Below are 123,734 nucleotides of genomic sequence, written 5' to 3'. Positions count from 1 at the left end.
GAGATGAGCCTGGATGCAAGGTGAACCGCAATCTCATTTGCAGAAGGGTTCTGCAATTTTTAGCACCCCAATTAAAAAATCACACGGGTTATTCAGTGCAGGATATTCTGCATAAGAGACATAGCAGTTCATATGAAGACCAGTCCAGCCCTGGATACCAGTGACAAATTAAAATTATTCCTTCGGCTTTTTAGTCCCTCATTGACTTTCCAGCATACTTACCCTCAGTTTAAGAGTGCCATACTATCTGGCAATGATACGCATGCCACTGATATAACTAATGCATTATATCTTGGAAGGAAAACATTAAGTCTTGATGAATGACAAGCATTTTAGAAGGTACTGTTACAGCTGGAGTTGATCTAATCATCAGATTCATTCAAGTCATTATTTTCCACTCCCTTCCTAATCTCTGGATGAAGCCTTGGTTTAAAGCAAACGCTTTGTGTATAACTTACAAACTGCAAACAATTAGCAATTTGTAAGTGACAGCCTGATGGGCTGTAATAGCTGATAATAATCACCAGAACTGGGATAGCTCCTGTGAACGAGATCCCCCCCATTCCTACTTCTCTTTCAGCACTGGTGTTGGTTTGTGTATCCAGTAGATGCCAGCAGAGAACTGAGCAGCCAGCAGACTTTTCCGCTAATGATTCTCAGAAAAGCCTCCTGTTAATGAGATCAACCAGTCTGCCTTCAGGACTGCTGCATCCCAAATAAAAGCATTCAGAGTAAAAGGCTGTGACCAATGCAGTGCAAGCCTGAAGTGTACCTCTCTGAAACCTAGTTTCTAAGGTGCTTTCAGGGGTGGGTTTTTGGCTAATCCTTAAATCCAGGCTCTTCTAGCCACAACCAAAGAATAGCCTGTGTGTTTTCTACAGGGATCACCGTGCTCATCTTGCCACCCCAACTGAAGGGGCCGTGATGGTGCTTGCTGGTCAGGCAGCGGTCAAGCCCTGAAGCCTTGCTCGGGCTGTTTGTACTGGGAGAAACAGCACACCAATGTATCCACAGCCTTCTGGGGTGATCGTGAAAGATGAGATGGATCCAGCTGTGGCTCAGCAGAGGAAGTAAATTTCTCTGAGAGGAGCCATTTATTATATTTGTGCTATTTCTTGACGTGCTGGCACTGAGCTCATCCAGGTTCAGCTGGTTTCAAATAGGCAAGCGCTGGCAGAAGCCCACAAAACTGATTGGGGAGCAATTTCCAAATACTTGGGATCCTTAGTTTTATGCATTCATTATTCTTGACTTTATAAACTATTTCCAACCTTATCTCTTCCATAAGTAGTCAGCTCAGGAACTAATGAAAAAGGGAGCACCTGAAGGAATTCATAAACTGAAAAAAGTTTTTTCTAAAGCTTTGCTCTGACTAGAGGATTGCACCTTTTCTCAGAGGGTTTTTCACTGTTGTGAGTGCTGAAAAGTTAGAGTTGTTTGCAAACCTCAGTGCTTCACACATTGTCTTCTTTCCCTTCGGACATGGGGACACACTCTTCTCCTTGCCATCATAAGGAGAAGCAGAAAGTTGCAGCAGGGGTGACTTTGGGGAGGTTACTTTGGACAATGACACTCCTCAGCTCCCGGGGCAGAGATTAGGAGTGGAAGTATTCAGCGCTGCCCTTCCACATCTGGAGGAACATCCCTGATTCTCCCAGGGACCAGAGAAGTCCGGCTGAAGGCAGCAGGAATCTCTCTACCTGTCTCTGCCAGGATTGCTGATGCACAGGCTTAAACACTTAGGTTTATGCTCGGGGGCTTGACCAGAAGGTTTCACTGAAGTGTTCACACTCAGAGCAAGTAGAAATGGTCCCCAGGTTGGGGCTGCACGTGGGCGCTGGGCTGACTCCTAGGTGGGACTGACAACTAGCCCACCCCAGACCACCACGGCGGAGGGCAGCTGGGGAGATGCTGGTGCTGCAGCTGGTGAGGAAGGAACCCCCCTGGATGAGTCCTACAAATTAAAACCTCCTCAGGGTCACAGATGTGGACAAAAGCAGCAAGATAAATTTCTCTGAAATCGCTCACGCAGCAATTCCCTCACAACCACGTAAATGTAATTTGCTTACCTGTCCTAGCAACATACTCTGAACTAATGTCAGCATCAGGGAAAAAAAAATACTCTGAGTAACCAGGTCACTTATTTCTCCAGTGAAATCTAATGTGCTGCAGCAACTGTGCTTCTCCCTGACCTGTGCCTCTGGCTTCTGTGCTCAGTCTGGTACATTTTACAGAACATTTGGTAATATGCTGTCCCGGAGGTCATGTCAAGTTTTGAATGCAGCATATGAATTGTGGCTTCTTTCCAGAAAATATAACTTAAATGGTGATTGCCCTCTGCTTTTAAATTGGAAGATTTGCTGTAGAAACTACGTCTTGCCTGAGTGCTTCACACTCTGATTTCACAGTAAAAAGGGTCTCGGGTAGAAATTGGGAGCTGGGTGAAGCACAAGGCTGGAGCTTCCTCATCTTTCCTTGGACTCAGAGGATGCTCTGCACAGAGCTTGGCAAAGTAAAGCTATGTTAGCATACACAAGCACAAATTCAAGCAGATGGAAAAGCTCCCAGTTCCTTGCAGCGCCCAAAGCCCAGGTAAAGCTGCAGGCACTGTCCCAGCCCGGCTTTGCTTACAGCAGTGTCTTGGAAAACCAAAGGGAGGGGTTAGGCAGCAGGAACATAGTTCTGTTGGGCTGTCCTGTGTCTTCCAGACTTGCTGTCGTGGTGCCCAGGGTAATCCTGGTTTAGGGCAGCTCTGCTTACTGTTTCCCAAATACACAGCGCATGTGTCCTACCCCTCCGGCAGAGCCACGGCTAAGCTGAGAGCACGGGTACGGGAGCAAATGCTGGAATATGGGCTGGTAAAGAAAGTAATGGAAAAATGACAATTCAATGACTTATCTTCACAGATCTGCCCTGGGAACGGGGAAACACCACCTTCATGTTGAGTTCATGTAACATCACAGCAGAGTGCAAGGAAAGCTGGGCTTTAGCCAGGGCAGCCTGCATGAAACAGGCTCCCAACACCAATCCTTGTGTTGGGACAAGTCCTGGGGGGCAAAGTAGTGGAGTGGGGCACTCTGTGCTTTCAAAAGCCATGAAAATAAGCTCAGATGACCCATGAAAGTATTTTGAGTTAGTTTATCTTATATGTACGTGCATTTGTGGTGCCTGCATGCACACACAGAGCGTGCGCCAACCTGAAGCTCAGGCAGTGCCAGAAGTTGTAGCAAAGTCACACGTTGTGACCTTTGGCATTTTGACTCAAATTATGATAGCTAAAATTAAAATTAACATTCCTCAACTATGTTGGGGGAAACTTAAAATTTAGCATTTTAAGTAGTCCACAGCCAGAGAACACTGAACTTTTCTAATCACAGTAGAGATCTTGCAGAGGAAAGCAAGAGGCAGGATTTATTTTATACTCAAGACAGCTGTAAAGCCATGAAGTCTGGAAAGTACCAGCAGATGGTGGTGCTGCCTTTCCTGAGGCTCTGCTGGGGCCTGGCAGCGCAGGCTCCTGGCTTTCTCTCTGACTCACCTGCACACACTCATCAAGCCTGGTTTAAGGTTAAAAATAATACAAAATGCTCAGAGGTTTCAGGTCAGAGCATGGCAGATTAAAATGGAGGCCTCAGCTTTTCACATGCATATATTGCAGGACCCTGAGCAATGCCAGGGAGAGAGCTCGCAGGAGAGATATCTGCAGGATTTGCTGCAGGAGGGAGGATGGGAACAGGGATGGTGCTGGCTCACAGCCTCCCTCCTGCACCCATCAGCCTTCATGTCAGCCTGGCCTCTCCCATGCCCCCCCAGAAGCACAGCTCAAGGGGCACGGTCACTCCACGGCAGAAGTTGGTACAGAAATACCCTGGTGCTTTTATGGGGGTTTCATTGCTCTGCATTGAGGGATGAGCCTGTTCTGGAGGGCTGCGGATCTGGTGACGGGGCTGTGCGAGCCTGTGACTTTGGCAAAGTGCAATTTTACCCCAGAAGATCTGCTTGAGCGGTGACATGAGCACTGGTGTCGGGGACAGAGCCAGGACGGGCAGTGTCCCCGCTTTGCCTACCCTTGCCCGAGGGTCTCCGGGAGGGACGTCAAAGCCTGACAGATCCGTTGGTCCCACTGCACGCTCCCTTGGGAGTAAATAAATATTTTTGGACGTGGAGTCCGGCAAGCTCCTGCCAACCTGGCACCCTGTGCCCCCTTTGCCAGTGGCACCAGTGCTGCCAGCAGGACTGGGAGCCTGGTGTCTCCCCATCGAGCCGTGTCTGCCCTACTTGCTGAGTTTTGCATGCAATGCTGTGTCTGCGTCAGGTCACCGCCCCAATCTCTTGACTCATCTTTTCCAAGCCGGGGCGTGATGCCAAGGATGACAGGTTGAGTGCGGGAGATGACACCTGACACTCCTCGCCCCGGCAGGACTCCCAGTCACCCCAGCCTTCGGCAGTGGGGGAAAGCTGCTGGGCTGGAGTGGAGCACAGCCAAGGCTGGCTCAGCAGGTTTGGTGCCATCGACCCGGGTGGCCCCGTGGGGCAATTTCCCCGGGAGCGCCGTGCCCGGCAGCTCCCCTGGCACCGGCAAGTCTGGGCAGGTTTGGTCCACCCAGCACACCCTCCTCCTGGCTTTAACTGGAGGGAGCAGCCAGGATTTGGGGTACAGAAGCCCTTTTTCGGGTGAAAACCCAGCCAGCCAGGTGGAAACGAGATCCTGGTGACGTGGAAATAAATTTCTAGTGACAAGAAAACATCTCTGGTGGGTCTTGCTAGGCTTGCTCGAGGCACGGTGTCCAGCCCAGCCAGCACCGCCTCGGCTCTGTCAGCTGGAGGAAGGGAGATGATCGGATCCTGTGACACAAAACCAGTGGCTGCCTCGGTGCAGGCTCCGAGAAAAGCCGGTCACCAAGGTGGGAAGAGGCCCTAGAAACAACACAGTGGGGAGAAATGAATGGGGTCCCTAGCCGGGAGGTGTTTCGGAGCCCACACCTGGGTGACGGTGAGGATGCTGAGAGCCAGGAGTGGAAAACCCCCGCAACTGCCTAAAAACCAGCGCGCAGGGAAGCGGTGACGTGGGGGTCATCAGCCGAGCCCAGCAATGCCTGCAAATACCCCTGAGAAAGAGCCTTTTCTTCAACACCTGCCTCAATCCCCAAATACCCCATTTTTTCCCCCAACAAAAATTACTCGTGGCTCTGCCATATACACTCACCGAAATTGTTTTTCTTTATTGCATATTGCCGTCTTAGAAAATGTACAGTCTCGTAACATTACACAGCATTTCCCACTAGCTACGACTACTAACATCCTTGCACCTAACAGACTACCTCAGCCACTACGAAGCTAATAAGGTCCAAGACATATACTTCAGTTTACAAATTATTATGGAATTATTTTTTTTTTCCTTTTTGGCATTATTAAAAAAAAAAAAATTGTCTTTAAAATACACACCCAAGAGAAAAGAGTGGCTACTTACACCAGCACCAATCTAAAAGTAGTTTTCGACAATGGCACATGGAATTACCTGCACACAGCCTTTGTATTTATTTATAGAGATATATTTTTTTTTTCTTTTTTTCTTTTTTTTTTTTTTTGGAAAGAAAACAAAGAAATGGCAAACTCAGCCCGACAACGAGGCTGTTGTAAAACAACTTTAAAAAAAACCCAACAGGTTTGGAAGGGCAAGAGGAAATCCGTCAGGAAAGGTCCTGATGTGGCACTGGGGCCGCGGAGGCAGGAGCCAGGGGTGGGTGCTGGCGGCTGAGCCCGCACCCAGGGACCCCAGGAGGCAACTGCCCTTTCCGACTCCCACCGCCTTTCGAACCAAACACGTGTGACCAACCATTCCTTAAACCATCAGAGGCCAGACTTTTTTCTTTTAACCTTTTTTTTTTTTCTTCTTTTTTTTAATATTTTAAATTCCCCCCAAAGTCCATTCCCTCAATTGTATCAGCCCCATTTTTTCAGCCATAAATAAAAAATATAAATAGAGGCACTTTAGTTAAGGAATAGTATTATCATTACCTTTTGTCTTTATTTCCCCCTCCTTCTTAAAGCAAAGTGCTTAACTCTACCGTTGAACATAATCTGCAGGTTTTGCAGCTGCTTAGACACGAGGTGCTGGACTTTTTTTGCACTTACCTGCTTTATTTATTACTGCTTTAAATGCTACTCAGAAAGTCTTTTTTTTTTTTTTTTCTTTTCTTTTTCTTTTTTTTTTTTTTTTTTTAATTTACAGTGCGTCAAAAGTTGCAATGAAGAAAGGAACAAAATGGTAAAACCACAGCTCCTGACAACTCTGGTTAGAGAGAGATTTCACAGCTTTCACTCAGCACGCAGACCCCGTGGCCTTCAGGTGCTTAGAACCATATTTTTTTATACAAATTAGTTTAAACAGCACTTTTGCTATACAGTACATCTAGTTAACTGACATCCCATACCCCACCAGTAATACCGATTATCTGACCAAAAAAAAAAAAACCAACCTTATTTCAAATAGTGTTAATATCTAGTGCAACAGGGACAAACTCAGCTCTCCACAGGAAAAAGAACAAACAAACAAACAAAAAAAAAGGATCACAAAAGTATTGGTGGTATAAAAAGGGTTTGTTTTGTTTTCTTAAAAAACACACCACAAATAAATAAAAGTAAAAAGTAACAGTCCTCTATATACTCAGCATAATTTAAGAATAGAAATGTTAATATGTTAATGGTGGTTACTTTTTATTCTCCAATTCTTAATTTTCTAAACCTTTAAATTATTACTCCCTGAGAGCTCTGAATTATTTTTATTTTTTTTTTTTTGTCTTTTTTTGGACTGACATTTGACAGGTAGTTCTGCTTACAAATTTGCAATGACAATGAACAGCAAACCAGTTGAAAAAAGGACCTGGCTAAGAGACAAGCGTTTCTTGGCATCACTGCTTCTGTGTGGCTGAGAAAGAAAAGAGAAAAGAAGGTAGGTGAAAGCTGGTGGGTTTTGCACCAGCCCCTTTGTATATCAGAGACCTTCGGTCCTGACCTACCTTTACAGAGGATACAGTTTGTCCCATTGAACAGAAAGCAAGAATAAAAAATACAACGCAACAGTTTATGCTCTTCATCTCCTCTGAGAACCGACCTTTCCCACCGTCTTGGGCCAGAAAATGTTATAAAAGTATAAATACATCTGTGTGGCGTTAGAGCAATAAGCACTTTGGGGTAGACTCTTTCCTTTAGCAAGGTGGTGGTAAGAGGAAAAAGAGCGTTTCCCAAGGACGACGGGAAGAGCATCGCTGGGAGCGCCCGCGGCACCGAGCTCGGGAACCAGCGCGAAAGCACGGATCTGCGAGTTTTTCAGAATAATCACAACAACGAGGGGGGAGAAAAAAAAAATAAAAATACAACCAACGGATTAAAGTTCAGTCAACTTTTTTTTTTTTTTTTTTTTCTTCTTCTTTAAACCGCTCGGCTTGTGTGCAAGGCGTCCCCCGCAAACAGCCCGGGGGGATCCAACCAGGAGAGCGGTGGGGAGCGACTTCCCATTGCCTTTGGGGAACCGCCGGCGTCTCCGGGCTGGGTCCTCTTGCTCCGCGGATGCGGCGTTGTGCTTGTGCATGGGGAGAACTACTTTTCGGAGTGGGTCGGAGGGGAGGAGGCAGCGCTGGCACCCATCAAGGTGGGCTGCCCGCACACCTCCACCTGCGCCCCCGACCTGACTATATACACAGTATATACACACACGCACACTCACCCGCGGGGAGAAAGAGCGTGCCACTGTTCCGCTTTGAATCGCAAGGCAGGATGACGGGAATAACGCCCCCCCGCCCTCCCCAGCCACTTCAAAAAGGCTAACCCATGGTTTTTTTTTTTTTTGCTGGGTTTTGTTGTTTGTTTTTTTCAGAAGTTGAGCTTGGTGACGGGCCTCTCGCGGCCGCTGTCGGCCAGCTGGTTGGCGATGCGCTTGCGGTTGCGCTTCAGTTTGGAGAGGTCCTTATCGAAGACTTCGCCCGAGCGCAGGGCCGAGACGAGGTCATCAAACTCGCCGCCTTCCTCCCCGCTCTCCTTCGCCTTCCTCGCCCTGCGCTCCCGCTCCCGCTGCTCCTTCAGCTAGGTGCCACGGAGGCGGGGGGAAAGGAGACATCTCACTCTCATGCAGGTGGGTTGTGGGGGTGCCCAACGCATGCACGGTGACCCCCAAACTCATGAAACAAGAGCAGTTTCCCACCCCAGCGCCAGCGTGCGAGAGCTGGTCAGGGTTACTGATGCAACCCACGGGCTGAGGTCCACAGCCCCACGGCTGGTGGGTCACAGCAGCCCACAGGCAGCACCTGCTGCCCATTTTAGCTCCAAGATCTCATCAGCCCAAGCCCATTAGTTAATTAAGCAATCAACAGTGAAAAGCCAGCGGGTGTAAGAGAACAGAAGCTCCTTGCCCAGCTGTCAGTGCTCCCCATGTCACCACGGGGACACGGTGGCACGGCTGCCATCCCCAGGTGCCCCGCGGATGCTGTCGGACTCGCCGGTGACCGCTCACCTGTGCCTCCATGCGCGCCCGGCGCTCCTCCTCCTCCTTCCTCCTCCTCATGTTCTCATTCTCCTGCTTGGCCTCGGTCACAGCTTGAAGGAACTGGTCGAAGATGCCGAAGAACTCATCAGGCTGCATTTTGTCTGTGTCTTCTCCAAAGTGCTTCACAGCCTTGGAAAACTGGGAGAGAAGACAGGGGTCTGTCAGTCTTGGAGACAGCCACCGCAGTGGTGAAACTCCCCACGGGAAGCCTTCAACTTGATGGCCACAATGGAGAGCAGGGCTTTACTTTATCAAGCTGTGACTTAAACACGAAATAAATCATGTGGTATTTTACCTGCTGCCCTGTAAGAGCTGACCTGGATCGCTCCTGAGTCCCCTCTCCCCTTCACTCCTCTGGCTCTGCTGAGCCTCCCCCCACCCCAGCTCAACTTTATTAACTAAGCAGCAGTAAAAGCAAGGAAGCAAAACATTGTGGGACCCAAGACCGAAGACATAAAACTAATAGTAAACACGGCAGGGGAAGGGAAACTCGCACTTTTAAGTTTTTCTTTGAAGTATTTTTGGGCTATTATTTATCATTGCCACATGCTCTGCTATTGGAACCAAATGTGTTGGTGAAACTTCTAAAAGACATTTCTGCCCACGCTCAGGCACAGCCCTGGGCAGGGAAATAGGGAGTTTTCCGGTCTTTCGTGCTGTTTGCACACCATTAATGTAAGGGAGTCGAATGAGGCCGTAACAAAGGTCAGGACAGGACATCCACGATCTGCCAATGTGTCCCGGTCCCCAAGGAGCCCGTGAATCGTCCTTGGGACTGACATCTTTTGTTCTCACTTCCAGTTTGTTCTCACTTCCAGTTTGAAGGAGACTCTTTGTGCACACAAAGTTTGTTAAAATCGTGAGGGCGCATTCGGGAGATAAGCACGCTTAAAAGAAAAACAAAATCAAAGCACAAACAGATTTATTAGTTGCTTTGATTTTGCTGGGTAGATGGAGAGGAACATTTTTAAAGCCTGCCTGTATGATTTAGCTTTATTTGCTGGGGGCCCCAGGCTCCTCAAAAGACATTTAGGGAATTTTTATTTCTTTGTTTACTTAAGAGACTTAGCACTTCAAAATGCAGGGAGGAATCAGAGAGGTGCCACTATATAAGTCAAAATAATTGAGGTTATTCTTGTTGATTTTCGTCAAGATATTAAATTCTCTGCCACGTTACAGGAGATTCTGGGGGGAGGGGAAAGGCTGAAAATGTTATCCTTGCAGGATATAAAGTTTATAAAACAATGGTGTTTCTGCTTTCCTAAGAGAAAGCAGTAACACAGTTTGAAACTGGACATGTGTTTAAAAAGCAAAGAGCTGGTGCACTTTGCACAGCCCATCCTATCCAATAACCATGGGAACAGCTGCACATTGCCTCAGAGTGGACTTCGATGGGCACTGGGGACCACGACCAGACCTCCTCCTCCAGATCCAACCAAGTCACAAGAACAGTTTGCAGATCATTCATCATCACCTCCACGGTCCTAACTGACTGCACAGAAGATCTGCCAGGTTACCATCAACAGTTTAGAAGGGTGGCCTGGGCTTGCCATGGCCTCAGGAAGGCGATGGGCAATCATAATGCCCAAGCATGGGTGGATGGTCTGACGGACAGTGCCAGTTGGGCATTGGTACAACCAAGGAGAAGGAGGTGGTGACACTTGGTAACTTTTGTCTTTGGAGAGGTAGCTCATGCGCTGGGACAAGGATGGGACCTCTAAAATGGCCTGTGCTGGACTGTCTCCCTGACACTTCAATCAAGATGAAGGCCAGGCCACGGAGGAGATACTGATCTTGGAGGAAATGGAAACCAGCTGTGTGTCCCTTTGCTGAAAGAAGGGAAGCAAAAGGTGCTTGGGGATCACAGATGTCAGCCAACGACCACCACTCCGCTGTGATTTAAACCAGCCTGGTAGGGAGAAAAGGACAACATGGCGAGAGGTCACTGCATGTAGCTGCAAAGCACTCACCGAGGCATTACTCCAGGGAAGGCGAACGTTTTAAGTAGCTTCTCTAACCAGGTCTGAAGTTGGCCTCAATTCATGTCACTGAGCTCCTCTCCCTCTTCTCTGGAGAGAAGAGCTGGGCAGGTCTCAGACCAAAGTTACGCACTGGGTGTTATTTTGCCCTATAGAAGTGGGGTCACTCGGGCAGCCTGAGTTGTCTCTTATATCAACCTCTCGGTGACGTCATGTCCAACCTGAAGACCTGGTTGCATTTTTTCCTCTTTTTCCATCAATACCAGACAGAACATCCTGCTTTCTTGCCACTTTTATCCTTCAGTGGCAAAGATGCCCCAGCTTCCACGCTCCTCACTCTAAAGCCATTAAAGCCAGGATATTCCCATTTTAAGACATGGAAAGCAAAGTAAGCCCTCTAAGCTTGCGTGAAAGCTCACCGAAACTCAGATCCTCACAAATGACCTATCATCTCTTCCCCTCATGGACACAACTCTCCCATGGCTAGCCCCTGCCTTGCACTTCCAAAAGACAGACAGGTATCTCATGGCTTTCTACAGCACGTCCTGCATCCCAGAGCAGTCTGTTGGCCTGACTTGTGATGTCCTGGTGTGTTGGGTTGTGAAGCAGGAAAAAGGCCCTGCCTGGCAACAGACAGGGACGTCGTACCCATCACCCGCTTCAAACAAACCATGATGAGCAGACCAGCACCTTTCTCATGTCAGGGTCTCAGCAGGATACTTGCATGATCTTGTGGGGGAGGTATCTGAGATGTTAACACACAGCATGTCCTCTGGGAGGGCCAGGACTATCCCTCCCCTGTTGGCTGGACGGAAGGCTCAAACGCTACCCAGATCTCAAGGACGTTGGTGACCTTACCAGCTCTTTTGCTTCCATCAGAAGATCTTCAACATCCGAGAAACTGAAGCTGGCTAATGTGATGAACTGGCTGACGACAGACACAAACTTGTCGCCTGTTTGCTGAACCTGAGACTTCTGGAAGTCCAGCTCCTTTGGGGAATAAAAAATGTAAATCTGGTCAGGCCCTGGCTGATGAGGGACACAAATCAGGCTCCAGTTGTGCCATTGGGTGTGTGCCTGCATCAGTGCCACAGCTACTGGCTGCACTGCCACTGCTGCTCCCTCTTGCCAGGCATGACACCATGGATTGCCCCCCTTTCACAATATCACACCTGCAGTACGCTTTTGAAGGCCAAATCCTGCAGGAGAGATGGTGGAAGCAGCATAATTTAGCAAGATAATGAGTCCTTTGGGATACATCCACCATTTCATCACCACCCCGGCCAGGCTGCAGAAGCGCTTCCCAGCCCGAGCCCCAGCCCGCTGCGGTTTTACAGCCAAAGGGAGACCCCTCGGCACATCACAGGTCCTCCACAGGCATCATCACTAGACTTACTCAGCCTCCCTTGGCGTATTAGATATAAACCATGCACGTGCCTAACCACACACAGTAACTTTGGTGCCAAAACAGCCCTAAGAGGACAGGCGCACGTGCAGGGCAGGAAGGAAAGACAAACAGATCTCCAGGATGTGAGATGAAAGCAGCTTCGCTGGGAGCTCCCTCGCCTGCCTCCCTAAGGAGCGATGCCGTGGTGCTCGGAGCCAGGCTGCACTGCATTTGATTTAAATAATACTTACAGTCTCCACCGCTCTCAGGCCGCTCCTCAGAGTGTTTATTTCTTTCTCCAGCTCCGTCATGCTGTTGGAAATGGCAGGATGTTAATTTTCAGCCTTGCCCGGCAAATTCTACAGCTCTCTGACCAACTCGACTGTGTCCTTCCATTGAAAAGACCCCCAGCGCTGCACACATTGCCTCCTGTTTGCAGGGCAGTGTCAACCCACGACACTTGAGCAGCAAATTGGGCTGACAGCCTCTAAGCTAGGACAGCTGTGTATCTCAAAGTGGCTGTAGTTGCTTGTTTTAAAGCAAAGCACTTTTCTGTATTTTTAATCAAGGGGACTGTGCAGGCTTAGCAAGCTCGGCAGCCTCCAGACCTCTCCAAGGAAAAGGAGCGCTCAGGAGCGGGCTTTGCTGGGCACAGATTTCTCTTCCCCTCTCGAGGACCAGCTTGATAGGCTTAATGTCCCAGCACACAGCAGACAGTTTTTCAAGGTACTATGGTTAGGTAAATGCCATGTAAAGCATCTTTCCTAGCAGCGAGGGCTTTAATAAAGGGAGACAACCCAAATATAGAGAAATAAAAATAAATCATCATGTCTGGCGCTGCCTTTGTTTACACAAGGCTCAAGCCCCCGATGAGCTTCAAGTTCAAGTGCTTATGGATTTCTACCACTGCATCTGAGGGGAAGATTTCTCACAAAGACTCAATGACCACAGGCTTGACATCTTTCCAGGGGTGTCTGTCCTAGGGCTGGGGTCCCTGGAAATACTGACGTTGGGTCATGGGGCAAGCATTCCTGGCAGGTTTAGTCTGGGAAAAAGCAGTTTTGGGAGCCCTGTACTCCAGCAGTTCATTACTAGCGGGGGGATTGACAGAGGCGGCAATTTTGTTTCACAGCTGCAGGGCTGGGGGGAATTTAGGGTTTTCCAGAGCTTTAGAAACTTTTCGGTTTCACTCTAGATTGGACCAAACCCAAATATTACATACGGTGTCCAGTTTAGAGCAAAATGATAAAGTTTAGGGGAGAAAAAAAAAATTTCTATGCAGATGTTTTCTTTCCCATATATGTATCTGTACAACAGCTGCAGACGCATGAGCATGAGAAAGCTGGAGCCTCCACCAGCGAGGAGTGTGCCCTGCTCAACCATGTTCTCAGCCAATGCCTACGAGCGCAGCCACCCCACAACTCTCCTTGCACACCACGATTTGTCCTGTCACTGTGTTTAATCCCTATGGCTGATAATTACTTTAAATTTTAACCATGAGAATGCTTGCTTTGCACATTACAGATCTTCCGTGGGGAAGCCACTATTGCTACAAGAGCACTTTGAAACCTGAAAGACCCTTGAGCCGCCATAAACTCCATGCATATTTGCCATCCCCTCTCTAAAAAGGTGAAATTTAAGGCCCTTTTCATGGTCATGGCTAACACGAATGCGTGCTGACTGCAGAAACATGTGATCTTTGCTGCTCAGGTCCCTGAAGCAGCAAAGCCCGTAAGCTCCTGCTGAACTTTAAAACTGAAACAGAGCCTCATTGATTTCAGAAGGACTTCAGCACATACTTGAGGGCTTTGCAGAGCAACAGCAGATTCCTCCTGCACTTAAAAGTTCAGTGGGTGTTTAAGGGCTTTGTTGAAGCAGAACACAGCTCCAAACAGGTCACCGGGAGGCAGGCAAGGTTGAAAAGCTTGTTGCAGACACAAGAAGCTCCACGTTGGTGGCAAAACAGGGGCCAGGCAGGACCCGGAGGCAGGTGAGCCCCTCGCACCCCTGCCTGGTCCTGCCCATGCTGCAGGCAAAGCCTCCCCACCACACGCAGATAAACAGCTGCCCTTTATCTGCAGCCACACCACAACCGCTTCCTCCCGGATTACTTAACGTACCATTAGAAATTAATTAAATGCTTCTGTGGTGAGATAACAACAGGAAACCGCTGCTCCAAGCAGCTCTCCTCCCTGGCGGTCGGAGGCTCACAGCCCTTTGCTGCAAGGACTGAGATTTAAAGCCACCAGGTGATGATTCCTTCTGCGTCCAGGGCCGCTGTCGGGCCAGCGTGGCCGCAGCCCAGGGCCCAGCCCGGCGGCCAGGATGCGGCCGGGGGCACGAGCAGGGGAGGGCGACATGGAAAGGCAAGCTGAAGCGAGGGCAGAGGCACTCCCAGCGCTCCCTAAGCACCACCTAAATCCCTGCTTACTTGACTTTGGCTGCCTGTGGGATGTCTCGCAGCTCCTCGTGCAGGCGCAGGACTTTGGGATATTTCTTTTCAACGATAGTGATGAGATAGTGCAGAAGGGTGATGTTCCTAGGAGAGAGGAGCGGTGAGGTTAGCGTGGCAGCACCACGGGGAGCCGAGAGCTCTGTTGGAATCCCTGGTTAAATCCCAACCCTGGTAATGAAATATTTGGGGAATTCTGCAAGGATGCTGCCCGCTGCCTGTCTGGGGACATGGGATGGGGCTGACTCACGCACAGCCACAGTGCAGAGCAGCCTGGTCCCTGCAAGGGGAGGGACCCTGGGGAGGGGATTTGAGCATCACCGCTCCCTTCCTCCATTGTCTTTACTGATGGATGGGAACAGGCAGGTTTGAGACCTGACCCAGCTCCTCCTGCTCTGTGCCCAGAGCTCGGCGGGGGAGAGTGAGCCAGGCGATGGCTGCAGCAGCTTGAGGGGGCTGCAGAGGGGGTTCCCATGGAGAGGAGCCCCTGTGACCCCTCCTCCGACCACTGTGCCACAGCATGATGGCTCTTGGCTTGTCAAAGGGTGACAAAAACATTTGGAGGATGAGCCTCCTCATCAGCCTTGGCTGCTGTTTAGCCAGCCCAGGAAGGAAAGCCCCCATCAATCCTTGTGCTGATCTGCAGCTTGGCTTTCCTCGAAATCTGTCCTGCTTAAAAAATGGACACTTGCATCATCGGACGTGCCAGATGGGGCAGCAGGAGGGAGGGGACCGCTCCCACCTACCCATGTCCCAGAGGCAACATTAAAGGCCCCTCCATTCCTCCAACATCCCTGGGGCCTGCGGGCGCTACTGGGGATTAGGGCAGGAGCTGCTCACTTGTCAATGCTGGACTTGGTGTCTGCGATCTTGTTGAGGCTGGAGATCTTAAACCCAAAGGCGTTGCCCCTCTGGCCCTTGTTCATGTAGTTCCCGAAGGCCAGGACCACCTCCAGCAGCTGCTGGAGGCTGCTGCTCTGCAGCACGGCCTTGGAGCCGGCGCGGATGGCTGAAAGCAGAGAGGTGTGGGACATTATCCCCAGCCACAACAGCACACCGCTCCCCTTTTCTTGCAGCAACCCCTTCAGTGCCCCCATGGCCAAAGAGTGACCACCAAGTCCCTCCCTTCCCCTCTGTCACTGCAACCTCCACGCAGACCAGGCTCCCTGTGCTGGCACAAAGCCCCTTAGCAGGTCCAGTCACTTGCCTTCCACCTTGGGTTTGACTTCTGCAACTCTCTCTGCAAACTTCTTCTTGAAGTAGAGAGACTGCAGCCTTTGCTGATAATGGTTTATCCTGGAAAAAAAAAAAAAGAAGTGCAGTTTGAGCTTTGCTTGCTCCAGGCAGAGCTCAGCTGCTCTGCTGCTCCCAGCTGTGCTTGTAAAGCACGCTTCAGCCATGGTGATTAAAAAATAATGACTGCATTTCTCCCTGAAACTATGCTGGGATGGGAAAAAATGACAACTGAAGCTACAGCTGTCCTGGGGTGGATCCAGGTGGGCTCTCAAGCACATGCTTAAGCCTATCCTTAATTCAGTGGGTTCAACAAGTGCATTTTTACACCCTATTGCTATGAACAGACAGTTCTTTTACAACCACTCCTTAACAAAGATGCTCATGAGGTTTGGGCTGCCAATGGCTTTGTGATGAGCTGCAGCTGGACACAGCCATACCAACTACCAGCATGAATGAAACTGGACCTTCAGAGCCTCAAAATGACAGCCTGGGCTGGAAAGCCATCAGCACAGCCCAATCCAGACCTTTCCTGAACAAGTTAGGGACGGCTCTACTCATGTCAGCTGTATTTAGGCTGAACACGATCTCACTTGTATGCAAACAGCAGTTTGATTTGAGTCATATGGACCAAGGACCCATGGGAGATGTGCTCACGGACAAGGCCAGGGGCTACGCTGTCACTGCACTAATCAGAGGTGACAAAAACATCACACTTGCTTACAGACCACCGGGCAAATTAAAAAGCCATGCTGGAAATCAAGGAAAGTATTTGCATCAGCATATTGTGCTTTCCAAAAGATGGGAGGCACAGGAGCGACACTTGGGCAAGAGACTGTGAAGAAATGTGACTTGTGATAGGAAAGCTAATTCTGAGCTTCTTCCAGCCCCAAGGACTCATGTGTGAACTTCACAGCTCTGTCCTGCCTGTCTTTGACACTCAGCAACTACACGGTGCATTGCCCTGGTGTTCAGCGGCACATTTCTCACAGAGGACAGGAGCGTTTCTATTTTTGATCTCTCACTACAATCTCAGATTGTAAAACTCACTGACTTTGCAAACAAGTGATGTGCTTGAAGTTCAGCTAAGAAATTCAAAGAGCCCAATACTCAGTTGGATTTAAATAAGGAGCTTCAAGATTTTAAACCAGCACCTCTAGAGGATATGCATGCAAAAGATAAGGTTATTCATCCCTGAAGACTTCTAAGGCTTAAATGATTGCTACCAGGAGCATGAAGGAATAACATTTCCTTTCCATCTCATATATTCTCAGGAGTCCCAGGGACGAGTCATTCCTGAGGTGAGGAGTAGGACTCATCTACACAGCAGGGCAAAATTTACATGTATCAGTCTTGAGGATTCCCTAGGACATGTTTGTGTGAAGGGAAAAGGAGGACTCTGCAGCGTTGTTATCATTCAAACAGCATTTCCCACCCGGGCCACGATGCAGATGATGCAGTCTTTCACAGAGCTGTGCCAGGCTGAGCTATTCTCCCCTGAGTGAGAGGGGGAGTGTGTCTGGACATGTCCTGGGAGGCCAACACCCCACTCCAGAGGATCCATCTCCCCATCTCTCCACCCTGCTCTGTCTAGCTGATGCTTGCCTGGGATGCACAACCCTGATTTTAGGAGCACAGCATCACAAGCAATCCCTACGGGTGGAAGCACCTTGCTTGCCCTCCCGTCCGTTTGGCCCACTCATTTCTTGATGCGAAAAACAGTCAGCAGGGCTTATTTCCCAACCAGGCTCCATGACAGTCACCTCATGACCAGCCCGTGCAGCCACTGGCCAAAACACGTGTCGCCCGGGCCACCAACCTGCTCATTTCGAAGAGGAACCGGTCAGCCTTGGCCATGCGGTCCAGCTCGTGCTTATGCTCTTCCAGCAGGTCAATGTCACCCTTTTCAGGAACAAACTTCAGGAGCTAAACAAGGGAAATCACACCGGTGGACATGAGGTCTATGCACAGTTTTTCAGAAGCAAATCAGTGATTTCTTTGCTTGAATCTACTACCTTTTCAGCATGTACAATGACCCCAAGGCACATGTGAAATAAGTGTTAGCACTGACCCTGTGACCTTCCTCCCATTACTCAATCACGTTAAGTGTCTCTTGCTTCTGCCCTGCCATCACTCCAGTTTTACAACAGATGTACTACGTCTGCTCCACTGAGGTTTCAACATCAGCCCTGCCAGAAATGTCAGGGACTCTCCTTTGCTGCAACTCTACCTATTTGCAGATGGAAATTTTGTGCAATGAATCCTCCCATGTCTGCTGAAAGTACAGTTACCAGCTTTAAGAACAGGTGAATAATATGCTTCCAAAGGAATTCAGAGGGGTCAGAAAATGGGATTTCCCTTTTGAGGACTGCACAAATGCCGCACAAGCTTTCAAAAATAACCCCCCACCAAGCACGAACTTTAAGCCACAGCCACAAAATGATCAACTGGCTCAGCCTTGGGGTCCCAAGGCAGATCTGGCTACAGACATGGCACGTGGAGGCCAAGCCGCTCCCAGCACTGATGCTACAACCGAGCTGCTTTCCTGCTGCTCCAGCCCACTTGGGTAGTTTTTCAACATGCTGTCAGTAAATAATTTGGAGCCTCAACACGCTTAAAGCTGTGGTTTGGTCCCAAGTGCCTTGCACAGAGTGGTCGCAGCATGAGGCAATCACGGAGGAGCACGAAACACGTTGCCCACCTGCTCCAGCATGTCTTTTGGGAGGTCCTCCTGCTCATCCATCGTCAAAATCGCCCGTTTGATCTCCTCGTTTGAGAGTTTCAGCCTGGGAGGTGGAGGGGAAGGGGGGTTATTCCCAGCCCAGCAATCAGGCAAGGTTCAGGAGCATTCCCTTACACACCCATGCAACACGAACAGCTTCACTCCTGGCCAGCAGCAGCATCACAAATAACACTGTACAGCGTGTTATGAAGAAGAACATGTGAGAAACGTGGTAGGACCCGTGCTCTGCCACAGCACAGCACGGAGCAGCCCTGGCCCCACTCTGAACCAGGGTTCTAACCCCACCAGCTAAATCCCTCTCCCCGCACAGCAGCTGCTGTCCCCTATTTTAGAGTATTTCATATAAGCATTCTAAGTAGTTTATTATATGTGTATTAAAATATACATGTGTATATGTGTATGGCATCCCCGAGGGCCATGGGGGGTCATGCTCCCTGTCAGCAGCACACCCCAGCCCAGGCTAAGGAGCGGAACCATTGCCACAACCCCCAAGGAAAATGTGCCCAATTTCTGCTGCTTTTATTGGATTTGAACGTTGCCTCCCCCATCTCTCCCAGCTGCCTTTGGTTGAAGCCTCCCTTGAGGAAGGAAGAGAAAGGAATCTGAAATTTGGGAAATGGAGGCTCAGCAATAGATAGATAGGAAGATGCCCTCAGCTCTTCCTGGGCTAGAGCAGCTATTAATTATAGTTTAATACATTTGCAGCACTCCCAGTGACTGCTCCCTGCAATCACTCTGATTGTAAAAGCACACATACTTTTCTTCACGTTTTTGCACTGCGGTTGATAAAATAATCTAAATGCAAAAGAGGGAAAGCACAGGAACTCCTGCAACTCTGTCTGCCAGTACCCTATCCCTTGCCCAGATTGCAGTGATGGTTAAAGCCACTGCAAAGGATACAGGTTAAAAAAAAAACAAAACAAAACAAAACAATCCCCTGTTCTTGCATGCAGGAAAAAGTCGTACAGTTGAAAGACCCATTTGTGGGCTTTCAGGAAATCCATCACCCCAGTCTCGGTGATCAGCGCTGCCACAAGATGCTGAAACACTGGTTGTGGCTCAAAGGAACGAGCTGAAACCAGAAACACATCCTGTGGTGGGATGTGAGACCTTGTGTCAACCTGACCAGCAGATCAAAAAGAAGATTGGGAGCTGACTTGATCGCTCCAAGTAATTAAACGAGGAGGGTATTTTTCATCTTGGCATCTCTTCAGGGAGCAGACTGAGACCACAGACCTGGCTTTTGGAAGATGAAGCTGAAGCAGGAAGGGTCCCTGAGACCAGCGCAACAAGAGCTTGGTTTAGCTTGAAATCTTTTGCTCAAGACCTGAAGTGAAGGATTAGCTTTATCAAGGCCCATGGATCTTACAGACCTGGCAAGTAACTATTTGTTCCTTATGAGCTCCTACTTCTCATCCCACACCCTGTCCTCTCTTGCTTCCTGCTTGAGGGAGCCCTCCAGGAGAGGGTTTGTTAAACGAGGAGTGAGTTAAAATTTCACCTCAGCCAGGGGAATAAGCACAAAGGCTGCACTGAGCAGGGGCCAAGACAATTTCTAGGGTTGCCCCACAAGGAGCTAACCCAGGATCCATGGAAAATGTCTCCTGTGATGCTTGCAGCGATGATCAGCCATGCCCTGGGGACACCCTACCTGTCCCATGGCCGGGATGGACATGACCTGAGGTGGGACATGAAGGTGCAGGAGGACTCCTTACGCCCAAGCAGCGACACAAGAGCTCAGACTGCCAACAAATGTCACATCAGTCCCTGCCTTGGCGAAAAGCAGACGCTTGCTGGGTTTGGACATTTGGGGGATCCCCGTGTGGTAAAAATGCTCCTGGGAGAAGGGGGTGGGTAGGCAGCTACCGTTCACCCAAAGCCTTAGTGAACACCTAAAGCGCACAGTTTCCACTGTGATCGTCTCCAGGAGGGTGGTGAAAGACGAGTGTGACTTTTGTAAGCCCGGCTCATTAAAAGCAAAGTCAATAATAGAATATATTTTGAAAGAATAAAAGAAGCTGAAAAAACTTTTCTCAGGAACCATCAAAACCCAGCACCAAGAACAAGAGCCTGCCCCGGCATCGGCAGAGAGCAAGCGCGGGGCGCCAGAAGAAAACAGCTTCTCAGACAATTTGATGGGAAAGGGGCCAGTGAAAGCTAGAAGCTTATCTATAACCACAATAATTATCATTGTTGGCAGCAGCTGTCGAACGCGAGCCGTCTGAGAGGAACGGGGTCACAGGACTCGCTGTCACAGGGATTTAAAGCCAGCAGCCCGCCGATGCGAAGTGACAGCTCGCCAGCCTGACAAGCGCAGGGCTATTTTGCGTGGCTTTGGTAGAGTCCCGCGGAGGATGTAATAAGTGTGAAGGGAAAAAACGAATTCCGCCGGGAAAGGGACGCGCCCTCTTGAAAAGCCACATTCATTTGAGAAAAATGCTCCATGCCGCCTCGCCGGAGAGAGGAATCAAACAAGTCTTTCACTGCCAACACAGGCAGAAAGCGATGGAGCAAGGGCTCGATTTTCATCTTGCAGAACACAGCACTAAAAATACAAACATGTAGACAGGGAGCAAAAGCAAGGACACTGTGGGTTCCCTGAGGAAGACCTGATAAGGCACTGATATTGGCAAAGAATTCCCCCCCCCCAAAAAAAAAAGATGAAAAAAGCAAGTGTTAAAACTATTCTTGTACTGCATTACAAGCCAGAGGAAAATCCAGTGATCTCACTGTGCAGTAATTTCTCCCAAAGCAAGGGAAACAGGCAAAAAAATAAATCTACAGAGAGAGATAAATTATCTCGCTGGCCATAATCTTTCCACGCTGCAAGCCAGACAATGCCTGGTGAGCTTACAAATGTCTGGGCTAAATCAGGGGCCACGCTTGCAGGTCCTTTCGCATGTGAAAAGTCTGCTTGCCCCCGTGGTGGCTGAGCCAGCGAGGCGGGAGGACAGCAGCCTGGCTGTGGCGAGCCACCCTGCGAGACCAGGTTAAACTGAGCCTTTTGCAACATTGGGACTGGCGACCCGCTGCTCTGCCCGGTTAGGGATGGGCAACTGGGGCGGGCAGGGAGGAAAGGATTTGCCCAAGGTCACACAGAGTCTGCTGGAGATGCAGGGGATGGACCTCATCCCACCAGCCTGGGCTCCATCCCGACACTGCCCTTCCTTTTAGCTGCTTGGCGTCAAGACTAAATCACCCAAATGGAGTTTGAGGAGAGAAACTTGATTGTGATCCCTTGCAGAAATGGGAGAAGGAGCAGATTTGGCTGCTGCAGTGATAGAGAAATGCCCCTGCCTGGCTGGCCCCTCTGCCCATGCGCCCCATGGGATGAATCCCAAAGCACCTCCAAACCGGCGCTTGGCACACGCCACTGCTTCCCCAGAGCCGCTTGTCCCCGCAGAGCACCGATGCTGTGGGACGTGCCCAGGAAAAGCTGTAGGAGAGGCCTGGGGACCACCCCGCAGGGCAGGTCTGATCCCGCTTCTCCCCTAGGAAATGACCCCAAGGGGAGGGCAGGCAGCCAGCGGCCTCTGCGTTGGCCTTTTTGTGGGATTAATTACTGGCGACTCATTTCCAGCCATCGCTGTCTTGGAAGAGAAAGGTTTGCTGGTGAGGTGAAATTAAGACCTTTACTCAGTAAGACACGCAAGATACCTTTGAAGTTAAGTGCTTGGGTAGCTCCCCTTCCCACCGAAGGGGCTATTTGTGTGCTTAACTTTCGTTTATACACTTAAAGCTCTGTCTGAATTACACCTAAAGCCACTCTGACTATGCTCAGCTTAAGTACGCCAGGGAGCATCCCAGCCAGTGCCCTGAATCCCATTGCTTTATTTGCTAATAGCTGGCTGCCACAGACGTACTCATCTGCCTGATGCTTTAAACTCTGCTTTCATCATCGCTCTTTTTATTTGGACTTCTAGGAAGTACGAAAATCCCCAGAAGCAACCCAGAGCAGAAACAGCCATAAACATGGCAATTTTACCACTGAATGCTGCGGCTCATGGCTCGCTGCACTCATCGTTCCCGCTGCCTGCGGGGCTGTGGACCACCTCCGGGAGAGCTTGAATAAGCACCAGAGACTGTGAGCTACCCACCCAGAGGGGTTTTTCTGCAGACATCAGCCGCTGTATGCTCCCCAGGGAAGGAAACCAGCCAGGCTGCCCAGGCGAGGCACCAGCTCCGCTGACCCACAGTCTGGGAAAACACAGAATTTGAGCACCGCGGCTGCAAGCCCAACCTGCCAGCGATGCTGCTCCATCCTGGCTGGTCCTGAGTGGCACAAAAGCTTCTGTGCTTCCAGGCAGCAGAGTATTTCTGAATGGAGCTATATTTTACTGCTGTTGGGATTTTTTTTTTTTTTTCCTGGGTGAGTCAGAAACAAGTGGCATTTTCTACTGCTGTTTGGGTTGGTTTGTTTTTTTTTTTTTTTTTCAAGTAGCTATGCTGATGGTTCATCCTTTCAGACCACCGCAGCCTGGCTCCTCCTTTCTCAGGAGTCAGTCTTATTGGTATAGTTTATCTTGCCAAAAAAGGCCTTTTTTATCCTCCTGGCAGCAAGCCGGAGATGGGATTACATTGCTGGTAGCAGTGCTGAGCCTGCCCGGTGAGGGGCATGCAGGAGGCTGCCATCCCAGTGGGGCTGGGCAGCTGTAAGAGGGGGATGTCCCCTTCCCGAAATCCAGATGTGGCACAGGACACCCATGTGGGTGGCCAGGCCCTGGCTGAATTACGCTGCCGGCACCCTGCCGATACCCAGTGACTTTCCCAGCCTAAGACAGACCCTCTTCAACTGCTACCAAAGAGCAAACTAAACCCAGGCTGAGGAAGATAGGAGGTGAAATCAACTCCCCTCCCATCCCCTGCAACGGCTCACTGGGTACCCCCAGCCCCTCTGGGGCTCTCCAGGGACACCAAATTGCCATGTACCTGGTTAAGCACATCTCCCCCCCCACCCCACCATGAACGGTGTAAGGCTATAGCTGGGTTCAGGTGTCGCTGGCTCTCCTCCCGCACTGGCTCCTGTCATTAAACCCCATCCCCCAGGGATAAGGAGCACCCCCTCCAGCCCAGGGCAGGGTATCAAGCATCCCCCCCATTCCCTGGAGGGCAAGAAGGTGTTAACTGTACCTGGAGAGGAGGATATTGCAATTCTGAGCTCTCCGGCCATCTATGACTGAAAGCTCCTTGACTTTATGCCTGGAACTCAAAGTGTCATCGATAGCATCTTCCTTCTACAAAAAAATAAGGAAAAAAAAAAAAGAAAACCTGAAGAAAAGCCATGGAGAACCAAAGACATTGAGTACTTTCAGCACACAGCAGCGTGATACACAGTGGGTCCCCATTAATCAGGAGTGTCACCACGGGTTACGGGTAAAACCCATAGCCTGTAACTGAAACACAGTAAGTCATTTCATAAACCAGAGCTGGCTTTGAAGCCACTGGTTAGAAATGTAAATATTTTCTCAGACAGGGAAGATTTAAAAATCTGCAAACACACAGGCGCTGCTGAATAAATAAAGCTGGGCTTTCTTAGCATACATATTTGTGATACTTCATTAAATCCTCGCATGAAATATTTCATTATGGGCTGCTGCACACACTCAGCATCACTCTTGTTCTTCAGCCCTGCTCCAAACATCTGCAGTCGCCCTTCACGCATCAGTACTCCCAAGCAAGCTAACCAATACAAGCTACCAGACTTGCAAACACAACCTGCAGCATTCACTGTTCTTTCAGTGAAATTCTCCCAAAATATGGGATTTGAAAGCAGAAATTTGTGTGGCATAAGCACCTACATCTCCTAAGCAGCTTAAATACATTACCTTCAAATGAGTGGCAATATATCAAATGGTGGTTGCGGGCAAACAGGCAGATCTACATAACAGCAATTTTTCAGGGTTGACCAAGGGGTTCATGTTGCCCCTCTGGTTTTAATTTACCATATCACATGCTTTAGTAAGGTTAATCAATTAAAAGCCAGCTATTCAATCCTCCTGGAAGGAACACAACCTGGAGCTGCAAGGTCCCATGCGCTACAGATCTGCACTAAACGTCTCTGAGCGCAGGAGAGCTGGCACACTGCCACCGCACGGGTTGAGAGTGAGCAAAGAAATTCCCACTGTTTACTCTTTTTCTTGTTTGAATGAAAAAAAAACCCAACAGCTATGAAAAGCAGGAGGCTGCTGGGATGGGTTGGTAGAGAGTGAAGGCAGTGGCAGGTAAAGGAAGGTCACCTACCACCAGCTGCCCCTCTCGTGTGCCTTACCTGCTCTGACCACGATGAAACAGAGAGCTTCAACCTGCAGGTATGAGTTTATTTATTTCCATGTTCTGACAAGCAAAAATGCCCAGTGGTAGGAGCTTCTCTGTGTTAAGCCACACCTGAAAATTTAACCCCTGGACTCAGATGTTGGCTTCCACGTCTGATCAGAGAGCAGAGAGGGCAGTTCCTTACTCACCAGCCTCCCTGGCACCAACTTTCAAGCTGTTCCTCCTTTGTACCTCTCTGATTTAACCCCCACCCTGCCAGACATTAACCCCCCTTCCCAACCCCCATCTCCATCCCCACACTTGTCCTGCTCTCGCCACTCGCAGGTGCCGGGCTCCTGCGGATGCTCTCTTACCTGTCTGGAGTTACCGTTCACAAAGAAGTCCTACGGCCATAGCAGAAGCATGGAAAAAGGCAGTAAAAACACATGCAGTTCAGTGATCTTGGCAAAACCAAAAGGAAGAGAAGCACAGACAAGGGGAGGGTGCAACACGGGGGGCTTGGTGGCACGGGGAGGCACGCGGGGTCTGCCAGCACCGGAATAGGGGGGATGCACATGAAAATGTGGTGAGGATTAAAGGATGTGCAGAAGTTGATGGGAGAGGGGGCTCTGGGAATGGATCAGGTCAAGGTTCTGGTGTGCCAGGAGGTGAGGGGACATGCAACGAGGTGGGAGGACACTGGCCAAGCCCTGCCACTGCTCTGTGTGAGAGTCGGTGAGCGCTGGCCCACAGGCACAGCACGGCTCAGCTCGCTGTGCCGGGGAAGAAAATTGCTAGTTTTTGCAAATCTGAGGGACTGAAGTGCCAACATGACTGCCAGGAAAAACAGGGCTTTCAAGTGGAAATAACGAGAGGCTCATCCCGGAGCAAATCTGGCCGCAGCAAAACTTTACCGTTTGCCATGGCAACACGTTTCCCCTTGCCTTTTCCTCGGACAGGGACAACCCATCTTCTCCAGGGATCAGCAGCCTGGCCAAATGCCACCCTGATGCCCCACCAGCACCATGCTTCTCCAAAGACCTGGCTGTCCTGCTGCACTCCTCCCACCAGACTGGAAGCATGTGCAGCAAAGCCGGTACCATACTCATGTGCACACACAAGGGTTTTCCCTCCTTGTTCCCTGAGCTGCATCTTTTTTTTTTTTTTTTTTGTGCTTGGCTCAAGAGAAGAGCCAGCAGCTCCATGATGGGGAGGGAGGTTTCAAAGGTGCAAAATTTTTTTTTTTTCTTTTTTTAAATAAAAGATGACAGGCAGTGAGCAGAAGAGATAGGTGGGTCCAAATGCAGTTGGTTTACAAGGGTGATTTCCCTCCAGCCCCTCTGTGCCAAAGTGGCTAATGGCCCACATGCCTGGTTCGAGTTGGTCATCCCCAAACAGAGCCCATCACTGCTGCCTTTTTAAATGAAACCTTGTTTACACAGGTTTTCCCCTGACTGGCTGCTGAGGCTGGATCAGCCCAGGACCCACGCGTGGCTCTGGGCAGGAGGATGGGAGAGGGCTCTGTTAGATGCCACCAAACACCCAGGGCTGGGGGACCGGCACCCGCCTGGGGCTGAGCTGTGCCAATCACAAGCCCGATGGCTAAAAACCAACATGTCAGGCTTTCCTCGAGCCCACAGAAACGCCACGGCCAAGAAGCAGAACAAGAGGTGCCAGGAAGCAAAGAGACATCAGCCAAAAAAAAGGAGCGACTGACCCTTTCTTCAGCAGAGGGATGGGCACCCGTGGGGTGTGGTACGGGCACCCCAAAGCGGCACTGAGCGTTCCCCGAGGCAGCATTGCACCCATCTGCATAGAAACATGTGTCCAAAACCTGCTATGACCATCCCCAGGAGCAGAGCTCTGGCAATGCCACCACACCAGGGGCTTTGCAAGGGAAGGGGGAACTGCAGACCCTGAATAAGAACACGCAAGCTGCCACTGCTGTACTTCAGGGAGGTTAGATGAAAACCTGTATGATTTAAGCTGGATGTGAGGCTGTTGCAAAGGTGGAATTTAACTCCATGGATCAGTTAAGGTTGAGGATTGGTGTTTCATAAAACAACCTCTTCCCACCAGGCTCCTTCATGGGGCAGGCACAAAGCACACCCACAAGCTGCAATGGGTATCTTCTTGTTTGTTTAACTGGCCCTTAATTAGGAAGCCTTCCTTCCATCCTGATGCTCGGATCTACCCCACGATGCTCAGACCTGCTCCACACTGCTGGAGGGCAGAAGGAAACGGTGGTGTCCTGCTGCAGTCTCCTGCTGCAGGAGAGGGAGGGCTCCTCATCCATTAAGGTAGATAAAAGGCTCATTACAAAAACCCTCCCTCTACCTCAAACCAGCCTCGCTCCTACCCCTTCCCCTTGCACAAACCATGATCCAGCCTCTGCTGCAGAATGCTGGTGTAAGAAGGAGTAGCTTTAAGTCTGTTGTCGCTATCCCCACAAACGTCCCCCACCCCTGTTACCCCTGGCCCCTGTGCAGGTCACTCTCACTTGCATGAGGGAGCTGGAGGCTTTTCTTCTTTCATCCTTTTTTGGGAGATTAATTCTCACCCAGCTCACTGCTAAGCCCCTGGTTCAACAACACGTATTTTTCAACTTGGCCCCTGCTCTTTTACATCACTCACCGCTGCGGCACCTGCCAGGACTGCCCTGGTTGTGTCTCTGCCACTTATCACCATCACTCCCAGCCTCTTCCCCTTGCAGGCTCTCAAAAGATCTCCCACGGAGGCGCAGACCCCTGTGTAGCACATTTAAATCCTGATGGTCCTAGACTTGCTCTCCATCACTGCGTGCACGTCCTTAAGCATCTACACCCAGCCCTGCCGGGGTCCTCACGCCACAGCCTGAAATGCAGAGCTCCTGTTGGTTTTTCTGTTACATCCAGCAAGATTGGTAAATGCTGGTATTACGTATGGGACAGGGAGGGTACAGGCTCTCCTGATAGCTCAGGGCAAGCACCCACGCTTCGCCCAGCGTGGGACAGGGATGCTCCCAGGCTGAGCCCCAGCAAGCCCAGAGGGCTCCTGTCCTCCTGTGTGGAAAGGGCCTTTCCCGAGAGCTGCAGAACTCACTTTATAGCCTGCGTTTACATCCCAGCCTGTGACATTGGAAAAGCATTTAAAGAGATGCTTAAAATTAAGTACATCATTAAGTCTCGGGTACGTGCGCTACTTAGGGGTTCCCAGGCACTGTGGCAATAAAAATAACCAACTCCCACCACCAGCAGCCCCGCAACAGCTACTTGGGGGGTGGGTCTGAGAGCTCTCTGTGCCACGCACACCTCTGCATGCTGCTCCCAAACCCTGCTGAGGTGCCCGCCACAGTGAGGAACCAGCCAGCCACGCAATTTTGGAGCCCTGGTTCTGCTGGGGCACGGTCAGGCAGGCCGGCCCTGACGTTCCACATTGTGTCTGAGGACAAGTGAGAGGCGCGATCGCCAAGGAAGTGATTTTCAGCCAAGGGCTCGAGAGGGGGGAACAGGGAGGAGAAATCCCTGCTTCTCCACCGCCTGCTCAGAACAGCAACCAACTTTTGCTAGAGCTCAAAACCGCTGCAAATGCTTAAGGCATTAGTTTATCCTCCTTTCCCGCAGGGACAGGACGTTCGCACGGAGCTCCCCCAGCCCCACACCGTATGCAAAGTGCCCACGTGCTGGTGTGTGCACGGCAGCCGGCTGCGGGGCCGTGCTGCCAGCAATGCTGGGGCACACAGCTAGACACCCACTCCCCATGCTGGGACTGCAAGCGGGGGCACCCTGGGGACTCCCCAGGCCCCCACGTTCTGCTCTTTTAGTCCTCATCCCGCCTGGGGCGAAAGCCTGCGTCACAGTGCTCCTTGCAGCATCTCTCCCTTCTTGCTGACCCTGAATCAAACTAGCCGCTTCACCTAGCAGGACCTTGCCCAAGCCAAATTATTTTTAAATTCCTGCCTGGCAATAATCCGCAGCGCACCAGGTGATTCACAGACTCAGGCAGTCAAGCCAGAGGGCAAACCATCCCGCTGACACACCAGGTTTCTATTCTTGCTTCCCTTCCATTTCTATCTCCTCTTCAGTCTTGCCCTCCAGTAGGCATGAGTCAAGCTCCAAAAATGCTGGGGGAAAGAGTCAGCACTGTGGTCACCTATTGCCAAACCAGACTGGGGCAGCACGTACTTCTGGTGGATTACTCTTGATATTTGCCCTGCACTAATCCACCCTGATCTTTCCCCCAATTAGCCTCTGGAAGAGATTAAACTCTCACATTGCCTAAGGAGCTTATGTGTCGGGTCCGCTCCTTCCCGGCACCATCCCTCCACCTGAGGCTGGCAAGAGCAGGACAAGCTGTTCTCTCCTCCCAGCAATGCAGCCAGACGTTCAGCAGGTGAACATGACTTTTTCAGCCTCTTTCCTTGCTTTTTCTCCTGCTTTCTTCAAAACCTCATTGCTTTTGCCCATCGTGGTCATGTCTGGGGTAAAACAAGTGTCTAATTTTCTTCGTGTGCTTTGATGCCTTCCAAACTGGGGCCATACTGCTTGAGCAGGAGATTAAAAAGTAGAGACTCTTGCCTGCAGTGTCATTATTTTGGTTTGGGATTTGTTTCTTTGTTCAAAGCTCACATTTTGCTCTGGACTCACTACAAAAATAAAAAAAGAGATCCACCCATGGTAGATGTGGGCAAAACTTAGTCCTTCTTGGCCAGAGAGGGATAGAAATTTTCCACCCAATACAGAGACATGAAGCAGTTGCTGTTAAGAGTGATCCAAAAATATTACCCAACTGTGGACACATCTGGGGGCTATTTTCATACGTTCCCTCTTTTTATTTATTTATTTTTTTTTCCTGTGATCCATCTTCCTGACACACTTGGTCAGGTGCGTGGGCAGGGGTGAAATCAGCACACCGAGCCGTGAACGGCCGCTTCAATGCAAAGGCACTGGCATGCGGATGAGAGGATAAAGCAGATCGAGTCGATCTGGCAAACATGTTGGTATGAAATAATGATGGGAGACGTGCCTTGAGACCACAAAAGAAACCGCGCGGTCTCGTAACGGCGGTGCCTTGCCCAGATGCCCACATGTGCCCCGGGCCTGCCGTTACCTGCTGTCTTTGGTAGGCGGAGAATGTCCTTTCCAGGTCTTCAAGGTCCAGGATTTTGAACACTTTTGCGTCATCTATGTCGGTCCACACAGTGCCTGCCAGCTTGTTCTGCAAGACAGCGGGAGCACTGCAGGCTGGGGGTCCCCTGCCCACCTGCTGTTCAATCACTGGGGGACCGTCCGGGCCCCTCCCGTTTCACTGCCCAAATTATTGCCCGGCTTACCTCTGGCAGCTTGGACCAGTTGAAGGACTTGAGGGCGTTTGTTGGCTGTGGGATGCTCTTCTTCTTGAGGGCCAAGCCCAGGGGTGCTCCGGGGGGAGGCATTATCCCATCCAGGGGTGGGGGACCGGGTGGGGGTGGGGGACCGCCTGGAGGAGGTGGTGGTGGTGGAGGCGGTGGCGGACATGCCCCTGGGGGTGGCGGTGGTGGTGGTGGAGGGGGAAGAAGGGATCCGGGAGCTGGAGAAGGTAAAGGGCCACCAGGAGCTCCTGGTGGCAAGGGAGGTCCTCCGGGGCCGGCGGCGCAGATCGCCCTCTGGGAGAGAAAGAGGAGGGGGGGCTGGTCATACAGAGCTGGGGGACAAACCCAAGAAACACCTCCATGCCAATTTTTATTTTTTATTCACCCCGAATTTAACCAGCATCACCCCATGGTGTTTCATGGGTTTTGGGACTGGCCCGCAATGCGGAGGAGGTTCGGGGCCTCACCCTGCTCATCTCGTGGAGCTGCGCCGTGAGATCTGCCACCTGCTGCTTGACCTGCTTGTGCTCGCTGGACTCCTTCTCCAGCTTCTCCTTCATCTTGTTCAGCGTCTGCATCATTTCTTCCTTCTCCTGGGCCTTGGCGTCGCACTCCCGCTCCTTCTTCTCCAGCTTCTGCTGAAGCTCGGTGTGCTCTGCAACAGCCCCATGAGACCATTTTTGGGTGACAAACCCTCCCTTTTGCAAAATAGCAGCGCACAGGGGACTAACCCCCACGCTGCCCTGCAGAGAAGCTGTGCAGTTAAGAAAAGGGAGCGTGTGCTCTGCCTTAATACCCCGGCCAGGACCTCCCCATGAAAAAATTAGTCTCTGCTTTGCCCATTTCCCTTGTGAGCCCCATAACATGATATTATCTCAGCCACTCTATAAACCCTGCAGAGTTCATCCAGATAAATACATGTATATGTTATCTGTTTAACTTACCATGTGTGCCAAGGTTAAAGTTAACGCCATACATCTCTCCATCACTCACCTTTTCGCATTTTTTCTGCTTGCTCTTTCCATTGTTTCACTTCATTTTCATTGACTAACCTAAAAGGAAAAGCCATGTAGCACATGAGACAACCCCACCACAGTAAACAAGCAACCATCACCAGCAAGAAACACAACTGAGCAAGCCTGGGAAGTGGGATTTAAGGCTCCCAAAGTGCTATTTCTAACATCTCTGTTCTGCCTGCCCCAGCAGGGTTTTGCAGGCTGGGATGCAGTGCTGTCTCAACAGCCCCAGGGATGCTGGCTTGTCCAACCAAAGAGCAGAAACATCACAGGGTGACAGTAACTAAGTGATGAGTAAGGAACAGTGACAGCAGCAATTGGGGGAAATAGCTCACTGAGAACACAGGGCCTGAGCTTAATTCACCTGCACATTGTGCTTAAGAGGTCAAAGTGATGCCACCTGGCAGGGATAACCCCCAGCCCCGGCCCTCTCACCCTCTGGAGCAGCAGGCAGCAAAGCCACGGTGGCCTGTGTTGGTGCTGCTCAGCAGCCAGCCCTGGGAAAGGTGGGCGAGCACTTACATTCGGACGACATTTTTAATATTGAAGTTTTCCAGGGGAGTGGCGTCGGGGTCCTGCCCTTTGTCACTCTGGATGACGATCTGCTGCACAATCCTGTCGAGCAGCAGCCAGTACTGGACAGTGTTGCCACTTCTTTTATCTGGAGGTGAAGGAGGGGAGAGAGTGAGGGGAGCAGCAGGGAGGTCGCTGCCACCCCCGGGGAGCAGATGTGGGCTGCCAAGCCCCCCACCAGCCGCGGGTTTCCTCGCCTTCCCCGGGACTCACAAGGCATTTGGAGACAGTGGTGCAGGATAGACATAAAGTGCGGGTATGCCTCGGTGTGTGTCAGCCTCTTCCTCGTCAGCTCGAACATCTGAGTCGCACTTTTGGTGTCAATGTGGACCTGTGGACAGGAGCGAAGCGAGGTCAGGCCACTGGACCGCCAACGGCATCGCCTGTTTCCTGAGACTCAGCTCCAAGCCCCACAAGCCATCCCCACCCCACGCCTGACGGACGGACAAGCCCCACTGCCCCGCAAGGAGGAGGAGAAGAGGGATGAAGTAGGCTGTAGGATGGAGGTTGCAACAGGACACACATTTTCAACATCCAAATTTTATCCAAAAGACCGCATTTTGTCCCAAGCCATGCAGGCGCTTTTAAAAGGAGCTGTGACATCAAGTGCTGGTGTCTCATACTCACTAGCTCAAACCTTTTGGCAAATTCCAGTTCATCTTCATTTCTAAGCATTTCGAAAAAATCTAAGTGCCTGACGAAAGAAAGGGGAACAAAAAAAGACTGTTAAAAGCAGATACAAATGGGACAATTAATAAATTGCAGGCAGACAGTCTGGCAGCGGCCCAGAGACAAGCAGGACTTGAAACATCGACTGGATCTTCAGTCTTGAGCTCCCAGTCATTACAGCCTGTCCAAGGAGCCTTTGGGGATGAGGAGGGGAGGAGGAGGCTGGCAGCATCCCCCAGGTCCCTGATGGCACATCCTTCCCAGCTCAACCCTATGTTAGAGCACAGCAAAACCATGCGGGGGTTTTCCCCTCCCCCTCTGGCAACAGTAAAGAATTTCCTCAAGAGGGGCATGCCTTCCCCAAAGGCCAAGTCCAGGAACCAGAAAGCAAGGGTGCAAGGCAAGGGCAAAAAATAACCAGTGGGCTGGGGGTCACTACTCACCGGTCAAGGGTTGAATTTTCATGCTCTCTTAGTTTATCAATGACTGGCTGGATCCCGAGCATGAGAAATTCGTATCTCAGATGGAGTCTGAAATCCAGGCTTTCCTGCAAGGGACAGTTGTGGAGTCAACACAGCAAGATGCACATCCTCAGAAAGCTTACTGAAATAAAACCACCCCAAACCCACCAGAACACCTCCCTCTCCAAGAGCCCCGGCGCTCACCACGCCTGCCCCCTGGCTCAGGACTGCGTTGATGAAGGACATGATGGCTGTCTTGAGGCTCACTTCATCTCGATACCGCCCCGTGCTCTTGTCCAAGTCATTGATCAGCGTCTGCCAAACACACAGTGTCACTTAAATGCCCAGCGACAGCCCCAGTGCTGCACAAGCAGCCAGGGGATGTGTACAGGAACAACTCCTCGTGATGCTCCTACAGCCCCCGTAGCAACCCACTGGTGATGGATCATCAGCTGCTGCCTGCTGTGACACAGCCCACCCCAGCACTTGTTTCGGCTAACATCAGCCCATCCAGATGTGCTGCAGCCTTGCAGAGCTGTGATCCCAGTGACTTTGCACAAGCAAGCTTTTTTTTTTTTTTTTTTGGTGGGTGCTGCCTTGAGTGACTGGTTCCTCACTCTCTGCTCAGCTGCAGACCTCATCAGACATGGTTCTGAGGTAATCCCCGGAGTATCTGAGTTGCAAATGGCCATAATAAATCATTTGCAAACGGCGTTTAGATATTTGGCAGGAGGAAGAGAAAAGAATGTCGAATTCTGGGAGCTGAGGGGTGAGTTGAGACCCACCTACCTGAAAACGAGTCCGTTCACTGGCGTATTTCTGGTAGTGCAGCATCGCCTCCAGTACCTTTTTGTGGCCCCCGGGAACCAGGCACACGGCGCCCATGATTTCCAGCACTGCCACCTTCGTCTTAATATTCTCTGTGCTCAGACTCTGAGCGATTACATTAATACTCTCTGAATGGGCCAGGACGTGAGCCCGGCCCAGGGAGTTGTTCATTAGTGCTTTTATACATCCAATAAGCGAGGTATGTATTCGAGACTCTGCAGTCTCATAGTCCATGCTTTTGAGAAAGTTCAGAATACATGACAAGCCATCCAGGTCGATGAACCGGGTTACAAACCTGTTGGAAAGAAGGGGTTTGGCTTTAAACTCAAATGCTAAAGGACCCTTTTGCCCTCAAACAGGGCTGAGTTGTCTGTTGTTGTAAACCCAGGGACTCCTTATGTATTTTTTCCTGGACTTTGAATAGCAGAAAGCTTTCAGGACTCCTATGGCCCAGAGACAGGGATGGGGTTGCAAAAATCAATATAATCAGCGCCTGGTAGTATAGGCAACCAGGCATCATCTGCACAAGGTTGTCCAGAACTAGGGTATTTGGAAGAGGATCATCTAACCCATCCATCAGCAGAAGCCTCAGGGTTTGGAGTTGGCAGCCACACTGCTGCAAATCTTCTCAGTCCCCAACCTGGGTCTTAAATCTCACTCAGTTGGGACCAGTTTTGCACAGGATTGAAGAAGGTGCCAAGACCTGGAGTGGCCTCCTCATCAGCCACAGACACCCCGACATCAGCTGAGCCCATGTCCCTGACTTTCTGCCTCCTGCTACCTCTCCTGACTCAGCATCCACACCCTTCTCCTTCCTTAGGCACATCTCACCAATTTTAGGGGATTTCTGATTTCTGATTTTTATGATGACTTACAATGCCGCTAAACAGAAAGTGGACAGCAAACGCAGGGCAGTGCCCCAGGCAGATTCACTACAGCAGGCAGACATAACACTGCAGGCTGCTCAGGTATTTTAGGACCTCCGTGCCCGATGCGATCCAGGCCGGGTGTATTTTGGTTTGGCAAAAGGCATGGGCTTGGAAAACAAATGAGCCAAGAACATCCCAGCTCTGGGATGATTTTAATTCAAAACAAGCCATGCTGATGCGCAGCAACAAAAGGGGTAATTGCAGGCTCAGGGAAAACTGATTTCTCTGCTTCAAAGCCTGCACTTCTTCCAGTCAAAGTCAATAGGAAATTTGATGTTCATTGCCCTGGGAGTAAAAGCAGGTCCAACAGGTAAAATTGTCTATAAAGTCTGCTGGATCCTTCTGGCTTCCAGTGAGACAGACTCACAAACCACTTTTAGGGACTTTGGAAAATTTCATGGCTGGGTTCCAGCCCTGCTCCCAGGGGACTGTGGCGAGTCAGCACCCAGGATGTCAGGGTTCCATGGAAACTGGGTGCTCACCCTCGACCCTTGGAACTTCTTACCAAGTACCAGCACCAGAACCATTGCAAAAGCGAAATGGAAGAGGTGAATGCAATTACAAGCAATAGCTGCTTCTTCCATAACCAGACCAGGTCATGAAAGATTCTCCCATCAGAAAATGTTGACCTGAGGCATCTTAAAGGTTTTGCAGGTTTGTGCATGCAGACTCCAGAGAAACTGAGTTTAGGAAAAACTACAGACATTCAGAAAGAGTCCCACCCATTCTTTATCCTCCCCATCAAAACCTCCTGGCAACATTTTTTTTTTTTTTGTATTTCATAAAAGCCTGAAGATTCATGTAATTTTATTCCTTTAAAAAGTGCAAGAGAAGTTGAAATTGAAACAAAGGGCCTGGTTGACCAACAAAAATTGGATATTTTTTTTATTAAATTCAATTTGGAAGGAATTTTTATATTCTATTCCAATGAGAACAAAAGCAAGTTTGAAAAAAAAGAAGTCGCCTGATTTGCCTGAACAGATGTGAAGATCCTGGTGGCTCTCAGCCACTAAAAGGACCAAGGAAAAGGAACAAAATGACAAGAAGTGAACCAAAAAAAGCAAGTGGCATTTCATGGTCCTCGCCTCCCTCATCCTTAGCAGGCCCCATTTATATTTTTATTTAAACCCCATTTCACCAAAGGACATGAATCACGAGCCATGACCATGGCAATAAAGCCAGGAAATGGAAGGGACTTGCCTCATTGGTTTTGTCCGCAGTGCAGTCTTCAAACTTTCAATTGTTTTATTTCTCTCCTCCTCATCCTCTTTTTCCAAAGCGATCAGCGATTTTCTCTGCAAAAGCAGAAAGGCAGATGTGAGAGGGGAGGTTTCCCTGCGAAACATGCACGGCCTGCTGTGCCAAGCTGTGGTGATGGAGCTGGGGCCCTAAACTGGCTCTGGAAGTCTAAAAGTCTAGATCCTTATGGCAATTGCAGGATTTGGGAAAAGGGGCAGTTTGGAAAAACCCCAGCAGTCTGCAAGGAGAAGGCCTGACCTAGGGACAGCAGGGTGAACGTGTTGCTTCAGGCTGAAGACGCTGCCTGCAACCACTCAGACAACTTGCTAGCACATGTGAAATTAAGCTGCGGGTGTTTGGGGTGTCACAGGTCAGTGACATCCCAATGCATATGGGCTTTGGAGCAGCCTTGCTGATGGCCTTGCATCTCCCCGGCCACCTGGGTTTTGTTTCAAAGCAGCAGGAAATAAACATTGGCTGGTACTGAGCAAGGCCACAGGAACCCAGTGCCCTCTTCCCCAAACCAGTCCTCGCCTCTCAGCAAGCCCTGGCTTCAATGCCCTGAGACGACTGGCACAGCTGGATCACCAGCTTGAGAGGACACATTTAGCACTGTTCTGTGTGATCATTACGTTCCAGAGTTAACACCCTGCAGGTAAGAGTGGTGTCACCCCAAATTGCTGACCTGCAACTCATCCAGACAAGCCCATGTTGGAGGATGCTCGAGACTGTTCCCCTGCAACCCTCAGACTCAGAGCAGAGAGGGGGAAAGGCTGCAATTCAGGAAAGAAGCATCCCAACTTATGGGCTCTGGATGTAAATCCTGGCATATCCCCTACAGCCCACGACCCTCCAGGAAACACACTTTGTAAAAGAAAGAGGTAAATAAGTGCATCACAGTATCTCATAAGAAAGTATCTGGCTGAACTCTGCTCAGAGATGCTGCAGGTGACATCTGTGTGATGTGAAAATGTGTTTCCAGGGCTGGAGGGGGCTGTGAGGATGCAGGGGGCTAAGCCAGCGCTAATTGGGGTCCACAGAAGGAAGGTGCTAAATTGGGGCAGGGGAGAAGGAGGGATCCTTTAGCCTCCCCTGGTACCCCTGCATCCCAATGGGTACCCATGTGCCCCTGCAGAGAAGGTGGGGGGCTCAGGGGACGCCCCACATTCTGGAGGGGACAGGATGCTGCAGCCACGCTCAGGGTCAGCCGGGCGGGTCCTGCCCACCCTGTCGCTCCCAGGTCTCCCAGTGCAACCCACCGGTGTGCATTTGGGTCGGGGACCCTTTGCATCTCCCACACTGGATTTCGCTATCCGGGGGGAGCTGGGGGCCAGGACCCTGACTCTTGCAGCTCCAACTGGGTACCACGGTTGCCTGCAGCCCCAGGCATGCACAGGGTACAGATTGCTCACTCCAATTTATGCAGCCAAGGCCACAGCTAAAGTGACACCCCGGGTGCCTCCTGCATCATCCGACGGTGCTGGGCCTTCAGGGGTGTCCGGGTGAGCCCTGCCAGCACCAGCTGAGGCTAAGCCAAAGGACTGAGAAAGGGTCTCAGCAGATATAAAGACCTGCGCTGACCCCTGCATTTAACCCAGCTCCTCCTTGGCAGCGTGTCAGGGAGATCAAAGCCACCCTCCAGGCTTCTGGCAGGCTTTGATCACAAGCTCTGCTCTGGCTCAGGGCTTGGCCTGGCAGCCCGTGGCCAGCCCCGTGTGTCCCTGCTTTCCCAGAGGGGAGCAGCACGCTCCCTCCTGCCTCGCCCCCCCGTCCCTGCTCCCCCACCCAGCCCTACTTTCCCTGTCACCTTGACCCCATGACAGCAGGGCAAAGAGGGGGGAAAAAAAAAATATACTTTTTTTTCTCAGTTTCCATGCTGCTCCCATCCCTAGTGTGGTGGCCACGAACATCAGCACCTTCAGCCTCCAAAAGCAGAAGCGAGCATGGTGGGGCTCTGAACTGTGCAGACTTGCAGGAAATAAACTGTATTTCCTACAGAAAACAGTAGTATTCTATCTCTCTCCTGGCACGATCTTGACAAGAAAGTATTTCATAAACGTATATCTAAACATGTCCCTCATGGGACAGACAACCCGCAGCGTCCTGTTTCACCGTGGCTGCCCAGCACAGAAGGGTGTCTCGGGAGCAAGGCAGTAGCAGGCATCCCTGAAAAAGCACAGGAGCTATCGGCTTCAAAGCAACCGCAGCAGCTTGGTGCCCCAGCGGCATTGCACAATCAAACGGGGTCTTTAAAAACCAGCCTGGTGGCTTTATACAGAAAGCTGCTGTTTGCCATCCGCCTCCCAGCCTGGGGCAAGATAAAAAACGTCCTTTCTGCCATAGAAACTCTGTTTTCCAGCTGTATCTGGTGGTCTAATGGAGGATATTCTTAAAAACCTTACATCAGGGGTTTCTGAACTGCTGGGACAAACTGCAAGCTACCATCAACTCCAAATTATTGAGAGGTCCACAGACCCAGAAGACGGAGAACAAGGAGGTCACAACTTTGTGGCTACAACACTTGTCACCCTCTTGGGCACAACGCTGGCTGTGCCACAGATTCTCACCACTGTGCTGCTGCCCCATGTGGGGTTTGCAAACACCAAAGCGTTGGGGAAATACTTACTGCAGCCATTGAATTCAGCTGATCGATGTAAAATTCCGGCCAGCTGGTGGCTCCTTTATTTTCTTCTTGGTCCTGGAGGGGGAAAAATGTGAAACAAAGACAGCAGATTACTAGAAATAGTGTTAATGTCCCCTGCCCTTCATGACCAACCACCTCTGAAGCACCTTTGATCTCTTGCATTACTTTATATCAATATAAGCATGACTTTCTACATTCTGAGCTCACCACCGACAGCTCCAGCTATGGGAACGTTACCTGATTTACTGAACTATCGTATTTTATATATGATCTATGTTACACCATCTGCCTGTGACTAAACTCTACCCTAATGACACTGTATCAGTCTTGTAGTTATCAGCTTCAGAGAAACCACACTGAAATTCTACATCCAGATTTCTCTTGTACTGACTCCACAGTGCCCCTGAAGGTTAGGCTGCACAGCCTTGATGAATGTGCTTTGGGGAAAAAAAAAAAAAAAAAAGAGTCTCTTACAAGTAATGAAAAGTGAATAAATGTGACACGAACTAAGCTCTACTCTTGGAGCTGGACCATGACTTACTAACATCCTAAGAGAGACTCCCGCCGCTACAGACAACGCCTCTGGGGGCTTCCTTAGTTGTTAAGAGGGAACTTGCACCTGGCAATGTCCTCTGTTAAAGGATGTCACCCCTGGGCCCATGATCGAGACACTGATGCACAGCCTCATTTCATCATCCCGGCCTACAATGCCCTGCATCTGGTGGGACTCACCAGGGGTTTTCAGGTTCTACCATGTTCCTGTAGGACATGACTGAAGGACCTCTAAGCCCAGCTCAGATAAATCACACTGCATGTCCCCAGGGACTGCCTGGAGCAAGTGGGCAGTTTTTGAGTGAATACTTCAAGATCAACCCTTTCCCCCCCTTGTATTTTCCCAAAAACTTATACCAGAAGAAGAAAAAGCGTTCACAGCAGAAATGACACACAGATCTAGGCTGTATAGTCAACCAATACTACACAAATCCCAGGCATCTCCTCTCACTAACCATCTTCAGTTCACAGCCTGACATGCTGCACAGCTTTGCCCCCTCCCTAACTTTAAGAGGTGTTTGCAAAGGTCATCCTACACCACACTGCCTGCAACGAGGGGAGCTGGACGACCTACTCCTCTGCTCCCCCGTCTGTGCGTGCAGACAATTACTGATCCTCCGGCTGATATCAGCAAACCCAAGGAACAGAGTCCCAAATATTTACTGCAGATCAAGAGGCATACGTGGGAAACGTTTGTGCATCCAAACTTCCCAAGCTGCAGCTTGCCAAGATGAGAAAACACGGAGTCAGCGATAGGTAATTTGGATGGGACCCAGTTCCACCCTGGGCAGTGCAGCCCATCCCCGCAGACCTGACCCTTTGCTGTGCCTGGCTCCGGGATGGGGACAAAGGAAATTTGGGAGCAACAAGGGACCTGGCAAACCCTTGGGCATCTCCTGTGACATGCTGAGGGCCAAGAGAAATTGCCCGTCCACCCCTGTGGCCACCTCCAGCCCTCTCCAAGCGGTGTGATCCAGCCTGGCAGTAACCAGATTGCCCTGAGCAGCTCTCCACGCCGCCGGCTGCCCATGCCCTCGGGCAGGCTGCCCGCTGACAGATGCACACTCAGGAGCCTCGCTTTTTAAAAATCTTCTGTGGATCTGGTAAAGTTTAAAGGAAGTAAAATAACATTCCTGAGCAAGAAGATTGCATTCAGCCCTCCCTGCCCTCTGCTTTAATACTTTGGGTTGTTCTTCCCTCTTTCTCCTGCCAGGAATGGAGGTTTTGAATGAAACACTTGATTTACCTGCCTTCCACGTTTCATTTTTTTTTTTTCCACTCAAGCAGGAATCAGCAGAGAACAAGAATTTTTTTTGAGATGTTAGAAAAACAACAAAAAAATCTGTCCTAGCCATGCTAGTGCCAAGCCTAATAAACCTGAAGGAGGTCCCACTGCCTGCCTCTGCGTGGATGGAGGACCATTCATAGTCATGCTCTGACAATTAGTTTTTGACAGCAACAAACAAAATGGTCCCCATCCTGTCCAAACAGTGCTTAAAAAAAGAAAAATGCTCATCTGCTGGCTGAGCGTGCAACACCCAGACTGATGGGGAGAGACAGGGATGCCTTTGGTCTTCTTGCAGCCAGGAAAACAGGATGCACTGGCTTATCTGCTTTCTCCTCTGCTGAAAACTCTCCTCCAGCAAAGGCAAGAGGACAGAGGGGCAAAGACCTCTTGCTATCCGCTCGCAAACTAACCCAGTGAAGCAATCCTCTCCAAATAACCTGGGGTCTGTCTGGCTGCCCATCTTGTCCCATTTCTGGCCACGTCTGGGACCACGTGCAGGGACTGTCACCTGCTAGCACAGAGTCTGGCCACCTGAAGCCATGGCCAGGGGGACGTTCCCACCATGGTGGGGGAAACCCAACGCCTTCCCAAGGGGATGGGAAGAGGACACCCGCTTGCAGCTGCCTGGTTGTTCAGAGCTTCCCACCACTGGATTATGTGGAGAAACACTTGCCGTGCCCACAGGAATCCTGGCAGCTGGCGTGTCTGCTCACACACAGCCTGACAAAAGACATCCAGGTTGTCAGAAAGATGCTCAGGAGCACAAAGTGTCAAGGGGCTTGAGAAACAGGGGTGTAATTTATATTTATGAATAGAATGGAAAGGCACAAATTATACCACCACCCTCTGTGGAGCCGAAGGAAGGTCTCCTGCTTCTCTGGAGCAGGGTGGGAAAAGCAAACCATCACATTTTGCAAAGTATTTGTCACCCCAGGCACACACACATCCTTTCTGCAACCTGTGGGTTAGGGCCATCCGTTTAACCCAGGTGGGACCACCAGTCCCCAGGAGAGAGGTGGGAGCAGGATACAGTGGAACTGCCTGTGGTCAACAACCATGGGGACGCGGGGATGTGAGGTCAGGCTGCACCCGATGGCAGCTTCAATCTATAGAGCATTGTTTGCATTATTTTCCTGCAACCAAAGGGAAGTTTCCTGGTGTTAGACTTATTCAGTGCCGCCCACCCATCCTGCTGGATGACCCCATCATTCCTCAGTGGTGCCAAGCAGCTGGGGTGAGGCTCAGGCCACCTCCCTGCTGGGTGACAATCCCGTCTGACACAGGCAGCCAGGTCTTTCTGGTTTCTCAGCTCACATCTCACATCTTCCTAAAGGACAATCCCATCTGCTCCATGGGTGCAAAAGCACACCCCTCGCTGGGACACACTGCTGTACACAGCACACCGGCTACATGCACCAGAAACAGGAGAGAGCACATACACGTAGCGGAGGCACTGAAGAAGAAGGGAGGGATGCTGGGGAGCCACAAGCACCGTGCACGTCTGCCAACCCACCCCTTTGAGCTGTCCTATGTTCTCCTGCAGGAAGGCTCTGCACAAACCCTGCAAAGCCTGCAGGCAAAGACTGTGATTTTTCCCAGCTTTCCTGCCCTGCTTTAGAGGCTGGCATGCAAATAGTGTCCCAGGGGATGGCGGAGCCATGGCACCCACATGCGCCTTGAACAAGGTCCAAAAAGGGACCAGGTCCTGTCACCTCCTGGAGATGTCACTGGAGGTCCTCCCCATCACCCTGGGGTACCATCAGCACCTCTTAACAGAAGCATCCCTCTCCCACCAGTGCTTCCAGCAGCAACACCAACTGGGAAGGGTGGCAAGATCCCCACCACAGCACAGCACAGTACCTCGAGCTGTCCAGATGCACCCAGCCAGGAGATTTGGGCACGGAAAAAGATCTGTGCTGAGGAATGGGGTGGGAAGGCAGCAGGGCCAGCTCATCCCATAACCCAGGACCTTCCCACATGGTATGAACACCTGCGAGGCGGGCAGGGATCCGGACCTGCTGCTTGTTTAGGGTTGAAAAGGAGCGGTGGAGCAAAAAAATAAAGGTCTCCAGCGGGGGCGGAGGGGAGGCTGAACAACAAAATTGGCTAAACTGCTCATTTATAATTAACGTGCTGCATTATAAATATTTCCCTTTGCTCTGCTCCCTCGGGCTCTTGCATTTCCTCCCCGAAACCCCCGATTTAGAGAGCACTCTCAATTAAGTGCAGCAGAACCTCATTAATTCAGATGAGCAGCCGGGCAGGCTCCTTGGAAATCAGCTTCCCAGGCAAAGGGGGACAGCACAATAAACCAGGCAAAGATCAGGGCACAGGCTTCCCTCATTGCTGCTCAGTGGTAATTACTGCGGCTAATGGTCTACAGCACACTGATAAGTGTCCTTTAGTGCATTCGGTGGGGTAAAGAAATCTCTGACAAAGCAAGCCCGGAGGGAAGTGACTCACAAGACTTTGCTCAGAGGCAGGAGGAGGGAGGAACCTCTCTGGGGCACCACGGGTTGAAAGAGTGAATTTGTAAAATGGTTTCCCAGCACCCAGGGTGGGTTTTGGGGATGTGAGCTTTGCAGCCTGCCTTCGACAAGGGATGCCCAGATGTGGAGCTCAGCACTGCCAACATCAGCTCTCCAGGATGCTCCATCGCATCCCATGTGGCTGGTGCCAGGGACACGAACATTTCCCGATTTCTGCTTTTCTGGGCTGTGTTTAGGTCTTTGCTGTGTTCACGCTCTTCTCAAGAAGCACAGAAGTGAGGGCTGATCCAAACCCTGCTGACAGCCTGGCACCCTGATGGCTGTAATTGCACAGAGCAGGGGCGGGTATCCCTCCTCATCTGTAACATTTGCATCAACAACCCTCACTGTCTTCCAGGAAATGGCCCTGATGGACACACGTGCTTTGTTATAAAAATTAGGAAATGCCGAAGCCGTGCAGCCAAGGGCAATCTTTGCCCTGTCCCCTCCATTTCCCACCTGCTCCCCTTGATACCCACTTCTTCCTTCCAGGCAAAAATAGAAATCACATCAGCTGGGGCCCCGGCACTGCTGCACCCTCTCCTTGCCCCCACCGCCCTTCGCCCCCGGGGTCTGTGCACGGGGGCTGACGGATGCTCCTGCTCGGCTGTTTCGCACTGCGGTGGCAGTGGCGGGGGGGTTGTCACGGTGTGAACCTGGTGAGCAAACTCCATCCCCCTCCATGGGCTCCGGGTGCCACGGGGAAAGCAGCACCCAGGCAAGACGCTTGGAGGAAAGACCTCCAGGAGAAGGTCACCCATCTGCCAGCTCCCTTTGCTCTTTGTGGGGAGATTTCAGGCTTCCCAGTCCTGCCACGTCTTGGTGACAACCCTGACACTTCCACAGCCCACGTGCCTCCCCCTTGGGGTGTCAGCTCCCACAGTCAAAATGCTGTCGCTCTTCAAAGTGACCCTCCTCAGGACACTGGGCAGCAGCACAGAGGAGCTGGTGGCTCAGCCAGCTGTGGCACAAAAGCAATCTGCAGGCTGGTCCTGGCCTCATTTGGGCCCCATTATTTACTCATGGAAGATGCATCTCCATGAGTTCCTGCTACTTTAACCTGCAGGAATGCAGCCACCAGGAGCAATGCACCCTCCTGCTTGCAGCATGTCCTCATAGCAGTGGGGAGAAAGACACCCATGAAGCTCCTCAGTGCTTCGTTACAGCTGCTCTGCTTCTAAATCAAGCTTCTGGTGACTCCTTTTAGATGCCCAGCCTGCAGGCAACGTCTCTGATCCATCAGCCTCCTTCCCACACTTGTAGCCCATGGTGGTGGTGATGGATCTGGAGCTGCTCTGGGATAACTGCACCCCAGAGGGCAGCTGGACAGGTTCCCCAACTGCCTGATGTCCAACACACCAGGTTAGATCCTTCAAGGTGAAACCAAGTCAGAAGGAAAGGGCTGGCTTGCAGCAGCCAGCTCCAAGCAAATCCCAGAGAGACTTTTAGCAACAACACTCGTGACTTTGATGGTTCAGCTCCCTTTTGGCACCTGCAAGGCTGGTCTGCCCCAGAAGAACTTCCAACCAGGAAAGTCACAGCAAGGGGTTAAAAAAAAACCCAACACCTCTTCAGTTGGCACCTGCTGCAAAAACAGAAGCAAATCCCTTGGTTTTAATACATCCTCCTGATTGCATTTTTATTTTGCACAGCGTTCCCCACCCCTCCTTGCTGCTCCGTAACAGCGGAGCAAGGGAAAACTGGTGGCAGCTGGCAGCCCACCACCTTTTGGACACCCCTCCTCCCTTCCTGCTGGGGATGATCCACCTGGATGTTGTTTGCAAGGTCAAAAAAGAAGCAGACAGCAGTGCGGATGGGTTTTAAAACCGATCATGCATGCAGGTCTGCAGCCTGCATGAGAGATTTAAATCCAGCCCAGCTGCTGCCGGGCATGTGCCAGCAGAGGTTTTGGCCCCACGTAGCCCCCTGGGTCTTTCTCGTCCCTCCAGCTGCTCAGCTCCCCCAGGTATCTCTGCAACAAAACCTAAAAGACACAACTAAAGCGGCTTCCCCATGAAGAGATGCTGCAAAGGGCTGCAACTTCATCAGATTCTCCCCGAGTTGGAATCTTGGGGTTTGAGCCATCCCGTCCCAGACCACTCTGGTTTTCCATATGCTAACACTTCCTATGCCCTCCCCTCTACGAATACATATATGCCCTTGTACAGTTTTCCCAGGGTTTAAAAATTATGCTCCCCATAAGCAAATATAGCATGACCAGATGCCTTTCGTAGTCAGCTGGTTCACTGCTTGAAAAGCTTCGTTTTAAAATCCAAAAAGATTGCTAACAGATGCATTTTTTGGCTAGAGAGGGAGAAAAACCTTGCTTAAACAAAAGTGCGTTGTGATTGGAACTAAAAAGGGAATTACCTTTAAAGATAAAAACTATAAACATTTCCTATTGAAAAATGCCCCCAGCCATGCAAACAGCCCGTTTCTCTCAGTCAGCCTGAGAAAATGACACCCGAGATGGTATTTCAACCTGCTGCTGCAATAACGGCAGGTATATCTGGATGCTCAGGGGCCACAAAATGTTTCTCATCCATCCCAGGTGACCCAGGAGCATGGCAAAATGCCAAGCTATTTTTTCCTCCTCCCCTTGCATGCCATCTTTGTCAGCTTTTGCTCTTAGTTCTGCTACTGCAGCTTTTTGCTTGATTTTTTTTTTTAAATAATTGATGTTTTTTAAATGAAGAAAATAGATGGAAACACAAGCCCCATCAACAACCCACAGGACTGAGTTACAAGTGGAAGACCGAGCTGGAAAGCAAAGCTCTCTGGAGGGAGCGGGTGGAAGGTGCAGTTAGAGAGGAAAAAGGCTGTCTGGCTGGGAAAAATAGTATTACTGGAAAGCCATCACTCATTTCCCTATTTATCACATTTTTTCTTGTTCTCCCCTGTGAACACACTATCACTGCCTTCTCCTAATGCAAAGGGATCCTGGTTTTATATCTGATGTCTGAGGAAATTTTAGACGTAAGTTTTGCTTGCAGGGGATAGCTTAACACTGCTGAGAGCTACATATCCAGCATTAGTGATGCCAATGGGTTTTCAGCACAAGCTTAAAGAGTGCAGCATTGCTTGACATCCCTGCAGGTAATTTTTCCCCTACCCCAGCTTTACAGATGCTCAGAGAGCTCAGCTGAATTGAAAGGGAGGGGGGCAGAGTCAGACCCTGCATTTGCCTGAGCTGGTTGTCACTTCTACCTGGTTATTTATGCTGAGCTTTTGTCCAAACACTCTTTATCCACCCATATTTTGAGGCTCATAAAAATTCCCCGACGAGCTGCTTTGATAGCTTGATGTTATGTACATTGGCTGGCAGGAGCCAAACCTCCTGTAATTAAGAGGTGCTGCAGAATAAGTGCAAAGTGTTAATTATTAACTCTCTTTGGAGCATGGCCTCCTGAGAAAGGCCATCCTGAATCACCTTCTTCCACTGAAGCAAACTCGCAGCCAAAGAAACAGTAAAGCTGGAAACCCTCCTGCTTCCTCCTTGCACTTCCGAGCAATATCCTATCCTGGATAGTGGAGCCAGCAGGGAGCGAAATATTTTGGGATGAGGTATGAGACAAGTCATCATCCAGAAATACCACTTCTAAAAGCAGATTTCATCCTGCTGTTAATGCATCTCCACCTTCGCATTTCCCTGCTTTATTACAGACGTAGAGGGGGCTGGGGACTTCAAAGAAGGTCTTTCCAATAATCTTTAAATCTCTCTCCTGACCCAAGCGCTGCACAGCTGCTGGATTTAATGCAGACTTCAGTTCCCGTTTGGGTCACTGCCGACAGACTCGCCAGCCCCCATCATGAGATGCTTTTTATCTTTTTAAATCTCCGCCTGCCCCCTCTCCTTGCCCCCAGAGCATCACAGGGTGATGCAGGTGGGATGGGACCATGAGGAGTTCAGCTAGTGCATCCCCCTGCTCCAAGCGGGGCCAGGGCTGGGATCAGACCCAGCATCTCCATGGATGGAGAATCAGGAAGACAAAACCTTCACCCTGCCAAACTGGTACTGTGGGCTGGGATAAAAACAGCTGCTCGCAGGGTAGAAATACCAGGATACGGGGCTGCAGGCTGGGAGGGGAAATATTCCAGGGAAGGAAATACACCCGAGGAATAGCCGGTTTTCCCTTATTTCCTCCCGATGTGCAATGCCAAGGCCAGGTGCTGCCAGGTCCCTTTCCAGAACAATCCAGCATTACAAAATGTCTCATTTTTGTCACCTTTTAACAAATCCTGCCCATTATGGAAATATATAAAATATGAAACAACTGGGATGAGCTTTGGAGAGCTGAGTATGGCAGATGACACCACCAACAAAGCAGAAGTGCCAGACATGGCACATGACAGCAAGGAATGCACTGAAAGGACAGAAATTCAGATGCTTTCTGTGCTGCACACACTTCTGCTGTTGATGAACACAGGGAAGTGCCCTGGCTATGCAGGCTACAGCCACAGCACAAGGTATTTTGTTGCTCAGCATAGCTAATTTTTGAGGAAAACCCCCAGGAGAAGACCAGACAGTGTTTCTGTCCTGCCTTGTACTGCTCTTTCAAGGTGGAGCTCGTTGCAACTGGTCTCTGAGATTGTGGCGGGGAGCACTGCAACCAGTAGAAAAACATGAAAATGCTAAAAATTAGGAATGCCGCAAACTGGGGCTTTCAGACCAAAATCGCCTACACTCTTAACAGTCTGTTTCCAGCAGGAGCCAAAATTGGCAGCAGAAGAAAGAGCAGTAACTGCTCAGGGGACAATTTTGGATCCTTGGTAAGTCAGGCAGCTGCCTGCAATTGATGTCCACCTTTGCCAGCCCCCTGGGACCCACCAGACGAAACTGGGTGCTACCAGCATCTCAAGTGACAACTTGCTATTAAACACAGGGATGCCAAAGTGTTTGGGCACATCCTGGACTTCCCAAATCACCTCTGCTCAGGCTGCAGCCAAGGCAGGGAGGTAGGACCCCTGCCCTGTTTCCAGCTCTACTGCCCTGGCCAAATCCCAGCCACTGCTCTCAGCTGGAGAAGCCCAGCCCCTCTCCTTGATGCCAGGCTACCCTGTAGGTGATTTGTCTTCATAAAAACATAGGTACATGAGTAGAATTTACCATGAGCTGCTGGGATAGCCACCAATGTTTCTGCTGCCTACCGGTCCTCATCACAAAGGAGCAGGACTGTCTAGAGCCTGCCACGCAGAGAGACATTTTCTCCAGCCCATGTGATTCCTGGTTTCCTCCACTGTTGGAGCCTCTGTTGATAACAGCTGTCTCATTCATTTTTAACTAAATGCAGGAGAAAAGCATTCGTCTCCTCCAGCACATCTCCTTCAGAGCAAGCAGTGGCACACGTGCTCTGCTGCTCACCAAGACATCACGATTAGGGAAGGAGTGGCTGAGAGCAGCCAGAGGAACGAGGACCAGGGCAGAACAGCAGCCAGGATCCGGCCTCGGATGGGTCCCTGCTCCGAGGACCTCTGAGGATACCACAGGGAGCTTCTGTGGCACCTTCCTTCAACACCCCTCGGGAGCAGGGAGTTTCTGAGCATAGTTTTTAAAAAAAAACATAAGCACAAGGAGGTGCTGGAATGGGAAAGAGGCACCATCAGCCCCATCAAAACCCTTCCTCGGGAGATTAGATAGCATGTAATCCCCACTCACAATAATAATTACATGGCTTTGCTTGCTTTAAGTCTCCGTTGTCTCCCCTTATCCAGACGCACCAGAGCACGGCTCTGCTTATCCAACAGGCAGTGACAAGCGAGCATCCCCTGTCTGTTTTCTTGTTGATTCAGACCAGTGCCTGTAATTTGTTAATATCTCTTCTCCCCTCCAATTTAAATCTCAGGCATGGCAGGCCTCTGTCTAACAATAATACAGGGATTTCAGGGGTATTTATGAGAGGCTTAAAACTTAATCCTACATGAGCAAGGTAAGCCTGCTCCAGGCCTAAAATGTAGCTGGGAAATCTGGTGCCATTTCTACACCAGGATAAAAGAGTCATTAATGACAGTGAGTGGCCTTTGAGCACTGCCAAGCCAACTCCTGCAGTCAGGTTAGGGGACGCAGCGGAGAATTTGGGAACTGAATCACCAAGTCATAGAATTATAGAACAGTTTGGGATTGAAGCGACCTTTAAAGGCCATCTAGTCCAACCCCCCTGCAATGAGCAGGGACATCTTCAACTATCTCAGGTTGCTCAGAGCCCCATCCAGCCTGGCCTTGAATGTTTTCAGGGATGGGGCATCTACAACCTCTCTGAGCAACCAGTTCCAGTGTTTCACCACCCTCAATGTAAAAAATGTCTTCCTTATACCTAGTCTGAATCTACCCTCTTCTAGTTTAAAACCATTGACCCTTGTCCTGTCGCAACAGGTCCTACTAAAAAGTCTGTCCCCATCCCTCTTATAAGTCCACTTTAAGTATTGAAAGGCCTCAATAAGGTCTCCCCAGAGCCTTCTCTTCTCCAGGCTGAAAAACCTCAAGTCTCTCAGCCTTTCCTCACAGCAGAGGTGCTCCAGGCCTCGGATCATTTTTGTGGCCCTCCTTTGGACCCGCTCCAACAGATCCACGTCCCCAGCTGAGGGCATTTCCCTTGCAGGCCTCGGTGTCCTTCCATCTACTTGCAAGATTGAGGATTTTTGCCCCATTTCTCCCCACGGAGGTACACCACGCAGGATCTCTGCTTTGGCCAAAGCTGGGAGGGAAAATGAGTCCCAGCACAGATAGCGGGGAGTAACTCCTGTGTCAACATACAGGGGCAAAAATCTTCAATTTACTGGGGAAAAAAGAGGAGTTATTTTGGACACTTCACAGGCTGCCAGCCCACAGTACCCCACACTGCTCAGGCTGCATGCCCCCAGAAGCAAAAGCAAATGTATCTTGGGAAGATGTCCATGCATGCATTCAGCTTGAGAAACGCAGGTGCTGCTCGCAGAGGACAGGTCACTGGAGCTCGGCAGACAGATCAGCAACTGACATCAACCCTCTTCTCTTATCAGCGGTATCTCAGTTACACCCATGAACCTTAAGCCCTTCATCGCCCTAGGGGTGACACAGCTTTACCCTAAAAGCAACCTCTGCACCACCTGGCTAAAGCTGTTGCAGGCTGCACTGTGGCCGGCATGGCTTCCCCAGCAGTGCTTTCCATTTGTGTGGACCCCTGGGAAAAGCCAGTGGGATGACAAAAATGACTCCCAAGCCTGTTTCATGGCAGTGAACTGGAAAGCCAGGGGAGGTGGAGGCTTTAGGGCAGGCTGTAATCAGGCTCCCAGATATCAGCAGAGAAGAGCAGGGCCACAAGAGATGGTGACTGGAGCAGCCCCCCCCACCACCGCAACGCCAGCCTCTGTGAGCTCCACGCAGCCCTGCTTGTGCTGGCAGGGACGACCATGGGGTGGGGGACACCCACGTGGGGTGCAGGGACTCCTCCTCCAGCATGAATGGGGTCTGGAGGAAGAGCGATGCATTTTGTGGAGACTGAAGATCTCGCTGGTCACCTCACTTCCCCAGGCAACAGATGCATTTCTGTGACACCGCAAATATCACTCAACTCCCCTAGAGAGTTATGTCCCTCCCCACATCTCCTCCCCACCCTCCATGAGAGGGAAGGGTCTCAGCCCCCCACCACAGCATGGATGGGTCTCTTACTTTCTTCTTGCTGCAGTAGATCTGCCACTTCTTTTCTGCTGGCAGCGCGAACATGGCCTCTCTGTGCTTGTCCGTGAGGTCAAGTTCATCCTGGAAAGGGGGGAAAAAAACCCACAAAACATTCAACATGAGTACACAAACGAGTGATGGCACAGACACAACCCCCCCGATAAACGGCGTAAATGATTGTGGGGCCACCGCGCAGCGGTGGTCCCGCAGCATCGCCCCATGACCATTGATTTTTCAGGGCAATGATGCTAATTCTCATCCTGCTGTCACTGACCTCCCCCTGACTCCTGGGCTACAGCCAGCTGCCGGGAGGACGGGGCTGCAAACCTCCCTGCCTCGTTCCTCCCGGACATCACCTTCGTTGTTTTTAAAGGCAGCAAGTGTTTTAGAAAGGACATCCATGAAGCCGTTACAGCTGCCTGCAAGGTAGCCTCGCGCAGAGGACTGAGAGCTCCAGATGACAGACTGCATCTAAGACTTACAACAAAGAATAATTCACATAGGACCTTTCTTTTTTACCACCACAGGTAACCACTTCATTGAGCACCCTGAGTGGTCCGACCCATTTCCATCACTGACATCCTCATATCATTGAAAACTGCAGGGTGTTTTTGGCTTTTGGGTTGTTTTCCTACAACTAAAAATAGAAAGCTCTTTTCCTAATATCTACAGTTCATGAAGAGGTTCATCATTTCCACCAAAACTGGACTGTGTATTGCCTGGCAGAGATAAAGCTGTTTACTGACTGAAACCTTTATTGGTTTGTCTGATGTTATTTTAAAGGACACATCCATTTTTGAGTTGGAGGCCTAGTTAGCAGCGTGCCCTCCACCAGGATGACTGAGTATTATCAAAGCCTCATCGCTTCCTGGTGCTACATGTAGGTCAAAGCTTTTATCAGAGAACTAAATAAAAGATTCAGGCGGGGCTGAGAGCCTCGTTTCTAAAGCTAATATTGATCTTACAACCATGGATGTCTCTTAAAATCACAACTGATGACAATCCTTGTGCTGGAGGGGTGTTGGTGCAGCAGTGGGAGCGCTGGAAATGCTGCAGAAGGTCACAAGAGAGCCCTGCCATGGCCTCCAGCCAACTCATCCCACCAGGCCAGTGGATTTAAGTAAGAATATCCCCATTAAAAATTATACACTTAATTCCAGTAACTAAAAGAAAACACCAAACAAACCCACATGGATACCCATTAAAGTTTCCCTGCCTGAATAATAATGCTGGTCAAATAAAGCTGCTAGCCCCTGTTACTCCTATCAAAGGTAAAAGCCCCATTTGGTGAAGGCTGAGCAAGATGTCTATGGGGAAAGATGGGTGCCTGCATCAGTAAGTCTGCAGACCACAAAGAAATTCAGCTGATAAAGCTCCTATTGCATCCAGTACCCAAGGAAGGGAGCCTTCAGCTATCTTGTAACCCAAACCCAAGGGCCTTCTAGCACAACACGCAGAGATGGAGGGCTGCCAACGGTCCTGAACATCTCGGAAAGGCTTATACATCCACCTCAGGTATTGATTTCACTTCTCGATGAAATTACTCCTCAAAAGGAAAGGTGTCGTGGAGCTTTTTCCATTACGTATGTGTGGAGGAGCTTTGACCCTTCCTTGACTTCCCCCCCCTCCCCATACTGACTGACTCTTCAAATCACCATGCTGCACAGAGCTGACATTGGTGGAGCTCTGGAAGCAGACTTGCAAGACATCATTACAACAGAAATAAACATGCTGCCATGAAAGAGACTTGGAAAAAAATGAGAACTGAGAAAGCCTGAGCCATCTCTCCTTCCCCTGCACTCAGTGAGGAGAACCTGGCTTAGGGACTCCTTCAATGAGCACCACTTTCAAACCTCCCAGGTCCTTACAATTTGGGAGGTCAGGGATCCAGCAACTGTTCTCCTCCCCAGCCTTGAGCAAGTCTTGTCACCCTTCCATGCCTCAAAATAGAAATTGCACTCAATGTCTTTTGCCATTGTCTCCTCAGGCTATGAGCCGGTCAGACACCCAAGCTCTGCTTTGACCCCAGTTCAGCAGGTCTAAAGGCAGCCAAATAGGCTGACACCTGACACAGGGACCTGGCTGAAATTCAGCTTGTAGGACAAGGGCATTTGGGTGTGTGGGAGAGGATGAGGGTCTCTTGATAAATACTCATCTCTGCAGTGAGGGTTTGAATGAGTGAAGGGAAGTGCTTCCACTGCACCTCTGCTCCCCTGCCACGTGAATCTGGGATTCAGGCATGAAAGCACCAGCCATGCATATCTGTACTTAGGTTCTTAGAAAAATATTTACTGAAACTTTCAAAATACCCATACCCTAAAAGTACAACTTGTGCAAACATGAAGATTTATTAACCAACAGAAAAATATCTAAGCTGAGCTGAAGCCTATGTGGGAGCAAGAAGGGATGGAGCAGAAGAACATACTAGGTGCTGGTACATGACAACGTGAAAACACATCCAAAAAAGGTGCAGAAATGCTTCTGAGCCTTACACGGCACATTTCGTTGTGCCCCAGCTCTAACATGTTCAATCATCGCAGCCCTTTATCACTCAGCAACACCTACCTAATGATATATTTCAGGATGCTTGGGAGAGATGTTTAAATAAATACTATGTGGCACTCAGGGAATATGAAAATCCTCATAATCAAACAGTGACTAATGACTGTTATTCTGAGTTGTAACAGCAACTTAACCGTAAAGAGTCAAATCTTTGCTGGTTTTATGTGTATGGGGATTCCTACACCCACCTCCAGCCCTTCGTTTACACTCACTGATGGCTACCCCCGTACTCCTTGGCCCCAAGCAGGCTGCTCAGAAACTGCCCTTCAAACTCCAAAACATCGAGAGAGGACAGGAACATCAGCCATTTTCTGGGAGCTCACAGACTGCCGTTACAAATGCAGCTCTGAAAAACCTTTAGCAATTGCACAGCGGAGTCATAGTGTGGCAAAGAAGCCATGCACAACCTCAAACCCATATGCACCTGCAATTAATAATCACAAGCTTGATAATTAGGTGATCCTAACTGGCAATTAATTTTATAGGCCGTTTGCAAGCCATGTGCTCCCGCTACAGCATGTGATGTTGGCAGCTGTTGAAGACCGAGAAGATAACCAGTGGGTCACTGTCCATCAGCCCCACAGCCCTCGCCCCTCACTTCAGCCTCACCTTTCACAGCTCTGCCCCTTCCACCTGGCTGCCCCCCATGGCAGGATCTGCCAACTTTGCTACTTCACATATTTTTTTTTAATTGGGTCAAAAGCACGTAAAAGAACGGCCTCATTTTGCTACCAAAAGGAAGTCTCTGCCCAGAGTGTTTTTACTGGAAAGACATATGCTACTCTTAAACATTTATCCTCTACAGTTAAACTATTCACCTTTAGATCAGGAAACATGTTTCCACATTAAATCTTCATTTGAATATGATTTAAAAAAAAAAAAAGAAAACAAAACAAACCATAAAGGAGATTTGATTCTCAGCGTGTATTTGTTATTTCTAGGAGGTAAAATACTTCCGTGTGGCTTGCTTTGCTGATGGCTCTGCGCTCAAGCCAAGCAAACCTCCCCCTCTCCGAGCACAGCACGAACTCCAGTGAAGGCGATCCCACACCATTCTCCTAAAGCTACCTTAGAAACACAGCTCAGCTCAGCACGCTGCGAGCATGATCCCATTGGGCCAAACAAATTTTTATCAAGTGATCTACATCTTTCCCTTGGAGCACACACAGCGGCACTCAGGGGGAGATGTTCCCATGGTCTGTACCTCCCTGAGCTGGCACTTGGGTAGTATGAGAAGCCCAGGCCACTGGAGGTCCTCTGGTCCAACCGGGCTACCTACAGCCATTGTCCAGGGCCATGTCCAGATGGCTTCTGAATATCTCCAAGGAGGGAGACTCTATCACCTCTCTGGTTTGCAGCCACTGTAGTCTCCAACCACCTCCTGAAGGCAAATCCAGATCAAGCAGAAAAGTGAGGCACTGCCACTGGAAGAAATGTTTGACTCTCTCAGCAGAAAGGACATCAAGTCCAGTCCCAGACTCACAGCGTGGTCCTCAGTGCAAGCTCCCGTCCCTGCCACTGCACCCGTGCCGTGGTGGATGTTGGAATGAGCATCTTCCATGGGCTGAGAGCCACAGGCTTTAATGGGGGCAGCAGCAGGAAGCCGGCAGGATGCTGCAAACCTCTTGACTTGAGAAACGACCTCCAGGATGGGATCTCAGAGCTGGCCAAGCCCGAGTGCTGCCCACCCAGGGCCACAATACACCAGCATGACCATCACGGATTCTTCCCCTACATCCCACTGGTCCTGTGGGTCACCAAACATTCTGCAAGATGAAGCTGGGGAGTAGAGATTAAGTAAGGGACAATTCCCTATGTAGGGGTCTATACCCCTACAATATCTTCAGAGGTTGTAGGAAAAAAGATGAAAAACTTTTAAGTCTAATGCACCTTTCTGGCTGATAAATTGTGTAGCTGTAATACACAGAGGAGATGGGGAAGAATAAAGAAGTCATCCATTGCCATAAGTGAAATAAAAATTAATTAAAATTTGCTGGCATATATATACACACACATACACATACAGAAAGACATCACCAGATCAATAAACGACCAACATAATAAAAATCAAGTGAATTTACTTCTGACGGATGGATGCACAAAGTTTAGAAACTTCCGTAAGTGAGACTACAGCACGTAAAGGCAAGATGTCCTGCATCCTCAAACAAAGCACGAGAGATCCAATATTGCTCAAAAAAGAAAAAAAAAAAAAGGAAGAAAGAAGCAGGAACTTTTTGGCAACATTTGGCATTAGCTGTCATAGCATGGGAATTGAAAAATAAATAAATAATGGCCTGTTGAAGCCTGCATCAGCTTCCTTTCTCAGGGGTCATATCGCTTTTTCACTCTCTTCCAGGCATTCTTCTCCAAGTTCATCAATTTGATTTATCCCAGAACGCTGTAGTGTCAAGGGAAACAGCAATCAGCATTTTTCCCCCTGTACCTCATCTAATCTTCTTCCGCTGCGTGAAGGCGCTGCCCGCACGGCCAGCTGGGCAACTGCCTGCCCGCGGCTGCCAGCCCTGACCACGACGAACCTCCACCTCAGAATCCATCTTACTTAGCTCATTATTGTCTTTTTAAGCTGTTTTCCTAAAGAAACAGACTTATCAATCAGTGGCTGCTACAGTGCAAACCACAACCGCCTTCACACGCATCCTGCACCGCAGGAGGAGCTCCTCTATCTGCAACATCTATTTAGGTGATTACAATTCTCAACATATGCAGATTTATCTTAGGGTTTTTTTTTAAATAGGAAGTTAGTGAATTAAGTCTTTTAATTTTAGTATTAGTAATTAAAATTCCTTCTCCCTAGCACATGTCTTTTCAGTCATAGGACCCTGAGAACTTAGAAACAACCCCTCACACAAACCAGCGCCAGCCACTGTATTTTTTTAATTTACCCATGACAACCTGCAGCTGGAATTACAGAACATGAACAAAAAAATCAACTATTCATATACCTTAATGGATAAGCATAACAGATAGAAAATTTTTATTAATTTTGCCTTTATCATGTAATGAATTTTTTGAATACAGGAAATTGCTTACAGCAAGGGAACGAGTAGCAGCAAGAAGGAATAACATGTAAGCACTTCAAAGTGCTTACGCCTAGTCAACCTCCACCCACGTTGAATTTTTAGTCTCGGATTGGAAAAGACCCCAATCCACCCTGCCCCGCAGCTTTCAGTTATTGATCTGAACGCATTGGACAGACGTAAATAAAATATGTATTCCTTTCTTCTTCTGCAGAAAAGATTATGGCCATCAATAGCAGATTTAGCTCCTCAATAAACTCTAGGTGCAGCTGGTTCATGTTCCTATCAGTTCAAACACCTGAGGCAGACAGCATATACTACTTTAATTTCATTTAATTAATTATTTTAATAACCTAAAGGTTTTAAAGGTGTTCATATTTCAATACTAATGTCTTTTAAAAGACAAGTATCTACTTAGGTTTCTCAGACTTTTTTGTTGCAATATATATTTATAACCGCATACATAATTTTTTTTTTAAATTTATTGAGCTCGACCTTCTGTGACCTTTTCACCGATGTCATCTGGAAAACCTTTCTCCCATTTTAATTAACACAGGGTACTTTTACAGCCTGAGTTATTGATCTACACAGTTTTACCCTGAAGAGCACTCTCAGATCTAGAAGCCGTGTAGGCGGTTCACCAGTGTGCTTTTCCCACACAATTGTACACAAACCCTGAAAACAACAACAAAAAAAAGATGTATCGGCCCATTATTTACTACTACATCACTACAATGGATTAAATTAAAGTAAACCGTAGCTGGGCATGACTTCCCTTTGGTGGGTGCACCTTGTACCATAATAAAGCACAGAGCTGGCAAATAAATAAGAAGGTGGTTTCAGATGTGGATTTCCCACCTATTTATGGACCCAAAGAAGTAGGTCCCTTTTCAATCAGTTTTTAGATGCCACCTTTACTGCTGGTATCCCCGAGAGCTACACAAGTTGAGAGTCAAACCAATGGGTCAAGTGTGGCTTCAGATGTCCCCTGCCTGATGATGGTGCTCAATTAGGAAAGCTATGCACAGCTGGTCTGGGGCTAAACTGCTCCAAGGATTCCCCAGGTGAGGCCCTAGGAAGGACACTGAAAAGGGGCTGGATGGGAATTAATGACTGAAAAGCCCCATGCCAACTTGATCCTGAGAGCTTCCCAAGATTTATTGCTCTGTGTGTGGTACCCTAAGGATGTGGCTGAGGGGAGCAGGAGCCAGCTACAGCCTGATGCTGATGGGCTATGTAAGATGGAAGCGGGCTCCCTGCATACCTCTGGCTTGGGTGGGACAAGTGGTCCCTATTTCCCCACAACCATGGCTTTGGTCACACCCGGCATCCTAAAGACATTTTAAGAACTTAATCAGGTGCAAAACAGAGAGTCACCCTGTGAGGAGTCAACTTTGACCGAGGTTTAACATCCAGCAACATGTCTAGTACAAGCAGACATCAGATGGGCTTGTAGATGTTAGGTGTTGTTGGGGGAGGGAAGCTGATCCCCATAAATAACAGTATTGATTCAAACACTGGAGCTGGTGTGAATGAGGAGCACCAGGCACGCAGACAAGATCCTGCCTGCAGGGCTGCAGAGAGCTTCGGCTGCCAACAGCTGACCTCAGTGGTGCTCGCACGCTGAGGAACACCCAGACTCTGCCGGTGACAGATACTACAGCGGTACAAACAGCTTTCATTGGCATCTGCCAACAGATACGGAGGCAGGCACGGGCTATTCCCAGCAGGAACACTTCCTGCTGAGGTACGTGCTGCTCAGTCCTGCCTGTAACTCCAGCAACATCACTCGATCACCAAGAAATCAGGAAGGAGAAGACCACTGCTGGGGCAGGTGCTCCAATCCAATGAGGCTGGTACCCTCCATGGTGATCTGTGCCAGAAACACTGGGAGCTGGTGCAAGCCAAAAACCTAAATGCTCTAATTAAGGTCACCGATGTGCTACTGAATGAGCTGCCCTGGCATCTCCGAGGGATGTGGCCTCCTCTTTTACCAAGTACAAAGTGGAAACCATTTAGCAGGTAGGCTATATAATTTTTCCACTTCAGCTGTACTTCTGGAAAGAAAAGGGTTTCTTACGTGCTCTCTGCCTTCAGCTGGGGTTCACATTGTGCTGTAACATGGCTCCTCTGTAAAATTATAGGTCAGGAACAGCATGGTTTTTGGGCAAGCCCCCATGCTAGTTTGTAGCTGTAACAGATATTGCAATTACACGAATACTTCAGCTGAAATGTAGTGTTCCTTGGTGGATTACTTCATTCAGGTCTGTGGAATATGTGTAGGCAGAAAATACTTAGTTTCTCACCGAGTAGGTGTGTGACTTCTATATCAGATGCTTACCTATCAAAACATACGTTTAAGAGATTATCTGTGAGGGTATAACACCACGAGGTGATGAAAACAAGCGCTGTGAGCAGTGGGCTGAGACAAGAGCGTGGCAGGTCCAGGCTGTTTGCATCTAACCAGCTGAACCTGGGCAGCCCAGTAGAAGTGTCCACACGGTTCCCTGCTGTGAGTGAATTTAAAAGCAGACATTACTGAATCACTTGGTTTTCTTTCTGAAAAGTGACTCATAATCTCAAGGGAGCTTGGTTTTGGGAGATGGTGGTGGCATGGGGTCAAGAGCCCTGTGCTGTGTGTCTGGCCCTGGACAGGCTCTGCACAAAGGGGTGTTTTGCTCAGGACACAAAGGGCTGTTGCAATCCTATTTTTTCTGGTTACCAACTGCATGCTTTTCTTTGCAGATATAGGGCAAAATGGCTTTAGCCACCGCTCAGTGGTTCCCAAAATCCTGAAGTCCTTAATGCTGCAAAGACCAGGCAGCAAAAAACGACAGCTGACCTGCAAGCATGAAATGCAAAGCTTGGCTTTGCAGCTGATCCCTCAGCTGTTGCCTAAAAGCCGTGTTGTTTTGAAAGGCCCCAAACTTCGTACTGGATTAGAAATTGGGGGAAAAGCACATTACTTAAGTTCCTAAGTAAAACTAGATATTGCTAGCAATGAGTTTTCAACCCAGCACTGCTATTAACATGTAACAGCTCTCACACTGACTGCACTGCCACCTTCTCCTTGCATTGGGATTGTCCTCTGCTCCCCGTTCAAGCAGTATAGAAAATAGCAATCATCCCAGCACACCAGGACAGCAGGAAGGCACGGCTCTGTGGGACAGTTATGCATGAAGCACCTTACTAAATCACCCCACATTGTGAGCCACAGACCAGTCACCCACCATAAAGCATTTCAAAGGCAACCTCTCTGACGGGGGATGCTATCTCCTAACAGATAGTATCCACAGAGCGGCTCTGATGAAATGCATTAATTGCCCCAAGTACAGCAAAAACAATTGCTGTGATAAATCTTCTAAGCTGTTGAGACCTTTTCTCTGTTCCCCAGGCTCCTGAGTTTCCACTACTTCATAAAGCAGCAGGGAGGGATGGAGCGTCCTTCCACATTGTGGGAGGGGAAGGCATAAAGCCCAGCACTTTGGAGACCGTGTGTATCTCCCCCCCAGCAGACCCCAGTGAAGGCAGTCACTAACACCGTGCAACATCAGCAAGTAAGGGGCTTCACTCGTCCTGAGCCTGGGGACACCGCACAGCCACCAGCCACCCACCCCCCAGCGTCACCTCCCCGGGTCTCTGAGACCTGTTAGCTGTTGGAGTCTGGGTGGAGGGACCCAGGGAAGGTTACCTCCTCTGGTTTCATAGGCTAAAAATGGCCTGCTGCACATTACAGGTGGGTTGCTGGGCTAGACGGCGGCTGCTCTAATTTCTTCTGCATCGCTAACAACAAGTTGGAGGTGAAAAGTCTGAGAATCCCCATCGATACCAGTAAATGGAATTTCCTCAAAGCCCATATATTCGGGAGGACAAGCCTCAAGCGGGAAGCTGGGGCAGCATCTCCTCTGATCCCATCCCTCCTCTGGCAGGGACACAGGCTGGGGGTGAGGTGTGGGACCAGGGAGAGGCAGCACTCATGCTCCAGAGGCAAGCAAAGCCACGCTGGACCCAGCAGCAACTCTGACTATCCAGGCAGTCTGAGGAGTTGCTGGAGCATCGCTCTCATACTGCTGGGATGGAGACACCGCTGCGACCCGCCCCACTGGGAAGAGAGCCAGTGAGGGGTCCTGGATGCTGCCGGGGCTCCCACTGCCCTCTCTGGACCAAGATCTTCAATCCCCCCGTGCCTCCACCCCCCACCCAGCGCATGTCCCGCAGGGCCAGTGCACACCACCACACACAGAGCGTTTCATTACAAACCTCGGAGTGACAAGGAGTGTTAAGCAGATATAAAGGACATCAGTCATTCACCCATCTGGTGGAAAGTCTAGTTGCTGGCAGAAAATAGAGAGGATTGTTACGGCAAGATCTACCATATGGCACCATTATGTGGAGCTTTGTAACTGCTTTCTCTGAGCATGCAAGCAAGATTTCAGCCTTTGAAGAAACGCCATATTGTTAGCCTGGATACGCAGGAGCCTCTTGAAAGAAGCCGTGGCAGATGGCACAGCTTTGTTCTCTTGGTTCGCAGGCAGCTCGTGCAGCCCCAGATACTCCCCTTCGCCAGGTCTGAGCAGCCCCACGGCACCGCGATCCTCCTGGCGTGTCCTACAGGAGGACCGATGGCTCATGACACTCCTCAAATCCGATGGATGTTGCCTGGCAGGTCCCACACTGCTGCACGAGCTCCTGGAAGCAAAGACCGCCAAGCTGAGCTGGCGGGATGCATCGGTGTCGATGCAAGGAGAGCTGCACGAAATTGCAAAGCCTTGTCCCAGCCGAGGGAGCTGCAAATCAGTAAATCTTGCTGAAATACCCTGCTTTTGTTTGTGCCTCTCTGTCAGCACCTGCTCCTTCCTGGGTGGCTGAGCCTGGCCGGAGCCTCGGCAGGACAGCGGACAAAGAAAAGCCTTTCAGACAGGGCCAGTGCCTGCTTGAGCGACATCCCAACAATAACCTGATGAAAACCCATTCAGCCCAGACCGGGGGAAAGGAAGGGAAAGGGAAAAGGTTCCTCCGGGAGGAAGCAGTGATCACTCACTGACCACAGCAACAACATCTGCATCTACCCTGAGTTGTGGAAAAGCCCCTGCCTGCTGCATACTGCTGGCTGGGACAGGGCACATCGTCCCTGCAGCCTGAGATGGAAATCAGGAATTTCTTACAGGCTAATTGCTCCTGTTTGTGCTGGGAGAGCATATAGAGCCTTAAACTGACCTTGGAGTCAGCTGCTCTAAGTCGCTCTGCAGCTCAGGCCCTGGTTTTCTGCTGCTGGCATGGGATAATCACTGATTTCTCATGCTATGAATGTTTCCTGATTCAAACAGGCATACTTAAAAACACCTGAAGCTCAGAGGGTATTTTATGGGATGGCTCCAAAAAGAAAGAGGTTTTGCCCTTTGATGCACGCAGCAGGCTGAGATCTGCAGAGCAGGGACCCTGATGGACTGTTGGTCTCTGTGGGAGGATTGTCAATCCCGGTGACTAAACCTACTGCTGCAATGTCCCCAAAAATACCGCCTGTCCCAGGCCTGAAAGCTTCCACCCCTGCCACTCCAAGTCCCTAGTGGGAATAAATGGGGCAGAAAAGTCAATATTAAGCTGCAAGAGAAGAGTTGGCCAAGGACCAACCTGAGCTGGCAAAGCCTCCAGATCCCCTCCAGCTCCTTTGACTTCCCTCAACCCAATCGACCGAGACAACCAAGGGCTTTGGAGGGAGCTTTGGTCCCACAGAGCAGGCACAAGCCATCCCGTCCCCAACGGTCGAGCATGACAGGTCGGGTGGCATCAGGCTCCCACAGGCGTAAAAATCAGCCCAGCGCCTCTGAGTGCTTTCTCTGTCTGTCTTCCAAATGTTACACAGTGGGTTTATACAGAAACAGTGGGACACTTTCCAAACCATTTAACTAATGCTGAAATTTAATACCTGACACCATCAGGTTACTGAGAACATGAAGGAGCTGTTGTAATGGAGGGGGGGATTCGCATCTTCATTCTCCCCAAATGGGAATCTGCTCTCTTGCACCCGCAGGACAGAGCTTGTCTTCCCCCTCCCTTCCACCCGACGCTGGCTCAGGTCGAGATCTGCTTGATGGGTTTTTTGGGGAGCCAGGGAGTTGCAGCTGCTTGCATGGGAGCACGGCCGGCACCCGCTGTCCCCTCTCCCTATATGACTTCAGTCCCTGGGGAGCCAGCACGGCTCCTGCTGCCAGCATACCTTGGAGCAGCTTCCAAGCCTTATTCTTACCCTCGGCAGAGGGAAAAAACCCAAAATCTCATCAGCACTGAGCAAGAGATGGAGAGCAGAACGGCCACAGCAGGACATGCCCCGGGCCTGACTGGTCCCCGCCAGCGCCGCTGGGCTCCTGCCTCACCGCACACACAGCAGTTCCCTGTGGCACAGCCTCTGCACGAAGCATCTGCCTGAATTTGGGGGAGATGCTTTGAAAATCCTGGGCTGAGACAAGGTGCAACAGGTTTGGTGGGGCTCCAGGGCGTGAGCCTCCATAAATGCCTCCTTCGGCCCAGCTGGAGACGGCGAGGAGCAGCACAAGCCCTTATGACACCTTTGGCTGGGGCACAGGGAGAGTTTTCCGTGGGAAAGAATTTCCCCAGGAAAATCTGATTTGGTCAAGTTATCAGTGGAGAAAAACATGGAACAGAGGAAGTCATCCCACCTGAACAAACCAAACCTGACTGGCAGTGTTTTGCAGAACTGCTGCAAGAAGAGTCCTGCGCCAGGGATGTCTCGTCCCCACTGTGCTGTGTTGAGTGTCCCACTCTGCCTTCTCATCCGCCCCATGGAGAAGAACATCTGGGCAAAACCAGTTCTCATAATACAACCTGGAGCTCTCCTCTGCCAAGTGGGCTGGCTCCCCAAAGCATGCTGCTTGGCACCTAATGGGACATGTTATATATACCATGAGGTGTGACTGACCAGCGTCACGACTCCCAGCTCCTTCTATGCATCAAAGCACCGTAGAGAAACCTCATTTCACTGCTGAACCATCTCCAAGTGGAGCACTCTCAGTCCATCCAACAAACAACATCAAAATATTTTTGCCTAGAGGAAATGAAAGCGCTTTTCTTGACTGTTAATTTGTTGTTTTGTTTTGTTTGTTTTTTTATCCATGTTTTTCAGAGTTTTGGTACTGAGGATAAAGAAACAATATCCTGAACTCTCCAGATTTCAATTTAGCCCAGACCCAAGGATTTCTGCGAAGCAAAGTGCACAGTAATTAAAGACTCTTTGCACCTACAGGGGACAACCTGCTTTACCAGCTCAGACACTCCTGCATCACCCTGGAGCTGCACAAAGTCTGACCAGCCCTCAAGCCCTGCTCTAAGAAATCAAGGCTTTCTAATGAGAAAGAAAAACCACCTTGAACTGGCAGTACATCAGGAGAGGAGCAGACCTCAAGGTTCAGTGCAGAACCGCTCCTAACAGCAGCCCCTGATGATCCCTTCACACCAAAGCTCGCCTGAAAACTCAAAACAAAGCATGGGGAGACTAGAAAGAGGGGGAGGGAAAAGAGAGGAGAAAAAAAATATTAAAATAAAAAGCATCCTACTTACCACCAGCTCGGTGAACATGACGTCCAGCTCCTCCACCGGTGGCATGGGCAGTGAGGGCTCCATGGTCTGCAGGGCGAAGCTGCTGTCATTGCGCAGCCGGTACGTGATCTCAGGGTGGTCGCTGCTGCGAAAGCAGCAGAAGATGAAGGAGATCCCTCGGCCGCTCCTCTTCCTTGGGGCCATGGCCAAAATCCTCTGTGTCCCTCCCTCCTGGGCACTAGATCCTGGGGGGAAGAGAAGAGAGGAGGCTCGAGCAGCCGCCCCGCAGCGCTGCACTCCCGTCCCGCTGAGGGGAGGAGGAATCAAAGCCACCCACACGCTCGGCGCAGAGGGGAAGAGCGGAGACGGTTTACGTGCCAAATATTTCTGCTCAGATTTGATGTTTACGGTCCTGGCAACCTTGACGACCGTGCAAATTAAAAAGATGCATTTGCTTGCCTTGTGCCGAAGCTGGCAGTGGCAGTGGGACGTGCTGCTGTCCCCATGGGGACAGGGGTCCTGGACCCCATTACTGCTGCAAATACTGTCAAATCCCCGCTGATCTCCCCATACCGTGGCAGCCAGGCCAGTCCCGCGTACATGGGTATGGTAAATTTGGGAGGCTGCTGTCAGGAACAGCTGAATGTGCTCAGGACCACCAGGTACGTGGTCCCCAGCGCGGGTGACCTCATGCAGCTCAGGATGCCCTGAGCCACGGACGGCAGCAGAGCTGAAAAAATAACCTAAAATTTCCCCCCAGCTCCTAAATGTGTCCCTAAACATCCACCGGCAACCACCGGTTGGGTGGCTCTTTTTCATGGAAAGTTTTACTTGGCTTTAATTAGATAAACCCTACTTGAAATTCCAGTAAATATTTACAAGACGCGATTTCAGCTGATAAAAATCACACGGTGCTGGTATCTCAGGCCTTCCCACACAGTGATTACGTCGGGCATCTCCCACGCCAGCGGTCACTTGGGTTTTGCTGGTTTCTGAAACTCAGGTTGGTAGCAAAGGTCAGGGCAGGAGTGTCTTGCCCAACCGGTAACAGCAAGGACCAGGCAAATACTGCCCCAAAATTGGGACTATCAAGTCGATGATACAAGAAGAGGGCCACTTACAAGGAACGAGGATGGCAGAGAAACACCCTAACGAGAAAAATCAACCAGTAAAGTAGAGAATTTTTAAAAAGCCTAAGTGTTTGTCTTATAAAGCCACACACCCACACATTTTATCTCTGCGAAACAAGACACTGAGATGTTAAGAGACAGGACAAACAGCCAAGGTTAGTGCAGAAGGTTGAAATATGGATGACTCAGATTTATTAACAAAGCTGTGAAGAGATTTGGGAAAAAAGGTCAGCATTTGGAGAGGAGTGCCTGATCTCCCTGGAGCCAGCCATTCCCCTCCAACAACAGATTTATATGCCCAAATAAACAACTACCATGCCCCGTGGAGAGCCAGCACCGCAAGCAAGTTCGGGGCAGATCTGGGGTCGGACCCTGCAGCACCACTTGCATGGCAAACACTGACCCCCCGAAGTAGGGACCTTGCAGAAAATTCAGGCTCTATCCACATTACGTTAATGAAGGATCTGACCCTTGAAATTGTCTTCGATGGCATGTTTTTAGCACATGGTGTACTCATCTGCTGAACCATGGATGATGGGAAACAGCTACCGAGTCTTCATGGGGGATAATCCCAGGCTGTGCAACTGCTCTGTGCCCATTCTGGAGGGTCCCCTTTCCCAAAGAGCCCCAAATCTCATTTCACATTTACATCCTGGATGTAAAAAAATGCAGCCGCTGGAGGAATTTCAGCTGCCATAAAAGCTCTCTCATCGCAGCTCCCCAGCAGCCAGCACCGCAGCAAATCCATTAGCAGCCTGCTGGCATCCCTTCAGCATTAGGATGGTTTTGGGACCTGCTGGGGAGTTTCTTTCCTAAAGGAGGGAGGGAAACAAAAAAACAAAGGCACAGACCTCTGTCCCTTCCAACACGGAGGAAAACGTTGCAGGCTTGGGTTTTAAAGAGCCATGAGGAGCAGGGCACAGAGGGAGATGCTGGTGGCCTGGCTCAGGAGCTCAGTCGCAACCTGCACATCCTCAGCTGTGCAAAGTTTGGTTGCTTGGTTATTCCTGGTCCATGGGTATGGCCATGCCATGCCCAGAGCAGGGCCTGATCCTGCTCCTGCAGTTGGTCTGGAGCAAACAGACCCCTTCTCCTCTTGAAAAGGGGATCGGAAATGCCCTGTGCAACACCACGTCAAGCTTGTCCTTGAAACCCGCTGCTATGTACAAGCTCTGACATAGGCTTGTGAAAATGTATGGAAAGCTTTTATCAGAACACCACCTGCTCTTCAGAGATACACACTCTTGACGATGTTTTATGAGGAGTTTGAATGACAGACCAAAATGTAAGATTTTGTTTTGGGTTTTAAAGCAGACAGTCATGTAGCAACCAAGACAAGGTATTTTTGAGCTGCTTCCAGCTTTGGAACTACTGAAGTTCCTCGTTTTTATCTATAAACAATTAAGAAAAAAAACAAACTACCCTACAATGCAGGCTGAGTGGGCTGTAGGTTATTAGAAACCAAGGCTAAAAAGGGTTAGAGAGTATGCTAACTACCAGGCAAATAGCATTAAATCTTCAGAAGGCTGATGAATATTCATTGACATGATGGATCAAAATCAAAACACAGCTCCCTGGCAGGTCATGGGGAGCTGCAGACAGCGCAGATTGCATCGTCAGAACAAAGTCCAGCTAGGCAGCCTTTTCCTTCCCTGCAAATCCTACGGAAATTGGTTATTCATGAAGAAAAACTGACAGACCTTGGCAACCTGGGGGCTTGTGTTAAGCAGAGTAAAAGAGATCAGTTCCACGCAGCATCACATGTTAAGCGTCCTGCTCCCACCTCCCATTTATACCTTTGAGCATTAATTACATCAATAAATTTAAGTCAGATTGTGATCTAATGGTGCCTTCTGGCCTTTACTATTGAGTGGGCCAGAATAAATTAAGTTTAATTGCCCCTGTATGTACAGAGCCAGGGAAGATAGGAGGAGAAGGGTCATTGAGGGAACTCCTTGCCAAAACCCAAATCCCAAGGCAGGACTGATGGGGCTGAATCATTCCGAAACAACTTCGCTTTCACGGAAACAAGGGTGGAAATGTGTGTGTGATGGGCCTAGCCTGGAAGCCCAGGGAGAAGAGGATGAGGAAGAGGGGAAGGAGCTTGGCCCACGTGTGCCACCAGGACCGACCGGGGTCCCCACACAGGACAGAGGCCATAGGCTGCAGCTCAGCGATGCACGGAGAGACGAGTCCTGTTGTTTTCCCCAACTCTAAAAAAAATCATCAAGCCTACATCGCCCTGAGCAGTACTTAAATGAAATCAGTCATTAGGAGAAAATTGGACCCCGGTGTTGCTTCCGCCTTTGCTTTAAGGAAAGGAGAGCAGCAATTACCGCTTGCATATTCAACAGCCTCCTCAGCAAGCTAAATTAGCCCGCATGGAGCAACATGCTGCCAAAGCCTGTCTGTGACCGATGCCCCAACAAGCTGGTTTAAAGCCAGCACCAGTATTGCAGCATTGCGGTCTGCAGCCTAAAAATACCCAGCAAGGGTACAAACACATGCAAAGGAGCGTGCACGCTCCCCTTCACACCCGCCTCCAAACCCGCCCAGAAGCTAGGAACTAAATCCTCAAATATGAATATTAGCGTGTTGTTTTTCTGGCTCTTCTCCCATCCCCTCCCAAAACAAGGATGCAAGATCCTGAGCAAGCTCTTTCTCAATGGGGAGCTTTATTTCAGTGCATTGCACAAGGGGAAAGTGTGCTTGTGCAAGTGCAGTAAGGCTCACTGACCGTCTCTGCTGAGCCCTGACCGATTTCGGCACCTTGGGCCACGCCAAGCTTCGCGTCCCCCCCGACCCTGCACAGTTTCGGCACAGCTTGGGATGCTCCCAACCAATGGAAATTTTCTGACTCTCCTCCAACGCTGCAAAGTGACCTCCTTGTCTGGCAGAGGCTGGGAGGCGCTTGGCCTCGGCACGCAGTTTTGGAAGACACTGTCACCCCCACCAAGTGCTAGAGCCAGGTATCCTGGACCACTTTTTACAGCACATAGAAGGCAGAAATTTGGCATCCCTCACACTGCACCCTATGCTTGTCCCATCCCATCGCTAAGCAATGGTGCACTCTCCCTTGGTATTTCTCCCTATGCATATAACACCCAGCGTAGGGCACAGTGCTGGGCTGCACGTCCAACCCACTAAATACCTTGCATCATTTTTTTAAACAAACAATTCTAGATGATTTTCCTCTTACTGTAAGTCACATCCAGACTTCCACAGCAATAAAATCTGGACGGTCCCACAGCATTTTTCAGACCAGATGTATGTTTGAGGCATCCCCTGAGAAGCATCAAAGCCTTCCCTGGGCACATTTTTATTTTTTACCTTATGGACCCAAGACAGCCAACACCTTCCTTGGCTCTGCTCACTAACCCAACCTCTTCTCGGGTTCAGTCCCAATTGCGAGCCCTCTGAAATGCGTGTGTGGTGCTTTGCCCATATGATCAGGCAGCAGCATTTGGGGTCATCCCTCTCAAGAGCAAGAAGTGCTCCTCTGTTTCATGTTTGCACCAAGGCCAGTACAAAGAAACACTTTTTAATGAGGGGGGATCCAAGCATTATTTGATTTTAAAAATAAAAGCTTTGAAATTGAGCCCTGGTGTGGATGAAAAGCTCAGAAACAGGACTGCCTTCCCCTAAGGAGGAGCCATCTTTCCAATGCAGAGGCTCAGGGACCTGAGCCCATCACCAGCATCTCCAGCATGGACCCTGTGCTGAGCATGGTGACAGCATCCCTGGCACAGCAGTTCCTTTTTAAAGCAACCAGGATGATTTTTTTGGCCACAAGCCCATTTCCCAAAACCCCTTTCTCCAGCATAAAGCTGTTTTCATACACAGGTTGTATAGCAGAATGAGTCTGGTAGAAATCCATGCGTAATGGCAGGAGGGGTAAAAAAACCCCAAAATGCTCAGTTTTAAACCGTTTGACAATTGCATTTTCCCCCTACGTCCACCCATGAAACAGCAGCCATGAAAGGGGATGGGCACAGAACACTTCATGTGATGCCACAAGAAAATCAGCTTCCAGAAGGAGCCTGACTCATCACTAAATCACAAGAGCTGTAATTCTCAGCATAAGCAAATCTCAAACACTTGAGTTTCATGGATTTATAAATACATCTGCCAAATCCTGAATTACCCCAGATCCTCCTTTCCCTTCCCAGCAACCTTGTTATACTCCATGAATCCAACAGAGGGGTTTGCATTTTCAAACCTTGCTTGGGCTGCCTGGTACCCAAAGGATGATGGCAGGAGATGGCTGCCATCGCAGGTTCTCAGCTTTCTCCTGGAAAGCCCCATCTGCTAGCACTGTCAAAAACCCAGTGCTTGCCTAAAACGTGTCACCTCCTCTTTGTATTTCTTCCTTTTATTGTGGCATTCATCACAACCTGAAGCGTACATCTGGGCCTGCTGTCTCGCAAGAAGGCATTTTACACTTCTCAAGGGCAGACAAGCTTCAGGAGCTCAGTGGTGAAATTCAGCAAGAAAAATCTAACCAGTTTATTCACAGATCCAGTAAACACTTATAAGTCCATTGGTGGGGGCAAAAAAGAAAAAAAATAGTTGCACAAATTTGTAACGCACCAGAAAAAGCCTTCCCTTTTCCATCTAAACAAGCCTACTACAAGCAATAAAAGTGCTGGGAGAGATTTTTTTTTTTTGCATGTGCCTGTATGGAGCTCTCCTATCAAGAAGTATTGATGATGCTACCCAGGAAAAAGAGCAGCCACCCCCATGGCACTGCGGGAATATCACGGCTCGGCTTGGAAGTCACCTCTCCAGCGTGCGAGGTCCCTGCCAAGGGAAGCACACGTGCTGTTGACTCTGCAATCCAGTTTTCGGGGGGAAGAGCGTGGTGCACAGCAGGGAGAGATGAGATCTGTCTTAACGTTCTCCAACTGAAATCAATCCTCGGAGCAGTGCCACTTGGTTTGGCAAGACGGCAAAAGTCCGGAGTAGGGGATGATTGCTGCTGTGTTGCAGGACCACATCCGTCCCAGGGCATGGAGATAAGCTTGGGTCCAAGGAGAAAATGCTGCAGCATCCATCAGCTGCCCCAGGGATCCCTGCAAAGCCCTTTAACCCCTGCGGTTGCAGAGACCAGCACAGCTCAAGGCACAGATGAATCTGACCAGGGAAGATGCTGCTACAGCAAAACTTTGTTTAGTTTTTGAGGATTAAAAACCAAACCCTGCTGCAAGTTTCCCAGTCAGCTACACGGCAAGTGGCACAGTAACACCAAAGAAGGCCACAAGTTCTCCACTAAAAGGGTAAACTTAACTGGTGACGAGCTGAGTGCCGGCACCAGATCCTCCAAACCCCCACAGACTGATTCTTATGGGAGCTCCAGCAGATCAGCTCAGGCAAATGCCATTTATTTCAGGAACAAGGACAACAAGCATGGAACCACAGACAAGACCCAGTTTGGGAACCTATATAAATATATATTTCTTAATACTCACTAGGGTGCTAAACGACCCAATTCTACAAATGCACAGGTGCCTTTTTTCCAGCAGCTGGGCGGGTTTGTGGTCCGTCTTTTGCAGAAGCAAAGCAAAAAGCAGGGTGGGCTGGTGGTGGGAGGGAGAGGGATTTTTCGAGTCACATATTCCTCCCTTAAGTGCCCTGAAAGATTTGCATTGCGAAACCCAGACACAACACTTGTCAGAGGTGGGTTAAGCCCAAGAGGCTTCCCAGGAAAGTGGAGGGAGGCAGAGGCGGTGGGGGGCTCCCCAGGAAGGATACTGGAGCATCCTCTTGCCCTCCCCGTGCCCCAGTCCAGCTTCAAAAGGCAGCAGAGAAAAGCCCAGCAGAAAGGAAAGGCAGCATGAAGGGCCGTCCCTCCCAGTGCTCCCCTCACCCTGCTCTTGTTTCGGGGCGGCAGCTGCCGGCACTGTATTGTGGTGGGGCTCAAAGGGGCAGAGGCAGCCCTTTCAGAGCCGAGGTCACACGCGGGGAGGGATTACCACCGACCCAGGACTCTCCTGAAAGCCCACAGCCTTGCAGAGAAGACCCCCACAAAAGTTGGCCTTTGCCATTTGAACCTGGCCTCTCAGGGAGCCTTTGCAGGTATTTGGGCTGGGTGATGCCAAGCCTTGGCCAGGCAGCCCTCAAGGCCAAAAACAGGCAAGAGAGGGATGCCAAGACCCCCTGGGCAACCGAGGGGGCTGCTACAGCCCCACCGAGCATCCCAGGGTGAGTATCCTCCTCCATCCTGGCTCCATTCCCATCACCTAGCACAAGCACAAGCCAACATCCAGCCCCACTCCATTTCCATTGCTGGTTTTGACCCGAATTGTGCAAAAACACTCACAGAAAGCACAGAACACCTCCACAAGGCTGATAATACCAAGCTGTAATGTGCTGGGGTCAGATTCACAAGTTACATATAATTAGCCAGGAAGAGCAGCTTCAGTGATCAGAAACCTCCCGACATATCGGGCGCCTGGACCACCTCCCAGCCCAGCTGCTGAAAGGACACCTCCCCTCTCAATATTTCCCTCTCCATCTAAAAGGATGTGGATTTAAGTTGCTTCATTTCCAAGATCACTCCCGGCTCCAACTACTCCCTTTGATGATGCAAAGCTTTTGTCAATAAAAACTCAACAGTCTGGCAAGCAGTGAGAGAGGAGATGTATTTCCCACTGGAGGAGGGTATTTGTTTGCCAATTAGCCTTTTCCTGAAGAACAATAGTTCAATAAAAACCTTCCTTTATTTTAATTCCCCCTTTTTTCCTTCCCCCCCCAGCCTTAAGCCCTGATCCTCCAATGAATATTTGGGCTGTGACTTTGATTTATCGTATGCAAAGCCTAACTGCTGAGCTTTCCATTTCACTGCTTCCTCTTTCAGCAGTAATCCCCGGGGTGAGATGGGCTCTTCCGAGTGTAAAACCGAGGGGGAAGGCAGGAAGGGTTTTCCTCTCTTAAAGCCTCTTAATTAATTTGGCTTTGCAAACCGGAGTTTCCAAGTTGCTCAGCGGCAGACGCTTCCAGTCCGTCAGCACAGCAACGTCTGCCGTGGGGCCACCACCACGGCAAGGCAACGAGGAGCTACCAGCTGAGTCCCGACGGGCTACTTTTGGGCTGAATGCGGAGATTTTTAGGGTTATCCATGTGTATGGTGAGGCAACTGGATTCACTGGTGTTCATACAGCTTGCAGTGTGTAGCAAACTGGTTTTTTGCTCTTTCAGAATGGAAAGTGAGTGGAGGCTGCTGTAAATAAGAGTCCCTCCTAACAGGGACTCTGATGGATAGATATTAAACTTCAAGATATCATTAAACTTGTAGTCCAGAAAGTGCCCAAAGCAAACAAAACACATTTGTCAGATCTCTCAGCTGGCCTACCCGTCTGCAATGCTGCTTTTCCTTTAAAGATTTTTAATCCAGATGTTAATCCAGAGTGATTTTCCACCCTGAAGTATGAACCTGGGGTTGAGAATTCCTTGATAAATATTGTCTGATGGCAGAAATGGCCCACCCACTGCTTTCCCTCCAATACAACAGTAATACCTCCCTGTGCTTCAGCAGATGAACACCAAAACCCAATTTATGTGAACTCACATCAGGCACAAGGCGATCCCAACATCTCCAATGAGATGCCTGTTCCCACCTGCCTGGGAAAAAGCAGCAATTTTTATCACATTACACTAAAAGACTGTTTGGCTTTAAAAATAATAAAGAAAAACTGGCAAGCACAGCAAGTGAGACTAATTGGAAAGCTTGATTTTTTTTTTTATTTTTTTTTTTTTTAATGTGGATACAACAATGATGTAGCTTATGGGAAAAGCTCTGCTTTGGCCAGGATGGAGCTGCACCACCCCATGCCACAGGACAGCGGGACTTGGGTTTCTGAGGAGACCTGCTTAAACCTACCACCTGCAATTCAGAGGACCTGGTTTAATGAAGGCACACCGTTTTAATTGCCTAACTATCTTGCCTCCCACTGATGGAAGGGAGCAAGGAAGGGCTCACTCTGAAGTTGTCTGATCCATCACTGCCTAGGATGGACTGAAGGAAGGTCCTTCTTCCCCTGAAGAAGCATCGACAGGGGAACATCTATCTGGTAGAGATCCCAAGGGGATACATTTAAAAATCAATAGAGGCTATTTTAATGATTAATCCAGGAAAGTATCAGCATCAGCAGCATCAATAAAAACCAAGTTTAAACACACCAAGTACATGCACAGGATTTTTACTTTTTCTTTTGTGCGCTGATTTAACCAAATCTGGTTTTCCCCAGACACTCTGAAGTCCAAACAGGGCATCTGTAGCATCGCTAGTGCTTCAACCATCCTGCCTGCCTCTACCCCTATATGCTGCTTAAAAAATTAACCTCTCCACTCCCCTGGAGCAAACGTTCCAGTAAGTAAACTCCCCTCAAAGGTACAATACCACAGCGACAGTGGCCACCTCCCCACCAGGGCTACGTACAGAAGTGGATTTCTCTTAAAGGTTTTCACAGTGCACTTGTCACAAATTGCAATAGAAGCTTCCCATCCCTGTAGATATTTATACAGTGATCTCCCTTTTCATTAAAAAAGAGAGAGACAAATAAAAAATATCCAGCCTCACAATTGTAAAGTACTGCTTGAAAAAGTGACCCAGGGGGATCCTGAGAGGCTCAGACACCCTGAGAGAAGATAACTGTACTTGAATTTTTAAATTTAATTTAATCTGCTGCAGGAGGGCAATCTGGGTGTTTATATATTTGGTACAAGTCACACTCCAGCCAAACCCACAAGCACAGATGAACCTCCTCAGCAGCTACCACAGACGTGACATGGGCTCAGAAAGCCACAATGTCACCCATTTCTGTTGGGGAACAGCACCACGCTCTGCCCTCTTCCATCTGCCAGCTCCCTCCCGGGCACCCACTCCTATCTCTGCAGAGATGCTCCACAGTTCAACACCATCACTTCGTTTGCCTTTCTGAGTCTTCAAAACAGTCCTCAATGCTCCTCACCCTTTCCAAGATCACAACTCCTTGCAGATGACTTCTTGCTTGGGACTGGAGTCCACCACACTGTCCAGCAAAGTGAAAGTACTTCTCCCCATCGACACCAGTCTGGTTTACTCACAATCAGAAGCAATGGAGAACATCACCTCTCTGAGTGTTCCTGAGTCCTGGGGGTGGCAGGATCTTGCAGAGGTCTTCACATCTGCCACCTCATGACATTGCTTCAAAGCTCCTTTAGCAGCTTTGAAGCTGAAACACCTCTAGCAGCAGAGGTGTCAACTGAGTTTGCTGATATGAGCCTCTCAGGGCTTCAGCTTTCCATTAACCAGCTCACCAGATCTTTCAACACGACTCAGACAACACCACTGTTAACAAAGTATGGCCCAGCAGGTCTAACCAAGCTTGAAACCCAGCTTGCTGAGCCCTATTCCTCGATTCGTGCTTCCTCAAGCCCATGCTATGAGGGTCACAAGCCGACCAAGCAAAATCTTCAATCAGGGTGATCCACGTTCATTGGGCTCCTGAAGTGGCTAAGCAGAGCCCTGACAACAAAAAAAACAAATTCAAGCCACTGGCTCGGGGGCTGCAACAACACCAGAGCATCTCTGCTGAGACACCCAAAGGTACCATTGCTCTACGCTTTGCCACAAGACAGAGGTCACCATGAGAACGGGCTGGGTGAGGCTGTTTTCTGTTCAGCTCTTAACACAGGCACATCCATCTCAAACCCTCCCTACCATGGATCAAGCACATCCAGAACCTCCATCTCAAACCTCTCCCTACAACGGAAAGCCTACAGGCTTGCTGCCTAGCCACTGCCCCAAAACCTTGAAAAATTTTCCTCCGTGTCTAACCTCGGTAGCCCATTGCTCCAAATTAACACTGCAGTTTGGATTCCTTAAACACATGCTAATGAACTAACTCAAAGAGAGAGTGACCCTGAGATCATCCACAATCTCGTGACTATCCACAGGGGAAGGAAATTAAATGGCTTTTGGATAACAAATCTTCACAGCATTTTCCAGCATAAGACCTGTAACACTGCAGTGAAAGCCTGAAGGAGCTGCAGATTAGATTTACATACCTGAAAACTCCAGATTCAGCCCACTACCACCAGAAATGCCACAGGAACAGAAAACACCCTGAAATAACTGCCTCTACAGACAAAAGCTTTCAAAACTCCATTAATGCAGGTTTCTAGAGCTGGCAAGAACTACCTGTCCCCATCGACTGCAACACGAGCCGTGAGAGCAGGAGGAGGGGAGAAAAAGGGGACTCCAGGCAATCACAGGCATTTTTTTGCCCAGCTGAGTGCCTCGTGGGGAGAGCAACCCATGCATCAACAGGAGCACTTGAAGAACACCAGAGGTTTATAAATTCACTTTCAGTAGATTTACCAACATGTCACACGGAAAAGGAATGCGTGCTATGCAAATCCAGCCCCAGACTGCTCCCTGCCTAATCTAGCTTTAGATTCAAATGCTTATTACCATGGCATCTAATCAGGTAACATGTAATAGACAGGTTTAGTTTGGACACCCAGTACTTCAGCTGTGTTCTTACTAAGGCACCAAATGGAGAGAAAAAGGGAAAAAAAAAAAAAAAAAACACAGAAATAAACCCAACACTGCAAAGAATTCAAGCTCTGGTGGAAAGCAAAGAACAAAAACCAGGCATGGAAGAAAGTATTGACACCTACCAGTAAAAGCTAGGCAGATGGGCAAACATTTGGCAGCTCACCAAGAACACAATGAACGGTGAGTCCTGTTTGCACCCCACAGTATCCCTGCAGGGAAGTAGGTGGCTGGTCTTTCAGGGTCTCTCCCTTCCCCTTCATGAGACACAAGGTGATGCAAGGCTCTCACACACCCATGGAACACCCATCTATCAGCAGCTAGCTCCCAGCAGCACCGAGCACAGCTGGTCACACCATAACCTCCAGACTACCTTACAGATGGCCTCGGCACCCACACTAGGACCTCCAGAGCCTGGGTAACACGTGCCAACCAGGAGCTGTTTGCTGGTTTGGGCAGGAAGGGGTTCCCTTATTGCATCAGGGTCTGCAGCAGGACATGGGGACCATGGGCATGTCACTCCCAAAGGTCACCACCTTCCTGTTTGCTGGCACCAGCCACACAGCAGGGCTCAAGCCATGGTCAAGGTCATCTCTGCCCTTACCTGCACCAGGCATGTTGATTCATTTCACTTTTAAGTTTATCAAATACAGTTGGTCTGTCCAAGCCATTTGGTACCACCAGGCCACCACCCAGATGCCAACCTCTTAGCTCCACCACCCAGCTACAGCTCAGCCACTGTGCACCAGAAATAACCCAGGGGCAGGGACACAGGACCCACCACTCAGGCTTGACAAGTTTTCCTCTCCATCTGCTGCTCATCTGCCATGCTAAGCTTTCCTGCAATGAAAGATGGTGAGGTTTTCAACACCATCGTTCAGCTCCCACCTTCAGGATGCCAAATCCCAGCAGCTTGTCCTCCCCTGCCTCCACAACACCGAATGGCATGCAGACCTGCAACGAGCTCCAGCAAAGGATCAAGACATGTAAATGTTGCTACCAGCTTCTGAAGACCCTACAAGGCAGCACTGACCCTGCTATGCAACAGAAACTACACTTGGTGGGGTAAGCAGCACTAGGAATACCTACAGTAACAAACAAGAGGTTTCCCTCTGTGAACCTAAGCAATATGATCAACATTTAAATTAAGGCTGCAGGATGAACTTACATTTATTAGACAGCAGAGAATACACATGGGCGAACATCCACCCTGCAACACCTACAGGTCTGTGCAGAGTTCCACAGTGTGTGCTCTCTGGTGTCTCGTAACATGGTAAATCCAACTAAAGCACTCTTTATGACTTGGATGTTCATAATGTTTATGCGTATTCCCTGGTGCCTAGTACAGACTGAGTTTTCATTGCATCCCTTAATAAAAAAAACCTCCACAACACTCTTCTAACATGATGCCTGTTTTGACTAAACTTGCAGCAGCTCCACATATTTGAGATGAAAAGCAACCTGGAAGAGAGGACAAAACCAGCCAATGGACTCAATGAATTGTCTGTGACAGAGGAGGAGGAACAGATGCACAGAACAACTTTAAAGCTTTCTTTCATTAGGAAGCTAAGGTAAAATCATATGTCAACTTTCAACGATGTACCTCCTCACTGAGGAGAGCAAGGTGGCTGATATTCTGCCTCTCAGGCACATGTGCTCTATGCTTTGTCATTTACTGAATGAATATTCAATTGTTTTGAAAGCAGAAGGAAAACAAATGCAAAGAAACCTGAGGTTGCAGCTCGCAGTGTTTTCATAAGCCTGTTCAAAGATCAAGCCAGATTTACCAGCACCTGCGTCACAGCCTGGCTGTGTGGGTGGCTGGCCAGGTTCTCCCTCCAGCTCTGCACCTCCCCAGCTCATGGCAGTGCCTGGAGCTGGTCTAGGGGATGTTTTTCCTCACTCCTGTAGCCGAAACAACAGCAAGAATGGTTAAATGAGGTGGAAAGACCCCCTTTCTCACACAGCTCAGCCCATGGCGTCAAGGGAAGAAAGCCTTTGTGAGAATCCCCACACAAGGACACGGATGGAGTGGAGGTGTTGGTGTGGGAACCCCTCTCAGCACTGAAGGAGCCACACAAACAGTATTTACCTGGCCACGGCGACTAAATACCCCAGCAAAGTCATACTCGTTTGTGAGTCAAAAAAGAAAGGTTTCACATTCCCGTATTTACAGCCCCTACCAATTCTGGAGCTCTGCCTACAACAGCCTCCAGGACAGGGTCATTCCCAGTGACGGCTGTGAAGAGGTCCTTCATCCCACTGTGGCATAGGGACTCACGGATAGTTCACGCATACATATTTCCAAGGGAAAAAATATTTAAAAGCCTCAGAAGCTGCATTTCTAGAGCTGTGGATAACACACATGCAAAGAGCATGGTTTGCTTATGATAACCCAGGATGGCAACTCACTTGAGATGTAAAAATAATTTAATGAATAAGTATATTTAGATTTATAACCCCACAGCAGCTTTATTTATAGGGATGCCAATCACTTTTACACAGATATAAAATTGGCTGGCAGAATGCCTGAGACTATATCCAGAAATCCATCTGTAACAAATCTAAGCCGTGATATCTCTGCATACGTTTGGCCAAACAATAACGCTAATGCCAGCCATCTTGATTTTAAATGTACAGATGGGCCAGGGGGGGACTCGCCAAGCCTGCCATACAGCCGAAGACAGATGAATTTTGCTATCACCTACTATAAACTGATTGGGGAGAGGACCAGATGAAGGAAAACTAGTCATCGTCTGGGCTGCGTGGATGCCAATACCAACACAACGCTTGCTGGAGATCAAGATAGTGTCCAGCTGGCTACAGGTAAACCTCTTTTAAAACCTTTCATCACTGTAATGGGAAGCTATAAGCAAGGAAAAAAGACCCACTGCAGCTCTGCAGCACTTTGAAAATGCAAGGTGATTAAGCTAGGGTTCTTGTGTATGTTTTTTTTCAATCCATTGCTCAAGACTCAAAGCTGGGACAGGGAGAGATACAGGAGAAATTAATTGAAAGTCATCACTTGGCTCTCAATCTCAAAGCAGATGAGGATTTCTAGTAAGACTTCTCCTCTCTCACCACTGCCCAGGATCTCACAGCTTTATCTAAACCTTCAGGTGTCAAGGGGAAAGATTGCTGCTGATTTCCACAGGGCTGGCACTGCAGCATCCTAAACTACCCAGTGTTGTTGGGGTGGGCCTGGGGGCTTTCTGTTGCTGCCTCTCAAGCTCAAGTGGGGACCACCTGAAGAACTGAAAAGTCACATCTAATTCACAAGAAACAAAGAAAAAACTGCTCTTCATCCCAGTGGGGCTTCTGGGGTCTGGTTGTCTCAGAAATGGGGCAAAACAGATATGGCTCCACATGAAATACAAACTATGGGTAAATGCATCTCATCCATGAAAGTTACAATATTTTGGCAAATGCCAAGGAGTAAAAGGTTACTCTGGAATATTACTTTGAATAGCTCTGGGAACAAACCCAGAATTAATTTTCAACACTTATTCAGCAAACGGTTTGAATAAACTGAGAGAGGCTTGCGCACACATACTGACAGCATGATTTGGTAGACTTTTGCCTCTACTCCTTAGATAATTCATGAGAAAACAACTCCCAGGGAACATGATCACCTTCCAGTCCAATGCATAGATTCAACTGACCCTGCCTTGGGGACAAGGTTACCTCTCAAGATCCTTTCCAGCCCAATTTTAACACCATTTTACACTGCAAACTGTTTACACACTGGCATTTGCTCCGATTCGTCCCTGGAAGTAACTATGTCCAAAAGAGTAATTGATGGAAAGAAAAAACAGAAACCCAACAGCAGTTCCCTCTCTCAAGGACAAAGCAAAGGAAAACAACCAGATGCAGAGCTATGACATCCTCAATCCAAATGTTTTCCAAAACATTTCCAAATGTTTTTCAAAGCTTCCAGCTGAAGCTTTCACAGCTAGGCTGTGACACTACCAAAGCCTCGGGCATTGAGCACAGCATCATGGTGCATTGCAGCGCGCGCCAAGGAGATGGTTGGTGGTGACTTTTCCATTGACACACCTGCCAAAACACACCCAAGACCCTTGCTGCAGAAAACATGATGTTTTGAAGAAAAACTGCCTCTGCTTTATCAACAGGGCATCTTCCAAGGTGACTGAGCTCAATTGCTACATCGGCTTTCAGGAAAAGTCAGCGAATACACGTGGCAAATGTCCTTACCTTCATGGCAGGCTTTTGAGTTTATTCCAAGCACCTTAGGAAATCACTCCTCTGTGTCTTATCCTTTGGAATTATGGGAAATAATAAAAGTAAAATAATAAAAAAATATTTTAAAAAACCACTTATGGAAAGTAAAGAGAGAAAAGCATACATTCTTTACACTTAAGTAAGAAATGCTCAAGTTCCGTCCAAACACCGACCATGAACATTTATGGTTATTACATGGTCAAAACTGAGACTGTTGTGGGAGATGCTGGAGCAGCCGAAGGGTGAGCAGCGAGGTCTCAGCAGTGCTCAGCTGCAAGAACCGACTGCTCTGGAGGCCAGGGAACTGACACACAGCACGTCCCCATCCCCAGCCTCCTCACCCTGCTGCTGACACAACAGCTTCCACCCACGCCAACGGCCTCATCAGAAACAGCAGCGCCTGTAAAGCAGAGTCTCAGAGGTCCTTCAAAGTCCCAAGCTGATCTCCACCTCTTTCAACTTGCTTCTGGACACGATCAAAACCCAGAGCAGGCTCCTTTCTGAAGGAGCCCTCCTATCAACTGTATGTGGGCTTTTGATTAGACCTTTTGTAGAGTTGAAAAAAAAGCCTTGCTCAAGGATGATAAAGTCTAGACACTACAATATATTTTCCAGCTGATCCAGCAAATCTAAAAAGCGCTCCCTTGATCTCGGACTGCCACGATCAAAGCCATTATCCCATTTGGAGCCCTTCTGAAACTTTAGCTTCCAAATGTGCAAGTTATTTTTAAAATCTAAACCAGGCCAAGCCTCTTGTTTGGAGTTTTATGAGGAAAATGGGGTGTGCTCCTCCCAAACCTTCCCCCATCACGTCTGGAAGAGGCTGGTGGGCACATGGCAGAGGGCGAGAGCAGGGAAGTAGCCCTGTGCCTGGGGGCACCTCAGTGGCACTCCGTAGCCAAGGTCTGCTTGCGTGGGGGAACACAGCCTGTCCTCCTCACAGGGGCCACAGTGTGGGGGAATTTTCCCCATCCTTGACTGAGATGAAGTTTTATGGATAGCAAACATCCTTTGCATCCCCATCCTTAGGATTTGTGTCTGCCTTTGCCATCTTCCATCACAGGGGTGCATTATTCTGGGGCCAAAGAAGAGGAAACAGCTTGAAATGCTTTCATTTTCTGCAGGAATTAAATAAAACTAAGCGCTGTGAATTTCCTTTACCAGGTAGAAGGATGTCCAAGTGCACCAAGAACACCTAGTTCTGCATCAAGGGACAACGGGCTAAATAAGGTATTCTGGGAAGGGGGGGAATAAATAAAAAAAATAATTCTCTAGACTCTTGGAGGACTGTTTCAGGTGTCTGAAAGGAAAGAAACACACAGCCCTGCAAAAACATAGAAAATCCAAAGGGGCACCAGCTGTGTCTTAAGTGGGATGCTTGATGAGAGGTGATGGAAGACCAGCCAGTTCATCCCAGACCAGTTGGTGCTGTGTGGTGGGCACCAAACCTCCTGATGTGCCTCCGTAGGAGAGGGGACCCATGGTCAGTCTTGACTGCTGAGGCTCACAGTGGCCAGACTGGGAGAAGTCAAGGGCTGGGTGGTCTGGAGTAACGAGGAACTTGAGGAGAACTGGAACAGCTTTTTAAAAACATGTGGCCACCAAGCTGCACCTCCTGTGTCCCAAGGTGAACTTCTAACAGGGGGACGTTCTTCAAAGAGAGATAGAGACAGGAGGTGACTCCTGTCACAAAGGAGAAGAGAGCGACATGGAGCATTCACATGCTCAAAGCTATTTAAAAGACAAATGTAGCTCCCTAGTGAACGCTTTATTTAAATAAGCAGCTTCTAAAGCACCAGGCAAACATGACACATAGTCTCCTCTTCCTCCCAACATCTGTCTCCATGATGTTGCCCACCGCCCTTTCCCTCCATGTTTTCACCCTCCTCAACTTCCAGCAGCTCTGCTCCTCCTCCCCACCTCTCCCTCCACCCAGACCAAGCAGATCTGCAAAAGGCCAAGTGAAGCAGGCAGGCACACACCAGTAGGATGGAGATTGGAGACCCGCCACTCCTTGCTACAACTGGAGGGACCATGCCGGCAGGAGCAATGGCCATGCTGCACACCACATCCCCAGCACTTTGGGAGGTGTCATCTGAACCTCCACCAGCTTTCCAGCTGGGTAATCATCAAGGAAATAATCAGGTCAACAGCCTTCCTTAAGAATATTTCCATCAAATTGGATTTCTCCCACGCCCACGCACACCGGAACAGAAAGAGTGAAGGCCACTGGCATTCTGGTGCCAGCTGTGACAGCCGCCACATCAGTCCCAGTGGGGACAGAGAATTTGCTGGCATCTCCCCAAAATGTTGCTCAGGAGCTGGGTGAGGCAGATAAGACGTGGGAAATCTGCCCAGCTTCAGCTCTGCCATGGCACCGAGTCCAACACATGCCCCAGTGAAGTGGTTTGTCTTTACTTTCCCCAACAAATGCAGAGATGAGATGGACTTCAACCCTAGCCTCCATGGAAGAGCATTTCGCTGGGTCTACTGAAGCCACCAAAGCCCTGCAAGATCCCAATGGTCCCACTTCGCCCTCGCCCTGGTCCCTTCCCTCTAACAATCTTCTCCCAGGGAGGGAGAGCAAAGCCCTGCTGTGCATCCATAATCCCCGAGAAGGGCTAGCACAAAGTTACGGACCTTGAAAATTTACAATCCCCATTACATGGGAGAGCAGAGGAACTGATGGCAATGGCTGCTCCTGGATTTGAAAGGATCTAAACCCATCACAGAAGCAGCAAGCACCCTGAATGAGCACTCCCACAGTTTGAACACTGGACACGATAAACGAGGCGGCGAGGGCAGCTGGCAAGTCAGCATCCTGGCACACAACCCCTACCACCCCAGATCAGAGAGAAAGGGAAACCAAGGGAAAAAAGGCAAATTGTCCAGCCCCACACTGCCACCAGCACAGCAGCCACCCTTAGCTGCTCTTGGTGATAAATACTGAAGGGAAAACATTGCGCTTGCGCTTGCGCAATTCATTTAGGTGCCAAGCATGAGCCAGGGGTGGGTTCAGCACCACATCTGACTCGTTGTGAGGCTTTCCACCCATCCCATACTCTTCTGCAGTATTTTCCTGTGTCTTTCTCATCTCCCATGTTAAAGAGATGGGAAATGTGTACATCACTGGTCCCACTTCCCAAACCAGACGTGTAAATACAGGCTAAAAAACACCCATTTCCAAACCTGGCAAACTTGTAGGGGTAAGTTACTTCCAGAGCTGTGATTTTTATAAGGGATACCACCAGGTTAAGGAGTCAAAGGCATAACTGTAGAAGGAAAAGCAAAAGCTCTTTATTTCTGTAAAGCCTTTCCACCCCCCCTGCTTCTTGAAATGTCAGGGAGTAACACAGCTCTTGCCAGTTTAGTGGGGTATACATGAAGGCTTGGCTGAAAGCAACCTCATTAAACTGGCTGGGTTGTTAAGCGCCAATCCAAACATACAGTCCTCTGATCACTGCATGATGGGCTGGGAACCAAAGGCAACTCACAATTAAACCTGTGACAATCAGGAAAAATCCTTACAAAACCCCCCAAGCAGAATGCACCGACACCATCCCCACCCCGCCTTTTTTTTTTTTTTATTTACTTACATAAGCAGCATGACAGATAACTTGGAGGAAATCAGATGCTCAATGATTAAGTGACACTTAGGCAGCACTCTGGAAAATAAATTCGCTCTTTGGAAACCCTGCAACAAAAACAGAAGGTATAAACAGACAGTAACTAATTATTCTGATTAAATCTTGGAAGACCTGAAATACCCGACTGCAGCAGAACGAAGTCAGTGTGCACAGGGGCTGCTCGAAAAAAATAAGTCACGCCCTTTTTAAAAAGAATTCACCCAAATAAACCTAAGTGCTTCTGTGTTGTTTTTGTCTGCCTGCGCGTTTAAGGTCTACCCTGAAGGATCCCATCGCCTTCAGCTAAAATTAGACTTCAAGGAAAGCAGGCGAAAGCGGGTATCTCCAACCTGCACCAGCACGGCGAGGCTCCCACCGCGCGCTTGAAGAGCGGCGCGTTGGGGTTTTTCCTCCCCTCCCACCGAAACCAAAGAGAGAGGAGGTTTTGGATTAAAAGAAATTAAGGAAAATAAATAAATAAGGCATGCTCCTAGGGAGGAAGGAGGGGACAGCAGGTCTACCCTGCTGCTGAGCTCAGGGATCTGAGCTGGGACAGGGATGCAGCTGAGCCACAGGGGTGGGATGGGATGGGATGCAAGGGGATGCAAGGGGATGCTTGACCTAGAGGTGAGAAGAACCAGCAAAACCCAGCAGCAGCTCACCCACCATTGTGGATGCAGAGTAAGGCACCTGCTTTAGCATGGTCCATGACACCAGTGCCGGGAGCCTCTGTTACAGCAGACAGTGTGCAGAGCAAGACAAGGGGGATGTGCTCAGTAGACATTCCCCTACTCTCCTTGCCTTGGGGGAAAATAATAGTTTTCCTCCTCCCCTTCTCTCCGCCCTCCCCCCACCACATTAAATGCCAGCAGAGCTCAGGGGAATATTTAATCTCAAACCTCAGTAATCAATCAGTTCACCCTCACGCATGAGAAAGAGTCACAGCAGTAAGCACCAAATCCCATTTCTACCCAGCAATACGATGTTTTAATTACGTACATAACATTTCCCTTTTAACATAAATCCTAAACAGATCCAGGCAGCCCATGGGTTGTGGGTGGGGAAGGACACTGTGCCAGGGACGAACATGGGGACAAGGGGGAGGAAAGGAAGGAGAAACCATTCTAGCAGTTATTTTAAATGACAACTTTATACAGCTGCTCCAGTTTGCCATTAGCACGACCGGGCTTTGACCTTGTGTTTGCTGTCCAGAGGGTGGTCAGCAGCGTGGCAAACAGCAAGCTCACATCCAGCCCTGCCACCAGAAGTTGCACTGGTTTTATCCCAACATGCCAGCAAGCGTGCGGGAAAACGGGGACAGAAAATGCAAGACGGGCACATGGGGGAAGGCTTGGAGCAGGCTGTGATACAAATAACAGCAACGGGGCCTCTCCCCTGGTGCTGTGAGGCTTACTCCAAAGCCTGTTCACATCAGAGGGAGACTTTCTAGCTGGGTTTGAGCAGGTTTGGGATCGCTCCCTGCCAACACTTGTTACTTCCAAGTGCAAGGATGGCCAGACCAGCAGGACCATCACACGTCTGCCAGTCCAACAGCCAGGCAGCTGCAAGCAACATCCCTCCTTCACCCAACCAGACTAATCCCGAGTGGCATAGCTCAAAAACAGCTATGTTAAAATATATACATTTTTTTTTAAATATAAACATATGCACAGACTTTTCTAATATATAGGAACAAAAGAGGGGACACCCTGCTGAAACCCCATGTGCCGCTCAACTGCTCTCTGCAGCAACGAAGGAAATGAGAAGCAGAGACGATGCACACACCCGCTCGCCACGGCGTGGTTTGGCTCTGGGAACGTTTCTGGATTCCCCAGCATGAGCTCTGACCTCCAAGAGATGCAAAATGCTCTCGGAGCCACTCTGGAGAAGTGGAGGGGCCCCCAGGGGCTCAGCTGGGCAGGCAGAGTGGGATGGAGAGCTGGGCTCTGGGTGCTCATGGGGACGACTGACATCAGTCCATGCCCCATCAGCTCAGGGGTCCCCAAAACACCCATTGTGCCACAAGAACAAGTCAGGAACTACCCCAAACCCACGGTGCAGAGCAGAAAGCAAGGTCTCCTCCTGGGTCTTGGCAACAGGATGAAACCATCCATGACCACAGCTCCAGCCTCGCCAGACCATGGTGCTTGGATAAAGCAAGGGAAACAAGCTCAGGACTGGGGGTCTTGGGGTTATCTTTTACTTCTCTATGTGTAGCAGAGCTGCGTTTCTGAACCCTCTTTTTTCAGGCAAATCTCATGGCAGGCTTTGTAAATATACATGCAATGCTTTCAAAAGGCTCACAAAAGCAGCTTTTGGATTGGGAGGCGGCAAGTGCAACAGGAATTTTTCATTTCCTCTCAACAGGAAACATCATGTGGAGATGTGAAAGGGAAACCTACCTGTAACCAAGATTTCCACACCGTGGTCTCCTTCCAAAGGCCAACACTCCCTCCCCTCCTTTACTTTTGGCTTCAGTTTTCCCAAGACCTTGTAACATCAGGAATTGCTTGGCACAACAAAGTCCTCAAGCTCCACACTCATACCTCGAGAAACTATTGCACTTACACCCTCCCTGATCTCTTGAGCCCACGTTGGCAGGTGCAAAATTAGGAGGGACCAGGCATCATCAGCCACCCGCAGTGTGTTCCCAGAGGATCCAGCCATATCCCCATCCTCTCCCAAAGAGCAGGAGTTCGCAGTGCAATTCAGGACAGAGATACTCAGTGCAGTATCTAGAGCAAATTAAACCTTCCAGGCACAGCAGTAAGCATGGATTTATTGATTCATGGAAAACGTCCGTATAAATTACTTCATTCAGATCAACGAGACAAGACAAAATGAGGGCTATCCTCAGCAGCGGGAGGCTGCAGTGCTATAATTTCAGTCCCCTAATCCAGAAGAAACCACTCTTTCAAAGCAGACACTTTCAACAGGGCTTTGCAGGGCTGGTGGAGGATGACAGAGGCCAGTGTGGATTTGTGCCACAATTCACCCCGGTCCCCACCTCTCTGCTCCAGAGCAAGCAGAGCCAATGGATGACTTTTTTCAAGCAAGTAGGTAAAAATTGCTGCTTGGCATTGGCTTCATATCCCCAGAAGCTCCATCCACACCTGCTTGTTGGCTGGACAGGGTGGGACACAGAGGCTGCTGCCACCGACAGCATCCTGTGCACTGCCCCGGCCACCCCTCCAGGGTCTGTGGGCCATGGGGTGGGGAGGTAGGACTGTCTGCCTGGTGAGACGTGGCACAGATCCACGCTGACCTCGCCTGCATTGTCCTCTTTCAGCCCTATGAAGCCACATTAGAATTGTCTGCTCTGAAAGAGTGATTTCTCCTGGAGTATGGGACTCCCAAGCATCACAGCTCGTTAATCTTACCTGCTTCTCTTTATACTGATGGCTTAATGTACTTTCATCAAGCTCAAACCCCCTCCCAGGGCCACCTGTGGTCTGGATCCGAGACACTGAGACAAGGCTAAGGCCATTACCTGCACATGTTTGTTCCAGCGGTTAAATGCAGCTCAAAAATAAATAAATATCCCAATGTACCTGCACCTTATTCTGGATAGCATGCATCCGGCTTTGGCTTTCAGACGTGGGCTGTTTGCTGGACTGATGAGCTGCTGGATGCCCACCACTGCCCTACTTACAAAGCAATATACGCTTGCATTTTGCAGCCTGTTGATGAAGAGGCAAGAGGAGCGCTCACATTCCCCAGCACGCAGCATTTCCTCAGCTTTTATGCATGTGTGGCCCTTCCCTGCACCCTCATCAGCCAAACCAGCCCCATTAACGCCGAGGGCAGGGCCAGGTGCTGCCCTTCCACCGCAGGCTCAGCAGCAGCCCTGTCCCCAAACTGCCTTTTGCAGGAGTGGGCACAGGTGATCACGGCTTGAACCACTTTCCACAGCTCCAGATCACCTCCTGGGATCACTTCCCAGCATCCCCATCCTCAGATCACCTCCTAGTTTTTAAAATCTGCGCCAGTGTGAGACCTACTTTAAAAAACCATCAGCGAAGATGCTGAGTCACGTTGTTGGATGCCTCCAGGATGGTACCTGCGGAGGTCTTCTAGGAACGCCTCTGCCTCACGTGAACTCCCCTGCTGGTAAAATTAAAACTACAATTATCTCTACAGATTAATAAAGGGTACCGCATCTCTGGCAGCAACCTGAGGCAGGGACTCCCAGCAGCAATGAGTTGAAGTTATCAGGGCACACAGGCACACACAGCTGTGTTTGTGGTCCCCATCGCTCGCAGTCACCCACGCCCCACCACACTCCCTCACCTGTCCCCCCAAAACACACCCCATCCCCCCAGCACCGATTAGTATTTTGATAAACAAACATGTCTCGTCACATCGATTCACTTAACTTGCCTTCGCAGGGTTGCCATTCCCACGTGCACTGGCTTTGTAGAATAAAACGCTAATGGGTTTCGCGTCCCGGGTGTGATGTCCCTTTGCCTCCCCCCAGCCCCAGCAGCATCCCTCTGGCTCTGGGACCAGGAACTGCTGCCCTGGATGGACCACCTGCCTCCACCCTGCTATTTGGGGGTGGTGGGGAGAAAACAGCTCCTTTATACAGTGAGAATTAAAAAAAAATAGACTTGTATCCCTGAAGGGTTTGCAAATGCCCCCTTGGGGCAGATGAGCTGTGCATGGGGTGATCGAAACAGAGGGTGCCAGCCACCGCTCACAGCTCCTGGGGGGGACAATAAATAACACTGCAGAGCCCAGGGCTTAGAGCTGGGAAGGCTGCAAACCCTGTCAGCCCTTCCCAGCCCAGGGACAGCGAGCTGCCACGTGTGCTCTGTGCAGGTCCTTACACCCCCGGCTGCTTGGTCCAAGCACTTTCTGGTTGCGCCGTCTCCGAAATCACTCTCATCGTGAGTATCTCTGAGGTCAAGGTAGAGCAGTATTCAGGGGCTATCGCTGTCTGCTGCAGTCCTAAAATAAGCTCTGCACTCTCGTCGTGGAGTGGCTGGTACCCAGATGAGGCGGGTGAGCCTGTGAGCATCCCTGAGCACCAGGCTCTTCCCTTTGGCGGCTGCCCGTGCACCCCCGAAGCGACACACAACAGGCACAGATAGACCTTTAAAGTCACTGCAGTGCAGGAATACGCAGCCAGCAAATACCCACATCTTTGCTCACTGGAAAGCATTTAAAATGGCAAAGAGGAAAGGCAGAACGTGGGGCTGGAGCCAACGCCAGCAAATGCTGACACCCGCCATGGTTTTCACCCTCACCAAGGGACCTTATTCCAACTCCACGAACGCTGCTCTGCTCCCGAGACACCGGGAAATCACAACCCACCCTGCCCTTGGAAAGAGGATCTCTGCTTTTCTCAACTAACAGGCTCAGGCATTGTCACAAAAGCCAAGGAGTTGATCTTTCAAGGGTAGAGCTGATTCCCCCCTGTCTTTTATCCAAAATTTGCCTCCCCTCTCCAACTGTAAGCCAAATCAGGGATAAAGCAGGTCAGTGGCTTATTCTTTTAGGTACCATGATATATACAGATATATATATAGATATATAGATATATTAAATTAAAGCGAAATTCATTCACTTAAACACTTCAATCAGCTTAATTATCCCTCTACAGGAGTTTGAGGTTTTTTGTTTGGTCGGGGTTTTTTTGTTTTGTTTTTTTTTTGTTTTGTTTTTTTTTTTTTTTTTTTTTTTGTTTTGTTTTTTTTTTTGTTTTGTTTTTTTTTTTTTTTTTAATAACAGAAGCAATCAATCATCCCACGGAAGGCAAACACCCATTTCCCCCGGCAGCCCCCACCTCCAGCCACAGCTGCAGCCCCCCGGGTCCCTCCCAGCACGCCTGGGCAGAGGAACGGGCGAGCACGGTGGGCTGGCACGGCACAGCACGGCACGGGACACCCTGCTGCCAGCACACGGGCAGATAATGGGGTTAAATCCAGCTGCTCAAGGATAAGCTGGTCACACACTGCAGATAAGCACAGATGGTTTGCCAGCCTACAGCAAACACTGGCACAAGTCACTTGCATGACTGTCACTGGCTATTTAACTCAGAAGTTGCCGATACTGGAGACCCTGAAGCCACATTTTGTTAAAGCTCTCCTGATTAACTGCTTTTTTGGCCATTTTGAAGCCTGCAATAGAGAAGGCTGAAAAGATAAAGTGACTCCTGGCTTTGAGGCTGGCACTTCGGAGAAGATGCAGCAGGACTTTTTACCTGTCGTTGTGACTTTTTGGTCTTTTGAATACTCTCATGGGGCCAAACACAGAAGAATCTGAGATGCTGGCACACAAGACAAACCTCAGGAGATAAAACAACCAGAGAGCCACCCAGCAGCTCCGGCAGAGCACCAACACAGAGAGACTGGGGTGCAAACAGCCAGCCCCCAACACGCCCACAGCCACAATCTGCTGATCTTAATCCCAGGCACACAAATTCTCAGGTAGCACCTTTGGACTAATACATTAAATTTCCTCACTGGCATTTAATTTCCCTTTTGCCTTCGAAGACCAAAACTTCTTCCAGTTGATGCTCAAGCTGACCAACAGCTTTTTATTCCTTTGCATCCAGAAATATTGAATTGGTCCCTCTAGGAATTCTGCAAAGATGGAGAGAGCTCTTTTCTCTGTCCTGAAGCTACCAGCTATGCCCAGGTAGCTGCAGCACAGCCACTAAACTTCAAAACCTGACAGGCAACGGAAAGCTAATGGCTTCCAAAATCTTCCTAACGCTTCCAAAATCTGCATCGTCCAAAAACATGGAACTAGAGATCTCCACACAGTTGCCTATTGAGCATCCCTCACCTTGGCCATGGTCCAGATACAGGTTAGCAGGAGAGAGCAATGCAGATCTTGGCCATGGGATGACCCATCCTGGCTCTGTTCAGAGGCAGCCAGCTGTGTCCTGCATTAGCGTGTTCTGCATAATCAAAATGTGAGTTAGTCTCCGTAACCACAACTTGAAGGGTATATTTAACTCAACTGGAAGACAAAGGAGATCGGGTCCACCGCAGATTAAATCAGCTGAGCCTGACTATGCCAGGAGCTCCTGTCTGCCATCGACCACACCTCCCATAGATTTATTCCTCTTAGCTCCAGGATTTAGTGGTCCCCCCCAGGAGGAAACAGAACTGTTCCATCAAAGCTCTGCAAAGGAAAATACACAGCAAAGAAGTGGTGGAGTAGGTCCACCAGGTTCCCAAATCCTGAGGCAGGACACAGCTTTGCAAGGGTTTGTATCATCTATCTAGACCCCAGAGCCACAGTGTGGGAATAGATGCATTAACTTGTGTGGTGTTGCACCTCCTTCAGCCCAAAGGGAAGAAGAGGATGGAGGACAATGGGGGATCCCTTCAAACTGCCCCAGAATCCAGCTCCAGTGTATCCCCTACGCACCGGCACAGTATGGGAAGAGGGTGAGGACATTTCCCTCACGGTTTTCAGGACCTTTGTTTCAGATCTGCCTGCAAGGAAAATGCTCATTTTTCCTGCCTAATTTCCACTGATAACATTTCATCCCTCATCTCCTTCACTGAGGTCTCACACAATTCAGAGACATGACCAAAGATGTGGTTATTTTCACATTTTCCTCCCAGGAGATGGCATCTCCATGGGGCACGGCTGCCACGCCACATCAGATCACTGCAACACACTGGCTCAACCCCATGACAGCAGGATGGAGTCTGGGGAAGACCCAGACACCATGAATTTTTCTGTCTCACTGGCATTAAAACTCACCAGATTTTCAGTCAAGGGCATCCAAAAAAACAAAACATCCCTAGCCCTAAAGGTAGAAAGATGCTGTCTCATCCCTTTTCTCCATAGCCTCCCACCCAAGCACCAAAACCATCTTCCAGTCACCCCACTTTTAGATTTTTCTGAGGCTTTTGCATTTGCCATGGCACACTGCGGGGCACTTGCCTCACACAGATCCAAGTCTTTGTGAATATAGGACTTCCAAGTTGACCCAAACTTCTCCCCAACAGGGAGGGACTGGGTTTGGCCACGCCAAGATGTTGAGGTCCACAAGATTTCCATCCTTCTCGGTGTGGCACATAGGCTTCAGCATGACATGGAATTTCTTTAGATCCGCAGCTCTTATTTGGCACTTTTACACTGGGAGAAGAAAATAAAGCAGCACACCCACAAGCAATCTAAGAGTTTTTGGCCTTTAAAAAGCAGGGCGATGGAGATCAAAGCACAGGGCATGCAGGGAGTGGCTGGTTCGTACACCCATGGGAGAGGACCAAGCGGTGCAGGAGGATTGTCTCCTGTGTGCTATGGCACATCTGCAGCAGCTATGCCCTTCCATGAGCACAACATCACAATCCCACCACCAATGCCCTGTAACCCATTGGCAGCAGAGTCCAAAGCCCCGGCTTGGAGCTGGGGTGGCACTGGTGCGTGGGAGCCAGGAGGGCTGGGATGGGGAAAAATGGGATTTTTTTCAACAAAAGGAGCACAGTTTGCCTGGTGTTTTCTTTCCCTCCCTCCCTTGAGATCACTCTCCCCACCATTTGGCCATGACAGAGAAGCCAGGCATTCAGGGAAGAAGATACTAGGCTGTGCACTACCTGTCTGTAGTGACTTTACAAATAAAGGTGGCCATAATGAACGTTTGTACCCTAAAAGAAATCCCAGTGCCCCTCCCCCACCTACACCTCTCAAAGCAGAGCACAAATCCAGCTGCTCTGCAATCTTATCTTGACACAGAAACAGTCTGGGACAGAGATATAAAGGTTCCCCGAAGGCACAGTTTATTAAAGGCATCTTTATTTAATCGGTTCTCTTCAAAAATGCCACACTGAAGCTCCGTTCCCAGACCGGTTTTCACTGCAGCAGCAGCAAACACCACCCGGGCTGGGTCCCCCAGCCTGGCAAGGCAATGTACCCCCCCGGAAAGTCACAGGGTTTTCCCAGGCTAAAAAGCAACCCAGGAGCAGGGGGGTACACCCAGGCCAAGGCACTTTGGGGGACCCACAGCTGAGATTCATGAGGAGCTCCCAAACACGCCCTGGTCTTGCCCCAGGGATGTTACAGGGATGGGGACCGGCACATTAACGAAGTCCAGGGGATGTTCCGTACTTATCCAGCAGCTCTGCCTCCAACCCCATGCCTGCTACCGCAGGGATTGCACACTAAGCAGCCAAATACACCTAAATCTGGGGTTTCAAGAACCAAAGCTACAAAACAACTGCACAAAGAGGCAGCAGTTCACAAGCATCCCGGGGAACCTCCCCACAGCCAACGCCTCTCTATTTATCCAACACGCGATCTTTACACATTCAGCTATTTTCATCCCACCCTGCTATTAATGGATGCAAAAGGCAGTTGGGTAAGGCGTTTGACAAAAATCTCATTTAGAGATCAAGACAAGCTTAATTGGTTTCTAGCCAGACCTGCACAAAGATGGGTTACTCCACAAATACAGTTACTAATCTGCCCATTATACTCCCTAAGCTCCCACCGACAAAGAAAAATAAAATAAAGAAAAGATGCACAAAGGAATGCAGTATTTTGAGCGTGTTCCTTCCAGTGAGTAACACATCAGAAGAGATGAATTCCGCAAGAACAAGGGCTTTGCTTTTCTTTGAAGGAAAAAGATAACCAAGTGGTAAACAAAATAACAACAAAAAGACCTAACGTAGATCAAATCTCCATTTTCCACAGGCAATTCCCATCCATTTCGGGTTCTTGAAGAGCATTTCCAGGAGCTATTGTTTCTGAGGACTGGCAGAAGCAGGGGAAAACATTATGCAGCTGAGGAGACGTCATATCACAAGTGACAGAGCAGAAAGGATGGAGAACCTCGTGATTAAAGCACAGGACTGAAACCCTGGAGAGCTGAATTCACTTCCTAACTTAGCTGTAAAAAAAAAAAAAAAAAAATTGGCGGGTTTCCTGTGTGATCACATCCTAGATGACTTATTAAAAAACCTGGTGTTGAAAAGCGAGGGAAGGGGAGGAAGCAGGAGGAGGAAGGGGAAGACTTGGTCGTGTGGGCTTTTAATAGGCTTGGGGTTGGACCAGCACTGGCAAGCGGTTAACATCCGTCTGTGCTGGGTGCTGCATGACCTGGAGCTGGTGCTGGGAAAGCACAGAGCATCCCACGAGCTCAGGTGAGAGACCACCCCGCTCCCCTGCCCAGATGTGTGGCACAGGCTCACCAACACCACATCCCCAACAGCACTGCCCTGCAAGCTTTCATAACGCAGAACTCCAAACAGAAACAAAAACTACATGCAAAATGGCTAAGTTACTGAAAATTTCCCCTCTTGGAGCTATGCAAGAATTTATAAACAAGAATGTAAAGCTGTCCTCCCAACGCAGCATATTATAAATTAGATGGCAAGGCAATTCCAGCACTGCAGAGCCAGCTGCAGCAGAGACACAGGTAGAGAGTGAATGAAAGGGTCATTTGGTTACAACCTTCTCCCCTTGTGCAACAGTCTGGGACTCCCAGCTCCAGTGTAGGAGGTCTGTTTATTCTCCCAAATCCGAGCCAATTCTGCTCGGCGGGAAGCACTGCACCCAAGAGAGAGAAGAGCTGCGGATCCTCTGGCAGCACAGAGCCGAAAGCACGGCCAGCACCAGAAAGGATGGCAGTTGTGCGTTTTGGACCTTTGCAGCAATGTCCCTCAAGCTTCAGAGCACCTTTTCAGGAGTCTTTTGCAGCAGGTGGGTTTGCTACAGGGCAGAGAGCCAGAGAGGTGTTTTTCCAAGACCTTCCTCAACCACAATGGATGCTTGCAAATCCAAGGTTTGGCGAAAGCAAAGGGCAGCCCGGTCCCTGGCCTTGGACAAGGAGATATGGGGCTGGTGTTGTCCCAAAAAGCTGCTCTGGGAAGCCCAGAGCAAACAGATTCAAACTTTTACTTTCAGCAGTGAGAGAAGCTGTACTTCACAGCACCGAGTACAGCCCAAAGGCTGAGTATGGGCATCCCCGTGACGTTCGCTGACAAGGCAACTGCTGGATGTGTTTTATTTGGCTTTTTCTCCCCCTGAAAAAATGAGCATCCATTTTTCAAGGGTCTTTCTCCCCTCTCCCCGTATCAGCCAAAGAGTCCATTTCCCAGAACAAGAACACACATCTCAGGACACATTGTAACAGCCCATGGGAGCTCAGCCTTTGGCTTCCCCAAGGATGGGTCCCTCCTCAATTGCTCCAACACCTCATGGCACACCTGGGATGCCAGACCCCAAAGACACAGTCTCGCCCCAACTCCCACCAAATGAAAGACGTAGTCCAAAGCATGAGGCAAAGGGAAGAAAACATGGACACGATGCAACCAAGCTACTGCTGTGAGACACATCATCACTGCTGTCTCACACGTCTCTCACCAAGTCCAGCTTCAACCCCAGTGCAAAATCAACAGAGCTTCCTCTGATGCAACTATGAGCAATCCTTTGGAAATCCACATGCAGAGTATTCTGAGGCTGAAGTCCCTCTTTACTCCCTTTTTCTCATGCTGAAAGTTGTCACACTAAAGATAGCTTGAAAAGCCAGGGAGATAGTGTATTTTATGCATGTAAGGGAAGTCCTGGTGTGCCAACTAAGGGAACGGCACAATTTCATGACTCTGTAATTTGAATGCAACTATGACCACCACTGCATCATTTAAGAAATGGTAAATTTTGTTGAACTCGGTGAATGGAAGAGCAGCATTTAACAAAAAAGTAAACGTGAGAAAACGATGAGCATAAAGACTCATTCCCAGCTCCATATCCAAAAGCAAACTGACTGTAGGGATTGCAATATTTAGCAAGCTCCAAAAATTTTCCTCGACACCTTTTTGCTCCGTGTGATGGGTAGAGATATCTCATGGCTCCAGAGCCACCAGCTATTTCTCATGCAACTTGCCAAGCTGCATTCTCCACAGAAGATAAAAGGAGCTGGAGTTCATAAATGGATCCGAGTTGTCCTCAAAAAGCCTTCAGCCTCTTTGCAGGATGCCTCTGAAATGCCAGGGCAAGGAGAGAGCACATGGGCTGAGGTCTCAAAACGAACCTCTCGTACCCACAGAGCTTTAGTAAGAAAATGGCTTATGTAAAATATCTGTCAGGATACCCATTTGAAGCATCGGCGGCTCTTGTAAACAAGGTTGCTCGGGAGGCACTGGGGATTAGCGCAATTCAAACAGTCCTTGGCGTGATTTACCAGAGCGTCCAGGAAGAGATTTGCAAGTTCAGCTTTTCTCCTGCCTGACGCTCGCCCAGCGCCACCGAGCTACACCCAGGCTCCCGACAGCCTTAACTGTGCCGACTCCTGCACAGGGAGGCTGAGAAGCAGCGATGGGGATGGGAGAAGAAGCCCTGTGCTTGACCACAGGACCTGATGGACGAAGAAAACCCGAGGCAGCATCACTGTGGGGCTGCTCTTCTCCCTTGCAGCCGGAGGAGATCCAACACCAGGCTACCCGCGAGCAAGCTGGGCCAGCAGAGGCACGGCAGCCAAAAGTTGTGCATGGGATACGCAAGGAGAACGGTGCCAAGCAAAACAGGGCAGCTGAAAATCACCATGCATCTGAAAGGCTTAACCTGATATTAAGGCAGAGAGCAGTCTCTCTTCCCTGCACTGGCTACACAATCGCAGCCAAGACACTCCTAGTGCCTTGGGGGCAGAGGGAAGAAAACCTCAGTAAATGAAACTTCCTTTGCATGCAATTTCTGTGAAAGCTGGGCACAGCGAGAGTATCCACCTTCCCAGCTGCATCCCGGTGAGAAGGTGCTGCGGTTTCCAGGAGCGGCAGTGTGAAGGAACAGGAGCACAAAGGGTGCCTGGCAGCCATGGGAGAGAAAGCTTTAAACAAACAGATTTACAGTCACTTACATTCACACAAGCATCCTTGAAGGAAACAGCTGCACCAGACCTCAGCTGCTGCAGACTCTCCAGGATGGCACGCAAGAGTTCACACACAGCTCCTCTAAGCACTGTTCATTTAGAAGATGCTGTGGCCAAGCAAGGAACAGGCACCCAGAAGAAAAAACAAAACAAAACAAAACAAAACAAAACAATAAAAAAAAATTATCACTAGGTGAAAGTCAGATGGATGCGTGGCTCCATTGGGTCACCCTGGAAAGGTCTGCACTAAAAAAACACTCAGGAGCCGCAGCGGGGCAGACCCACCACAGCCTAAGCTAAAAGTCATGCAACATATCTGAGCCAGAAAACACTCAGGCTGTGCTGCCTCCATGGCCGTGCCATAGCAGGCAATTCATCCTGCTTGTTTGGGGTGGGGAAAGTTGTCTCCAGACTGTTCCTCCATCCTTCTCCTCCCTGCTGGAGCTGGGAGCAAGATCTGCTGCTACCAGAGGTTGCCTGTAACTGGCACCAAGCTGCTAGGACCTCACCTGAGCAGTATAAAATGTCGTGGGTCTTTCCACCACCTTGATCCACTGTGCTCTCCCTCTTATACTCCACACCTGAGTGACTGCAGGTCCCACCCCAGAATGATGCCCCTCTGCATCCCCCATTCTCACACTCGAGTTTTCTTTGGTTTTTAGGACAAATATCATCCTTTTCTCCTAGCTCAAGTGGTGCAAAGCTGGCTCTCGTGTGCAGAACACAGCCCCAGCTCTCCTGCCCTGCAGTCTCAGGGTATAGGCAGTTTTGTTCCTGCCCAAAAACAGTGTGTGCACTTTCCTGACTGTTGATAGTCTACCCTCAAACGCTCAAACCTAAAAAATCTGAGGATGCCTCACTTGCTAGAAGGGCCTTCAACAGAAAGGCAAGCTGATCCTGCAAAGCATGGAAGGAACCAATGCCCCACGCAGAGCCCTTCCCCAAAAGCTGCCAAGCTCCGTAGCTAAGTTTTGCATATTGGTGTAGAGTCCAGCTGCTGGTGTTTCACAAACATCCCCCTCAGCCTCTGAATGGCACAATTTTTAATTGCCTTCCTCCTGCCATAGTGCCCCAGGGCAGGATCTGCCAGCAGCCCAGCCCATCGAGACAGACAGACAGGCATGAAAGTCCCATGTGAAAGACAAGCAGCAGGGAACAACAAGCACCTGGGGATCCCACTGCATCTTCCTCTGCTCTCCTGAGGACGGGCACAGGTCAGATGAATTAATTGGGTCCTTCCCCTCTCTTTATTTCACCAGCGTCTGGCTGCTGGGCTGCTTTGAGCTTTGGTGAAGCTGTTTTCAACTCAGGGCCCGTGCAAGAAGGGATGAGGAGCCTCAGTGCAAAACTCCTGGCAACAGCCCAAATCCAGAGGTTGGGAATTGGGTCACTGGGTTGAAGCTTCTGAAAACCGTCCCTTCAGGAGAGGTAGGAAAAGCAGCAACAGTCGCCTTTGCCACTGAAGCCACAGCTGAACAGTTCTGCTGCTCCTGCTCCACACCCTCCACACGTTATTTCATTTACCCTCTTGTAAAAACACTCGCACATTGACGGAGTGGCCTGGAGAAGGACAGCCCTGCGCGCACAGGGAAGACATGATTCAGGTAAGCAGCACGTAGCTGAAAGCACATCGCTATGCAATGCTCACCCAGAGGAATGCAGAAGGCAAAACATGAAGCCACTTGTCTGGCAAGGCGAATAACCCTTCAATCATCTGCCAGGCCCTGCAAGCGCCGGGGAGCTCAGTGCTCTTGGTTGAGAAAGACGAGGATGCCTCCAACCAGCAACGTACCACCTCTTCCCAACCGTGCTGCGGACGTGCTGCTGTATTTCCTCAGTGCCGAGTCCGGAAGAATCAGCAAAAGAGCTCCAAAACAAGGTCAAAGAAAAATCCAAACAGCAGCAAAGCAACTGGCGTGCCCTCCAGGAAGAGACGAGGCGTGAAGAGCAACCCTGCTCCGGTGGTTTGAGGTGTTAGCGCCAGTCAGCACTGTCGTGATGTCGGGCTGGTGCGTGTCGTGGTGGGTGAGAACATGCCCGTCCACCAACACTGCCCCTCCAGTGGGTCAAGGCAATGTTTTGAACACAAAGACTCTCAAGGCAACTCAGTCCGTGAGGAGCAATACACTGAGTCATGATAATACTGACTCATCAATGACTGTCACTAAGTTGGGACACCCCATCCCTTTGGCCCATTTAGGAAGAGGCCTAAGGCAACCTCCTTCCCCAAGCGCTCCACGCAGCAAAAACCTCTTCCATTTAGCAAATTCACAACAAACTCCCCCAAAGGGCTGGGGGGTGAATGCAGGAGGGAGCACGAACAGGAGGGGGTGATTGGAGATTCACACGGAAGCGCCCAGAGGTTGCTCCAGACCTGGGCGCAGCGTGGGACGGGACGCCCTTGGGAATGACCCCACCCAACTTCACCACGAGGAAAACACGGGCCAGCTGTTCAGACAACTTCATGCATTAATTTGGTTAATTTGCTGTAATTCAGGTGGCTGGTGCTCAGGCCACACCAATCATGAAACAAAGCACTGTCAGCTCAGACCATGAAACTCTCCAGACTACTAACCACGTCTTCATGGTGTGCCAGGCCGCTTCTCTCATCTCCATCTCCTTGGTTTTCTTCTCAGTGGCCACAAAGATTTGAAAGCTTTATGACTCACTGAGCCGAGGTTTTCTACTCTACCCCAAAACTCCTGGTTCTTCAGCATATTCCAAAACATTACAACATGCCACAAGGACAAGAGATACCAAGTGCAAACAAAAACGATCTCCTGAGAAGGCACCAGTACAGTTTTTCTCCCAGTTCAGCTCAGGTTGAGGAAACAGTAAGGGGAGAGAAGAATCAAAGGCAAACAGCAAAACACAACCAGTGTCTTGCAAGGAGCTGAGGACCCTCTATTTTTTTGCATTAAATAGGAAGTTGAAAATATGTTATTAAGGGTGAGTGGCCTAATGCAATATGCAGAAAAACTTCTGCTGGCATACTTAACTACTTTTCAATCCTTTACTAGTTGTTTCTCTTATCCTCTAGTACAGTAAGCACATAGAATAAGTAAATCTATATGGCTTAGCATCTAGATTAACCCACAGAGAACTCAGAATCAGACATTCACTATTTCTTCTCCAATTTACAGCCCTTTGTTCAGATCACCTCCTTTTTCAGCACAGCACTGATGTCTGTTGTGGTGCAGGAGTGAAAAGTACACATATGATTATCTTAAAGGGAGTTGGGGGGGGGATCAATATGGACATGATTTGAATTTTACAGCATTCGGCTGCCACGACTTGCAAATAAACAGCTGTCCCAGCAGGTCCATGCAAGCTTAACAGCACAGCAGTAAAAAGCAAGATTTTTCTTCCCCTTTTAAAAAAGGGTTTTACTTATATAAAAAAAGTATATTAAAAAAGAAAAAAAAAATTACAGGCTGAAGAACCGTAGTTAGGTCACACTCAATTCCAGCAGAACAAGCGCATCCTGCTTCACATGGCCTCACCAGTCACTCCAAGGCAGTGGCAGCTTTCCGAAGCCAAGTTAAGATATTTAATTACCAGCATCAAGTCAGAAACCAAAGCGTCCAACAAAATCCTCATTTGTGAGTGAAGCCTGCAGAAATGTCGTTGAGCAGGCTTTGGCAATCTCCAAAGCTGACAGCTGTATGCCCGGGCTTATCGACTGCTAGAGCACACGGAAAAAAAAAAAAAAAAAAAAGCTCTGAATACTTGCAGTGCCGAGCAAGCCTTGTAGGCAGCCCCACCAGCCTCTTAAAAAGGCTCACATAAATAGGCAAGCTTCATTTATTAATACTTCAGAGTTAAAAGTGGCTGGGTAGGAGCAGCTCAGTATGTATCTGAACCACAGGCGGATGGGCAGAAGAAGACCTCCTGCTCTGGGTGGTGCATCTATCAGCATCCCCAGCCGGTTTTTAACCAGTTTGGGTTATAAATGCAGCAGGTACATTTGCTACCTGTGCACGCGGTGGGCTGCTGTAAGAGTATCAGCCAAAGACCTTCAGGCAGCGACACGGCACCGACTGTCAACGCATGCAAACCGCAAAGCAGGAGGATGGGGAGAGAGGAGCCACACTCCTGGCCGGCCGGGTGAACAATATTTGTGAGGAGCCTGGCCACCTAACAGCTCCGTGCCTTCCCTGTGCTGGGTTCCTCAGCTGTGACAATGACAGCGCAGGAGAAGGGGAAGAAACCAAAACAAAGCACAGAAGCAAAGGGGGATAAACATGACCCAGTTAGACCGGCTGTCCCCGGTTCCTGCCCATCCTCAGCAGGAGGGCCTATCTGGGACTGGAGGAGCTGGCCCAACACCGCTGTCCCTTTCCTGCTCCCTCCCGCACCCCTGCTGCAAACAAAGGGTCAGATAAGGAGCCAGCTCAGGTCAAGACCGGTTTGACTCCGTTTCAAGCCCAAGGGAGCGGATTCGGCTCTGATTTTACATCTCACCCATCCTGTTTGCCTCCCCCCGGGCAGAGGCCAGGACGCAGAGCAGTGTGCACGCCTGGCTGGCTGGACCCAAAAACCTCGGGGCCACGGCAGGGCCACCACCGGCAGAGCCACACACCAGCCCAGAGCTGGCCGGAGCCAGGAAGCGTCAGGGCTTCCTGCTGTCCCAGTGTCACACGTCGTCGGGCGGTCGGAGATCGTGGACTTTGGCTTTTGCTTCCTGCTCCTGATGCAGCAGGGGCAGGTCCCGGCGTACGGCCACGGGGAGAGCAAAGCGGGTCACTCATTAATTGAGAAACAGCAAGGTGGATGCCTGACCTGCCAGGCTCGGGGGGCAATGCACGCTGAAATGAACCCCAGCACCCACGGAAAAAGGTCTGGACACTGCAGGAGCCATTTACTCCTGGTGGGACCGAAAGAGGGGCAGGCAGGGAACGCCAATAGCTTTGACATACGTTGTTTTCAGCAGGGGAGGATAACGAGGTTGCGTCGCGGTTCACCACTGTGCCCTTAATGCACACTCACCACTCAAATTTGTATGCAATATCAGAATCAAGCTCTAGAGAAGGAATAAAAAAAAAAAAAAAAAAAGAAAAAGCCTTGTTCTGATGTCCCTCTCGGTGCAACCGGCTGACTGTACAATGATGAGAGTCTGCAGTGCTCGGGCCTCGCCGAAACCACAGGCGCAGCCCATGCCCACTGGCTCCCCTCACCCCCGCACCTGACAAAGGGGCTTTGGCTGCACCCCGTGATCTCAACCCACCTCTGATTTCCACGGGGAGCTCCTCATCCCCAGTTTGGCAGCGCACAGCCCTGTCAGTTCAAGTGGCTTTTGTCGGGAAGAGAATTATCATCTGTTTTTGCCTTAAATTCACCTTGATTGCTTAAAGATGCGGAAAGCCTGTCACACAGGCGCCGACGCACGACGCAGCACAGCCATCTACAAGCAGTGTGGATCTCAAGGATGAAACCCCGCTGTCAATACTGATGACTTTGTGCCAAGGGAGTCAAGATCAGGCAGGATCCGACCGCAGCCATCGCACGCCAGTGGCAGCGGGTGCCAACCCCGGAGGCTGACACGCAGCAGGGGCATCGTCCTTCCTCCATGCAGGCCCCCTGACCTGAATCTCCCCAAATTTCCAGCCCGATGCAAGCAGCGACAGACCTGACCTCCTGGTCTGGCAGCTCTCCGGCTGGTGCCCGAGCCACAAACCTGCTGCTCCTCCTCTGCCACTGATGCAGCCGTAGCCCGACGCTGAGACATGCTGAAATCCCGCTCCCACCCCAGCTCCCGCATCTGAGCATCGGGCTGGACCAGAGCACACCCGCAGCAAGGTGTTTTACACCAGCACTGGTGGCTGGGCACGTACCGGAGATTAAGCAGCTCCAAATCGCTGTGCCCGGCGGGGAGGGGAGCAGAGACACCCCCACACACCCCCTCAAAACCCTCTTTGCTCAGCCGGGAGAACCCCATCCCTGAGGCTCTGTGGGTAAGCAAGGGGTCACATCCAACCCCTGCGGGGCTCAAGCCCGGTTTGGGGAGCTGCCGCAGGGGTGGGAGCCGCCGTGCCAGCAGGAACCGGGGACGAAGCAGCCCTCGGAGGCGTTGCCATGGAGAAGGCAGCGCAGCAGCATCCCGCATCCCACGCCCGCGGGTGGGCGCCCCCTGCCCGGCGTCCAACAGGGGCGGGCACCGCCCGGGCACGGCGGCGGGGCCCCACGCTCCCCCACACACTCACCCACCCACCCACCCCGCCAGGCCGGAGGGGCACGACAAGCCCCGCGGGACCGCAGCCCCGGGATGCCGTGGAGTCGGGGGGGGGGGGGGGGGGAGGTGGGGGGGTGGGGGTGGGCGCCGTGGAGCCCCGCCGCGCCCCGCCCGAGGAAACAACCCCACGCAGCGCCCCGGGGTGGGGTGTGGCGCGGCTCCCGCCTTCCTCACCTCCCCCCACGGCGGGGGTAAGGCAGCCCCGCGGGTGGAAAGAAGCCCCGGCTCCGCACTCCGCTGCCGGCTCACCCGATTCCTCCCCCCCCCCCCCCCCCGCCGCGCCCCGCTCCCCAGGCGGCGGCCAGCGCCCCCGGGGCACTGCAGAAAAGCAACTCCCTCCCTCCTCCAAAAAAAATCCGACCACCCAGCCGAACGGAGGAGGGGGAAGAGGCGAGCGGGGTCGCCTCCCGAGCGCCGTGGACTCACCCCGCGGGCGCGGACCGCCGTACCTGCCGGCGCTGCGCTGCGCGGCGCGGAGCCCGCCCGGCCCCTGCCCACAATGGGCCGCGGCCGCCCCGCCCCGCCCGCACGGCCCCGCCCCGCGCGCTGACGTCACCGCCGCGACCACGCCCCCCCCTCTTCTCCCCGCCGCCGGGCGTTGTGGTGGAGCCGGCGCAGCGCCGTGAGCCGAGCCCACGCGTAACCGCACCGGGCCCTGTGGGGGCCCGGCGGGCAGAGCCCAGCTCCCCACCCCGGGGCAGCAGGGAAGAGAGAGTTTCATCCGGCTGGCGGCACGGGTGGTCACGGACACGCGGGGTCAAGCGTCCCGGCCGCCTGGCAAAGCTCTCCCGAGCGGCAGCGCTCTCCGCTCGTGGATCTGAGAAGTCAATTTTCCAGGGGTTCCCCTTTTTCATATAAATCAGAGCAGCCATCTGATATATGGTTGGGTTTCCGCATGCACGGGAGTAACCTCGTCGCATGAGATCAGGCTGCGGGCTTCAGGCAGGAGTAGTTCTTGCTTTTGGTGCTAATCGAAACTCCTGATCAAATTAGTAGCCTGTAACATTTTAGCTTAAGTAAACTTTTTTTTTTTTTTTTTTTTCCCCCCACGTAAGGGGTCAAGCTATTTATATCTTGTATGAATTTTTTGTCTCTCAGCAACAACCATATGGGAAGGTCTGAAAGGCTGGAAGGGATTTACAGGGATTGTTTTTCATACGAAGCCTGCACAAATTGATACTGAGACAAAGGAAGAGGCAATGATGGGAAAGTAAAGAAAGAGCATCCTTAGGGGAGTTGATACCAAAGCGTGGAACAAAATGTAACGTGAGAACCGGGATAGGTTATACACAGCCATGCAGACTTGTAGGTGGCCACCTGTATAAGGGAGAGAAACAGAAATGTGTGTATGTATAGAGCCCATGCAAGTGCTAGACAGGTTAAGCACCTACATGCCTGACACTAGTATTTTTCTGCCAATCTAAGCTCCACTACAGGCTTGGATCTGCAAAATAAAACCACTGTCGGACCCATAGAGTTTCAACCCATCCTATACAGTTTCAGTCCCAAACCTCACACTTAATACCAGAATCCAGGTTCCAAACAAGTGCTCTATATCACCTCTGGAGGAAAATGCAAGAGTCTCAGGAACTGTATGCCCTTTAGAGAAATCAGCTGAACTTTTTTGGTTTTAATGCAAGAAGGTATATTTTATCCCCACAAAGGGGATTTTCCCCTCAATATGCCCAGTCTTTTTCCTAACCTCATCTAGTCTCCTGCAGCAATGAGCTCCACAGGATAAGTGTGATTTGTCAGGGAGAAAAAATATTTTACTTTATTGGTTGGGGAATTTCAAAGTCATCCCAATTCCCTGGTATTGGGCTGGCTTCACCTCTAAGCATTTTTGAATCACTCTCCACAGCCTGGCCTTTGGCAAACAACCACCAGCGCTCGAGCTGCCATCCTGAGAATGACTCTTTCAGCAGGGAATCCATCCTGCACCTTCCTGGAAACTAGTCAATATTCTGGGAACTGGCATAACCTCTCTATAGACATACTTGTGTTGCCAAGGATTTAACCATTCCCCAGAAGCACAAGAAGATGCAAACTGCCAGAGGTACCCCAGTACCTGTCTCTGGGTCCATGCCAGTCCACAGCAAGATATGCATTATGGTAATTCCTGTTCTAATGTGATGTGATACATGAGGTGTCCCATCTGGGTCATGGTGGGGGTTGGGAAGTTGCCGGTGCTGAGACCCTTCTTTGCAGAGGGACACCTCAGAGGCTGCACCTCAAGCTGAAGTACCAGAAAAAGGGCTCTCATCACATTGGCAAAAGCAATAATTGCAAGTTGCCACAACCAGCTGTGTTTTACACAGGGGGTACTCATCATAGTGTGCAAGTGCTCTCTTAACATTACCTTGGTGTTGGAGCAATGGGAGGTGGCAGTCACGGAGCCAGTTTTGGGATAGAAGGTGTCAAGGGCAGGTTATTTGGAACAGTAAGCCAAATGACGGTGCTGTGAAACTGGTGGGACACAAGGATACGCATATCTTTACTGGGGAAGAGCCAGCACAGCTTTTGCAAGAGAAATTATAACTCACAAAATTTACCGCAGTCATTGGATGGAACCAAAGATTTGGTGGACAACGGAGATCTAATGAGTATAACAGATATGTATTTCCTGAAGGCTCTGACAAAATCCTTCATCAAAGGCTCTTGAGGAGAGTAAGGAGTCATGAAAAATTAAGTGGTTTAAAGACAGAAACCACAAAGGCCAGACTGGGATGATCAGTCTCCCCAGGGGAGGGGTTCCCCGGGGGAATTTGGTGGAGGTTTGTGCAGGGGTCTGTGCTACTCAGCATCTTCACCAATGACGTGGAAGTGGAGGCAGGTAGGAAGGTGGCGATGGTCACCAGTGACACTGAGCTGCTTGGAAAAGCTGATGGCAGCAAACTGCAGAAGGATCTCAGGACACTCAGTGATAAAATGAGAGATGAAATTCAGTGTAGATAAATGTAAGTGATGAACCTCAGAGGAAGCACTCCTAACGTCATGCACCCAGTGATGGGCTCTGAACTGAATGTCACCACACAGGGAAAGGATCCTGTGTTAAGAAATTTGATGAAAGCATGAACTCATTGCTGAGCAGCAGGCAGGAAAGCAAATAGATGAGTAGGAATTAATAAGGAAAGAGGGAAAACTACTGTACAAATGCCTGATTTGCTCTCCTCTTGAATACTGTGAGCAGTTCTGGTCTTTTCTCACCAAAGAACTAATGATCAAAGATACAGAGCATTTTTCACCTAGGTAACTGGCTAGGCTAGGACTATTCAATACAGTATTTCTATACAAGCCTCAGGCTCAGGAAGTCCTGGAGCTGCGGCCTGCTGCAGGCTTAGAGAGTTTACAGGAAAATATCCCTGTACACTTCTCGTAACCTTGTCTTATCATGCACCATTGGCTATGAGAGAGAGAGAGAGGATGCCAGGTGGAATGGTCCCCATGTTTGTCCCAGCACAGCTTTTCTTACATTCTTGCATTCACCATTTTTCCTCCACAAAATGACTTCCCAGGACTCCCGTTCCCACTCCCCTCCTCGAGGACATTCATTAACCATGCAGTGATGGTTTGATCTGGAAGCTCCCAGCCTGGGCAAGCAGCTGCATAACGGTTGGCATCTGGAAGTGCATCTTCCTCATCGAAATGGCTCAGCCATTTTCTTGTAATTGCCTCCTCGGAGCTTGTTTGGAGGCTGCTTATCAAGTCCCATTGTGTTGCTTTCCTGCTTGTTTTTCCAACAACTGCCTATTAAATTAAGCTCCTATATTCAGACAGGAAAGCCCAATAACCAGCTGCCCAGAGCCTCTCTAGTTAAGTAGGACACATGCAACAGTCATCCTGTAAGACAGATGAACATCCAGTCCTGAGGAGGAGAGAACGTGGGTGCCAAACCTGCCTGGAGAATAATCCTTATAATGCCTTGTAACAGGAGGTTTTTGATAAGGTTTGTTCATTGGATGCAAAACTAAACCAGGACTTTCTCTGAGCTGAGGGAAAGAAAATGGGTTTCTTGTTCTAGCTTTGTAAGAATATACTTGATATTGTTCATCATTAGCTGCTCACTAGACCCTATAAATGTCCTCTGAGCTCAATCCGTGCGAGATCAATACTGTCTTATCCCTGGGGGAGAGCTTTTATCTGTCTGCTTTAGTGAAACTTAAAAGGACACTCTTGATTCAGCTGAGAGTAATGGAATATGGAATTCATCCCCTTACAAAAATTAAATAAAATTGATTTTGGAAGACAAAACCCCTCTCTTCTTGAGGTTACAGTCTTTCATGTTGCACAGATGATCTGCTCAGCAAAAAAAAAGGGCTGTAGCTTTTTTTTAATTGTTGCTTTGGTCTAAGCTGAAGACTTGCATCAAATGAACAAAACCACACTCTGAGCTCCTACCACCATCCTGCTCCACTGGAGCTTATGGGAAGATTTCCATCAACTGCAATCAGGGCTGGTTTTAGCTCAAAGGTAGGAGACAGCATTATGCCTTTTTCTCCCTCCTTGATATGAGGCTTTTAGAGTATGTAGAGGACCTTTTGCGGCTCTGTATCTGAGCTGGAGGTTCTGCTTGAAAACAAACCGCACCCTAAGTCAGCATTATCTCTAACAGCTCTGAGCCTGATCTCGCCCCAAGATTCACATCAGCTCCCGGCAGCTGGCAGGGGGAGGCAAAGCTTTGGCGTAATGTTTCATAGCCTCAAAAGGGAAAATAAATGCATTCCCAAGGCAGGACTCAGCCGTGCCTGTGTTGGCTGGGAGCATTAGCAGAGACTCAGTGGATTTAGGCCCTGATTCTGCAAAGTCCTCAAGCTTGTAAGGAATTTGTAATTTGCTTGTAAGCAAATTCCCGTTCACTTCAATAGCATTTACTCACATGCACATAAATGCTTTATGGCATACAAGGGAGTTGTACCTTGGTGGAGGTGGGGATATTTAACCCAAGCAACCAATTTATTTTCCAAGAAGAGGAGTGTTCAGAGAAGGTTAAAATGTAAGAAATAATCGGAAAGCAGATTGTGAGACTTCTTGCAAACAGCTACTGCCTCTAGTTGAGGTCTTCCTCCAGACCTGCCCTGTCCAAGCCCACTCTCTGCGGGGAGATGCTGGGAGAGCACAGCCTCCTCCAGCCGATTCCCCTGCACAAACAGCCATGCCCTGCGGGGAACGGATGACTTGGACGAGTGGCAGCGAGATATAAAGCACTTGCAGGCGTGCTGGGGGTGTAGGAAGCCATTAATAATCTCAGTGCCTTGGCTGGGGTCTTTCACCCCATGCCTCCCTGCGGCTCCTGCGGCAGCCTTCCCCCCCTCTCGCCTGCTTTCTGCAGCTGCCAGCAGCGCCTCGTGCTTCCCTCGCCATCCATCCTCCCGCCAGATGCTGCGCGTGTGGCCCTGCCCGGGTTTGGATCATCGTGCTTGTGCCTGGCCTCTCTTCGGCAGGCTCCTGCCACCCAGCTCCTGACTGCTCGTGAAGCCAGGGGTGAATCCTGCTGTCCAGATCCTCCTGCCAGTGCCAGGCTTCACCCACAGCCTTGCGCCAGCAGCGGGTGCCGGGTCTGGGCAGGGATGTGCTGCTCAAGGTGGGTCGAAGGCACTAGCTCTTCCCCCCTTCAGACTCCTCAACCCTTGCTGGAAAACAAGCCATTGATGATTAGAGATCTCCAGCTTTGCCCATGTCTTTTTTCTCCCCCTATCCCTGTAGGTGACTTTTCTTGCACTGAATGGCTATCAAAGGTGCCAGACCAAAAAAACAAACCTGTTTCAAGGTAGACAGAGCAAATTCTCAACAGATAAAAGTTCAGTACCCTGTTACTTTCCTTATGTCCAGGGTTATTTATCTTCTGAGATCTGGAAAGAGGTAAGGTGAGAGGTAGCAGCCAGGGAAGAGGTGAAGCAGGAGAAAGAGGAGAGAAGGAGTGGGAGAGGGGTGTAAATCAGTTCCTCTTTCTCAAGCCCAGAGATCACTGCAGATTTACACCAGCTGTTGCTTGGGCTGTCAGAGAAGGGTTTAACAGGGATGCGTGCATACACAGCCTACAGGGAGAGCTGCTTTTAGTTGTTCTCATCTAGCAGGGGTTGAATTTATTGCCTTTGCAAAGGGGCCAACAAAAAGCCAGGGCGTCACTTAAATCCCATTTAAAACCTCAGATTAAGGCTTTGCAGGAAGTGCAAATGGGGAGGTGGAAGTGGCCTGGTCAGATGCTGGCTCCATTGCTTGGGGGAGTGGGCTACAAACCCACCTCACCCTGACGGCTAGAGAGCCAAGTGAGTCTCTTGCCTTATCACTAGAGCATCCTTTAATCCAGAGCCGTAGCAGAGGCAGAGTGAGGAAGTGCCAAGTCACCTTAGGCTAATGCTGAGCCTCCATCCTCTTAATGGAACATAAAACAGTTAACCCCCAGGTCACCAGGTGGGTCCCAGCCCAACTCCACTATCCATTAGGGAGAGGAGCTTATCCGATGGGAATTATAAGCTCTCATCAAGGGCCTAGCTGCATTGGAAATATCTCAATCCTCCTGATTTTTGATACGTTTCGGTCTTCTAAGCACCTATCTTACTTTTGCAAGATGCCTAAGCCAGTTCTTGGCAGTGTTTGTCCCTAGCGACTCAGCCAAGGTCACACGTGGAGCCTGTGGTCGACCTGGGAACTGCTCCCAGATACCCCGAGTCCTGGCTGAACTCATTAAATCACAAGACTGTCTCTGTCTTGCTCGCTATTTTGGTCACCCTGATTTGTCCTGCATCATTAAATTTTTACAGCGCCTGACTCCAGATGACTTCAAGTTTGTGCCTCCTGTCTCCAGTAAGTGCAGAGCTAAGAGGTTTTGTTCCTCCCAGCACAAGGGCTGGAATGTGAAGACTCAGTGACCGGCACAGGCAGGAAAATTTCTCCCATCCCTGACAGCTGTGTAACTGGACGTACATGCTCCCGGTATCTTCCAAAGCATCAGTGTAGCTTTTGCAGGTCCTGGTACTGCATTTCTTTCTAATAAGTAGAATTTGGGACAGATCTGATACAAGACTTGAACAACAATGATACAGTCAGCAGAGCAGCAGGTCCTGTTGCATCCCTGTTGAGAGATGGCAGGGCAGGCATGAATGGAGTGAGCACAGGACTGCTCCAGCCTCCCTGCTCTGTCACTGGGCACTCCTGGGGTGCCATCTATGCCCCGACATCACCTCGCTTGCCTGGGTATATTGGCTTATGGGTTTTCCCTGGAGGGCTTCTGCTTGCTCTCCAGTTGCAGTTTCTCTGCTGGGAGGACTTTCACAGGTTTGCATGCCCTTTTCCACGGTACCCAGACGCTGCTCCACCCCAGGGTCTCTGTGCTGCCGTGGCTTTGTCAGCTCCTCAGCACCACTGTGCTGGGAGCTGTGTTTGTGATGAGGAAGGAGATGGCTGCTCTGGGCTGCACCCACAGGAATAGCCCTCCTGGAAAGTTTTCCTGGCTGGGCATGGGGTTGGACACCACAGGAAAGCTTTTCACTTTCCTCTGCTTAGCCCTTTCCCTGACTGCCCAAGCACACAAAGCTCTCCTCCTCCTCCATCCACCGTGCAATAATTTTAAGTCCATGCACAAGGCTCTGACCATTATTCTGGCAGGACTGATGTCCTTATTATCTAAAAGTTCTCCAAGGCTGGTGCTGCTCAGAGGTCTCAAACTGAGATTGCAGCCTTGGGAAAGCACCACCCCCCCCGCACAGAAAGAGCCCTTGGGAGAGCAGAGGTGAGCGGTGGAGGGCTGGGGGTGGTATGAGACACGGCGGTGACAGCAGCCTCCCTGTACCACCTGCCCCGGCGAGCTGGATGGATCCTAGTCATGCCCTCCCTGCCCCAAATCACTGGTGACACAAAGGTGTTGCCAAACCGGCAAAGAGGGAGATCACGGTCACACCAACAGCAAGAGGGACCTCCCCAGTTGCAACTTCCTTAGTCACAGCTGGATTACTAACCCCATTCTTATATTTTCCACGGGGGCGGCATGAGTAAGAGCTGACTGCCAGGGCTGGTTGTTGCCTCCAGAAACCCTTAAGGAGAGAAATGCTGATGGGACTATCAGGCTGTTTAAGTTTCAGGCCAAATTAGGGGAGCTGAACGTTTGCACTAAGAGTGGGACGCTGACTCAGGTGCAGGACAGCCAACCCACGGGGCCTGGGATGGAGAGGGCTGCCCCACGCATCCTCCAAGTCAGTGTCGCTAGGAGAGGGTGGGCATGCCTAGCTCAGCCTTCTCCACCCTCTCTGAAACACCTCAGTCCCTCCAGAGATTATATTTGGGACACAGACTTGTCTTGGAGAAGAGCCCTCAGCTCTTTAAGCAACCTCGTCTGCTCATGGCTCTCCCTGTTTTGACCCATGGTGAGTTGGGGGTGAGATCAGGTCTTGGGAGCATTTTTACACCTCCCAGGTGCCTGGCTTGTGTGTAAGGGACAACGCAAATGATGAGCACAGGTTATAGGTTTCCAGGCTCAAACACACGCCAAGTCTCGCACCTCTCCTGCAGCTCCCAGCCGTGGGTATCTCAGCGGCCTGAGGCTCCTGGCTCCAGGCTCCCTGCAGCTGGCCGGGCGTTTGCAGAGCAGGAGGCGGGGGACGGCAGCCCCCCAGCTCCCTCCAGGGCTGCAGTCAGAGTCTGCCCCAGACCCCGGAGCGATTCCCCTCCCTGTGCAGACCTGGGAAAGGGAGGAAGGGGGAAGAAGAGCTTTCCCACTTGGGCTGAGACGATGGGAACGAAACCTCACTCCCCCGGCACTGACTGCTGAGGCGGTGGGAACTGTGAGCTCAGCCCCTAGGCGACTTAATGGGCTTTTAAAAAAACCCTTTGTATCGGATCCATTCTTCTTCCCAAAGCTTGCTGGCTCCTCTCCAAGGGGAAACCTTTGATTCTGCAAATACACCACAATTATCATCCCAAGGAGTCTCAGCTATTGGGCTCCCCGCCTCCGAAAGATCAGCAGGATGCTGGAGAGGTGCTTAAATCATTTCATCCTAAGAAAGCCTTGGGCTGTAACAGCTTCCCCATTGCTCCGAAAAAGCCACCCCTCTCCCAACAGCTTGGCTCCATTTTTCTTCCAGTGATACCGTCGCTAGAGGAGGCAGGGCAGGCAGCGCTGCGGAAAGCAGGCCACCGGGGTTCCCGGTGATTTCATCAGTCCCGAGACTGGGGCTTGCAGTGATTTATGAGCTCGCAAGAATCTCACTGTGGAGTTAGCTCCCCCCTCCCTGCTTTTTATCGCTGTGCAGATAGGATTCAGCGATAGAGCTCTTCTGGGTACCTTAGCAAGCTCGGTCTGTTTGACAGTTGCAAATATTTTCCTCCGACATTGCACAGGGCCATGTGCACAGGCTGCTCTCGCCAGCATCGCCACCACGCAGCACTGAGAAACTCAGCTTGGCCTGGGGGAACCAAAAACCAAATCTTGCCAAGCACAGCACCCACTTCCTGACTCCTGTCCCTTGCTCACAACTCCCCTAAGTTTTCCCCATCTCCTCAAGGCAGGTAGGTTTTTATTACTTTTAAATTGCTGGCTTTTTTTTTTTTCCCCCAGAAATATTTTTATTTTCTTCAGATTATACAAATCCTGCCCTTCTGCGGTGCTCTCCAGTCTAAGGCTGGGATTTTTGAAGGGGATTTAGGGGAGTTAGGAGCTCCCCTTCCATCAGGAACCCAGTGCTCCTCTCCTTGTCGAAATCCCCCTTTAAAGCAGGTCATCAGTATTTTTCTGCAGCTGTTTTTCTTAGTTGTCTAAATAAAGCTTTCAAGTTACGACTCATTGATGTGAGGCCAGATTCAGAGGCTGTCAGTTCCTTTGTGTATCCTCAACTTGTCCGGGGGTGTTTTGTTTTATTTTGGGATGGCTGCTTGCTCCTGGGACTTGCTGCAAAGCTGTGCATTTAGCAGCCCAGTCCTGCCATGCTCTCCCACTTGCTGGTGTCAGCGTGAGCTCGCAGCACTGCTGAATCCAAGCCCTTCAACTCCCTTGCACTGTGCCTGCCTTTCTGCAAGGGCAAAGGACTTTGCAAGCAGGAATTTGCTCTGGCCAGAGGATCCCCCTCCCTTTGCAATCGCAGGAGCCCTGGGGAAAGGTGTGCTTCTCTCCAGCTAAGCAGCCAAAGGCCAGTGTCCTTCCCAAGCTGCAGTCACAGCCCTCATGGCCCCAGGACACAGATGGAGTTTTTTCCTCATGAAAATTAATTATTTGGGGAAGGCTGATCCCCTTTGGTGACACACAGCTATTGCCATGTGGGTCCAGCAAAGGCTGAAAAGTTGGCTGAAATGATGTGGCACCCCCTTCTCCTCCCCATCCCCGTCCTGTCTCCATGTGCTTGCCCCAGCCATCTGCCACTCGCTTGGTGATGCTGGTGTGGCCAAGCCAGCCAGTTCTCCAGCCCAGCCCAAGATGAAGGCGATGGATGTGCAGGAGGCTGAGCCAGATCTGCCACCATGAGAAATGTGAACACACAGCTTAGGGACCAACACAGCAGCGCACCCCAGAAATCTATAGGCAAGCAACAGGCTGAGACCAAAAATCCACTCCTATCCTTTATCAAAACCACTGCCGCTTACTTAGGATGCTCCAGGCATGATTCAACACTCATTATCTTCATTGTGCTGGAGATTAGGCTGTAATCTTTCCAGATAATAGCTTTATTAGCTCTGTATTATTCTTTCTACATTATTTATTTACACTAAGTCCAGAACACTCAAAGCTTTCACTGGGACAGTAAGATCGGTTCAGTGGATGACATTTGACGCTGTGTTTTTTACACTAGCAAAGATCCTGTGTAGAAGAAGCTTTCCCAGGCCAAATGTGTTTTTGCCAGTGAGGACTATTTGGTCCAAAGGAGCTGTACATGTTATGGACACCCCGCCACATGCTAATAGTGAGGGAAGGTCATTTCCTAGGGCTTCAGCACAGGCAATGGGCTGATGTGTCCCTTTACCTGCTGCACTGGGCAGATGGCTCTGCCAAGGCTGTTTCTGGCCAAGGGACAACCAACACCCATGGCTCAGCTCACTGGGGGCTCCTTCTTGTGCTCCCATGACCTGTCTGCCTCCAACCATCCATCCTGATTCCACACAAGCTGGCACCAACCCTCTTTTGGTTGGGACAAGCTTGCATTCTCCCTCACTTCTCCTGAAGCAAGGCCTGGAAAAGAAATTAGACTCCACTAATTACTGATTTAATGATAATTGTATGGGCTCCTGGCTTTGACCTTGCTCATCAGAAAAGACAGCAGGCAGGCCACCGTGGCAGCCCAGCGTACCAGTCCTGAGTATGAGGGCTGGTTTGAGTTGGCTTCGGGAAGGGCTGCCTGGCGGGTCCTGCTGTACATGCTGGCAAAATTACCCTGCCCCATATTTTCCTCTAACTTGGCATCACTGGCGGGGGGGGGTGAGAGTAGATGAGTCTCCATTCATCTTTGCCCTGTCCTTGATGACCTTCGCATGAAAACCAGGAGCTGACAATCTGACTGCCCGGACAATCAGCTCCTCTCTGTGATACAAGGGTCTTTTTCTGGGACAGGGTACTCCACACCCTCCATTTTTTCCTAATGGACTCTCTTTGCAATCAGATGTGCCAGCCATGCTATTAGCACACCTCCAAGTCTAGATTAAAGGGACCAATATGGGGCTGGATTTTTTTTTGGCTCACAGTCTCCCTATTGGCTCTTTGTAGCCATTGCTTCTGGTGCTGAGCGCTGCCCCGCATGACACGACACACTCCCCAGAGGATGCTCCAGGAATGTCCTACCACCCACCTGAGTTCAGCAACTGCAAAAGCAGAGCTGTAGACATTCATGCATTTCCTTGATAGCCCCAAATGGCCCTGTTCTCACCCATTCACTCCTGGAAGAGGGATTCCCACTCGGGGAGTGAATGATTGCAGCGTACCCATGACACAGCCCCTGCAGCTCCCCCAACAAAGCTGGCAGATGCTGTGGGCTAGCTTTGATGTGTTTTATTTTGTTATTCGAAACAGTCTCTCCTGGAAGGGCTTGGACTAGAGGCTATATATAGAATCATAGAATGGTTTCAGTTGGAAGGGACCTTAAAGATCATCTGTTCCAACCCCCCTGCCCCGGGCAGGGCCCCCTTCCCCCAGCCCAGGGGGCTCCCAGCCCCGTCCAACCTGGCCTTGAACCCTTCCAGGGAGGGGGCACCCACAGCTGCTCTGGGCACCCTGGGCCAGCGCCTCACCCCCCGCACAGGGGAGAATTTCTTCCTTACATCTAATCTAAATCTGCCCTCTTTCAGTTTAAAGCCACTACCCCTTGTCCTATCACTACATGCCCTTGTAAAAAGTCCCTCTTGAGCTTTCTTGTAGGCCTGCTTTAGGTACTGTAAGGCTGCTAGATAAAAGCTGTCATTGTTTCTATTGGGTTACCATCCATCTGTTTAAAACGTGATGCCCTGAGCGATTCTGCTGGCGGGAAGTGGAGGTGAAGAGGCTCCTTTGGATGTACTCAGAAATGATTTCTGCATCCAGGAGTCCTTTTAGAGATGTTTAACATCATCCATCTTTCAAGCCTCTCAAAACACAGCTACGTCTCTGGGGTTTGGTATAAACACTTAGCTTCAGAGGCGGTGAGAGAGAGCGGGGCAGGCGGCGCAGTTACGAGGTGTCCTGCGTCAGAAGTGCTGCAATTTGTAGCTATCTGGCAACGCCCCGGCAGAGAAACAGAGGATCTGGGAGACGCAGCTCTCCGTTCCTGGCCCAGCCCAGAGGCAGCCTGCCAGCCCCAGAGCTGGTGCAGCAACGCTGCCCACTGCTCTGGGAGCACAGGGATGAAGGTCTAATGGAGTTATGCTAGAGAACACACTCGTTTGTCTTTGCTTGCTGTCTGTACTCCATATCAACCAGAACTGTCTGGACGCAAGCTCTGATTAATATTTCCTAGATTGTTCCTTTTCAATAAGCCCAGCTCCAGCTTTATGGAGCTGACAGCAACACACCGCCCCGGCACTGCCTCTAACTGAAGCTCTAGTCAGCCAAGAAGGGATGGGTTGGCTGGTACCTGCTTTTGAACCACAGCAGGGGAGTCTCCATCCCTCTCCCCACCTGCGGTCCACCCGCCTGTCTCCCACCTTGGCCTCTGCTACCCAACAGCCGGCTGCCACCACCCAGCCCAGCTCCATCTGCTCCTCTCTCGTGTACCCGTCCCTTTGCCATCAGGACATACCTTCTCCAGGCGCAGATGTCCGGGGAGGCTGCACGGCAGCACAAAGAGAGTCCTGGTCGCCCTTATGCCTCCCGCAGCCACGGCTGCTGGGACTCAGACTGACACTAGATGACTTGCCCAAGACCAAAGAGTGGATCAGTGTCAGAGGATGGAGCTGCTGTGTCTCCGACCTGGCCTCATTTTACGTGAAAAGTGCACAAACCGGACATTCAACTTACTACGTCTTTGCACAAGGCTGTCCGCGGCTGGGGCTGCCAGGGAATTATCAGATGCTCTCGTGGCTCTGCAGAGAAACCAGGAGTCTAAGGGGAGGGTTACTGATTGCATTTTGGGCCTGGGGAGCTGAGTTGGACAAACTGCTGTATAATCACTGCACAATCCAGAATGCAGAACAACGGAATATTTTTCTCTTATCATTTTGCAGCTTTGGAGGCTCTTATTTGATCTCCTTTATCCATGTGAATGTGTCCAAGAACACAGCAGCCTCTGCCTGCAGAATGGCTCCTATTGTTCCCTTTGTTCGTGAGTCTGGGCTGTTCCTCAGCCTCCTCTCTCCCTTCCTGCAAAGAGAAAAACTGTGTGGTCAAAAAGTATCTTTACAGCTTGATATTAAATATGAGCTCAGCCATGGAAAAGACATAGGGCATACTTTCCTGAATATTACAGCTTTCTGGGATCCAGAGGCGAGTGTGGTGAAAGGTACCCTGAGCTCACATGGTGGATTAGCTGCCTGTAACTTCAACCAGGATCTACTCACCCATGCCCACTGCAAGCCACTTTGAACTAACACTGAAAATAGATGGCATTGGACTGGGCATTTTGGCTGATCTATCTGTTCCTCCTGAAGTGCTGACCCTTTTTGTTTGAATAAATCCACAACAACACAGTAAATCAGTTTGGAAGAGAAACAAAGAATCTGAGGGACATGAGAAATATAGCTCTGCTTTTCATTTTTTTTCCCCTGCTTTTTCTGGTACAAAAGCTTTTACATGCCTTCATGCTGAAAACAGGCTGGAATCAACTTAGATTTTAAAAGTACTTAACTTAGAGACTTTTTTTTTTTTGCGAGCATGGAACTGAATTCAGTGCTTTTTGAAACCAGGCCTCCAGCTTCACAAAAAAGTCTCTTCGTTTTCTAGATCGGCCCTTTCCACTTCTCATTTCAGACAGGTGTGTAGCAGCTTATCCTAACACAATCTGCGCAATCTTTACACCCTGTTGAGTATGCAGTTTCAAAACAAACCTCAACTCCCTCTGAAAACCCATCTTCTCTTAATACTCCTCACAGAGAACCTGTAGGAAGATGTCAAATTAAACAAATGAGAACTTTGGCACAGCTGGTTTAGAGTAGGCTGAATTAGTCACCAGAGCTACAGCTGGAGGTTGTTAATCTGTTGGTGACTTCCAAGCAAATTATTTTTATTTTCTGTTTACAAAATAAGAGAATGAGATTATCGGTTAGGCCTGGAGGTGCGACGCATCACTGGCGGTGGTAAAACAAAGATGACGTGGAGCTTGCTCGCACACAGATGAAGGCGTGCTCCTTCATTAAGCCTGAGTCATCCCTTCCAGGAGGAGCAGGATTGAAGGACGGCGCAGAAGGGATCTGCGCAGGCACCAGGGCCGCTGGCTGCCGCGGGCTGGAAGCCCTGAACCTGTGCTCTGCAACCCTCCGCTCCGGCGGCGGCTCGCACAACTGGTGGGACAGGTTGGAAATCGCTGGCTCAAGGCTGGATGTGTGCTTTGGCTTTCCTGTCTGCCTCGCTGGGAATTGCTCTTTACCATGAGCTTGTGTGGGCTGGAGGCTGAAGATTTTTTTTTTTTTTTTTTTTTTTTTTTTTGGTCTTGTTATTTTTTTGCACTGAATTAATCAGGGGAAATCACTTACTGCTGTTCAAGTCTCATAGATATGCAGTGCTGTTAATCTCAGCCTTCACAAATTGTAAATTAAGTTTCCCCAAATCATGAGATTTATTTTTTTTTGTTTAAAATAACAGAAGTTGGCTCTCTTCGTTGGGGTTTTGTGCTTTCAGGACATGTCTTGGCTTTTTTCCCTGCACATGTAGCAGCAGAAACAACCCCTTCTGCAAAAGTTAAAACCTATAACACAATTGCCTGACTTCAGGAACAGCAATTTAGAAAAACACTCACTTCCTAAAGACCCAAATTAAAACTTTGGACATGGGCAGTATAGGTAGGAGCAGACATTTTGGTGCCCAGAGGCCAAGCTCTTTCTGACCTGATCCCTTTGCTCTTAGCAGAGTCTTTTAAGACTGCCGTTGCTGGGCACCCATTATCTGATTCATATTCTGAGGAGGGAAAAAATCCAGACAGCAGCTAATTTTTCAATGTGGCTCTCATCTCCCTTGTGGCAAAGCCCCTTCCAGCAGTGCAGAGAGCAGCAAAACCCCCCTAACCTGGCACTTCTATTTTCAAGCAACGTCAAGGTGAACTGTCCCCACAAGGTAACGTGCTTTGCACATTGCCCACCTAGTTTTTCACGCGCTTGCCTGCCACCAAGGAAGAGCCAGTGCTGCATTCCCCAAACTGGTTGCTGGAATGGGAGCACCAAGGCAAGCGAAATGCCTCAGCAGAGGGACAAAGGAGAAAATAACCACCAGCCGGCCGAGCCCCGAGTGTCTCTTTCCTCTGCTCAGCTCACAAAGCAACAGCGAAGAACAAACCTCCTTTCCTGTCCCTCTTACTGCCCCGAATCCTTTCCCATTAAGGAAAGGAAAGGTCAATACTGATGGTGTTGAAATGAAGCACAAGGACCAAAACGCCTCCTGCTCCTGGTGCAGGGTGCTGAAAGAGCCAAGCGTGAACCGACATTTTCCAGAGCCTCTATCAGATTGGGGTGGCCGTTTTGGCTTGCCAGTGTGCAAGGAAGGAGCCTGATTTCAGGAAGCAATTTGCAAACAGGCACTTAGGAGGCTAGGGGAAAAAAAAAAAAAATTACTTGTGAGTGGGTCATAGCTTGGCCTCCCCAGGCAGAGGTTTAAAAAGTGTCTGGCAATTTGGGAAATTCAAGAGGTGGTGGACAACCCCTACCAGGAGGATGTTGAGTAAATCTGAGTCTCACTACACCAGAGGGCCCTTGGTGAGACTTCCCCAGCTCAGCCCAAGGCACTCACTTCCCTTCTTGCAGCATCTGTTTGCCAATCCATCCATGCAGCAAAGTCCCCATCCGGGCCTGTGTCATTCTCAGCAAAAGTGCATCTTTTCAAAAGCTGCATGAAGAGATGATGTTTCCCACTCACCTAATCTCTCTGCAGCTGTCTGCTGGCTCCGCTCTCTCCAGCGCATCACAGCTTCTTGCTTCATTTCCACAGCCCTGTAAAGATCTCTCCTGGCCAAGCATGGGTTCAGTCAATGGTAACCATCTTGTTCCGCTTTCATCCCACCACCTTAATCTTTTCTCCTGTGCTGTCCTTCACACTCCTCATTAACAACTCATCACCCTCTTTGAGACCTGCCTGCAGAGCTCCTCTCTGCAGTGGCAGCTGCAGAGATCAGAGCCAGTAGCAGCACCCAGGGCTTTGAGGATGTACCCTCATGGAGAGCAGACTCTTCTGTGTCCTTGTCTGTCCATCTCCATCCACCATTCACCTCTGCTCTTAAATCCCTGGGCACCCTGGGTGGAAGGAGATGCCCCTTTGGTCTGTATGTATCCATCATGGCTTACGATGCTGACCTGGGTCCCAAGTGGAGCCTGTTGGGCTCGGCAATGTAGACCTCAAGGATGACTTGAAACGGTGGAGCACCAGGCTCACACATTTGTGCTGGGCATTAGCTGGAGCTTGCTTTCTCCTACAGCTGGTCAAGGACTTCCTGCTGAAAGGAATCTGTGAGAAAAATGTCTGTTACTGCAAACAGATACATCCTATGGGATGGTGCCAGTTTTGATGACATTTTCCCATTCCTTATCTTAAACTGAAAATAAAACATTTTTTTCCCCCTTTGGTCATTCCAGGCTTCACCATTTCAGTTTGGCCAGTTGCTTTTAGCTGCTGCGATTTTGATGTTAATCTGTGTCCGAGTTGCTTTCTACTTGAGTGAATTGTGGGAGATATTGCCTAAACCTGGGTGAAAAACAGGGACAAAAGCCCCTTGGGACCAGCATTGCAATGAACAGCCTGTGTGCTGCACACTTAGCAGGGCTGGAAAGTTTGAACATGCCCAGAACTTTGTGACAAATACCATTCTGTGAAAAATAGGCATATTTTCCCTTTTCCTGCCCTGATTTGTTATCAAACCAAGTATTTAAAGAACCTGACTTTTTCCTAGGAATGGAAAATTTGATTTTTGACCAACCTCCCACTTGCAACTTTCCATCTGTTTTAGAAGGAACCTTTTTTTTTTTTTTTTTTTTTCCTCCATTCAGTGTAAACAGACATAATCGGTATACCCCCCAAATACTCCTTTTTTGTGTACCAACAATGCAAGACATTTACCTTGGCCTAACAGGTACAAAGGTGCCCTGAGGGAAGCTGAATTAAGCCCTGGTAATGAGTTACAGTGCATAACACTTCCCAAATACAATCACTGTGATTTATGGCCGCTGACATGACAAAGATTTTGTCTGGTAGTGAGGAGTGATGGCTGATGTCCCTCTAAATGCTTATCATTTTCTGGCAGCTTAATTGAATCCTGTTAACAGATGAAATGAAACTGAGAAACATTTCTCCTGCTAGCAGTCATCATTGGACCAGCAAAGCCCAGTGCTGGCCTTATTTCCCTGTTTTCAGGTATTTTCTGTTGAAGTCAGAGGGTGCAGAAATGATTTTCCTAAAAGAAATATGTTACAAAAAGAGCATATTTTTCACGTATTTGATGTTAGGACACCCTGAGAGGAGAGCAACCTCCCATGACGAGTGGTAATAGGGGACCCTCAGAGAGTTGCTGAAGTTTTCCACCGTGCATTGATGTGGCCCTTATTCAGCATGAAGAGGACTTGGGCTTAAGTCTGGCTCAGAGCCTTGCCCTTCCTCTTGGGGATTTTGAAGCTCTTCAGACCAGTTGAGCAAAAACCCGGATAACGGTGACAGCGAGGGTGTCCAGCCCTGGCCTGCAAGGCATTTTGAGAGCAGCTCTGCAACACAAGAGCTCCAGAGGATGGGGCGGAGGAAGCCAGGCGTTTCTGGCAGACTTGCAGACAGCTGGGAGCTGTGTGGGAGATCCCCCTCCCTTTGGGTTGCCCAAACGCCGTAGGAGGGCAGCTTCTGCTCAGCAAGAGAGCAGCAAACCCAAGCCCACTGGAGGCAGGTGGAAGGTGAAAGCTCATTACTTCAAGGATGCTGCATGCAGGAAGAGGCTAAAACATGGGAGATGATGGTTTTTAACAGAGATCATCTACAGCAGCAGTGGACGCCTGTGGCCTGGAGTGACTTTTAGGAAAGATTAGGTTATGCATACAGTATGTCCTCTTGCAGCAGCTGAGCTGGGCTGGTCTCTCGTCCAACTTCATGCACCAGGGTGTTATCTTTTTCTTGGGGAAGCCATGGAGCTGGGTAGAATTTAAATTATACCCCAGAGAAGTTGGCCCACTTCTTTGACGGAGGTCGTAATGAGGGAGTTGGGATTCCAGTTATAGCTCGGCACAGCAGATGTAGCTGGTTTTGCAGATGATAAAAATACAGCCTTGTCTCAGGAATGCTGCAGAAGTGAGGCACGCATGTTATTTTTTTTTTTTTTTCAGAGCAGTTCTTTAACTCTGGCTGTACTGTACAACAGTTGTTCCCATTGGGAAATCAATATTTACAGAGTAAACAGCGATGAGACGTGGGCTGGGTGCCATCCAAGCACGTAGCAGGACCTGCTCTCTTGAATGCCCACACCTCCAACTGTGGAAAATGTTACTCTTCTCTCTTTTGGGATAGGAGTAGTTTTTCATTACCAGTGATGAATAGTATTCTATTTTTACTCTGCTCTGTATGCTTTTCAAGGCCTGCTTGCAAGGAAGGAGGCAGCCACTGAAATGTAGGAAGCTACATTATATACTCTCCTATATCACATACAACCCACCTCTTCTGATCAGAATTCAAGGCCTGGTGCACAGAATTAGCCGTCCCCTCATATAAAAGCAATTTATCTCAGAAAGCAGTAAGAACCGACGCTTCAAATATAGTAAACTTCCAGCACAAGTTGAGCTCCTGCTCGATCTCATCTGTATATCCAGGACCTCCCCAGGGCTCCTGCAACTCCACTGCCTACAGAGACCTTCACCTAGGGAAGAAACACTGCCCTGCAAGGAGCACATTACTGCTGGGTCGAGGCTCAGATGTGTGGGCTTGTTCCTTGCTGGTCCAGAAGGCGTTGCCAATGGAGGAATGCACCACTGGCTGAGCAGCACTGCCATTCTCACTTTGCCTGGATGCTACGACAAGTCCATGTCCTCCTGCTTTGCAACAACACTCTTGAAGCTGGCTGTGTAATACTGCCTAGCACTGTATTCTCTCCTGTTTGCAGAAGCGGCTCGCAGCTGTAAGAAAAAAAGTTCTGTCTCTAATCTCTGTTTACACAGGATGGTGATAAAGAAATTCCTCAACAATCACTTAATCTCTCTTTGGGCTGACACCACCATCTTTGCTCAGTCCAGCTCCAAAACAGCAACACATGCAAACACACCACAGAGCTTTGTGAACTAGGGAAGGACCATCGCGTGAAAACAAGCTCTGTATCAGAGGTTTTTTGCTGAGCATGATGAGTGAGCAGCCCTGCGCACTGCAAATGTCCCCCAAAACAGGCAGGGTGATGCTGAGAGGAAGGGCAGCCCCATCTTCTGGAAGCTGACGTGTTTGAAGCTCTTGCGCATTTTTGGCACGTGTTTTGAAGCAAGAAGCCTGCTTTTGGGTGGGTTTCTGCCGTAAATTCTGCTGGTCATCCGTAGCAACGAGGTGCAGCAAGCAGACGTGCTGTCCCCACCGCGAGCTGGCCTACTCCTGTCAGCTCTGAGCAAGCGCTGCGTGAACTCACCGCCTGGCTCTAAAGGACTGGAAAAACAGGAAACTGTTTCAAAGGTGTCTAAGGATTTGATGTTGACGTTTGAATTTCCCTTTCATATCACTGCAACATTTTTGTCCAGGCGCTTTATCCCTGCACTGTGAAGGTGTCATTTATTTCTAGTCAGAGATTTTGTGCTTTTGAAAATAAAGCCAAGGAGGACAGAAAAGAAAAGTATTCCAAGACACTTTTGTACATTAGACAAGTGTTTATTATGGGAAGCTGAGGCTTTCCAACCCTTGGGGAAAACCATATCTTGTGTACCAATAATTTAGCAGAAAGGCAAAGCTCTTCTGCCTGCTGAGATTTTTGGTGCTGTACAGTTTGAGGAAAAAACAGAATGTGCTAATCAGTAGAAACAGAGTTATAACACAGTAACAATAATCTAGAAGGAGTTGAAGGGGACTGTAGACAGTGCAGACTTCATGGCCATACAGCTGGGAAAGCAGAATCCTTGTTCAACCAGGCCCCGAAGAAAGCAGAAGAGCTGAGAATACATGGCAGGGTTATTGTGGGGGCTCTGTGAAATGGGTTCCGTTTGCTGGCAGCTTGTGACCACAGAGACTGCGGGCATGGGAGGAGGCAGAAAGCATCTCGTCCTCTTCCCAGGAGCTGCTGGGAACCAGCTCCCAGAGCAGCAACTGGCGGTGACAGTTATTTTAAAATGCGCCCTTGATACTGCGTCTGGAGCTGGCCACATCTTCTTGCTGGCAAATTGTGCATTGGGAAGAACTGTGGAAAAAAAAAAAATCACCAAGAATCTATGAATGTAATCCCTTAGGTGAAACTCTATCCCACTTGTAACCCAACTCAGCAAATGTTAATGCCCTGTCCCTGCATTCAAATGCCCATCAGAGCCATTTTCCTCAGACAATGGCCTTCTTTGCCCAGATAAACACAGAAAGTAGGCATTTCCTCAGAGGAAGTTAATTTAGATTTTTTAGACCAAAAAAAAAAAAAAATAGGAAGAGTGGGAAACAAAATCTTTTCATTAATCTGGGAAAGTATTATTGGACAAGACCTTTTCTGCTGAAGGGAAACTTTCCCTGGGCCATTGAGACACTAAGGACCAACACATTACTTTAACATTATCTTTAAATGAAGAAAATTAGATGGCCCTGCATTTAATTTTAGCAGTACACATACCGTAGTCATTGAAGTCCTGACTTTATTTTAAAAGAGTGATTCATGCATTTAGCTTTTGGTTCATTTCTGTCTTAGTTTCAGAGCCATAATAAATCTCACATCGGAGGTGCAGAATGATTAATTTCTCAACCACATTTTTGCTTTGAAGTGTCTATTGGCTGTTAATAAAATAAGCCCTTTCACGTTCTCTTTAAAGTCACAAAACACAAACACACGCGGGTACTTTTGGCCAAAGGAGGGAGCTGAAAATCTGTCTGGCAGTGAGAATTTAGCTGAAATGAGGAGGGGGGCTCCTATCTCACCACCCCAGGGAATAGTGCTGCGTTTGTTCAGCCAAAACTGCTGCGTGCA

The 123,734-nt window shown here is 49.8% G+C and overlaps 1 protein-coding gene across 6 annotated transcripts; it reads right to left on the bottom strand.

The window, feature by feature from the left end:
• Window positions 1–5,197: 5,197 nt before the first annotated feature.
• On the bottom strand, window positions 5,198–102,542 carry DAAM1 (dishevelled associated activator of morphogenesis 1). Of its 6 annotated transcripts, XM_032992467.2 has the most exons (29): window positions 102,475–102,536; window positions 89,780–89,894; window positions 86,989–87,091; window positions 82,958–83,055; window positions 63,474–63,697; window positions 50,290–50,379; window positions 38,259–38,330; window positions 35,594–35,688; window positions 33,426–33,759; window positions 32,841–32,951; window positions 32,619–32,722; window positions 32,134–32,200; window positions 31,720–31,837; window positions 31,456–31,594; window positions 30,911–30,969; window positions 30,385–30,572; window positions 29,900–30,211; window positions 29,677–29,784; window positions 24,963–24,992; window positions 23,467–23,570; window positions 18,295–18,379; window positions 17,413–17,519; window positions 15,568–15,656; window positions 15,201–15,369; window positions 14,340–14,447; window positions 12,160–12,220; window positions 11,380–11,511; window positions 8,510–8,680; window positions 5,198–8,082 (listed from the first exon to the last, which is right to left on the bottom strand). In XM_032992467.2, the coding sequence occupies exons 5-29, from the start codon at window positions 63,654–63,656 to the stop codon at window positions 7,873–7,875; spliced, it is 3,246 nt and encodes a 1,081-aa protein (XP_032848358.1). In that variant the 5' UTR covers window positions 63,657–63,697; window positions 82,958–83,055; window positions 86,989–87,091; window positions 89,780–89,894; window positions 102,475–102,536; the 3' UTR covers window positions 5,198–7,872. The 6 variants fall into 6 exon arrangements, with proteins under 6 accessions (XP_032848358.1, XP_032848360.1, XP_042655079.1 ...); XM_032992469.2 differs by lacking the exon at window positions 86,989–87,091; XM_042799145.1 differs by lacking the exons at window positions 86,989–87,091; window positions 89,780–89,894 and having other exon boundaries at window positions 102,498–102,542.
• Window positions 102,543–123,734: the final 21,192 nt, after the last annotated feature.

This window comes from Tyto alba, unplaced genomic scaffold (genome assembly GCF_018691265.1).
Source record: "Tyto alba isolate M040663 unplaced genomic scaffold, T.alba_DEE_v4.0 Super-Scaffold_29, whole genome shotgun sequence".
NCBI lineage: Eukaryota > Metazoa > Chordata > Aves > Strigiformes > Tytonidae > Tyto > Tyto alba.
Note: the sequence above shows the minus strand (reverse complement) of the source record. Positions and strands in the feature narration are given on the sequence as shown.

Bases quoted from the DNA above. Each gene is read 5' to 3' on its own strand.
- DAAM1 (XM_042799145.1), bottom strand. From the start codon at position 63,656: ATGGCCCCAAGGAAGAGGAGCGGCCGAGGGATCTCCTTCATCTTCTGC. The intron at 30,573-30,910 runs GTGAGTGATGGA...GGGCTGTTGCAG, and splicing joins AGCAGAAAAAATGCGAAAAG to AGCACACCGAGCTTCAGCAG. The intron at 15,657-17,412 runs GTTGGTGGCCCG...TTTTTTTTCCAG, and splicing joins TTCCTCTTCGAAATGAGCAG to GATAAACCATTATCAGCAAA.